At 31.8% G+C, this 144,179-nt stretch overlaps 2 protein-coding genes and 6 pseudogenes across 2 annotated transcripts; all 8 read left to right on the top strand.

Moving 5' to 3' along the window:
- Positions 1-32,926: 32,926 nt before the first annotated feature.
- On the top strand, positions 32,927-37,250 carry LOC149545848 (disease resistance protein Roq1-like; annotated as a pseudogene).
- Positions 37,251-51,528: 14,278 nt separating this feature from the next.
- On the top strand, positions 51,529-56,284 carry LOC149545849 (TMV resistance protein N-like; annotated as a pseudogene).
- Positions 56,285-60,333: 4,049 nt separating this feature from the next.
- On the top strand, positions 60,334-61,413 carry LOC149545850 (disease resistance protein RPV1-like). Its single transcript, XM_089793848.1, has 2 exons — positions 60,334-60,539; positions 60,939-61,413. Exons 1-2 carry the CDS (start codon positions 60,334-60,336, stop codon positions 61,411-61,413), a joined length of 681 nt encoding a protein of 226 aa, XP_089649974.1.
- Positions 61,414-61,416: 3 nt separating this feature from the next.
- Positions 61,417-61,878, top strand: LOC149545851 (disease resistance protein L6-like). The gene has a single exon (XM_089793849.1). The coding sequence runs from the start codon at positions 61,417-61,419 to the stop codon at positions 61,876-61,878; it is 462 nt and encodes a 153-aa protein (XP_089649975.1).
- A 17,547-nt stretch (positions 61,879-79,425) lies between these two features.
- LOC149545852 (disease resistance protein Roq1-like) lies at positions 79,426-83,943 on the top strand (annotated as a pseudogene).
- Positions 83,944-97,898: 13,955 nt separating this feature from the next.
- LOC149545853 (disease resistance protein RML1B-like) lies at positions 97,899-102,826 on the top strand (annotated as a pseudogene).
- A 14,149-nt stretch (positions 102,827-116,975) lies between these two features.
- On the top strand, positions 116,976-121,861 carry LOC149545854 (disease resistance protein Roq1-like; annotated as a pseudogene).
- Positions 121,862-134,922: 13,061 nt separating this feature from the next.
- Positions 134,923-138,213, top strand: LOC149545855 (disease resistance protein Roq1-like; annotated as a pseudogene).
- Positions 138,214-144,179: the final 5,966 nt, after the last annotated feature.

The raw sequence follows: 144,179 nt of genomic DNA on the forward strand, positions 1-144,179 counted from the left end.
AGTGCTGATTACTTTAGTCAATGTAGTACTTATCTGAATAGGTGCAAATATTGGTTGGGTTCTTGGTATTGTACTGGTTTCCACAACCACCTTGGCAAAAATTTTCTTAGAGCTTGATGGCATTGAAGGTTTTCTCAGAGAGTGAGGAAATAAGGCCATTACTACTGTTGCAATCTTTTCAGGGTCAATTTCCTCAATACTTTGAATCTCAGGGATATTCTCCTCTGTAGCTTCTTGTTCATTCTCCTTATCATCCATATTTACATCTTTTTTTTCCATATTTTCTTCATCGTCATTGTCATCATCTTCCTTTTCATCTTCATCATCTTTGTCACTAACATGAATAACAACATTACTAGGTTGATGCAAGTTGTAAATGCTTTCCATGTAGTTTTGGCTGCCTTTACTACATAGTCAATATCTTTATATCAATTTCATGCATGTGTTTCATTTAACAGTGAGCTTTTCTTGGTTTGTCTTCAAAGATTCATCCACCTCTTTTTCACTGGGACTCGACATGAGTTTCCTTAGAGTCTATTCAAATATACCTTTTGTAGTTTTCTTTGAATGCTCCCATCTAGGTTTGATTGCTTGCATAAACTCATTGGAAATTTTTTGTACAAGTTGATTAGGTGATCACTTCCATTTTCCCTAATTTTGTCATTATCCTGTCCTCAATCTAGTTTTTCTCATATGCATTCCTAGTTTCATATCTGAGAGATTTGAAAGTTTCCATTCTAGCTCCTCCTTTTATTTCCTTTAGTTTTTCTTGCAATATAGGTGGAGGCTTCTTGAAAATAATTTTCTCGGCATCCTCTTCAGCTAACTTGAAAATCTTCTTGTATTTTGATGCTCTTCTTGTGAATACAATAGTGGATGACTCGGTAGGTGTGGTTATGATAACCTTACCTTTCTTCCTTATAAGCTCTTCTTCCTCAAAATTAGTTTCTTATGCTTCATCCTCTGCTTCATCTTCTTCCACATCATCAGTTTTTCCCTCTATCAATAGGAGAGTAGAACTTGCTTGCTTCAGTTTTTCTTTCATGTTTCTTCTTTTCTTAACTGCTTGAAAAAGCTTAATTTCAAGTTCTATCCTCACGTTGGCTTCTTCATAAGTTCCAAAGTATGGTGCCTTATGATCCACATGCTCATTCAAAAAAGCTTCAATGATATGTTTTGTATCATCAATGTTAACCTCATATTCAAGAGGCTTAACACTTACCACCCTTGGTTTGACTACCTGGATGTAGACTCTATTGCAGTCTACCATTAAACATATACCATATTTTTTTTCTTCTACAAGTTTTTTTGGTATCCTATATCTATTATTCATCTTTTCTTTGAATGTATCAAAGTGGTTATCTATTATACTGTCAAAAATTTCACCCATCTTTGTTATGTATTCATTAATCTAATATAAAACATGTACATCTTTTCTCCATACAACTATGCCATTAGAAGGGAAGAATTTTTGTACAAAGAAAAATAAAGAAGTTATGAGTGAACCAAACTTACATAGATTGTTCTTGGAACATCTGATGCTTTCTATGTTTTTATTGAACTGATTCAATAACAACTCAGCAAGGTCAAATGACATTTTGTTCTTCACTACCTTGAGAACTAAATCTACTACCTCATATGACACACTATTGAGATAACTGGAGCTGTAGATTTTGTGGGAAATCACATGAATTCCAAATATCAATTCCATTTTAGTGATTCCACTTATCTTCATTCATCTTCCATCCCACTTAGCAAGAGTCTTCTTCGCCAGTTCAACCTAACCTAGGGTTTTAGTCAACTTTTCTTTGTTTAACATTAGAAGACTAGTGATTCTTTGAATCATCTTCCTTGTAATCAAAATGGGATGGTCCAACCATAACTTCACATTGTGAACTCAACTTAGAATGAATCTTGTCCATTTTGCCTAAAAATCCCTTGGATTATGCAAAATATATGTAAAGACCTTTTCTTCCAAATGTTGATGCTCAGGCTTTAAAATGCCATTCATACTTAACTTATTTAATGCCTCATGAATTTAATGTGTACAAAGCTCTTGAATAGAACAACAAAAATACAAGTGTGTATCATGCATGAGTAATACCTAGAAAGGAATTTGAGATTGTGCACCTGTTGGGTCTAGTGATTTGGCAATTATTAGACTGATTTTGAATGTTGGAAGCTCACATACTATTCCTCAAATCAACATTTTTGATCTTTCTTCACTTTGATATTGGAGGAAGCCATGCTTAGTAAGGTATTGAAGGGTTTCAAAATACTTTGAGAATTCTTCCAACAACAAACACACAGATCGCTTGGAAGCACAAAAATAACTCTTCACAAATAGCTCTTGAAAATTCACAGTGAAAAATGAATTCAATTTTCTTCTTTTAACAAATTTTCACTTTTTCATCGACATAAATGGTTTGGTATGACCAATCGCATAGTAAAAGAATTTTTTGCACTCAGTTTTGTCTTTTAATACTTGATAGACATTTTTAGCTCGATAGTCTCAACATTACTCGGTAGAGTCTTCAATAAATTGGTGTCCACACACACCACTTAAGTGTCTCCCAACCTTGCTCAGTAGGGTCTTGCGACTCGACCTATCTTGGTAAAGGTCTAGAATTTTTACAACCACTTGGTGATCCTTGTACATCTTGAATGCTAATATGGATCTTTCCTTGTAGTTGGCTAGAACTGATGAGAGATGTCTACTTTAGACTCTCAATTCTAGTTATTCCTATGGGAATCCAAGTTGAGATTATTGAGTCATCCAATTCTTGAGAGAGATCTGCTTCATGACTTGGAATTGCATTATCAAAAGATTTTGGTATCCATTTTTGCTTCATCTACTATCTGATGTTTTTTGCATTGACTTTCTTTTCATCTTCAATTCTTCTAGTGTTCATATAGTTCTTGGCAAGGTGTCCAAGTTCTATGCAAATGAAACATCTTCTAGTGGTGTCTCTTTTCCTCATGTGATGGTTTACATAGTTTTCTCCAATGTGTCCAAGTTATCCATAGTAGTGGCATCTACACAATGTATTGTAGTCCCATCCAAATATTATTTTCATAATATCTTAGACTGGTAGATTCAATATCTTAGTTTTGCATTCAAAAGATTTCTGTCCTTGTTTCTTGAAATTTTAAAATTTTTCTTCAAACTTAGGATTCACTTTACATTCATTTTCTCTATGACCATGCTTATTACAGTTGTAGCACTTTCCTTTAAATTTTTTTTTGCCATTGCTCCAACATTTTTTTGATGTATGACCTAACTTACCACAATTATTGCAAGTAGTACTTTGATTCTTTTGAGCTCCTTGCTAGGATGATTCACCTTCTTTTGTGTATCCAATTCTAGCTTTGCCTTTGCATCTATACTAACTTTTCTCATTCAACTTAATTATCTTTTCTTGAGGTTTTAACAATTGATGAGCTTAAGAGGATTTCTAATGAATGGTTCATAAGGCACAACACTTGGTGAAGATTTTGCAAATGGGGTTACAAGATTTGGGTTTAACCATGGAGGAAACTCCATAGTTAAGTGTGCTAAGGGTGGAGTAGTACTAGGATGGGTGACCTCCCAGGAAGTCTCAGTGTTTCACCCCTGTGGGTATCACCTAGATCCAATGAGTGTTCTAGTTATTCTCATGACAGATGGATTTATGTTGAATAACTACTCATGAAACATGGGTCAATGAGTTTGACTCAAAAATCACACAATTATATCCTGATAGCAATATCACAATTTGACTTGCTGTAGAAATTATCTCCTACTTATAAATTCTTTCATAGGTTTTATTTTAATTGCTTAGATCATTATGTAGTCTTTCATTCTCAGATCTTAGATTCATGAGTACTTCATTTGCATTAGTGAGTTGATTAATGAAGTCTTCTTGCTGAAGGGATAGATGTTGAATTTTATTGTTCTTTTCTTCTATCTCTTCTTTGGCTTTGTATTTTTCTTCCATGACTTTACATAATCTTACTGATAGTATTTCTTGTTCTCTTTTCATCTTTCTAACTTCTTCTTGAAGATTGGAGTTCTTTTTTAATAGGTCTTTGATTGCTTCATCAACTTTATTTGAGTTTCTTTCTGGATAGATATCTTTAATTCTTTCTTTAGTGTAGAGATTTTCATTCATTTATACTACAAGATCTTTTATTCTTTTTAAAATTTTGAAAAGTTGCTCCCTTTCTTTCTTTAGATGCCCATAGCCAATTCAAGATCCAACTTTTCATTATCAATAGCCTTATCTAGCCTGTATACTACTTTTGATCTTTGCTCAAGTTGCTAAACTTCTTCTGTGAGAAACACAATGCTTTGATACCAATTGTTGGAAATATAAGGTGGACAAGGTTACAAAGAGGGGAGGGGTGTATCAGGAACCAATAAAACTTTAATCTTATTCCACAAATTTACCCTTCATAAATATTATGATCTAATTGTATGCATGAAATAATGAAAGAAAATAAACATTCATAGAAATTTGACACAAAATATGGTGACCCAAAAACCTTCCAAATAGAAAGTAAAACTTGGGTGGGGATGATACCCACAAGCTTTAGTATTGTAGTATAAAGTTGGCCTGTTAAGGCATACAATTGATCACTTTTGATTATCTACCCTATTATGAGCAATAAGGACTACTAGGTCCACCTTGTGAAAGGATTTAGAAAACATACAATGAAGTATGCACTCAGTAAAAAGATTTGACAAAGATTGTTTAGTCTACCATTTTAAAAGATTTAACTGATACACATGTTAGGATGAGCTAGTGGCTGATCTCTAAACTGCAAATCTAATTTCCTGATTGAGATTCCTTTGAAATGTAAAGATCACCTTGCTATAAGAGATGAATCTTTGTTGCCCCTTATATTACTTGTAGCCTTCTTAATTTTCCCTTTTTCTCTTTATATTTGCTTCATAATTACTTGTTTGGATATGATAAAATTCATTACATATATACCAATCCAAATCACAATTCATCAAAGTCGGCTACAAGATAGGTTTCCATCAAGATCATAAAGTTGGCCCAACTGTTGATACTCGGGTTCAAAAGATAAACTCGGTGATGTTCTGATACTCGACAACACCATAGTCAACACTTGGGATAATCATGCAGTCGATAGACGTAGAAGCTTGATTCATACTAATCACTTCCAAGTAGCTTGAACTAGGTTAGCACTTGTGAATTAGTGGACAATGTGAATCTCAACATATAAATTTAATCACTTGGTTGACACTACATGGCTTGATCAGCACTAACATTGCAAGCTTGGTATAAACTGAATCAATTAGTTTACACTCCTTGGCTCGGTTAACACTAGATTAACATCACTAATACTAGAAGCTCAGTAGATACTGGAGGCCATGGTTGACACTCTACAAATTGGTTAACACTATGAAGCTTGGTTAGCACTATCACTGACCAACTCGGTAGATATTGCTCGTCATGAACTGTATAGAGATTCTGGAACTCTATAGAAATAGTAGAAGTCGGTAAAAACTATATTTCTCAATAGTAACTGGAATATATTTTTTACACTACAAACTAAACAATAAGCTTGGTAGCAACTTTAACTAGTTAACTAAGTGTGAGTCACTAATAAACAAACTTTGACCACAATGTCGATACCAATTTCTCTCTTCAACCTACAAAATGCAAACACCAACTCGAAATAATTTCATTTTTCTAGACCTTTTGGTCTCTGATACCAATTTAATGCAAGGGTACAAGGACTCACAAATATAAAATTAATTTAAAAATAATATTATTTATTTTGAATTTTTCTAAACTAATATACAAATTTTCTTTATGTTATTATTACTTATTACAATTGCTCTCATATATTTCTATTTTATCTTTTCAATGAATTATAAGTATATCAAATATGATTTAAAATCTTCAATTGCTAATTGCTAATAAGTAAGCCAAAATACACAACAATAAACAAGCATTCACTTAATTGAGAATTAAAGTCAATTGAAAATGTCTCAAGTAAATAGAAAAGCATGGTTTGGAGACACGTGGTGGATGGAAATGAAGCAACAATACTAAGTACAAAATATCTGTCTATTCTTCAAATGTGCCTTCTTTGTTGATCTCTTCAAGGATAATAATGAGAGTGACAATAAAACTCTTACAAATTGGGTTTAACACCAATTCTTTTGGTTAAATTTTTGTGCCAGACCAAACCATGACATCCATTAGACCATCATGTGAAAGTGTGATTACAAATATATCTTGAAGAATTCTCACTATATCTTCAGTTACAACTATATCTTCTAGAATTCTCACTATCATTTTCTAGCACAGGTGGATTAGTTCATGTTAAAGTTGTCAATAATCTTTAAGATGAGTTAAGTGCAGGGCAAAATTAAAGAAGAAATAAATTAATGAACAAAAAAGAGAGGAAAAATAGGAACATATAAGAAGATACAACAAAAACATGAAGCACACCATGATGGTTACATATTCAATTTCATTATAACTTTCAACAAATAGCACAAAAGCAGTGTGTGTTCTAGAAGCTTTCTTTACTATAACCTTAATGTAAACTTTTCAAACATGTAATATGTTCATACACCAAGTTATAAACATATAAAATCTTCTATTTTCTACCAAACTCAAATTCATATTCTATTTTCCCCAAAAGAGAGGGACTATAGAGCTAGGGGAGACAACCAAGTAGCCGCCCAAGCTAACTTCGAGCAACTAAGACTTCTAATCCATATGTTAAAATTTTTCAATTTTTTTCAATGAAGCGCCATAGGTGAATGAAGAGCTTAAATCTAACCCTTTAGATTTTCCACATTTATGAAGCTCACTGTAGAACTTGCGGAGTGTGAGTTGGTCTAAAAGTGTCATTTTCAAATGTTCAACCATAACCCATTATGTTCATAAGCATATGAGCACTCACCAAAAATACAGTACCTATTGCACACATGAACCAATCAAGCTAAAAAATGGTTGAAACTATTAGTACTTGTGTGATTACTATTAGTACATATGCTATCATTTTTCAAACTTTTGTGAACATTAATTGAGAGAATCTATAACAAGAGCTCCAGGAGAGTTTAAGTCCCCGTCTTATGTTATAGGTGAAATATATTACAATTTTTTAATAGTATAAAGTATTAAATATAAGTGCAAGGAGGAGATTCTTTTAAGATAAATTATTCTGTATCATGTGATTTTGAGAAAATTAACGTAACAATGATGAATTAATTTAATATAGCAATGTTAAAAATATAATGTGAATTGATTAATAAGTGTATTGATAATTTGATTTTGATAATGTAATGATGAAAAATTCAAAAAATTAATAATAAATATAAATATGATTTGTGAAGAAAATAAATTTATATTTGCATTCAGATGTTACTTTGAATTTTGAACTAAAAATAAAATTATAAAAGCAATTAAGTTGTGAGTTTTGAAAAACTTCCTCTAATTTTGACTCAATTATTCCAATTAATTTAATTACTATTTAATTGAATTTATTTTAATTATATTTATTTTAAATTTTCCTTAATCTGAACTTTTTTATTGGCTGAGTTGAATTTTGCAAAAGATTTTATTATTTTTTCAATTGAAAAAAATAACAATTATAGAATTTCTAAAAAAATTTGAAAAGTTTTTTTTGAAGAGTATCGAATATATCGTTTGCTGTTTAAATGTTCCCATGTATGAACAAACAAATCTTCAAATACCATGGTTTGCCCAAAGCTATAATGGAGCTAAAGATTGTTTCCCTTTGTACCCAAGATATGAGGAAATCAACATTTTAATCACAAAGTTAAATAGTTGTACATTTAGATCATGTTGATGAGTAAGTTAAAATAAAATAACTAGCCACAAAGACCTTTAAAGGCTTGGCATTTATGCAATAAATCATACCTTATTCTGACATCGTGTCCCATTGCATTGAAAACCAGGCACCCTTGGTAGACAAAGAAGACAAATTAAATAATTTATTTTATCATTTTTAATTAGCCAAATTGCGTGTGAAATCTTCAAATGGCTTGTCGAGTACGAGGGCAATTCGACACAAAATCCAATATTAAGATCTTCAACAAGATGTGTCTTTAAATTTATTCTTCAATGTTGTGGATTGATTACGATTTGAAAGCTAAGGAGATGACATAAATAGCTGGTAAGGTACTTGGAATTAATCTCCAATAAATCAACTACATTAATGATCGAACCAGCTGCCACCGAATTACAATCTTGTCAGCTCTGTCTACGGATGTTGATTTTTGCTCAATAATAATATTCATAAAATGAATAAAACCTCAGCAAAATACTGTTAGCCAATCATAAATTTATAATTAGCATATAATAATTTTTTTTCTTTAATATAATTCCTCAAACTTTGCAATATGATAGGCTGTTACCAAGAAAAAAGAAATTAGGGGCTGAAAACAAAACATTAGTTCCCTGCCCTTTTGACTAATAATAGACATAGTAGTCATTAGAATGTGGGCCCCTATTGGATCATCTCCCCTAGTCCAACACTGATTGGTGAACCATTTCTAATAAAATAATAATAATTAAAGATAATTATCTTACCTACCGACATGGAAAAAAGATCACAGTTCAACTCTACACAAGAATGCTCACTGGAAAGTTTTAGAGTAAGGATTTTGAAAGTTGGGGAAAGGTGGAACCATGAATGTAAGGGGAATCAAAACACTTATCAATAGTTGTCATCTAGTAAAAGTCATGGAGGGAAGATTCAATGTATGAAGAGAAAAATAAAAATCCAACAAACCGTACTCATCCACCTATTTCACATCATAATCGTCAGTACCAATGTAGTCAACAAGTTGGGGAAAATTGGAAATCAGAAGTCTTATCAAGACTATTCACCCAGTTGTCTTGCATCACACTTGTTGAGAAATTTGCAATATTATCGACCGTAGTCATCCATCTGTCTCCCAATAAAATAGTGGACACAGACAAATTCTTTACCACTGTCACATTACAGGATAATTCTTGACTACAAAGGTTTAATTAACTGAAGGTCAAACCAAGATGGACAGTCATGGGCCTACTGTTCGAAGGCGAGATATTTAATTTAAAATATTAGTGGGAAAGGGACACGATACAACTTGACATGCACCAGAATGAGTAAAATGAAAAACAAAACATTCCTCTCTTCGAGGGTTTGGAGAAGAAGCCTATGTTGTCTATATTGTAAAAGTAATTTGGTAAGTATTGAAGTGTAAATTGGAAATGTTTATTAACTTCATGTTTATACTAGTTTGTATCCAATTACTAAAGAAATATAATTATTTCTAAAAACTGACATTTCAATAACTCTTACTATTTTTTATGATATATTTTTAATAACTTATAAACACCATTTTATAGAGACCAAAGTTGAGAATGTTCTCATATACAGTTTATCATGTTTTAATTAGATATCATATGTTATAATTAAAAAATTCTACAAGCATGTATTTTAACACTCGAAAAGATGTCAATTTTGAGAAAGAGAAAAATAGTAAACCATATCATAAAAATTTAAAACTCATATAACATTCTAGAGGAGAGATTCCATTCTCCTCAACTACTAATGGTTTTTCCTCGCTACCTATTGGCTTTGGTAATTTAAATAGATTGAAGCGCATAAGTCTAATTTGGTGTAGCCAGTTGAGCATGTTGCCGGATTCTTTTGGGCAGCTGATACACCTAGGATATTTGGATTTATCAAGTTGTGAAATGTATCCTCACTGCCTGAGGGTTTTGACAATTTAAACAGATTGAAGCGCATAAATCTGGGACTGTGCAAGTAGTTGAGAACTTTGCCAGATTCATTCAAGAGGCTGATACACCTGGAGCATCTAAATTTACAAGGTTGTGCCAAGCTTAAACTAAACTTAGATGTATTTGAAGGCATCAGAAAGGTCAAGTACTCGGGATTCAGTGGTTGTGAAGAATTAGAAGATTTGCCTAATCAAATTGAGAATCAGGTATCATTGACAAAATTAGATCTAATGGGTTGCATTAAGTTGAGAAGCTCACCAAGTAACATTGGTCAACTGGTCAACTTATCGTCGCTCAAAATTGAGATCCGGGTGATGAAAGGCTTGCAAACTTCTCTTGTTCACTTTCCCTCGTTGAAAAAGATTGAAATTGTAAGTTTTGAAGGTACAATGGAATTTGGTGCTGAGGATGAAGACTGCAAACCAGTCTCCGTGCTATCAATTTCCAGTGACTGTTGGCCCAACCTCCAAAATTTGGAGGTCGGGGACTATAGCATCGTTCAAAAAGACAAGTTTCCTAAAAATCACCATTTAATCGAGATAGAGAGACTACCAGTGACCCTACAAACGCTGTCAATATACCATTGCGAAGTGCTAAAGAACATCAGCTATCTTAGTGGTATCGTACGCCTTGAGAAGCTGTTAATACAATATTGTCCGCAGTTTGAAGAGCTGTCAAGCTTTGCTGATTTGGCTTCGCTGAAATACTTTAGACTGATAGAATGCCCCAAAGTTAAGAAAATAGAAGGCCTGCGACATTGCAAGTTATTTGAAGCATCTATGTCTTCGACAGACCCGTTGGAAGGAGTCCATTATACAAAGTTTGGAGAAAGTGGAAGGATTGGAAGCAGTGGAGTTCGTATGTGACACCATATCAGCTCTCAAGTCTTGTATTCAATCTATAAATATCAAGGTAATGAAAACTTTCACAAATTCAGAGTTTTCTGAATTTATATAAATGTTTGTGTTAATTACTTGCAAAAATTACTATTTGCAGGGAAGGCCGGGAGAAATATTTATACAAGGTAGCGTTAGTTGTGTCGTGGAGCCCATTCTGAACTCTTCGAAGTTTCCTTATCTTACGGTCAGAAAGGCCAAGCCGCTGGGCTATGTACGCGAGACTAATTATTTCTGCTACAGGAAGGGAAAGGAGCTAGACGGGGAGGAGAGGAAAGTGCTACAAATATACTTGCACCTCAAAAATGGAGGAGATATAGTGGTCGTTACACCCGAAGGAATTAGGATAGAGAAGGAGGTGCTAGTTGAGGGAAGTAGAAAAAGAGTCATGGAGGCTTTTAAGAAATTATTAGCACTTCTGGAATAGTTTACTCTGTCTAATGTGCTGATCGGTCTGGCTTCAGGCTAATAATGTACAGGGTAAGCCGCAATTGGAATTAGTGAGAAGGGTAGTTAGGGTAGATTAATTGGAGTTTCTTTTAAAATAATTTTGTGATAGATTGAACTATATATATATATATATATATATATATATATATATATATATATATATATATATATATATATATATATATATATATATATATAACATTTTATAGTGAGAGATGGATGTTTTTAATCCTTTATTAAGCACACAATTATTTACTTTATTGAAAATTGAATTACTTTATTAACTTATATTATACTTTCATGATTTTGATTGTAGACTTTTTTTTCAGATTTTATTTTTCTTATCTATTTGGATGTTTCTTATATTTTTTTCTAGTAGTTTTTCTTCACAAGAGATACAATGCACTAAAGTTCTTGCCTGAAGTTAGATGAAGAAAAGTAGAGATATATCGTAATCAAGTATAATAGGTCTTGAGTTTGAGAAAATAGAGTAGACCAATAGCAAGGAAAATATAGGGCTTGAGATGGAGAAAATAGAGTAGGTCAATAGTAGGGAAAATATATATCCCAAGAAATGAAGCGAGACAAAAATCCAACTATAGCTTTGTGAAAGTATGGAAGGATTTTTATTAGTAAGATCTTGTCTAGGTATAAATAGCATTGGGTATATAGTCCTAAATAAATTTTGGAACTTTGGTCCTTCATCTAAGAAAAATAGAATATGTAAGAGGCCACTAGTTGAGTGGTTAACTTAGATTTTCATTTCAATCCTCAACTACCTTAGGCTTTTCGACAAATATTATGGACCCTTTATGAGATGGGAGTCATACAACTTTTTATTATAATGGCTCATCTTTGTGAGAAGACAATTTACATAGAATTAATTGTACAAAACCATAACTTGTGATAAATAGGAAATACTTCACAATGGACAACTAGTGATGCAATTATCTAGAAATGGACTATGAATAGTAAACTTCCACACTACTTGGTATTGTGTATCCAAAAGAAGAGAGCTTTTTTCGTCATATTATGTTTCCATTGTAGTCTACATAGGGTCAATTAAAATTAGTTAATATTGATTGAAATTAAGAATAAATCTAAATCATATCCATTCAATTGAGCCCAATTTGAATAAATCATTTTCAAGTTATAGTCTCTACACCAAGGCCTAGTTTTACTATCATAAATGAGAAACAAAACTTGTAACATTGCCTAGGGCATCCAATATCTTTCCCAAGACAATTTCAAATTACACAAAATGAATTTGTCAAGTTGTAACCATATACGAATATAGTTTCATAATATCTAATCCATTAATTATTTCAACGTATAAATCATTATGAGAGAACAAATCATTGTCTGCAACTCCATTGGAGGTATACAAAAACTTCTTTTTGCTAAATTGTCCACAGCTTTCCCAAATTTGCATACAATTGACTCAAACCAAAAGGGAATAAAAGTCGATTCACATATCTTTCCAATGAATCCATTTAGGTTCTCAAAATTTAGCAAACGCTTCCATACCAAAACCTTCAATATGATGGGATTCTCAAATCTACAAACAACCACTTTCAACAAAATACTCATAACTTAATCATTTGTCCACATAATCATTCCAGAAAAAAACTCAAATGAAGCTTATTCATCTTAATTTAAACAATAAACACTTTGTATGATATTTCTAGGCTGTTGTGGTCCATACACAACCTAGACTCGACATAAATATAGTTAACACCAATCAAAACAACACATTTTCAAGATGTTGATTGATTCAAAATGATCTTCCTCTTTCCATTCATTGTTTGGAACACACATACAATGATTTGATACTAGTTTGGGTGCTTTATAACTTCCCCACCACCCTTTGAACCAATATCCCTACTCTTTATAACATAATTGCACTTTTTAATATGTGTTTATGCATTTCGTGCGATTTTGCATTACAATTTTTTTATGTCAATGTGACAAATTTGAAATTTTAATTCCACACTTAATAAATATTTGCATGGACATTCAATTACCCTAAAATAAATTTTAATAGCTATTTTACATCCATTTTACCATTTATTAGTCATTCTTTCATATTCTAACCTTCTTGACCAAATTAGGACCTTAACAAGACAATATTAACAATGTCATACAAATGGCTTCACTTAGCCTTACCTATGATTCAAATAGACTCCTAATACATTGAAAACACTATAAAATTCATAATACAAATTCTATCCTCTTGTAACCTCCTAGTATTCCTTTCTACTTAGGTGCTCCTACACCAAATAATTTACAATTGAAATAAATATATCTAGGAGTTGGCCTATGTCGTAAAAAAAATTTTTTTCCTGTTGAAGATCAAGTAAATAATTTTCCTTACACTCAACAACAAAAAAAATCATATCTATGTCTTGTTGGAAATGTAGAATAGGCTAGGTGACTTAGAGTGGGGGTAAATCCCAACATTAGGTGACAGAGGCAGACATTAGTTACATAGCATTCCCAAGATTTTATTGTTTTGTGGGAATCATGTAATATAAATTTTTTTATTAAAATGAAATTTTTAGTTTTTAAATTGATTGGCTACCACTATTTTTCCATTGTCTTCAGTTTTTCTTTATTCAAATATCTGTTCCAATATTTTGACAAAAATGTTGGGGAATTCATAGGCACTTCGTGGTTGCAGGGAACCAAAGTTACATTTTTTGAAGGTCTAACTACTTGATGTTACCATGACTTGGCATTTGCAGTTCACCATTTCCTTTCATGCCAAGTAGCAAAAGAAACTTTTCTATGCTATGTATGAATGTAGTTGTCGACTTTTTCCCATTGTAATTTTGATATTATTTGTTAGTGGCATATCCATGGGTAAAAGTACAAAGATGTGTCATCTTTTAGGATGACTAATCAGAACAACTGAATTTTAGTATTTCTATCTAAAATATAATTTTTTTCAAAGATATGATATAGAGAAATTTATTCTAGCTAAGTTATACATTGTATCACACTTTTCCAATTGGAAATGTTTATTAACTTCATGTTTTATACTAGTTTGTATCCAATTACTAAAGAAATATAATTATTTCTGAAAACTTACATTTCAATAACTCTTACTATTTTTTATGATATATTTTTAATAACTTATAAACACCATTTAATAGAGACCAAAGTCGAGAATGTTCTCATATATAGTTTATCGTGTTTTAAGTAGATATCATATGTTATAATGTAAAAATTCTATAACCACATATTTTAACACTCGAAAAGATGTCAATTTTGAGAAAGAAAAAAATAGTAAACCATATCATAAAAATTTAAAACTCATATGACATTCTAGAAGAGAGAGTCCTCTTCTAGAATGTATAATTTTTATTCTGGTTAGAATAGACTATTTTTGAAAAATGTGGTGGGAGATAAAAACTATAAATTTTAGGTGAGTTGAACTTTGATTGATTATAACAGTGAAAATTTAAGTCTAAAGACTATTTTTTTTGTTGAATGTTCTAGATATATATGCTATCTATAACATATTCTAAGATCAAAGAGAAATAAATTTAATTCCATATAGTTTTGTGGTGGGAACTAGACCCCTAGTTTTCAACATTTTTTAGCAACTAAAACATTATCTATAAAAATTATGGAAATATATCAATTCTTAATCCAAATAATTGTTAAAAATTATAATGCTAAACTTGATCAATTTCTACACATTTCATTAGTTTACCTCATTTTCAAATTCTAAATAATAATACCAATTTTATATCATTTAAGGTGAACAGTTATACTTTTGTTCGCCTTTTCCTTCACAAAACGGTGACACAAGTTTGTGCTTTAACCCCCATCAATTTATTATCATGTATCATGACCTAAGATTCCTAGAACTTATGAAATCAAAAAGTGATTGTAGCAACATCTACCTAAATCAGCGCAATGAAAATGATTTGTGTGCTACCCCACCATGTGCATCTCAATTAATGCATGGGTCTAACTCCGATAGATCATTTTCACTCCTTGGTGTTTATCCCATGTTCCCATGCAACTTATTATGATAAATTTCTATTTATATTTAAGTAGCCATCATGTTCCCATGTAATTCTTAAATTGAGATGAAAGGATAGTTTGGAATATTTTCTTATTATCGTGGAGCAACAACCACTAATAATTTCAAAATAATCTTTGAAAAAAGTGCAAGTATTTAAATTCAAAAAACCATAGATATCTTCATAAATGTTTTTCCTCTTGCCTAAATTTTTTCTACCAAATCTAATTTGCAATAGATATTCATTTAAAATTTTGATTTAAAAGAGGATGCTTAAAAATAAGCACAAATTTTGCTTACACGAAACCACCAACTTCACAATTTTTTGCTAAAAAAATGGAGTAGCAGCTTCTAGCCAAAATAATTTTAGCAACCACATGGGGTCCTCCCCTTAGTTTAGATTTCTAACACATATTTTTTTTAACTAATATCTCTATATGATTGAGCTTCCCAAAGGTCTATTTAATAGTAAACATTATGAAAGTTTCATCTTAGGTGGTGCTTATTTTTGTGTGGCTAAGACTACTCTTGCCCTAGAGTGGAAATGTCAAGAAAAAATGACTAACTTCAAAATGTTCACATGAGAGGGGTTTTATCAATACGGTTGTGTACATTGTGCTAAAAAAACTCAGATTAAGCCATTAAATTTTTTAGGGATCATTACTATAATTTTAAACCTAAAAACCATTTTTAAATTAACCAAACTTATTGATTATTCACATGCTCACCATTCATGCCAGCACATGAACCAAGTGGTGCTAGGGTTATGTTGATTTTGAAAAATTGGGTGTAGTTCACTTATGTTTTTGAGTTTGTAGATTGTTTTGGTGGATAGTTTATTCTTTTTGAGACAATCTTCTGAGTTAAATTGTGACTATTTAATGGTATTCACTTTCATTGCAAGTGTTTCTAATAAAATAAAGTATATCATTAGTAGCCATTCATTCTACCTCCTTGCAAGATGTTGATTTAATAAATCATAGCATTACTAGTTATTATTTTAGAGGTACTGATTGTGTATTTTGCACTTGCATTTTGTGGCATTGAAAATTGTACAAATTTAGTATACTAAATTTGATAACAACTAATTAAATTTAACTTATTAAGATAGTCTCAATATAAAATATTATAGATAATTTGAGGTTAAAGAAAAATATTTCATATTCAATTTATATTAATAAGATAGGCATCACATATCAATTTCACATATATTAGGTTATTTCCAATATAGATATGCAGTCATCTATACCCTAATATTCTTAGGAAGGAAAACAATTGGGTTCAATAATATCAATATTAAAATGCACACAAGTATTGAACATATCTTGCTAGGCACAAAATGTTTAAATATATACAATTGATCAACATGCCTTGGAAAAGAGTATGCAAAGTTCAACAAATGTAGTCAATATATTGAATGGAAAAAACTGATCTATCATTCTGGAAGCCTTGTGATGGTTTTGAACAATATGCTTCTCAAGAGTTTGTAGTCACCTGTGTTCTAACCTTATATCATCCTGCTGAATGATTTCAAAGAGATATGTTCTACAGTCTAAGTTCCACATCTTTGCATAGGACCATCAATAGGTGGTTTCACATCTTCATGAATCCCTTCACTAGTAGAATTTTGGCAAATAAATGACTACATGACTAAAAAATTTAGTCACATGACTAAAGGTGATCAAATTCTAGTAATATTTTGTAATTTATAAGTGACTAAATAAATGATTAATTTGGTCATTGGCTAAAATCAAAAGGATGGACTAATATAAGTGGCTAAATAAATGATCAAATAAATGAATAAAAAATTGGTATCTAATATTTAGTCACCCAAACAAATGACTAAATGAATGGTCGATAAATTTTAAATCATACTAAAATATCTTTAACTATGAATAACTTTTATTGCTCATTAATGGAGTCTTTGTCCTAACAATACATCATTATTAGTTAACTTCCTTGTATGTCCTCTCAATCGATCTTGAACTAGAAATGAACTCAAAATCACCCCAATCTGCACTCAAAATCTATATATAAACTCTTGAAGATGAAAAAACCTCCACACACTCAAAAGAAAATTGCAAATCTATCTTTGTATACAAATAATATTAATTATAATTAAGTATTTTATAATCTCAACATAGAATCACTATTAGTCAAATTAATGTCATGTAATAACCATCTTTATAAAATATAACATTATTTTATTATAATTACATTTAATATATTAGTATTTAGTAAATAGTGAGAACCTCTATTAGATAAATATTAAATCTTTGAATAAAATTATTTAGCAATAAAAATAATAAATATTTACAATTTAAATTATATTTATCATTAATGTAGTTGATAAGGCTATTAGCTCATGAATGTCAATCTAAAAATTGTCACATCCTTGCCATCGACACTCCATTACTAGAATAGTTCAAGTCAGAAAATTTTGGCCAAACATGTTTTGGGAGCCAGCTATGAAGCCGACAAATTTCTCCAACTTGACCACCATACATAGTCCCTTCTCTATACCATCCATAATCTTCCCATCACTTTTGTACTATTAGTATCATGACAACATTTAGTATGACAACATTTATAGTCAAATCACCTTGCCCAAACCATTAGTTGTAAAATTTACATGTATTAGCATTTGCTACCACATAACTCATAGATTACATTTTTTATAACTAAACATGATTTATAGGACCGAGTCTATTTAAAATTACTCTAATCTTCAAGTTCCTAACTTTTCTTTTATATCAAATAACTCAATCTTGCATTAAAAAAAAAAAATACAATAAATAATTTTAATACCAATAAAATTAAAAATACTAACTTACTCTATCATACTTCAATTATGAAATAGTGAAATTGACACTACTTTAACATGTTTTATCTAGCACAAGCGCATGCACACACATAATATCTATCTATCTATCTATCTATCTACACACACACACACAGAGTATGAGAGCAATATATGAAAAGATAAAATAGAAATATATGAGAGCAATTGCAATAAGTAATAATAACATAAAGAAAATTTGTATATTAGTTTAGAAAAATTCAAAATAAATAATATCATTTTTAAATTAATTTTATATTTGTTATTTTATGGATTGGTGAAGATGTATTATATATAAATTTTAGATCTATCTTTCTTAAATGCGTTGATATTTAAATATAGTTATTAAATTAAAATTATATTTTATGTTTTAAATCTGTCTTAAACTTTGTCTATGTTTACAACATTTTAATTTTTAAATAACATTTATAAGTAAAACTGATGCTGTAAAAGGTAGGAGAATCCCCAAATCCTAGCTATCAACAATTAACCACATATCATAATATAACAATAACACAGATATTCAAATCCACAAAACACCCATTTCTGATAATAGAATCATAAGATTACATCCAACATGTCATGTTGTCCAAGTATCAACCAATTAAAATAGTAATTCTGCAAGACTCTTAGACTACAAAATATTTCTAAGATTTGGTTATGCTTTATTTAGAAGATTATGAGTATGATTTTTGACTTGCAAATTTAAAAAATAAAAATAAAAAAATTCCATGATGAACTCTGAAAGTTCAAGATTACTGAATATATATTATATCAATTTATATTTAAATCTTTTTGATTGATTTTGGGGGTGAATATTAAATATTTCCCTATATGAGGTATTTTTTTCTATATGGTATGGAAAATTGTTTTCTCTAAATCAGGTATTTTTCCCTAAGTTGCCTCACAGTTGCAAGATAGGATAGTGCATGGTTCTCATAGATGTTTTACTTCCACTTCCATCACTTGTTACAGCCATAATGCCTACATATGCCATGATGCCTAAAATGTGCATGATACATTAAAAATAATCAATTAGATAGCCGGTGCCCAGAGCGCTTGCATGGTCATCCATTGTCATCCATGTTACCATCTATTAATTTAGACTATTTATATATGTACGTTTGTTGCAATTATAGTTATGCTATTTTATGTATGGTGCAATCTACGCAAACATGGCCGCATCCGTAGGTAGCCGTCTTCAACCGAGACGCTTCTTTGTAAAAAGTTGTACGAACTCACGCGGTTTTGGGCAGGCCGTTTTCTATGTTTTTGCTCTTCTTCTTCTCCAAATCTTTATTTTCTTCTCGCATAGCGTTCTTTCCCTCTATTTGCGACCTTGTTTCTGTCTCTTCTCTGTATTAAGGATAATTTGGATCCTTTGAAATGGCTTCCAATTCTGAGCAGCCTGAGCTCGAAGACAATATTGAGTAGCCTGAACTGGAAGAGGCTTTTGAGCAGCCTGAACCTTCTTCAAGGCCCAGACAAAATGGGAACTTTTTAATGGAGATCCCTAAATTGTTGCAAGAATGGTATCTGTCCATTCTAAACATCTCGGTACAGATCGGCCTCATTCCATTCCGCAGGTTTATGCGAGCTATTGAACTCAGCCGGCAAACGCTACATGAGGCTGATCGCCAAAACATATTTGACCAGTTCCCACCATTCTCCGAGTCTGCATCCACGGAGCTCTGCCAAATTTTCATTAACCATCGCGGAAGCGATACGAAATACACATTCGCCAAAAAAAATAAGGAATACCTTGATAGTTTGCTTACATGCTCAAAATGTCATTGGCTAAAATCAAAAGGATGGACTAATATAAGTGGCTAAATAAATGATCAAATAAATGAATAAACAATTGGTATCTAATATTTAGTCACCCAAACAAATGACTAAATGAATGGTCGATGAATTTTAAATCATACTAAAATATTCTTTAACTATGTATAACTTGTATTGCTCATTAATGGAGTCTTTGTCCTAACAATACATAATTATTAGTTAACTTCCTTGTATGTCCTCTCAATCGATCTTGAACAAGAAATGAACTCAAAATTACCCCAATTTGCACTCAAAATCTATATATAAACTCTTGAAAATGAAAAAACCTCCACACACTCAAAAGAAAATTCCAAATCTATCTCTATATATAAATAATATTAATTATAATTAAGAATTTTATAATCTCAACATAGAATCACTATTAATCAAATTAATGTCATGTAATAACCATCTTTATAAAATATAACATTATTTTATTATAATTACATTTAATATATTAATATTTAGTAAATAGTGAGAACCTCTATTAGATAGATATTAAATCTTTGAATAAAATTATTTAGTAATAAAATAAATAAATATTTACAATTTAAATTATATTTATCATTAATCTAGTTGATAAGGCTATTACCTCATGAATGTTACTCTAAAATTTTTCACATCCTTGTCATAGACACTCCATTACTAGAATAGTTCAAGTCAAAAAATTTTGGCCAAAAATGTTTTGGGAGCCAGCTATGAAGCCAAATAATTTCTCCAACTTGACCACCATACATAGTCCCTTCTCTATACCATCCAGAATCTTCCCATCACTTTTGTACTATTAGTATCATGACAACATTTAGTATGACAACATTTATAGTCACATCACCTTGCCCAAACCATTAGTTGTAAAATTTACATGTATTAGCATTTGCTACCACATAACTCATAGATTACATATTTTATGACTAAACATGATTTATAGGACTGAGTCTATTTAAAATTACTCTAATCTTCAAGTTCCTAACTTTTCTTTTATATCAAATAACTCAATGTTGCATTAAAAAAAATAGATACAATAAATAATTTTAATACCAATTAAATTAAAAATACTAACTTACTCTATCATACTTCAATTATGAAATAGTGAAATTGATACTACTTTAACATTTTTTATCTAGCATACACGCATGCACACACACAATATCTATTTATCTATCTGTCTATCTATATACACACACACACACACACAAACACACACACACACACACACACACACACACACACACACACACACACACACACACACACACACACACACACACAATGACGATGAAACAATGAGACGATGTCGATGTTAGAATATTTGAATTTGAGTTTCTACAAAACCTATAACGTACTAGAAATTTGTTCAATTTTATGACTCATTATTACTCGGCCTTACAAGCAGAAATGGAACATCTTACTATTGTTCATTCTAAAGGTCATTCTTTAGTTTAAAGAGACATCTTGAGATATCATTCTATTGCTCATGCTTTCTGAGGATGGAGCATCCAGAATAGTTCTAGTAGTCTATAGATACACAAAAATGGAATACTAAATTTTGTATCTATTAAAAACAAAACATGAACACAAAAATAACATTTAAAATGTCATCTATAAATATATAGCGAATGTTTGTATCCTTATTTTTTGGGGGGAAAATTAATGAAGTCAATAATAAGATTGATCTATTTGGGTTTATGGGCATTGTAGTTAATACCTAAGATGTTTATAAAAGTGTTGTAAACTTTAGGGATGTTGTTCAGAATATCCTTGATTATTTCTTATGCCAAGCACAATATGCTAAAAATATATATGATCGAGTACAACCAAGAAACGATCCCTAGCCACCCTCAAGTATCAAAAAGAGGGAAACAAAGAACTAAAACTTTGTGATAGGAAATGTATTTTCTTTAATTTATCTTCATGCGAATGAAAATTTTGACATGCCAATGTATGTTCTCTCTTTAATCAATGTTTGGATGTAATAAGACGATCGGTAAGTACCCATGAAAAAATTATGAACTATCCTTGCGCTATCATTTTTTCCTGATAACATTGAGTAGGACACATATATTGATGCAAGTCTTTTCATTTTCCTTCCTCTCTTTTATGATGATCATACATTGTAATAGTGAAATGAATCAATTTAAATACAGGGCAACATAACCAAGCTTAAGCAAAAAAAGATCAGCTTTTAATATGACTATATAATATGTAGGTTATACTAAGCCCATAATGTTTTAAAAATATGTTATATGTTGTCGAAGTGGTTCATCTTAGCTGGTTGAAGCAATGAGTTCCCATTGTGGAAATCTTGGTTCAAATTCCAAGACAAGCACCTTTGTGAAATTCTAAGTTGTGACTCTTGGTCTTCCAATTGTTATTTTGGTGTGGTTTCTCATAAGGATCTTGAATAATCTTGTAAGTCTCATGTTGTTGCTTGAATGAGCACAAGTTTTGCCAATGACCTTTAATATAAAATATGATATGTGATTATGAAAGTGTCTTTGTACTTGCACCTTTGGAAAATGTATTGCATTTGTTGTGAGTATTTATTGTCCATTAGATATTTTGGTTTGGTGGGATTCAATTAGGATCATTTTTAATTTAATCTAAACTTGAAGTGAATTTTCTAGCATTTCTATTTATTTTAGCACCTACTTGCCATCCAATTGCAAATCGAATTAAACATTTTGCAATTTTAATATTTTTTATACACTCCATCCCTACTTAAATTTGAGTTTGATAGTGGAAAAACCCTGATACTCGAGCACCCTAAGTTTGAACTTATCAAAATCTTGGAAATTTCATATCACTCCCAACTTTTTACAACATCTTACTTAGTGAATTATATTCTTATAATATAAAGGTTTCAAGTCCACATCATCAATTATGATGCCACATAAGCATGTTTTTTTCAACTTGGCCAAAACAACCCAATTAAAAATTAAGATTAATGGTCTTGCAGAAAGGGTACACATACTTGCACATCTAACATGGCATTGCATCATTGGTTTCTTTTTGAAACTAAGGGTGTATTTCATTCAATTTTTGGTAGTCATCATTGTACTAACAAGTTTGAAGTCAAAATATTGGTACGAAATTAGCAAACAATTGAACATTAAGTGAATAATTATGGATATTAAATTAATAAGTGTAGATATCAAGTCAACAACTCCTATCACAATCATTGGAACCCATTGAAGTATTGGGTCATTTCCCCTAGCCATTATGGATAGGCATGTGACTCCTCCATAACTTAAACATTCAAAAATAAGTTTGATATGGGGTTCCGTATGTTTAATACTTGTTTGCTAAAATAATGATGGTTTTTTGGTGCCATTTACCTTGAGTGAACTAAATCGTGTGGAACATAGATAGGGCCAAGATTTCAAATCAGTTGTGTCTAATTAAAAAGTTTCACTTTTTGGTAAAAAAAAAACATTTTTAACCCATGTTTTGCTATAGACAAACAATATTTCTATTTGAAATATTTACAAAATTCTCAAAAATAGATTTCTCCCTTCTTTTCAATATATTATACAAGTATATCTTCCTATTGTCATAACCATTGCACTTTGTTGGAGTGCAATCGCTAGTTTTTCATTATTGGAAAAATCAATACCTATCAAATTAGATCTCACAAAAATAAATATATAATTTTAAAAACTATCTAAATAAACAAACAAGACTAATAACTAAACATGTAATTTGATATTCAATAAATTTAAAGATGGAGAAATTAAAGCCTAAATATATGGGTGTAAGGTATTTTACATTTTTCAAATAAATTAAGCTCCTACATGTGTGAGGTACACATACACTCGACCTAATCAAACAACTAATAAGTCTTTGGGGAGAAGGTAGTGAATAAGTCTACAATTTTAGTGTCAATTAGGGTTTTGTAAATCGGTATGTACAAGTCATGTAATAAAAAAGATTCTATGAATAATGAGTGAAAATGGATGATCTGCATCCTACATTGATTTTATAGGGGAGACAACTCATTAGTCACCCATATTCCAATGGTCGCTTCTGGATTTTGGGTGTCACCCATGTTCCAATGGTCACTTCTGGATTCTAGATGAAGATTTTAAAATGACACTTTTAGACCACCTCACACTCTACAAGGTCTACAAAGAGCTCCATAAATGTAGAAAAATTCAAAAATTAGCTTTAGGCTCTTCACTCACCTATGGAGCTTCACCCAAAAAATGATAAATTTTGACATATGAATTAGGAGCATTAGATTCCCAAAGTTAGCATAGGAGACTACTAGATCATTTTCCCTATTACTATGAAATAAATGAGAACTCTACAATCAATTAGAATATTGATTCTTTATATTAATTAGTCTTAATTAAAAAAATTACTTTTACAATATAGAAAGAGCTATTAAAATTAATTGTATCGACAACATAGGCTTCTTCTCCAAACCCTCGAAGAGAGGAATGTTTTGTTTTTCATTTTAATCATTTTGGTGCATGTCAAGTTGTATCATGTCCCTTTCCCACTAATATTTGATATTAAATATCTCGCCTTCGAATAGTAGGCCCATGGCTGTCCATCTTGGTTTTACCTGCAGTTAATTTAACCTTTGTAGTCAAGAATTATCCTACAATGCGACAGTGGTAAAGAATTTGTCTGTGTCCACTATTTTACTCGGAGACAGATGGATGACTACGGTCGATAAGATTGCAAATTTCTCGACAAGTGTAATGTGAGACAACTGGGTGAATAGTCTTGATAAGACTTCTACTTTCAAATTTTCCCCAACTTGTTGACTACATTGGCACTGACGATTATGATGTGAAACAGGTGGATGAGTACGGTTTGTTGGATTTTTTTTTTTCTCTTCATACATTGAATCTTCCCTCCGTGACTTTTATCGGATGAGGACTATTGATAAGAATTTTGATTCCCCTTACATCCATGGTTCCACCTTTCCCCAACTTTCAAAATCCTTCCTCTAAAACTTTCCAGTGAGCATTCTTGTGCAGAGTTGAACTGTGATCTTTTTTCCATGTCAGTAGGTAAGATAATTATCTTTAATTATTATTATTTTATTAGAAATGGTTCACCAATAAGAGTTGGACTAGGTGAGTTGATCTAATAGTGACCCACATTCTAATGACTACTATGTCTATTATTAGTCAAAAAGGTAGGGAACTAATGTTTTGTTTTCACCCTCTAATTTCTTTTTTCTTGGTAACAGCCTATCATATTGCAAAGTTTGAGGAATTATATTAAAGAAAAAAAATTATTATATGCTAATTATAAATTTATGATTGGCTAACAGTATTTTGCTGAGGTTTTATTCATTTTATGAATATTATTATTGAGCAAAAATCAACATCCGTAGACAGAGCTGACAAGATTGTAATTCGGTGGCAGCTGGTTCGATCATTAATGTAGTTGATTTATTGGAGATTAATTCCAAGTACCTTACCAGCTATTTATGTCATCTCCTTAGCTTTCAAATCGTAATCAATCCACAACATTGAAGAATAAATTTAAAGACACATCTTGTTGAAGATCTTAATATTGGATTTTGTGTCGAATTGCCCTCGTACTCGACAAGCCATTTGAAGATTTCACACGCAATTTGGCTAATTAAAAATGATAAAATAAATTATTTAATTTGTCTTCTTTGTCTACCAAGGGTGCCTGGTTTTCAATGCAATGGGACACGATGTCAGAATAAGGTATGATTTATTGCATAAATGCCAAGCCTTTAAAGGTCTTTGTGGCTAGTTATTTTATTTTAACTTACTCATCAACATGATCTAAATGTACAACTATTTAACTTTGTGATTAAAATGTCGATTTCCTCATATCTTGGGTACAAAGGGAAACAATCTTTAGCTCCATTATAGCTTTGGGCAAACCATGGTATTTGAAGATTTGTTTGTTCATACATGGGAACATTTAAACAGCAAACGATATATTCGATACTCTTCAAAAAAAACTTTTCAAATTTTTTTAGAAATTCTATAATTGTTATTTTTTTCAATTGAAAAAATAATAAAATCTTTTGCAAAATTCAACTCAGCCAATAAAAAAGTTCAGATTAAGGAAAAGTTAAAATAAATATAATTAAAATAAATTCAATTAAATAGTAATTAAATTAATTGGAATAATTGAGTCAAAATTAGAGGAAGTTTTTCAAAACTCACAACTTAATTGCTTTTATAATTTTATTTTTAGTTCAAAATTCAAAGTAACATCTGAATGCAAATATAAATTTATTTTCTTCACAAATCATATTTATATTTATTATTAATTTTTTGAAATTTTCATCATTACATTATCAAAATCAAATTATCAATACACTTATTAATCAATTCACATTATATTTTTAACATTGCTATATTAAATTAATTCATCATTGTTACGTTAATTTTCTCAAAATCACATGATACAGAATAATTTATCTTAAAAGAATCTCCTCCTTGCACTTATATTTAATACTTTATACTATTAAAAAATTGTAATATATTTCACCTATAACATAAGACGGGGACTTAAACTCTCCTGGAGCTCTTGTTATAGATTCTCTCAATTAATGTTCACAAAAGTTTGAAAAATGATAGCATATGTACTAATAGTAATCACACAAGTACTAATAGTTTCAACCATTTTTTAGCTTGATTGGTTCATGTGTGCAATAGGTACTGTATTTCTAGCATTTTTATTTATTTTAGCACCTACTTGCCATCCAATTACAAATTGAATTAAACATTTTGCAATTTTAATATTTTTTATACACTCCATCCCTACTTAAATTTGAGTTTGATAGTGGAAAAACCCTGATACTCAAGCACCCTAACTTTGAACTTATCAAAATCTTGGAAATTTCATATCACTCCCAACTTTTTACAACATCCTACTTGGTGAATTATATTCTTATAATATAAAGGCTTCAAGTCCACATCATCAATTATGATGCCACATAAGCATGCTTTTTTCAACTTGGCCAAAACATCCCAATTAAAAATTAAGATTAATGGTCTTGCAAAAAGGGTTCACATACTTGCACATCTAACATGGCATTGCATCATTGGTTTCTTTTTGCAACTAAGGGTGCATTTCATTCAATTTTTGGTAGTCATCCTTGTACTAACAACTTTGAAGTCAAAATATTGGTATGAAATTAGCAAACAATTGGACATTAAGTGAATAATTATGGATATTAAATTAATAAGTGTAGATATCAAGTCAACAACTCCTATCACAATCATTGGAACCCATTGAAGTATTGGGTCATTTCCCCTGGCCATTATGGATAGGCATGTGACTCCTCCACAACTTAAACATTCAAAAATAAGTTTGATATGGGGTTCCGTATGTTTAATACTTGTTTGCTAAAATAATGATGGTTTTTTGGTGCCATTTCCCTTGAGTGAACTAAATCGTGTGGAACATAGATAGGGCCAAGATTTCAAATCAGTTGTGTCTAATTAAAAAGTTTCACTTTTTGGTAAAAAAAAAACATTTTTAACCCATCTTTTGCTATAGACACAAACACTATTTCTATTTGAAATATTTACAAAATGCTCAAAAATAGATTTCTCCCTTCTCTTCAATACATTATCCAAGTATATCTTCCTATTGTCATAACCATTGCACTTTGTTGGAGTGCAATCGCTAGTTTTTCATTATTGGAAAAATCAATACCTATCAAATTAGATCTCACAAAAACAAATATATAATTTTCAAAACTATCTAAATAAACAAACAAGACTAATAACTGAACATGTAATTTGATATTCAATAAATTTAAAGATGGAGAAATTAAAGCCTAAAAATATGGGTGTAAGGTATTTTACATTTTTCAAATAAATTGAGCTCCTACATGTGTGAGGTACACATACACTCAACCTAATCAAACAACTAATAAGTCTTTGGGGAGAAGGTAGTGAATAAGTCTACAATTTTAGTGTCAATTAGGGTTTTGTAAATCGGTTTGTACAAGTCATGTAATAACAAAGATTCTATGAATAATAAGTGAAAATGGATGATCTGCATCCTACATTGATTTTATAGGGGAGACAACTCATTAGTCACCCATATTCCAATGGTCGCTTCTGGATTTTGGGTGTCACCCATGTTCCAATGGTCACTTCTGGATTCTAGGTGAAGATTTTAAAATGACACTTTTAGACCACCTCACACTCTACAAGGTCTACAAAGAGCTCCATAAATGTAGAAAAATTCAAAAATTAGCTTTGGGCTCTTCACTCACCTATGGAGCTTCACCCAAAAAATGATAAATTTTGACGTATGAATTAGGAGCATTAGATTCCCAAAGTTAGCATAGGAGACTACTAGATCATTTTCCCTATTACCATGAATTAAATGAGAACTCTACAATCAATTAGAATATTGATTCTTTATATTAATTAGTCTTAATTAAAAAAATTACTTTTACAATATAGAAAGAGCTACTAAAATTAATTGTATCGACAACATAGGCTTCTTCTCCAAACCCTCGAAGAGAGGAATGTTTTGTTTTACATTTTAATCATTTTGGTGCATGTCAAGTTTTATCACGTCCCTTTCCCACTAATATTTCAAATTAAATATCTCGCCTTCAAATAGTAGGCCCATGGCTGTCCATCTTGGTTTGACCTGCAGTTAATTAAACCTTTGTAGTCAAGAATTATCCTACAATGCGACAGTGGTAAAGAATTTGTCTATGTCCACTATTTTACTGGAAGACAGATGGATGACTACGGTCGATAAGATTGCAAATTTCTTGACAAGTGTGATGTGAGACAACTGGGTGAATAGTCTTGATAAGACTTCTGCTTTCAAATTTTCCCCAACTTGTTGACTACATTGGCACTAACGATTATGATGTGAAATAGGTGGATGAGTACGATTTGTTGGATTTTTTTTTTCTCTTCATACTTTGAATCTTCCCTCCGTGACTTTTACCAGATGAGGAATATTGATAAGACTTTTGATTCCCCTTATATCCATGGTTCCACCTTTCCCCAACTTTCAAAATCCTTCCTCTAAAACTTTCCAGTGAGCATTCTTGTGCAGAGTTGAACTACGATCTTTTTTCCATGTCGGTAGGTAAGATAATTATCTTTAATTATTATTATTTTATTAGAAATGGTTCACCAATCAGAGTTGGACTAGGTGAGATTATCTAATAGTGACGCACATTCTAATGACTACTATGTCTATTATTAGTCAAAAAGGTAGGGAACTAATGTTTTGTTTTCACCCTCTAATTTCTTTTTTCTTGGTAACAACCTATCATATTGCAAAGTTTGAGGAATTATATTAAAAAAAAATTTATTATATGCTAATTATAAATTTATTATTGGCTAACACTATTTTGCTGAGGTTTTATTCATTTTATGAATATTATTATTGAGCAAAAATCAACATCCGTAGATAGAGCTGACAAGATTGTAATTCGATGGCAGCAGGTTCGATTATTAATGTAGTTGATTTATTGGAGATTAATTCCAAGTACCTTACCAGCTATTTATGTCATCTCCTCAGTTGTCAAATCGTAATCAATCCACAACATTGAAGAATAAATTTAAAGACACATCTTGTTGAAGATCTTAATATTGGATTTTGCGTCGAATTGCCGTCATACTCGACAAGCCAATTGAAGATTTCACACTCAATGTGGCTAATTAAAAATGATAAAATAAATTATTTAATTTGTCTTCTCTATCTACCAAGGGTACCTGGCTTTCAATGCAATGGGACAGGACGTCAGAGTAAGCTATGATTTATTGCATAAATGCCAAGCATTTAAAGGTCTTTGTGGCTAGTTATTTTATTTTAACTTACTCATCAACATGATCTAAATGTACAACTATTTAACTTTGTGATTAAAATGTCGATTTCCTCGTATCTTGGGTACAAAGGGAAACAATCTTTAGCTCCATTATAGCTTTGGGAAAACCATGGTATTTGAAGATTCGTATGTTCATACATGGGAACGTTTGAACAGCAAACGGTATATTCGATACTCTTCAAAAAAAACTTTTCAAATTTTTTTAGAAATTCTATAATTGTTATTTTTTCAATTGAAAAAATAATAAAATCTTTTGCAAAATTCAACTCAGCCAATAAAAAACTTCAGATTAAGTAAAAGTTAAAAATAATTATAATTAAAATAAATTCAAATAAACAGTAATTAAATTATTTGCAATAAATGAGTCAAAATTAGAGGAAGTTTTTCAAAACTCACAACTTAATTGCTTTTATAATTTTATTTTTAGTTCAAAATTAAAAGTAACATCTGAATGCAAATATAAATTTATTTTCTTCACAAATCATATTTATAGCTATTATTAATTTTTTGAATTTTTCATCATTACATTATCAAAATCAAATTATCAATTCACTTATTAATCAATTCACATTATATTTTTAACATTGCTATATTAAATTAATTCATCATTGTTACGTTAATTTTCTCAAAATTACTTGATATAGAACAATTTATCTTAAAAAAATCTCCTCCTTGCACATATATTTAATACTTTATACTATTAAAAAATTGTAATATATTTCACTTATAACATAAGATGGGGACTTAAACTCTCCTGGAGCTCTTGTTATAGATTCTCTCAATTATTGTTCACAAAAGTTTGAAAAATGATAGCATATGTACTAATAGTAATCACACAAGTACTAATAGTTTCAACCATTTTTTAGCTTGATTGGTTCATGTGCACAAAAAGTACTATATTTTTGGTGAGTGCTCATATGGGTATGAACATAATGGGTTATGGTTGAACATTTGAAAATGACACTTTTAGACCACCTCACACTCCACAAGTTCTATAGTGAGCTTCGTAAATGTGGAAAATCTAAAGGGTTAGATTTAAGCTCTTCACTCACCAATGGCAGTTCATTGAAAAAAATAGACAAATTTTAACATATGGATTAGAAGTCTTAGTTGCTCGAAGTTAGCTTGGGCAGCTACTTGGTTGTCTCCCCTAGCTCTATAGTCCCTCTTGTTTGGGGAAAATAGAATATGAATTTGAGTTTGGTAGAAAATAGAAGATGTTATATGTTTATAACTTGGTGTGTGAACATGTTACATGTTTGAAAAGTTTACATTAAGGTTATAGTAAAGCAAGCTTCTAGAACACACACTACTTTTGTGCTATTTGTGGAAAGTTATAATGAAATTGAATTCGTAACCATCATGGTGTGCTTCATGTTTTTGTTGTATCTTCTTATATGTTCCTATTTTTCCTCTCTTTTTTGTTCATTAATTTATTTCTTCTTTTATTTTGCCCTACACTTAACTCATCTTAAAGATTATTGACAACTTTAACATGAACTAATCCACCCGTGCTAGAAAATGATAGTGAGAATTCTAGAAGATATAGAAGTAATTGAAGATATAGTGAGAATTCTTCAAGATGTATTTGTAATCACACTTTCACATGATGGTCTGATGGATGTCATGGTTTTGTCTGGCACAGAAATTTGACCAAAAGAATTGGTGTTAAACCCAGAATTCACAAATGCATTTGCAAAAATATTGGACAAAAATTAGTTGAGATTAGCAAAATATGTATTGTCATTAGAGTAAATTGAATCACTATTGCATTTACATAATCTCAAACGGGATAGATCATAGATGAAAATTTGATTATAAAGAAGAAAAGGAGAAAAGAAAAGTAAGAGTTTTATTGTCACTCTCATTATTAACCTTGACGAGATCAACAAAGAAGGTACATTTGAAGAATAGACAGATATTTTGTACTTAGTAGTGTTGCTTCATTTCCATCCACCACGTGTCTCCAAACCGCGCTTTTCTATTTACTTGAGACATTTTCAATTGACTTTAATTTTCAATTAAGTGAATGCTTGTTTATTATTATGTATTTTGGCTTACTTATTAGCAATCAGCGATTGAAGTTTTTAAATCATATTTGATATACTTATAATTCATTGAAAAGATAAAATAGAAATATATGAGAGCAATTGCAATAAGTAATAATAACATAAAGAAAATTTGTATGTTAGTTTAGAAAAATTTGAAATAAATAATATTATTTTTAATTAATTTTATATTTGTTATTTTATGGATTAGTGAAGATGTATTATATATAAATTTTAGATCTATCTTTGTTAAACTTTGTCTATCTTTACAACATTTTAATTTTTAAATAACATTTAGAAGTAAAACTGATGCTATAAAAGTTAGGAGAATCCCCTAATCCTAATATCATAATATAACAATAACACAAATATTCAGATCCATAGAACACCAATTTCTCATAATAGAATCATAAGATTACGTCCAACATGTCATGTTGTCCAAGTATCAAGCAATTACAATAGTAATTCTGCAAGACTCTTAGACTACAAAATATTTCTAAGATTTGGTTATGCTTCATTTAGAAGATTATGAGTATGATTTTTCACTTGCAAATTTAAAAAATAAAAATAAAAAAATTCCATGATGAACTCTGAAAGTTCAAGATTACTGAATATATGTTATATCAATTTGTATTTAAATCTTTTTGATTGATTTTGGGGGTGAATATTAAATATTTCCCTATATGAGGTATTTTTCTCTATATGGTATGGGAAACTGTTTTCTCTAAATCAGGTATTTTTTCCTAAATTGCCTCACAGTTGCAAGATAGGATAGTGCATGGTTCTCATAGATGTTTTACTTCCACTTCCATCACTTGTTACAGCCATAATGCCTATGTATGCCACGATGCCTAAAATGTGCATGATACATTAAAAATAATCAATTAGATAGCCGGTACCCCAGAGCGCTTGCATGGTCATCCATTGTCATCCATGTTACCATCTATTAATTTAGGCTATTTATATATGTACGTTTGTTGCAATTATAGTTATGCTATTTTATGTATGGTGCAATCTACGCAAACATGGCCGCATCCATAGGTAGGCGTCTGCAACGGAGACGCTTCTTTGTAAAAAGTTGTATGAACTCACGCCGGTTTTGGACAGGCCGTTTTCTATGTTTTCGCTCTTCTTCTTCTCCAAATCTTTATTTTCTTCTCGCATAGCGTTCTTTCCCTCTATTTGCGACAGTGGTTCTGTCTCTTCTCTGTATTAAGGATAATTTGGATCCTTTGAAATGGCTTCCAATTCTGAGCAGCCTGAGCTCGAAGACACTATTGAACAGCCTGAACTGGAAGACGCTTTTGAGCAGCCTGAACCTTCTTCAAGGCCCAGGCAAAACGGGAACTTTTTAATGGAGATCCCTAAATTGTTGTAGGAATGGTGTTTGTCCATTCCAAACATCTTGGTACAGATCTGCCTCATTCCATTCCGCAGGTTTATGCGAGCTATTGAACTCAACCGGCAAACGCTACATGAGGCTGATTGCCAAAACATATTTGACCAGTTCCCACCATTCTCCGAGTCTGCGTCCACGGAGCTCTGGCAGATTTTCATTAACGATCGCAGAAGCGATACGAAATACACATTCGCCAAAAAAATTAATGAAACCCTTGATAGCAAGGGATTCGGCCCTTTCCTCGATGTACGTGCAATTCGGCCCGGCGATGTGATACAGAGAGAAATACAAGGAGCAATGAACAGTGCTTCTCTTCACATTGCCATTTTCTCTCCCAACTATGCCCAATCCTCATGGTGTCTGGATGAGCTTGCTTAGATGCTCAAAATCAGAGCCCCTGCTACAATCGTTCCCATTTTCTATCATGTTGATCCCTTTGATCTCAGATATATTGATCAAGGAAAAGTAATATATGCCGATGCATTCTCACAACATGCAAAGAAAGGTGGATACACCAAGGAAAGGCTCGATCTGTGGAAAGCGGCACTACACAAAATTTCATCCCTTTCCGGCTTACAGGTTAACAATAATAAGTATGTATTGATTCTCTTTCTCCTCGATAGTCAAGTTTTGTATTCCATATATGTTGAGAAAAGTGATGCATGAGGAACTGATAATTTTTTGTATTATATATATTATTTAATATTTATCTACTCATGCAAGAGGAACTGAAAAAATTGTATCAGTTCGCATGTTTTATGATAGAGTGAATGTCTGCGTAGGAGGAGTTTGTAGCTTGGAGAACACGCAATATATTCGTTTTAAATGATTGTAATGTAATTTTAATTAGTGCGTGGAAATAATTATTTTTTTGTGTGCTGTATTATACTCTCTATTCTTTACCTGTTTTTAGATTCTACTTAATTTGTGTTGTGTATTTCGTTTTGATTTTTATTTTTCGCCCATAATATTTAGGGACGAGGCCGAAGTTTTGAAGAACATTGTGAATAGAGCATTGGGATTAATAAAAATAGATCCCATACATGTAGCCGAATATCCACTTGGTTTGGATGAACTAGTACAAGGCTTCGTCGAATTAGTCACAAGTGAAGAAGACAGTGAAAAACTCATGGGGATCGTGGGCATGGGTGGGCATTGGGAAATCCACTTTGGCCAAAGAGCTCTTCAATAGAAACTTTCGCTCATTTCAGAAATGCGGTTTTGTTCTCGACGTGCGGGATGCGGCATCCAGAAATGCTCTGCCTGAGAAGCAGAAAAAGGTTGTTACAGACCTTGGCGTTGAAAATTTGTCATTAGACCGTGTCGACGTAGGCAAAGTGGTACTCACAAATCGTTTGAGCTCTGTTCGGGCCCTCATTGTTTTGGATGACGTGGATCACATCGATCAGTTGTATGCTCTTTTGCAAAATAAACACAACCTCGGATCCGAAAGTATGGTAATTGTGACGTCCCTGAAAAGGGATGTTCTTAAATCGATCGGTATCTCAAGCATTTACGAAGTGCCAAGACTTGAGAGCTCAGTAGCGAAGAATTTATTATGCAGGCATGCTTTCCAGAAGTCTTCTCCACCCACCAGATTTGACTCTCTGGTTGACAAATTCGTCCAGGTTTGCGATGGTCTGCCTTTATCTCTGCAGGTATTAGGGGGACAGCTACATGGTGAGGATTCCATTGCTTACTGGGAATCCCAATTAGATAAAATCTCAAGAATATTGCCTAGCGACATCACAAAAAGGCTACAGGTTAACTATGATGCTCTAGATAAAGAAGATAGAGAGATGTTCTTGGATGCAGCTTGTTTTGTCATCAGCGAATGCAAAAGCACAGCTATAGCACTGTGGGATGGATCGGGTTGGAGTGGCCTGCACGGTTTACAAACACTTGTAAATAAGTGTCTTGTGGAGCCGCTTTCCGAGAAACATAACACCTTCAATGAGAAGAAGATACAGATGCACGATCATCTGAGCGACATGGGAAGAGAGATGGCAAGTGAGCACTCATCATATCGGCTTTGGCGTCCACAGCAGATTGATAATATACTGCATTTCCACGTAAATGTATTACTGGCTCCCCTTTAATTATTTCTTAGTGAAATCATAAAAATAATAGTTTGTTGTTTTGTCTGCCTCTGCTTGCGGCAGAGTTGACTGAAATAGCTTGTATTCTGGTATTTTTCATTCAGAAAGAAATACAAATTAGAGGGATACAACCACCAGCTACTTTTGTGGCCTTCAAAGAGTACGCTCATCAGCTAATGCGAACCTCAAGAAAACTAAATATACTTCATGTGCAAAGCAATGAGTTCACGAAAGAGTTTGCATATTTATCCGAGCATCTTGTTTGGCTTCGCTGGCATACCGGTTCATTAATAAATCTTCCATCTTGGCTTCCATTAAGACATTAAGTGTTTTAGAGCTTGATGATGCTAATGACTTGGAGGAGTTGTGGCAGGTCAATGTGGATGTAAGTAGTTTCAATCCGTGGTTTTTATATAACATCTTTTTGATAGTTTATATTTTTCTCAATTGAATTCAGTAGAATAATGAACTGAATTGAGTATAATGATGTTTGCGTGCAGCCTCCTCTGCAATTGAGAAAGCTTTTCGTATGTTTCTCTTTCAAATTGCAATGGCTTCCAACCTCAATAGGACGTCTTCAAAATCTTAAAATGCTTTCCCTTTGTTTTAGTGGTAGCAGTTTGCCAGAAGAGTTCTGTGGCCTGCATTCGCTGAAGTATTTATATTTATACTGTCCAAAGTTATCTTCACTGCCAGTTGGTTTTGGCAATTTAAAAGATTTGAAGTATTTAATGCTGTCTTGCCCATAGTTGAGCACTTTGCCAGATTCTTTCCAGCAGCTGATAAAGATGAAACATCTGCGATTATCCAGATGTGAGACGCTCTCCTCACTGCCTAATGGCTTTGGGAATTTAGTAAGATTGAAGTATTTAAGTCTAATGTTTTGCGAGCAGTTGAGCAGTTCACCAGATTCTTTCAAGCAGTTGACATATTTGGAAGATCTAGAGATTCTATTCTCCTCAACTACTAATGGTTTGTCCTCGCTACCTATTGGTTTTGGTAATTTAAATAGATTGAAGCGCATAAGTCTAATTTGGTGCAGCCAGTTGAGCATGTCGCCGGACTCTTTCGGGCAGCTGATACACCTGGGATATCTGGATTTATCAGGTTGTGAAATGTTATCCTCATTGCCTGAGGGTTTTGAGAATTTAAACAAATTGAAGCACATAAATCTGGGACTGTGCAAGCAATTGAGAACTTTGCCAGCTTCATTCAAGAGGCTGATACACCTGGAGCATCTAAATTTACAATCGCTCAAAATTGAGAGCCGGGTGATGAAAGGCTTGCAGACTTCTCTTGTTCGACTTCCCTCGTTGAAAAAGATTAAAATTGTAAGTTCTAAAAGTACAATGGAATTTGGTACTGAGGAAGAAGACTGCAAACTAGTCTCCGTGATATCAATTTCCAGTGACTGTTGGCCCAACCTCCAAAATTTGGAGGTCGGGGACAATAGCATCGTTCAAAAAGACAAGTTTCCTAAAAATCACCATTTAATCGAGATAGAGAGACTGCCAGTGACCTAGCAAACGCGGTCAATATACCATTGCGAAGTGCTGAAGAACATCAACTGTCTTAGTGGTCTCGTACGTCTTGAGAAGCTGCTAATACAATATTGTCTGCAGTTTGAAGAGCTATCAAGCTTTGCTAATTTGGCTTTGCTAGAATAGTTTAGACTGATAGAATGCCCCAAAGTTAAGAAAATAGAAGGCCTGCAACACTGCAATTCATTGAAGCATCTATGTCTTCGACAGACTCGCTGGAAGGAGTCTGTTATACAAAGTTTGGAGAAAGTGCAAGGATTGGAAGCAGTCGAGTTTGTATGTGACACCATATCAGCTCTCAAGTCTTGTATTCAATCTATAAATATCAAGGTAATGAAAACTTTCACAAATTCAGAGTTTTTTGAATTTATATAAATGTTCATGTTAATTACTCGCAAAAATTACTATTTGCAGGGAAGGCCGGGAGAAATATTTATACAAGGTAGCGTTAGCTATGTCGTGGAGCCCATTCTTTCATTACCTGAACTAATTAAACGAAGCGAGACAAAAATCCAACTATAGCTTTGTGAAAGTATGGAAGGATTTTTATTAGTAAGATCTTGTCTAGGTATAAATAGCATTGGGTATAAAGTCCTAAATAAATTTTGGAACATTGGTCCTTCGTCTAAGAAAAATAGAATATGTAGGAGGCCACTAGTTGAGTGGTTAACTTAGATTTTCAATTCAATCCTCAACTACCTTAGGCTTTTCGACAAATATTATGGACCCTTTATGAGATGGGAGTCATACAACTTTCTATTATAATGGCTCATCTTTGTGAGAAGACAATTTACCTAGAATTAATTGTATAAAACCATAACTTGTGATAAATAGGAAATACTTCACAATGGACAACTAGTGATGCAATTATCTAGAAATGGAATATGAATAGTAAACTTCCACACTACTTGGTATTGTGTATCCAAAATAAGAGAGCTTGTTTCGTCATATTATGTTCCAATTGTAGTCTACACAGGGTCAATTAAAATTAGTTAATATTGATTGAAATTAAGAATAAATATAAATCATATCCATTTAATTGAGCCCAATCTAAATAAATCATTTTCAAGTTATAGTCTTTGCACCAAGGCCCAGTTTTACTATCATAAATGAGAAACAAAACTTGTGGCATTGCCTAGTGCATCCAATATCTTTCCCAAGACAATTTCAAATTACACAAAATGAATTTATCAAGTTGTAACCATATACGAATATAGTTTCATAATATCTAATCCATTAATTATTTCAATTTATAAATCATTATGAGAGAACAAATCATTGTCTGCAACTCCATTGGAGGTATAGACAAACTTCTTTTTGCTAAACTGTCCACAGCTTTCCCAAATCTGCATACAATTGACTCAAACCAAAAGGGAATAAAAGTGGATTCACATATCTTTCCAATGAATCCATTTAGGTTCTCAAACTTGTCCAAATACTTCCATATTAAACCCTTCAATATGATGGGATTCTCAAATCTACAAACAATCACTTTCACCAAAATACTCATAATTTATTCATTTGTCCACATAATCATTCCAAAAAAAACTAAAATGAAGCTTATTCATCTTAATTTAAACAATAAACACATTGTATGATATTTCTACGCTGTACTGGTCCATACACAACCTAGACTTAACATAAATATAGTTAACACCAATCAAAACAACACATTTTGAAGACGTTGATTGATTCAAAATGATCTTCCTCTTTCCATTCATTGTTTGGAACACACATACAATGATTTTATACTAGTTGGGGTACTTTATAACTTCCCAACCACCCTTTGAACCAATAACCCTACCCTTTACAACATAATTGCACCTTTTACAATGTTTTATGCATTTCGTGCAATTTTGCATTACAATTTTTTTATGTCAATGTGACAAATTTGAAAATTTAACTCCAAACTTAATAAATATTTGCATGGACATTCAATTACCCTAAAATAAATTTTAATAGCTATTTTACATCCATTTTACCATTAATTAGTCATTCTTTCATATTCTGACCTTCTTGACCAAATTAGGACCTTAACAAGACAATATTCGCAATGTCATACAAATGGCTTCACGTAGCCTTACTTATGATTCAAATAGACTCCTAATACATTGAAAACACTATAAAATTCATAATACAAATTCTATCCTCTTGTAACCTCCTAGTATTCCTTTCTACTTAGGTGATTCTACACCAAATAATTTACAATTGAAATAAATATTTCTAGGAGTTGGCCTATGTCGTAATTTTATTTTATTTTTTTCCTTTTGAAGATCAAGTAAATAATTTTCCTTACACTCAACAACAAAAAAAATCATATGTATGTCTTGTTGGAAATGTAGAATAGGCTAGGTGACTGAGAGTGGGGGTGAATCCCAACATTAGGTGACAGAGGCAGACATTAGTTACATAGCATTCCCAACATTTTATTGTTCTTTGGGAATCATGTAATATAAATTTTTTTATTAAATTGAAATTTTTAGTTTTTAAATTGATTGGCTACCACTATTTTTGCATTGTCTTCAGTTTTTCTTTATTCAAATATCTGTTCCAATATTTTGACAAAAATGTTGGGGAATTCATAGGCACTTCGTGGTTGCAAGGAACCAAAGTTACATTTTTCGAAGGTCTAGCTACTTGATGTTACCATGACTTGGCATTTGCAGTTCACCATTTCCTTTCATGCCAAGTAGTAGAAGAAACTTTTCTATGCTATGTATGAATGTAATTTTCGACTTTGGCCCATTGTAATTTTGATATTATTTGTTAGTGGCATATCCATGGGTAAAAGTACAAAGTTGTGTCATCTTTTAGGCTGACTAATCAGAACAACTGAATTTTAGTATTTCTATCTAAAAATTAATTTTTTTCAAAGATATGATATAGAGAAATTTATTCTAGCTAAGTTATACATTGTATCACACTTTTCCAATTGGAAATGTTTATTAACTTCATGTTTATAATAGTTTGTATCCAATTACTAAAGAAATATAATTATTTCTAAAAATTGACATTTCAATAACTCTTACTACTTTTTATGATATATTTTTAATAACTTATAAACACCATTTTATAGAGACCAAAGTCGAGAATGTTCTCATATACAATTTATCATGTTTTAATTAGATATAATATGTTATAATTAAAAAATTCTACAAACACGTATTTTAACACTCGAAAAGATGTCAATTTTGAGAAAGAAAAAAATAGTAAACCATATCATAAAAAATTTAAAACTCATATGACATTCTAGAGGAGAGAGTCCTCTTCTAGAATGTATAATTTTTATTCTGGTTAGAATAGATTTGTTTTGAAAAATGTGGTGGGAGATAAAAACTATCAATTTTAGGTGAGTTGAACTTTGATTGATTATAACAGTGAAAATTTAAGTCTAAAGACAATTTGTATTTTTGAATGTTCTAGATATATATATGCTATCTATAACATAGTCTAAGATCAAAGAGAAATAAATTTATTTCCATATAGTTCTATGGTGGGAACTAGACCCCTAATTTTCAACATTTTTTAGCAACTAAAACATTATCTATAAAAATTATGGAAATATATCAATTCTTAACCCAAATAATTGTTAAAAATTATAATGCTAAACTTGATCAATTTCTACACATTTCATTAGTTTACCTCATTTTCAAATTCTAAATAATAATACCAATTTTATATCATTTAAGGTGAACAGTTATACTTTTGTTAGCCTTTTCCTTCACAAAAGGGTGACACAAGTTTGTGCTTTAACCCCCATCAATTTATTATCATGTATCATGACCTAAGATTCCTAGAACTTATGAAATGAAAAAGTGATTGTAGTGACATATACCTAAATCAGCGCAATGAAAATGATTTGTGTGCTACCCCACCATGTGCATCTCAATTAATGCATGGGTCTAACTCTGATAGATCATTTTCTCTACTTGTTGTTTATCCCATGTTCCCATGAAACTTATTATGATAAATTTCTATTTAAATTTAGGCAGCCATCATGTTCCCATGTAATTCTTAAATTGAGATGAAAGGATAGTTTGGAATATTTTCTTATTATTGTGGAGCAACAACCACTAATAATTTCAAAATAATCTTTGAAAAAAGTGCAACTATTTAAATTCAAAAAACCATAGATATCTTCATAAATGTTTTTCCTCTTGTCTAAATTTTTTCTTCCAAATCTAATTTGCAATAGATATTCATTTAAAATTTTGATTTAAAAGAGGACACTTAAAAAATAAGCACAAATTTTGCTTACACGAAACCACCAACTTCACAATTTTTTGCTAAAAAAATGGAGTAGCAGCTTGTAGCCAAAATAATTTTAGCAACCACATGTGGTCCTCCCCTTAGTTTATATTTCTGATGCATATATTTTTTAACTAATATCTCTATATGATTGAACTTCCCAAAGGTCTATTTAATAGTAAACATTATGAAAGTTGCATGTTAGGTGGTGCTTATCTTTGTGTGGCTAAGACTACTCTTGTCCTAGAGTGGAAAAGTCAAGAAAAAATGGCTAACTTCAAAATGTTCACATGAGAAGGGTTTTATCAATATGGTTGTGTACATTGTGCTAAAAAAACTCAGATTAAGCCATTAAATTTTCTAGGGATCATTACTATAATTTTAAACCTAAAAACCCTTTTTAAATTAACCAAACTTATTGACTGTTCAGATGCTCACCATTCATGCCAGCACATGAATCAGGTGGTGCAAGGGTTATGTTGATTTTGAAAAGTTGGGTGTAGTTCACTTATGTTTTTGAGTTTGTAGATAGTTTTGGTGGATAGTTTATTCTTTTTGAGACAATCTTCTGAGTTAAATTGTGACTATTTAATGGTATTCACTTTCGTTGCAAGTGTTGCTAACAAAATAAAGTATATCATTAGTAGTCATTCATTCTACCTCCTTGCAAAATGTTGATCAAATAAATCATAGCATTACTAGTTATTATTTTAGAGGTGCTGATTGTGTATTTTGCACTTCCATTTTGTGCCATTGAAAATTGTACAAATTTAGTATAGTAAAATTGATAATAACTAATTAAATTTAACTTATTAAGATAGTCTCAATATAAAATATTATAGATAATTTGGGGTTAAAGAAAAATATTTTATATTCAATTTATATTAATAAGATAGGCATCACATATCAATTTCACATATATTAGGTTATTTCCAATATAGATATGCAATCATCTATACCCTAATATTCTTAGGAAGAAAAACAATTGGGTTCAATAGTATCAATATTAAAATGCACACAAGTATTGAACATATCTTGCTAGGCACAAAATATTTAAATATATACAATTGCTGAACATACCTTGGAAAAGAGTATGCAAAGTTCAACAAATGTAGTCAATATATTGAATGGAAAAAACTGATCTATCATTCTGGAAGCCTTGTGATGGTTTTGAACAATATGCTTCTCAAGAGTTTGTAGTCTCTTGTTTTCTAACCTTATATCATCCTGCTGAATGACTTCAAAGAGATATGTTCTACAGTCTAAGTTCCACATCTTTGCATAGGACCATCAATAAGTGGTTTCAAATCTTCATGAATCCCTTCACTAGAAGAATTTTGGCAAATAAATGACTACATGACTAAAAAATTTAGTCACATAACTAAATGTGATCAAATTCTAGTAATATTTTGTAATTTATAAGTGACTAAATAAATGATTAATTTGGTCATTGGCTAAAATCAAAAGGATGGACTAATATAAGTGGCTAAATAAATGATCAAATAAATGAATAAACAATTGGTATCTAATATTTAGTCACCCAAACAAATGACTAAATGAATGGTCAATCAATTTTAAATCATACTAAAATATTCTTTAACTATGTATAACTTTTATTGCTCATTAATGGAGTCTTTGTCCTAACAATACATCAGTATTAGTTAACTTCCTTGTATGTCCTCTCAATCGATCTTGAACTAGAAATGAACTCAAAATCACCCCAATCTGCACTCAAAATCTATATATAAACTCTTGAAGACGAAAAAACTTCCACACACTCAAAAGAAAATTCCAAACCTATCTTTGTATACAAATAATATTAATTATAATTAAGTATTTTATAATCTCAACATAGAATCACTACTAGTCAAATTAATGTCATGTAATAACCATCTTTATAAAATATAACATTCTTTTATTATAAGTACATTTAATATATTAGTATTTAGTAAATAGTGAGAACCTCTATTAGATAAATATTAAATCTTTGAATAAAATTATTTAGAAATTAAAAAAAAAAATATTTACAATTTAAATTATATTTATCATTAATCTAGTTGATAAGGCTATTAGCTCATGAATGTCAATCTAAAATTTGTCACATCCTTGCCATCGACACTCCATTACTAGAATAGTTCAAGTCAGAAAATTTTGGCCAAACATGTTTTGGGAGCCAGCTATGAAGCTGACAAATTTCTCCAACTTGACCACCATACATAGTCCCTTCTCTATACCATCCATAATCTTCCCATCACTTTTGTACTATTAGTATCATGACAACATTTAGTAGGACAACATTTATAGTCACATCACCTTGCCGAAACCATTAGTTGTAAAATTTACATGTATTAGCATTTGTTACCACATAACTCATAGATTACATTTTTTATGACTGAACATGATTTATAGGACTGAGTCTATTTAAAATTACTCTAATCTTCAAGTTCCTAACTTTTCTTTTATATCAAATAACTCAATCGTGCATTAAAAAAATAAGATACAATAAATAATTTTAATACCAATAAAATTAAAAATACTAACTTACTCTATCATACTTCAATTATGAAATAGTGAAATTGACACTACCTTAACATGTTTTATCTAGCACATGCGCATGCACACACATAATATCTATCTATCTATCTATCTATCTACACACACACACACACCTATATATATATATATATATATTCAAATTACACATTGAATTTTTTTTAAATTATTTATCTATTTGTTTATTTATAACTATACTTAATTATAGTAAAGGCATTTATTATTTAAGATGCTCAACCTAACTTTTTTTTATCAGCAATTTATATTTCTCCCCAAGGATGAAGCATCGTTTAACTCATTGTGTCCATTAATTTATTTTTCTCGTATATGAGAGAGAACTAATTCCATCCAACATTCCTTGCTAAAGGCAGGGCTCATGAGTTCTCTTGAATTTTTTTTTACAAAACTCCTTCGCATAAATATGACGATGAAACAATGAAACCATGTCGATGTTAGAATATTTGAATTTGAGTTTCTACAAAACCTATTATGTACTAGAAATTTGTTCAATTTTATGACTCATTATTACTCGGCCTTACAAGCAGAAAAGGAACATCTTACTATTGTTCATTCTAAAGATCATTCTTTAGTTTGAAGAGACATCTTTAGAGATCATTCTATTGCTCATGCTTTCTGAGGATGGAGCATCCAGAATAGTTCTAGTAGTCTATAGATACACAAAAATGGAATACTAAACTTTGTATCTATTAAAAACAAAACATGTACACAAAAATAACATTTAAAATGTCATCTATAAATATATAGCCAATGTTTGTATCCTTATTTTTTGGGGGGCAAATTAATGAAGTAAATAATAAGATTGATCTATTTGGGTTTATGGGCATTGCAGTTAATAACTAAAATGTTTATAAAAGTGTTGTAAACTTTAGGGATGTTGTTCAAAATATCCTTGATTATTTCTTATGCCAAGCACAATGTACTAAAAATATATATGATCGAGTACAACCAAGAAATGATCCCTAGCCACCCTCAAGTATCAAAAAGAGGGAAAAAAAAACTAGAACTTTGTGATAGGAAACGTATTTTCTTTTATTTATCTTCACGCGAATGAAAATCTTGACATGCCAATGTATGTTCTCTCTTTAATCAAAGTTTGGATTTAATAGGACGATCGGTAAGTACCCATGAAAAAATTATGAACTATCCTTGCGCTGTCATTTTTTCCTGATAAATTGAGTACGACACATATATTGATGCAAGCCTTTTCATTTCTCCTTCCTCTCTTTTATGATGATTATACATTGTAATAGTGAAATGAATCAATTTAAATACAGGGCAACATAACCAAGCTTAAGCAAAAAAAGATCAGCTTTTAATATGCTATATAATATGTAGGTTATACTAAGCCCATAATGTTTTAAAAATATGTTATATGTTGTCCAAGGGGTTCATCTTAGCTGGTTGAAGCAACGAGTTCCCATTGTGGAAATCTTGGTTCAAATTCCAAGACAAGAACCTTTGTGAAATTGTAAGTTGTGACACTTGGTCTTCCAATTGTTATTTTGGTGTGGTTTCTCATAAGGATCTTGAATAATCTAGTAAGTCTCATGTTGTTGCTTGAATGAGCACAAGGTTTACCAATTACCTTTAATATAAAATATGATATGTGATTATGAAAGTGTCTTTGTACTTGCACCTTCAAAAAATGTATTGCATTTGTTGCGAGTATTTATTGTCCATTAGATATTTTAGTTTGGTGGGCTTCAATTAGGATCATTTTTAATTTAATCTAAACTTGAAGTGAATTTTCTATCATTTCTATTTATTTTAGCGCCTGCTTTCCATCCAATTGCAAATTGAATTAAACATTTTGCAATTTTAATATTTTTTATACACTCCATCCCCACTTAAATTTGAGTTTGATAGTGGAAAAACCCTGAAACTCGAGCACCCTAACTTTGAACTTATCAAAATCTTGGAAATTTCATATCACTCCCAACTTTTTACAACATCTTACTTGGTGAATTATATTCTTATAATATAAAGGTTTCAAGTCCACATCATCAATTATGATGCCACATAAGCATGCTTTTTTTGACTTGGCCAAAACAACCCAATTAAAAATTAAGATTAATGGTCTTGCAAAAAGGGTACACATACTCGCACATCTAACATGGCATTGCATCATTGGTTTCTTTTTGAAACTAAGGGTGCATTTCATTTAGTTTTTGGTAGTCATCATTGTACTAACAACTTTAAAGTCAACATATTGGTGTGATGTTATCAAACAATTGGACATTAAGTGAATAAATATGGATATTAAATTAATAAGTGTAGATATCATGTCAACAACTCCTATCACAATCATTGGAACCAATTGAAGTATTGGGTCATTTCCCCTGGCCATTATGGATAAGCATGTGACTCCTCCACAACTTAAACATTCAAAAATAAGTTTGATATGGGTTTAGGTATGTTTAATACTTGTTTGCTAAAATAATGATGGTTTTGTGGTGCCATTTTCCTTGACTAAACTAAATCTTGTGGAACATAGACATGGCCAAGATTTCAAATCAGTTGTGTCTAATTAATAAGTTTCACTTTTTGGTCAACAAAAAACATTTTTAACCCATCTTATGCTATATACACAAACAATATTTCTATTTGAAATATTTACAAAATGCTCAAAAATAGTTTTCTCCCTTCTCTTCAATATATTATCCAAGAAATATCTCCCTATTGGCATAACCATTCCACTTTTTTGGAGTGCAATCGCTAGTTTTTCATTATTGGAAAAATCAATACCTATCAAATTAGATCTCACAAAAATAACTATATAATTTACAAAATTATCTAAATAAACAAACAAGACTAATAACTAAACATGTAATTTGATATTCAATAAATTTAAAGATGGAGAAATTAAAGCCTAAAAATATGGGTGTAAGGCATTTTTCAATTTTCAAATAAATTGAGCTCCTACATGTGTGAGGTACGCATACACTCGACCTACTCAAACAAGTAATAATTCTTTGGAGAGAAAGTAGTGAATAAGTCTACAATTTTTGTGTCAATTAGGGTTTTGTAAATCGGTATGTACAAGTCATGTAATAACAAAGATTCTATGAATAATGAGTGAAAATGGATGATCTGCATCCTACATTTATTTTGTAGGGGAGACAACTCATTAGTCACTCATATTCCAATGATCGCTTCTAGATTCTAGGTGTCACCCATGTTCCAATGGTCACTTCTGAATTCTGGGTGAAGATTTTAAAATGATACTTTTAGACCACCTCACACTCTACAAGGTCTACAAAGAGCTCCATAAATGTAGAAAATTTGAAAAATTAGCTTTAGGCTCTTCACTCATCTATGGAGCTTCACCCAAAAAATGATAAATTTTGACGTATGAATTAGGAGCTTTAGATTCCCAAAGTTAGCATAGGAGACTACTAGATCATTTTCCCTATTACTATGAAAAAAATGAGAAATCTACAATCAATTAGAATATTGATTCTTTATATTAATTAGTCTTAATTAGAAAAATTACTTTTACAATATAGAAAGAGTGATTAAAATTAATTGTATCAACAACATAGGCTTCTTCTCCAAACCCTTGAAGAGAAGAATGTTTTGTTTTTCATTTTACTCATTCTGGTGCATGTCAAGTTGTATTGTGTCCCTTTCCCACTAATATTTCACATTAAATATCTCGCCTTCGAACAGTAGGCCCATGGCTGTCCATCTTGGTTTGACATGCAGTTAATTAAACCTTTGTAGTCAAGAATTATCCTACAATGCGACAGTGGTAAAGAATTTGTCTGTGTCCACTATTTTACTGGGAGACAGATGGATGACTACAGTCGATAAGATTGCAAATTTTTCGACAAGTGTGATGCGAGACAACTGGGTGAACAGTCTTGATAAGACTTCTGCTTTCCAATTTTCCCCAACTTGTTGACTACATTGGCACTAAGGAGTATGATGTGAAACAGGTGGATGAGTATGGTTTGTTGGATTTTTGTTTTTCTCTTCATACATTGAATCTTCCCTCCGTGACTTTTACCGGATGAGGACTATTGATAAGAATTTTGATTCCCCTTACATCCATGGTTCCACCTTTCCCCAGCTTTCAAAATCCTTCCTCTAAAACTTTCTGGTGAGCATTCTTGTGCGGAGTTGAATTGTGATCTTTTTTCCATGTCGGTAGGTAAGATAATTATCTTTAATTATTATTATTTTATTAGAAATGGTTCACCAATAAATTTTTGACTAGGGGGGATGATCTAATAGTGGCCCACATTCTAATGACTACTATGTCTATTATTAGTCCAAAAGGCAGGGAACTAATGTTTTGCTTTCACCCCCTAATTTCTTTTTTCTTGGTAACAGCCTATCATATTGCAAAGTTTGAGGAATTATATTAAAAAAACATTATTATATGCTAATTATAAATTTATGATTGGCTAACACTATTTTGCTGAGGTTTTATTCATTTTATGAATATTATTATTGAGCAAAAATCAACATCTGTAGAAGATCTTAATATTGGATTTTGTGTCGAATTGCCCTCGTACTCGACAAACCATTTGAAGATTTCACACGCAATGTGGCTAGTTAAAAATGATCAAATAAATTATTTAATTTGTCTTCTCTATCTAACAAGGGTGCCTGGCTTTCAATGCAATGCGACACGACCTCAGAGTAAGGTATGATTTATTGCATAAATGCCAAGCATTAAAAGGTCTTTGTGGCTAGTTATTTTATTTTAACTTACTCATCAACATGATCTAAATGTACAACTATTTAACTTTGTGATTAAAATGTCAATTTACTCGTATCTTGGGTACAAAGGGAAACAATCTTTAGCTCCATTATAGCTTTGGGCAAACCATGGTATTTGAAGATTCATATGTTCATACATGGGAACGTTTAAATAGAAAATGGTATATTCAATACTCTTCAAAAACAACTTTTCAAAAAATTTTAGAAATTCAAAAACAACAGTGATTAAATTAATTGCAATAATTGAGTCAAAATTAGAGGAAGTTTTTCAAAACTCACAACTTAATTGCTTTTATAATTTTATTTTTCATTCAAAATTCAAAGTAACATCTGAATGCAAATATAAATTTATTTTCTGCACGAACTATATTTATATTTATTATTAATTTTTTCAGGTTTTCATCATTACATTATCAAAATCAAATTTTCAGTACACTTATTAGTCAATTCACATTATATTTTTAACATTACTATATTAAATTAATTCATCATTGTTTTGTTAATTTTCTTAAAATTACTTGATACAGAACAATTTATCTTAAAAAATCCTCCTCCTTGCACTTATATTTAATACTTTATACTATTAAAATATTGTAATATATTCACTTATAACATAAGACGGGGACTTAAACTCTCCTGGAGCTCTTGTTATAGATTCTCTCAATTATTGTTCACAAAAGTTTGAAAAATGATAGCACATGTACCAATAGTAATCACACAGGTACTAATAGTTTCAACCACTTTTTTAGCTTGATTGGTTCATGTGTGCAAAAAGTACTATATTTTTGGTGAGTGCTCATATGGGTATGAACATAATGGGTTATGGTTGAACATTTGAAAATGACACTTTTAGACCACCTCACACTCCACAAGTTCTACAGTGAGCTTCGTAAATGTGGAAAATCTAAAGGGTTAGATTTAAGCTCTTCACTCACCTATGGCACTTCATTGAAAAAAATTGACAGATTTTAACAGATGGATTGGAAGTCTTAGTTTCTCGAAGTTAGCTTGGTCGGCTACTTGGTTGTCTCCCCTAGCTCTATAGTCCCTCTCTTTTGGGGAAAATAGAATATGAATTTGAGTTTGGTAGAAAATAGAAGATGTTATATGTTTATAACTTGGTGTGTGAACATGTTACATGTTTCAAAAGTTACATTAAGGTTATAGTAAAGCAAGCTTCTAGAACACACACTGCTTTTGTGCTATTTGTGGAAAGTTATAATGAAATTGAATTCGTAACCATCATGGTGTGCTTAATGTTTTTGTTGTATCTTCTTATATGTTCCTATTTTTCCTCTCTTTTTTGTTCATTAATTTATTTCTTCTTTTATTTTTCCCTGCACTTAACTCATCTTAAAGATTATTGACAACTTTAACATGAACTAATCAACCCGTGCTAGAAAATGATAGTGAGAATTCTAGAAGATATAGTTGTAATTGAAGATATGGTGAGAATTTTTCAAGATGTATTTGTAATCACACTTTCAGATGATGGTCTAATGGATGTCATGGTTTGGTCTAGCATAGAAATTTGACCCAAATAATTGGTGTTAAACCCAGAATTCACAAATGCATTTGCAAAAATATTGGAGAAAAATTAGTTAAGATTAGCAAAATATGTATTGTCATTAGAGTAAATTGAATCACTATTGCATTTACATAATCTCAAATGGGATAGATCATAGATGAAAATATGATTATAAGGAAGAAAAGGAGAAAAGAAAAGTAAGAGTTTTATTGTCACTCTCATTATTATCCTTGAGGAGATCAACAAAGAAGGTACATTTGAAGAATAGACAGATATTTTTTACTTAGTAGTGTTGCTTCATTTCCATCCACCACGTGTGTCCAAACCGCGCTTTTCTATTTACTTGAGACATTTTCAATTGACTTCAATTGTCAATAAAGTGAATGCTTGTTTATTATTATGTATTTTCGCTTACTTATTAGCAATCAGCAATTGAAGTTTTAAATCATATTTGATATACTTATAATTCATTGAAAAGATAAAATAGAAATATATGAGAGCAATTGCAATAAGTAATAATAACATAAAGAAAATTTGTATATTAGTTTAGAAAAATTTAAAATAAATAATATTATTTTTAAATTAATTTTATATTTGTTATTTTATGGATTGGTGAAGATGTATTATATATAAATTTTAGATCTATCTTTCTTAAATGTGTTGATATTTAAATATAGTTATTAAATTACTATTATATTTTATGTTTTAAATCTCTCTTAAACTTTGTCTATCTTTACACCATTTTAATTTTTAAATAACATTTAGAAGTAAAACTGATGCTATAAAAGGTGGGAGAATCCCCAAATCCTAGCCATCAACAATTAACCACATATCATAATATAACAATAACACAGATATTCAGATCCACAAAACACCAATTTCTCATAATAGACTCATTAGATTACATCCAACATGTCATGTTGTCCAAGTATCAATCAATTACAATAGTAATTCTGCAAGACTCTTAGACTACAAAATAATTCTAAGATTTGGTTATGCTTTATTTAGAAGATTATGAGTATGATTTTTGACTTGCAAATTTCAAAAATAAAAATAAAAAAATTCCATGATGAACTCTGAAAGTTTAAGATTACTGAATATATGTTATATTAATTTATATTTAAATCATTTTTATTGATTTTGGGGGTGAATATTAAATATTTCCCTATATGAGGTATTTTTCTCTATATGATATGGGAAACTGTTTTCTCTAAATCAGGTATTTTTCCCTAAGTTGCCTCACAGTTGCAAGATAGGATAGTGCATGGTTCTCATAGATGTTTTGCTTCCACTTCCATCACTTGTTACAGCCATAATGCCTATGTATCCCATGTTTCCTAAAATGTGCATGATACATTAAAAATAATCAATTAGATAGCCTATGCCGCAGAGCGCTTGCATGGTCATCCATTGTCATCCTTGTTACCATCTATTAATTTAGACTATTTATATATGTATGTTTGTTGCAATTATAGTTATGCTATTTTATGTATTGTGCAATCTAAGCAATTATGGCTGCATCCGTAGGTAGCCGTCTTCAACGGAGATGCTTCTTTGTAAAAAGTTGTACGAACTCACGCGGTTTTGGACAGGCCATTTTCTATGTTTTCTCTGTTCTTCTTCTCCAAATCTTTATTTTCTTCTCGCATAGCGTTCTTTCCCTCTATTTGCGACCGTGGTTCTGTCTCTTCTCTGTATTAAGGATAATTTGGATCCTTTGAAATGGCTTCCAATTCTGAGCAGACTGAGCTCGAAGACACTATTGAGCAGGCTGAACTGGAAGACGCTTTTGAGCAGACTGAACCTTCTTCAAGGCCCAGGCAAAATGGGAACTTTTTAATGGAGATCGCTAAATTGTTGCCGGAATGGTGTCTATCCATTCTTAACATCTTGGTACAGATCTGCCTCATTCCATTCCACAGGTTTATGCTAGCTATTGAACTCAGCCGGCAAACGCTACGTGAGGCTGATCGCCAAAACATATTTGACCGGTTCCCACCATTCTCTGAGTCTGCGTCCACGGAGCTTTGGCAGATTTTCATTAACCATCACAGAAGTGATACGAAATACACATTCGCCAAAAAAATTAAGGAAACCCTTGATAGCAAGGGATTCTGCGCTTTCCTCGATTTAGGTGCAATTTGGCCTGGCGATGTGATATAGAGAGAAATACAAGCAGCAATTAACAATGCCTCTCTTCACATTGCCATTTTCTCTCCCAACTCTTCCCAATCCTCATGGTGTCTGGATGAGCTTGCTTACATGCTCAAAATCAGAGCCCCTACTACAATCGTTCCCATTTTCGATCATGTTGATCCCTCTAATCTAAGATATATTGATCAAGGAAAAGGAATATATGCCGATGCGTTCTCACAACATGCAAAGAAAGCTAGATACATCAAGGAAAGGCTCGATCAGTGGAAAGCGGCAATACACAAAATTTCATCCCTTTCCGGCTTATAGGTTAACAATAATAAGGATATATTGTTTATTTTTCTCCTCGATAGTCAAGTTCTGCATTCCATATATGTTGAGAAAAGTGATGCATGAGGAACTAATAATTTTTTGTATTATATATATTCTTTAGTATTTATCTGCTCATGCAAGAGGAACTGAAAAAATTGTATCAGTTTGCATTGTTTATGATAGAGTGAATATCTGCGTAGAAGGAGTTTGTAGCGTTGGAGAACAAGCAATATATTCATTTTAAATGATTGTAATGTAATTTTAATTAGTGTGTGGAAATAATTGTTGTTTTGTGTGCTGTATTATACCCTCTATTCTTTACCTGTTTTCAGATTCTACAATATATAGGTTCTACTTAATTTGTGTTGTGTGTTTTTTTTTTTTTTTTTCGCCCATAATGTTTAGGGACGAGGCCGATGTTTTGAAGAACATTGTGAATATAGCATTGGGATTAATGAAAATAGATCCCATACATGTAGCCGAATATCCACTTGGTTTGGATGAACTAGTACAAGGCTTCGTCGAATCAGTCACAAGTGAAGAAGACAGTGAAAAACTCACGGGGATCGTGGGCATGGGTGGCATTGGGAAATCCACTTTGGCCAAAGAACTCTTCAAAATAAACTTTCGCTCATTTTAGAAATGCGGTTTTGTTCCCGACGTGTGGGATGCAACATCCAGAAATGCTCTACCTGAGAAGCAGAAAAAACTTCTTACAGACCTTGGCATTGAAAATTTTTCATTAGACGGTGTCGACGAAGGCAAAGTGGTACTCACAAATCATTTGAGCTCTGTTCGGGCCCTCATTGGTTTGGATGACCTGGATCACATCGATCAATTGTATGCTCATTTGCCAAATAAACTCAACCTCGGATCCCAAAGTATGGTAATTGTGACGTCCCACAAAAGGGATGTTTTTAAATCGATGGGTATCTCAAACATTTACGAAGTGCCAACACTTGAGAGCTCAGTAGCGAAGAATTTATTCTGCAAGCATGCTTTCCAGAAGTCTTCTCCACCCACTAGATTTGACACTCTGGTTGACAAATTAATCCAGGTTTGCGATGGTCTGCCTTTATCTCTGAAGGTATAAGGGGGACAGCTACATGGTGAGGATTCCATTGCTTACTGGGAATCCCAATTAGATAAAATCTCAAGAATATTGCCTAGCGACATCACAAAAAGGCTATAGGTTAGCTATGATGCTCTGGATAAAGAAGTTAGAGAGATGTTCTTGGATGCAGCTTGTTTCCTCATCGGCGAATGCAAAAGCACAGCTATAGCACTGTGGGATGGATCGGGTTGGAGTGGCCTACACAGTTTACAAACACTTATAAATAAGTGTCTTGTGGAGCTGGTTTCCGAGAAACATAACACCTTCAATGAGAAGAAGATACCGATGCACGATCATCTGAGGGACATGGGAAGAGAGATGGCAAGTGAGCACTCATCATATTGGCTTTGGCATCCATAGCAGATTGATAATATACTGCATTTCCAGGTAAATGTATTACTGGCTCCTGTTTAATTATTTCTTAGTGAAATCATAAAAATAATAGTTTGTTGTTTTGTCAGCCTCTTCTTGCGGCAGGGTTGACTGAAATAGCTTGTATTATGGTATTTTTCATTCAGAAAGAAATACAAATTAGAGGGATACAACCTCCAACTACTTTTGTGGCCTTCAAAGAGTACGCTCATCAGCTAATGTGAACCTCAAGAAAATTGAATATACTTCATGTGCAAAGCAATGAGTTCACGAAAGAGTTTGCATATTTATCCGAGCATCTTGTTTGGCTTCGCTGGCATACCCGTTCATTAAGAAATCTTCCATCTTGGCTTCCATTAAGACATTTAAGTGTTTTAGAGCTTGATGATGCTAATGACTTGGAGGAGTTGTGGCAGGTCAATGTGGATGTAAGTAGTTTGAATCCGTGGTTTTTATGTAACAGCTTTTTGATAGTTTATATTTTTCTCAATTGAATTTAGTAGAATAATGAACTGAATTGAGTATAATGATGTTTGCGTGCAGCCTCCTCTGCAATTGAGAAAGCTTATCATATGTTTCTCTTTCAAATTGCAACGGCTTCAAACCTCAATAGGATGTCTTCAAAATCTTAAAATGCTTTCCCTTTGTTTTAGTGGTAGCAGTTTGCCAGAAGAGTTCTGTGGCCTGCATTCGCTGAAGTATTTATATTTATACTGTCCAAAGTTATCTTCACTGCCAGCTGGTTTTGGCAATTTAAAAGATTTGAAGTATTCAATGCTGTCTTGCCCACAGTTGAGCACTTTGCAAGATTCTTTGCAGAAGCTGATAAAGGTGAAACATCTACGATTATCTAGATGTGAAACGCTCTCCTCACTTCCTAATGGCTTTGGTAATTTAGTAAGATTGTATTATTTAAGTCTAGCATTTTGCGAGCAATAGAACACCTTACCAGATTCTTTCAAGTAGTTGACACACTTGGAAGATCTAGAGATTCCATTCTCCTCAACTACTAATGGTTTATCCTCCCTACCTATTGGTTTTGGTAATTTAAATAGATTGAAGCGCATAAGTCTAATTTGCTACAACCAGTTGAGCACGTTGCCAGACTCTTTTGGGCAGCTGATACACCTGGGATATCTAGATTTATCTGGTTGTGAGATGTTATCCTCACTGCCTGAGGGTTTTGACAATTTAAACAGATTGAAGCACATAAATCTAGGACTATGCAAGCAGTTGAGAACTTTGCCAGATTCATTCAAGAGGCTGATACACCTGGAGCATCTAAATTTACAAGGTTTTTCCAAGCTTAAACTAAACTTAGATGTATTTGAAGGCATCGAAAAGCTCAAGTACTTGGGATTCAGCGGTTGTGAAGAATTAGAAGATTTGCCTAATCAAATTAAGAATCAAGCATCGTTGACAAAATTAGATCTAAAGGGTTGCATTAAGTTGAGAAGCTCACCAAGTAACATTGGTCAACTGGTCAACTTATGGTCGCTCAAAATTGAGAGCCAGGTGATGAAAGGCTTGCAGACTTCTCTTGTTCGCTTTCCCTCGTTGAAAAAGATTGAAATTGTAAGTACTGAAGGTACAACGGAATTTGGTGCAAAGGAAGAAGACTAAAAACCAGTCTCCCTGCTATCAATTTCCAATGACTGTTGGCCCAGCCTCCAAAATTTGGAGGTCAAGGACAATAGCATCGTTCAAAAAGACAAGTTTCCTAAAAATCACCATTTAATCGAGATAGAGAGACTGCCAGTGACCCTGCAAATGCTATCAATATACCATTGCAAAGTGCTAAAGAACATCAGCTATCTTAGTGGTCTCGTACGCCTTGAGAAGCTGCTAATACAATATTGTCCGTAGTTTGAAGAGCTGTCAAGCTTTGCCTATTTGGCTTTGCTGGAATACTTTAGACTGATAGAATGCCCCAAAGTTAAGAAAATAGAAGGCCTGCAAGACCACAATTTATTGAAGCATCTATGTCTTCAACAGACCCGCTGGAAGGAGTCTGTTATACAAAGTTTGGAGAAAGTGGAAGGATTGGAAGTAGTGTAGTTTGTATGTGACACCATATCAGCTCTCAAGTCTTGTATTCAATCTATAAATATCAAGTTAAGAAAAACTCTCACAAATTCAGAGTTTTCCGAATTTATATTAATGTTCATGTTATTTACTTACAAAAATTACTATTTGCAGGGAAGGCTGAGAGAAATATTTATACAAGGTAGCATTAGCTGTGTCGTGGAGCCCATTCTAAACTCTTTGAAGTTTCCTGATCTTACGTTCAGGAAGACCAAGCCGTTGGGCTATGTATGCAAGACTAATTATTTTTGCTATAGGGAGGGAAAGGAGCTGAACGGGGAGGAGAGGAAAGTGGTACAAATATACTTGCACCTCAAAAACGGTGGAGATATAGTGGTCGTCACACCCGAAGGAATCAGGATAGAGAAGGAGGTGCTAGTTGAGGGAAGCAGAAAAAGAGTCATGAAGGCTTTTAAGAAATTATTAGCACTTGTGGAATAGTTCACTCTGTCTAATGTGTTGATCGGTTTGGCTTCAAGCTAATAATGTACAGGGTAAGCCTCAATTGGAATTAGCGAAAAGGGTAGTTAGGGAAGATTAATGGGAGTCATACAACTTTCTATTATAATGGGTCATCTTTGTGAGAAGACATTTTACATAGAATTAATTGTACAAATCAATAACTTGTGATAAATAGGAAATACTTCACAATGGACAACTAGTGATGCAATTATCTAGAAATCGAATATGAATAGTAAACTTCCACACTACTTGGTATTGTGTATCCAAAATAAGAGAGCTTGTTTCGTCATATTATGTTTCCATTGTAGTCTACACAGGGTTAATTAAAATTAGTTAATATTGATTGAAATTAAGAATAAATCTAAATCATATCCATTTAATTGAGCCCAATCTAAATAAATCATTTTCAAGTTATAGTCTCTGCACCAAGGCCCAATTTAACTATCATAAATGAGAAACAAAACTTGTGACATTGCCTAGGGCATCCAATATCTTTCCCAAGACAAATTCAAATTACACAAAATGAATTTATCAAGTTGTAACCATATACGAATATAGTTTCATAATATCTAATCCATTAATTATTTCAATGTATAAATCATTATGAGAGAACAAATCATTGTCTGCAACTCCATTAGAGGTATACAAAAACTTCTTTTTGCTAAACTGTCCATAGCTTTCCCAAATCTGCATACAATTGACTCAAACAAAAAGGGAATAAAAGTGGATTCACATATCTTTCCAATGAATCCATTTAGGTTCTCAAACTTGTCCAAATGCTTTCATACCAAACCCTTCAATATGATGGGATTCTCAAATCGACAAACAACCACTTTCACCAAAATACTCATAACTTATTCATTTGTCCACATAATCATTGAAAAAGAAACTAAAATCAAGCTTATTCATCTTAATTTAAACAATAAACACTTTGTATGATATTTCTAGGCTATAGTGGTCCATACACAACCTAGACTCAACATAAATATAGTTAACACCAATCAAAACAACACATTTTGAAGACGTTGATTGATTCAAAATGATCTTCCTCTTTCCATTCATTTTTTGGAACACACATACAATGATTTTATACTATTTGGGGTACTTTATAACTTCCCAACCACCCTTTGAACCAATAACCCTACCATTTACAACATAATTCCACATTTTACAATGTTTTATGCATTTCGTGCAATTTTGCATTACAGTTTTTTTATGTCAATGTGACAAATTTGAAAATTTAACTCCAAACTTAATAAATATTTGCATGGACATTCAATTACCCTAAAATAAATTTTAATAGCTATTTTACATCCATTTTACCATTAATTAGTCATTCTTTCATATTCTGACCTTCTTGACCAAATTAGGACCTTAACAAGACAATATTCGCAATGTCATACAAATGGCGTCACATAGCATTACTTATGATTCAAATAGACTCCTAATACATTGAAAACACTATAAAATTCATAATACAAGTTCTATCTTCTTGGAACCTCCTAGTATTCCTTTCTACTTAGGTGCTCCTACACCAAATAATTTAAAATTGAAATAAATATATCTAGGAGTTGGCCTATGTCGTAAATTTCTCTTTTTTCCTTTTGAAGATCAAGTAAATAATTTTCCTTACACTCAACAACAAAAGAATTCATATCTATGTCTTGTTGGAAATGTAGAATAGGTTAGGTGACTGAGAGTGGGGGTGAATCCCAACATTAGGTGACAGAGGCAGACATTAGTTACATAGCATTCCCAACATTTTATCGTTCTTTGGGAATCATGTAATATAATTTTTTTTATTAAATTAAAAATTTCAGTTTTTAAATTGATTGGCTACCACTATTTTTCCATTGTCTTCAGTTTTTCTTTATTCAAATATCTGTTCCAATATTTTGACAAAAATGTTGGGGAATTCATAGGCAGTTCGTGGTTGCAGGAAACCAAAGTTACATTTTTCGAAGGTCTAACTACTTGATGTTACCATGACTTGGCATTTGCAGTTCACCATTTCCTTTCATGCCAAGTAGTAGAAGAAATTTTTCTATGCTATGTATGAATGTAATTGTCGACTTTGGCCCATTGTAATTTTGATATTATTTGTTAGTGGCATATCCATGGGTAAAAGTACAAAGTTGTGTCATCTTTTAGGCTAACTAATCAGAACAACTGAATTTAAGTATTTCTATCTAAAAATTAATTTTTTTCAAAGATATGATATAGAGAAATTTATTCTAGCTAAGTTATACATTGTATCACACTTTTCCAATTGGAAATGTTTATTAACTTCATGTTTTATACTAGTTTGTATCCAATTACTAAAGAAATATAATTATTTTTGAAAACTGACATTTCAATAACTCTTACTATTTTTTATGATATATTTTTAATAACTTATAAACACCATTTTATAGAGACCAAAGTCGAGAATGTTCTCATATACAGTTTATCGTGTTTTAATAAGATATCATATGTTATAATTAAAAAATTCTACAAGCATGTATTTTAACACTCGAAAAGATGTCAGTTTTGAGAAAGAGAAAAATAGTAAACCATATCATAAAAAATTAAAACTCATATGACATTCTTTAGGAGAGATTCCTCTTCTAGAATGTATAATTTTTATTCTGGTTAGAATAGATTTGTTTTGAAAAATGTGGTGGGAGATAAAAACTATCAATTTTAGGTGAGTTGAACTTTGATTGATTATAACAGTGAAAATTTAAGTCTAAAGACAATTTTTAGTTATGAATGTTCTAGATATATATGCTATCTATAACATAGTCTAAGATCAAAGAGAAATAAATTTATTTCCATATAGTTTTGTGGTGGGAACTAGACCCCTAATTTTCAACATTTTTCGGCAACTAAAACATTATCTATAAAAATTATGGAAATATATCAATTCTTAACCCAAATAATTGTTAAAAATTATAATGCTAAACTTGATCAATTTCTACACATCTCATTAGTTTACCTCATTTTCAAATTCTAAATAATAATACCAATTTTATATCATTTAAGGTGAATAGTTATACTTTTGTTAGCCTTTTCCTTCACAAAAGGGTGACACAAGTTTGTGCTTTAACCGCCATCAATTTATTATCATGTATCATAACCTAAGATTCCTAGAACTTATGAAATGAAAAAGTGACTGTAGCAACATCTACCTAAATCAGCGTAATGAAAATGATTTTTGTGCTACCCCACCATGTGCATCTCAATTAATCCATGGGTCTAACTCCGATAGATCATTTTCTCTGGTTGGTGTTTATCCCATGTTCCCATGCAACTTATTATGATAAATTTCTATTTAAATTTAAGCAGTAATCATGTTCCCATGTAATTCTTAAATTGAGATGAAAGGATAGTTTGGAATATTTTCTTATTATCGTGGAGCAACAACCACTAATAATTTCAAAATAATCTTTGATAAAAGTGCAACTATTTAAATTCAAAAAACCATAGATATCTTCATAAATGTTTTTCCTCTTGCCTAAATTTTTTCTTCCAAATCTAATTTGCAATAGATATTCATTTAAAATTTTGATTTAAAAGAGGATGCTTAAAAATAAACACAAATTTTGCTTACACGAAACCACGAACTTCACAATTTTTTGCTAAAAAAATGGAGTAGCAGCGTCTAGCCAAAATAATTTTAGCAACCACACGGGGTCCTCCCCTTAGTTTATATTTCTGACGCATATGTTTTTTAACTAATATCTCTATATGATTGAGCTTCCCAAAGGTCTATTTAATAGTAAACATTATGAAAGTTGCATCTTAGGTGGTGCTTATCTTTGTGTGGCTAAGACTACTCTTGTCCTAGAGTGGAAAAGTCAAGAAAAAATGACTAACTTCAAAATGTTCACATGAGAGGGGTTTTATCAATATGGTTGTGTACATTGTGCTCAAAAAACTGAGATTAAGCCTTTAAATTTTCTAGGGATCATTACTATAATTTTAAACCTAAAAATCCTTTTTAAATTAACCAAACTTTTTGACTACAGAGAGAAATACAAGGAGCAATGAATAGTGCTTCTCTTCACTATGCCATCTTCTATCATGTTGATCCCTTTGATCTCAGATATATTGATCAAGGAAAAGTAATATATGCCGATGCATTCTCACAACATGCAAAGAAAGGTGGATACACCAACGAAAGGCTCGATCCGTGGAAAGCGGCACTACACAAAATTTCATCCCTTTCGAGCTTACAGGTTAACAATAATAAGTATGTATTGTTTCTCTTTCTCCTCGATAGTCAAGTTCTGTATTCCATATATCTTGAGAAAAGTGATGCATGAGGAACTGATAATTTTTTGTATTCTATATATTCTTTAATATTTAGCTGCTCATGCAAGAGGAACTGAAAAAATTGTATCAGTTTGCATTGTTTATGATAGAGTGAATATCTGCGTAGAAGGAGTTTGTAGCGTTGGAGAACACGCAATATATTCATTTTAAATGATTGTAATGTAATATTAATTAGTGCGTGGAAATAATTGTTTTTTAGTGTCCTGTATTATACTCTCTATTCTTTACCTGTTTTCAGATTCTACAATATATAGGTTCTACTTAATTTGTGTTGTGTATTTTGTTTTGACTTTTATTTTTCGCCCATAATGTTTAGAGACGAGGCTGAAGTTTTGAAGAACATTGTGAATAGAGCATTGGGATTAATGAAAATAGATCCCATACATGTAGCCGAATATCCACTTGGTTTGGATGAACTAGTACAAGGCTTCGTCGAATCAGTCACAAGTGAAGAAGACAGTGAAAAACTCACGGGGATCGTGGGCATGGGTGGTATTGGGAAATCCACTTTGGCCAAAGAGCTCTTCAACAGAAACTTTCGCTTATTTCAAAAATGCGGTTTAGTTCCCGACGTGCGGGATGTGACATCCAGAAATGCTCTGCCTGAGAAGCAGAAAAAGCGTCTTACAGACCTTGGCATTGAAAATTTGTCTTTAGACGGTGTCGACGAAGGCAAAGTTGTACTCACAAATTGTTTGAGCTCTGTTCGGGCCCTCATTGTTTTGGATGACGTGGATCACATCGATCAGTTGTATGCTCTTTTGCCAACTAAACACAACCTCGGATCCTAAAGTATGGTAATTGTGACGTCCCAGAAAAGGGATGTTCTTAAATCGATGGGTATCTCAAACATTTACGAAGTGCCAAGACTTGATAGCTCAGTAGCGAAGAATTTATTCTGCAGGCATGCTTTCCAGAAGTCTTCTCCACGCACCAGATTTGACACTCTGGTTGACAAATTTGTCAAGGTTTGCGATGGTCTGCCTTTATCTCTGAAGGTATTAGGGGGACAGCTACATGGTGAGGATTCCATTGCTTACTGGGAATCCCAATTAGATAAAATCTCAAGAATATTGCCTAGCGACATCACAAAAAGGCTACAGGTTAGCTATGATGCTCTGGATAAAGAAGATAGAGAGATGTTCTTGGATGTGGCTTGTTTTCTCATCGGCGAGTGCAAAAGCACAGCTATAGCACTGTGGGATGGATCCGGTTGGAGTGGCCTACACGGTTTACAAACACTTGTAAATAAGTGACTTGTGGATACGCTTTCCGAGAAACATAACACCTTCAATGAGAAGAAGATACGGATGCACGATCATCTGAGGGACATGGGAAGAGAGATGGCAAGTGAGCACTCATCATATCGGCTTTGGCATCCAGAGCAGATTGATAATATACTGCATTTCCAGGTAAATGTATTAGTGGCTCCCCTTTAATTATTTCTTAGTGAAATCATAAAAATAATAGTTTGTTGTTTTGTCTGCCTTTGCTTTGCGGAAGAGTTGACTGAAATAGCTTGTATTCTGGTATTTTTCATTCAGAAAGAAATACAAATTAGAGGGATACAACCTCCAGCTACTTTTGTGGCCTTCAAAGAGTATGCTCATCAGCTAATGTGAACCTCAAGAAAACTAAATATACTTCATGTGCGAAGCAATAAGTTCACGGAAGAGTTTGCATATTTATCAAAGCATCTTGTTTGGCTTCGCTGGCATACCCGTTCATTAAGAAATCTTCCATCTTGGCTTCCATTAAGAAATTTAAGTGTTTTAGAGCTTGATGATGCTAATGACTTGGAGGAGTTGTGGCACGTCAATGTGGATGCAAGTAGTTTGAATCCGTGGTTTTTGTGTAACAACTTTTTGATAGTTTATATTTTTCTCAATTGAATTCAATAGAATAATGAACTGAATTGAGTATAATGATGTTTGCATGCAGCCTCCTCTGCAATTGAGAAAGCTTATCGTACGTTTCTCTTTCAAATTGCAATGGCTTCCAACCTCAATAAGACGTCTTCAAAATCTTAAAATGCTTTCCCTTTGTTTTAGTGGTAGCAGTTTGCCAGAAGAGTTCTGTGGCCTGCATTCGTTGAAGTATTTATATCCAAAGTTATCTTCACTGCCAGCTGGTTTTGGCAATTTAAAATATTTGAAGTATTTAATGCTGTCTTGCCCACAGTTAAGCATTTTGCCAGATTCTTTCCAGCAGCTGATAAAGATGAAACATCTGCGATTATCCAGATGTGAAACGCTCTCCTCACTGCCTAATGGCTTTGGGAATTTAGTAAGATTGAAGTATTTAAGTCTAACGTTTTGCTAGCAGTTGAGCACTTTACCAAATTCTTTCAAGCAGTTGGCACACTTGGAAGATCTAGAGATTCCATTCTCCTCAACTACTAATGGTTATAACTTGCTACCTATTGGTTTTGGTAATTTAAAGAGATTGAAGCGCATAAGTCTAATTTGGTGCAGCCAGTTGATCATGTTGCCGGACTGTTTTGGGCAGCTGATACACCTAGGATATCTGGATTTATCAGATTGTGAAATTTTATCCTCACTGCCTGAGGGTTTTGACAATTTAAATAGATTGAAGCACACAAATTGGGACTGTGCAAGCAGTTGAGAACTTTGCCAGATTCATTCAAGACGCTGATACACCTGGAGCATCTAAATTTACAAGGTTGTGCCAAGCTTAAACTAAACTTAGATGTATTTGAAGGCATCAGAAAGCTCAAGTACTTGGTATTCAGCGGTTGTGAAGAATTAGAAGATTTGCCTAATCAAATTAAGAATCAGGCATCTTTGACAAAATTAGATCTAATGGGTTGCATTAAGTTGAGAAGCTCACCAAGTAACATTGGTCAACTGGTGAACTTATGGTCGCTCAAAATTGAGAGCAAGGTGATGAAAGGCTTGTAGACTACTCTTGTTCACTTTCCCTCGTTGAAAAATATTGAAATTGTAAGTTCTGAAGGTACAATGGAATTTTGTGTTGAGGAAGAAGACCGCAAACCAGTCTCCGTGCTATCAATTTCCAGTGACTGTTGGCCCAACCTCCAAAATTTGGAGGTCGAGGACAATAGCATCGTTCAAAAAGACAAGTTTCCTAAAAATCACCATTTAATCGAGATAGAGAGACTGCCAATGACCCTGCAAACGCTGTCAATATACCATTGCGAAGTGCTGAAGAACATCAACTATCTTAGTGGTCTCGTACGCCTTGAGAAGCTGCTAATACAATATTGTGTGCAGTTTGAAGAGCTGTCAAGCTTTTCTGATTTGGCTTCGCTGGAATACTTTAGATTGATAGAATGACCCAAAGTTAAGAAAATAGAAGGCCTACAACACTGCAAGTCATTGAAGCATCTATGTCTTCGATAGACCCACTGGAAGGAATCCGTTATACAAAGTTTAGAGAAAGTAGAAGGATTGGAAGCAGTGGAGTTCGTATGTGACACCATATCAGCTCTCAAGTCTTGTATTCAATCTATAAATATCAAGGTAATGAAAACTTTCACAAATTTAGAGTTTTCTGAATTTATATAAATGTTCGTGTTAATTACTTGCAAAACTTACTATTTGCAGGGAAGGCCAGGAGAAATATTTATAAAAGGTAGTGTTAGCTGTGTCGTGGAGCCCATTTTGAACTCTTCGGAGTTTCTTGATCTTATGGTCAGGAAGGCCAGGCAGCTGGGCTATGTACGTGAGACTAATTATTTCTGCTTTAGGAAGGGAAAGGAGCTGAACGGGGAGGAGAGGAAAGTGGTACAAATATACTTGCACCTCAAAAATGGTGGAGATATAGTGGTCGTCACACTCGAAGGAATCAGGATAGAGAAGGAGGTGCTAGTTGAGGGAAGGAGAAAAAGAGTCGTGGAGGCTTTTAAGAAATTATTAGCACTTCTGGAATAGTTTACTCTGTCTAATGTGATGATCGATCTGGCTTCAGGCTAATAATGTATAGGGTAAGCCTCAATTGGAATTAGTGAGAAGGGTAGTTAGGGTAGACCTTTTTTTCAGATTTTATTTTTCTTGTCTATTTTTCTAGTAGATTTTCTTCACAAGAGATACAATGTGTTGAAGTTCTTGCCTAAAGTTAGATGAAGAAAAGTAGAGATATATCGTAACCAAGTATAATATGTCTTGAGTTTGAGAAAATAGAGTAGACCAATAGCAAGGAAAATATAGGGCTTGAGATGGAGAATATAGAGTAGGTCAATAGCAGCGAAAATATGTATCCCAAGAAATGAAGCGAGACAAAAATCCAACTATAGCTTTGTGAAAGTATGGAAGGATTTTTATTAGTAAGATCTTGTCTAGGTATAAATAGCATTGGGTACAAAGTCCTAAATAAATTTTGGAATGTTGGTCCTTCGTCTAAGAAAAAAAGAATATGTAAGAGGCCACTAGTTGAGTGGTTAACTTAGATTTTCAATTCAATCCTCAACTACCTTAGGCTTTTCGACGAATATTATGAACCCTTTATGAGATGGGAGTCATACAACTTTCTATTATAATGGCTCATCTTTGTGAGAAGACAATTTACATAGAATTAATTATACAAAACCATAACTTGTGATAAATAGGAAATACTTCACAATGGACAACTAGTGATGCAATTATCTAGAAATGGAATATGAATAGTAAACCTCCACACTACTTGGTATTGTGTATCCAAAATAAGAGATCTTGTTTCGTCATATTATGTTTCCATTGTAGTCTACACAAGGTCAATTAAAATTAGTTAATATTGATTGAAATTAAGAATAAATATAAATCATAACCATTCAATTGATCTGAATTTGAATAAATCATTTTCAAGTTATAGTCTCTGCACCAAGGCCAAGTTTTACTATCATAAATGAGAAACAAAACTTGTAACATTGCCTAAGGCATCCAATATCTCTCCCAAGACAATTTCAAATTACACAAAATGAATTTATCAAGTTGTAACCAAATACGAATTTAGTTTCATAATATCTAATCCATTAATTATTTAAACGTATAAATCATTATGAGAGAACAAATCATTGTCTGCAACTCCATTGGAGGTATACAAAAACTTTTTTTTCCTAAACTGTCCACAACTTTCACAAATCTGCATACAATTGACTCAAACCAAAAGGGATTCCATACCAAACCCTTCAATATGATGGGATTCTCAAATCTACAAACAACCACTTTCATCAAAATACTCATAACTTATTCATTTGTCCACATAATCATTCCAGAAAAAAACTAAAATGAAGCTTATTCATCTTAATTTAAACAATAAACACTTTGTATGATATTTCTAGGCTATACTGGTCCATACACAACCTAGACTCAACATAAATATAGTTAACACCAATCAAAACAACACATTTTGAAGACATTGATTGATTCAAAATGATCTTCCTCTTTCTATTCATTGTTTGGAACAAACATACAATGATTTTATACTAGTTGGGGTGCTTTATAACTTCCCAACCACCCTTTGAACCAATAACCCTACTCTTTACAACATAATTGCACTTTTTACAATGTTTTATGCATTTCGTGCAATTTTGCATTACAATTTTTTTATGTCAATGTGACAAATTTGAAATTTTAACTCCAAACTTAATAAATATTTGCATGGACATTCAATTACCCTAAAATAAATTTTAAAAGCTATTTTAAATCCATTTTACCGTTTATTAGTCATTCTTTCATATTCTAACCTTCTTGACAAAATTAGGACCTAAACAAGACAATATTAACAATGTCATACAAATGGCTTCACATAGCCTTACTTATGATTCAAATAGACTCCTAATACATTGAAAGCACTATAAAATTCATAATAAAAATTCTATCCTCTTGTAACCTCCTATTATTCCTTTCTACTTAGGTGCTCCTACACCAAATAATTTACAATTGAAATAAATATATCTAGGAGTTGGCCTATGTCGTAAATTTTTTTTTTTTTTTTTGAAGATCAAGTAAATAATTTTCCTTACACTCAACAACAAAAAAAATCATATCTATGTCTTATTGGAAATGTAGAATAGGCTAGGTGACTTAGAGTGGGGGTGAATCCCAACATTAGGTGACAGGGGTAGACATTAGTTACATAGCATTCCCAACATTTTATTGTTCTTTGGGAATCATGTAATGTAAATTTTTTTATTAAATTGAAATTTTTAGTTTTTAAATTGATTGGCTACCACTATTTTTCCATTTTCTTCAGTTTTTCTTTATTCAAATATCTGTTCCAATATTTTGACAAAAATGTTGGGGAATTCATAGGCACTTCGTGGTTGCAGGGAACCAAAGTTACATTTTTCGAAGGTCTAACTACTTGATGTTACCATGACTTTGCATTTGCAGTTCACCATTTCCTTTCATGCCAAGTAGCAGAAGAAACTTCTCTATGCTATGTATGAATGTAATTTTTGACTTTGGCCCATTGTAATTTTGATATTATTTGTTAGTGGCATATCCATGGGTAAAAGTACAAAGCTGTGTCACCTTTTAGGCTGACTAATTAGAACAACTAAATTTGAGTATTTCTCTCTAAAAATTAATTTTTTTGAAAGATATGATATAGAGAAATTTATTCTAGCTAAGTTATACATTGTATCGCACTTTTCCATTTGGAAATGTTTATTAACTTCATGTTTGATAACAGTTTGTATCCAATTACTAAAGAAATATAATTATTTCTGAAAACTGACATTTCAATAACTCTTACTATTTTTTATGATATATTTTTAATAACTTATAAACACCATTTTATAGAGACCAAAGTCGAGAATGTTCTCATATACAGTTTATCGTGTTTTAATTAGATATCATATGTTATAATTAAAAAATTCTACAAGCACATATTTTAACACTAGAAAAGATGTCAATTTTGAGAAAGAAAAAAATAGTAAACCATATCATAAAAATTTAAAACTCATATGACATTCTAGAGGAGAGAGTCCTCTTCTAGAATGTATAATTTTTATTCTGGTTAGAATAGATTTGTTTTGAAAAATGTGGTGGGAGATAAAAACTATCAATTTTAGGTGAGTTGAACTTTGATTGATTATAACAGTGAAAATTTAAGTCTAAAGACAATTTTTATTTTTGAATGTTCTAGATATATATGCTATCTATAACATAGTCTAAGTTCAAAGAGAAATAAATTTATTTCCATATAGTTTTGTGGTGGGAACTAGACCCCTAATTTTCAACATTTTTCAGCAACTAAAACATTATCTATAAAAATTATGGAAATATATCAATTCTTAACCCAAATAATTGTTAAAAATTATAATGCTAAACTTGATCAATTTCTACACATCTCATTAGTTTACCTCATTTTCAAATTCTAAATAATAATACCAATTTTATATCATTTAAGGTGAATAGTTATACTTTTGTTAGGCTTTTCCTTCACAAAAGGGTGACACAAGTTTGTGCTTTAACCCCCATCAATTTATTATCATGTATCATGACCTAAGATTCCTAGAACTTATGAAATGAAAAAGTGACTGTAGCAACATCTACCTAAATCAGCGCAATGAAAATGATTTTTGTGCTACCCCACCATGTGCATCTCAATTAATGCATGGGTCTAACTCCGATAGATCATTTTCTCTGCTTGGTGTTTATCCCATGTTCCCATGCAACTTATTATGATAAATTTCTATTTAAATTTAAGCAGTAATCATGTTCCCATGTAATTCTTAAATTGAGATGAAAGGATAGTTTGGAATATTTTCTTATTATCGTGGAGCAACAACCACTAATAGTTTCAAAATAATATTTGATAAAAGTGCAACTATTTAAATTCGAAAAACCATAGATATCTTCATAAATGTTTTTCCTCTTGCCTAAATTTTTTCTTCCAAATCTAATTTGCAATAGATATTCATTTAAAATTTTGATTTAAAAGAGGATGCTTAAAAATAAACACAAATTTTGCTTACACGAAACCACCAACTTCACAATTTTTTGCTAAAAAAATGGAGTAGCAGCGTCTAGCCAAAATAATTTTAGCAACCACACGGGGTCCTCCCCTTAGTTTATATTTCTGATGCATATGTTTTTTAACTAATATCTCTATATGATTGAGCTTCCCAAAGGTCTATTTAATAGTAAACATTATGAAAGTTGCATCTTAGGTGGTGCTTATCTTTGTGTGGCTAAGACTACTCTTGTCCTAGAGTGGAAAAGTCAAGAAAAAATGACTAACTTCAAAATGTTCACATGAGAGGGGTTTTATCAATATGGTTGTGTACATTGTGCTCAAAAAACTCAGATTAAGCCATTAAATTTTCTAGGGATCATTACTATAATTTTAAACCTAAAAACCCTTTTTAAATTAACCAAACTTATTGACTACTCAGATGCTCACCATTCATGCCAGCACATGAACCAAGTGGTGCAAGGGTTATGTTGATTTTGAAAAATTGGGTGTAGTTCACTTATGTTTTTGAGTTTGTAGATTGTTTTGGTGCATAGTTTATTCTTTTCGAGACAATCTTCTGAGTTAAATTGTGAGTATTTAATGGTATTCACTTTCATTGCAAGTGTTGCTAATAAAATAAAGTATATCATTAGTAGTCATTCATTCTACCTCCTTGCAAGATGTTGATTAAATAAATCATAGCATTACTAGTTATTATTTTAGAGGTACTGATTGTGTATTTTGCACTTCCATTTTGTGTCATTGAAAATTGTACAAATTTAGTATACTAAAATTGATAATAACTAATTAAATTTAACTTATTAATATAGTCTCAATATAAAATATTATAGATAATTTGAGGTTAAAGAAAAATATTTTATATTCAATTTATATTAATAAGATAGGCATCACATTTCAATTTCACATATATTAGGTTATTTCCAATATAGATATGCAATCATCTATACCCTAATATTATTAGGAAGGAAAACAATTGGGTTCAATAGTATCAATATTAAAATGCACACAAGTATCGAACATATCTTACTAGGCACAAAATGTTTAAATATATACAATTGCTGAACACACCTTGGAAAAGAGTATGCAAATTTCAACAAATGTACTCAATATATTGAATGGCAAAAATTGATCTATCATTCTGGAAGCCTTGTGATGGTTTTGAACAATATGCTTCTCAAGAGTTTGTAGTCACTTGTTTTCTAACCTTATATCATCCTGCTGAATGACTTCAAAGCGATATGTTCTACAGTCTAAGTTCCACATCTTTGCATAGGACCATCAATAGGTGGTTTCACATCTTCATGAATCCCTTCACTAGTAGAATTTTGGCAAATAAATGACTGCATGACTAAAACTTTTAGTCACATGACTAAAGGTGATCAAATTCTAGTAATATTTTGTAATGTATAAGTGACTAAATAAAAGATTAAATTGGTCATTGGCTAAAATCAAAAGGATGGACTAATATAAGTGGCTAAATAAATGATCAAATAAATGAATAAACAATTGGTATCTAATATTTAGTCACCCAAACAAATGACTAAATGAATGGTCAATCAATTTTAAATCATACTAAAATATTCTTTAACTATGTATAACTTTTATTGCTCATTAATGGAGTCTTTGTCCTAACAATACATCATTATTAGTTAACTTCCTTGTATGTCCTCTCAATCGATCTTGAACTAGAAATGAACTCAAAATCACCCCAATCTACACTCAAAATCTATATATAAACTCTTGAAGACGAAAAAACCTCCACGCACTCAAAAGAAAATTCCAAATCTATCTTTGTATACAAATAATATTAATTATAATTAAGTATTTTATAATCTCAACATAGAATCACTATTAGTCAAGTTAATGTCATGTAATAACCATCTTTATAAAATATAACATTATTTTATTATAAGTACATTTAATATATTAGTATTTAGTAAATAGTGAGAACCTCTATTAGATAAATATTAAATCTTTGAATAAAATTATTTAGCAATAAAAGTAATAAATATTTACAATTTAAATTATATTTATCATTAATCTAGTTGATAAGGCTATTACCTCATGAATGTCACTCTAAAAATTGTCACATCCTTGCCATCGACACTCCATTACTAGAATAGTTCAAGTCAAAATATTTTGGCCAAACATGTTTCGGGAGCCAGCTATGAAGCCGACAAATTTCTCCAACTTGACCACCATACATAGTCCCTTCTCTATACCATCTAGAATCTTCCCATCACTTTGTACTATTAGTATCATGACAACATTTAGTATGACAACATTTATAGTCACATCACCTTGCCCAAACCATTAGTTGTAAAATTTACATGTATTATCATTTCCTACCACATAACTCATAGATTACATTTTTTATGACTGAACATGATTTATAGGAATGAGTCTATTTAAAATTACTCTAATCTTCAAGTTCCTAACTTTTCTTTTATATGAAATAACTCAATCTTGCATTAAAAAAAATAGATACCATAAATAATTTTGATACCAATAAAATTAAAAATACTAACTTACTCTATCATACTTCAATTATGAAATAGTGAAATTGACACTACTTTAACATATTTTATCTAGCACACGCGCACACACACACACACCGCGCGCGCGCGCACACACACACACACACACACACACACACACACACACTATATATATATATATATATATATATATATATATATATATATATATATATATATATATATATATATTCAAATTACACATTGAATTTTTTTAAAATTATTTATCTATTTATTTATTTATAACTATACTTAATTATAGTAAAGGCATTTAATATTTAAGATGCTCAACCTAACTTTCTTTATCAGCAATTTATATTTCTCCCCAAGGATGAAGCATCATTGAACTCATTGTGTCCATTAAATTATTTTTCTCGTATATGAGAGAGAACTAATTCCACCCAACATACCTTGCTAAAGGCAGGGCTCATGAGTTCTCTTGAATTATTTTTGACAAAACTCCTTCGCATAAATATGACGATGAAACAATGAAACCATGTTGATGTTAGAATATTTGAATTTGATTTTCTACAGAACCTATAACGTACTAGAAATTTGTTCAATTTTATGACTCATTATTACTCGGCCTTAGAAGAAGAAAAGGAACATCTTACTATTGTTCATTCTAAAGATCATTCTTTAGTTTGAAGAGACATCTTTAGAGATCATTCTATTGCTCATGCTTTTTGAGAATGGAGCATGCAGAATAGTTCTAGTAGTCTATAGATAAACAAAAATGAAATACTAAATTTTGAATCTATTAAAAACCAAACATGAACACAAAAATAACATTTAAAATGTCATCAGTAAATATATAGCCAATTTTTGTATCCTTATTTTTTGTTGGGTAAATTAATGAAGTCAATAATAAGATTGATCTATTTGGGTTTATGGGCATTGTAGTTAATAACTAAGATGTTTATAAAAGTGTTGTAAACTTTAGGGATGTTGTTCAAAATATCCTTGATTATTTCTTATGCCAAACACAATATGCTAAAAATATATATGATCGAGTACAACCAAGAAATGATCCCTAGCCACCCTCAAGTATCAAAAAGAGGAAAACAAAGAACTAGAACTCTATGATAGGAAATGTATTTTCTTTTATTTATCTTCATGTGAATGAAAATCTTGACATGCCAATGTATGTTCTCTCTTTAGTCAAAGTTTGGATTCAATAAGACGATCACTAAGTACCCATGAAAAAATTATGAACTGTCCTTGCGCTGTCATTTTTTCCTGATAACATTGAGTAGGACACATATATTGATGCAAGTCTTTTCATTTTTCCTTCCTCTCTTTTATGATGATCATACATTGTAATAGTGAAATGAATCAATTTAAATATAGGGCAACATAACCAAGCTTAAGCAAAAAAAGACCAGCTTTTAATATGCTATATAATATGTAGGTTATACTAAGCCCATAATGTTTTAAAAATATGTTATATGTTGTCCAAGGGGTTCATCTTAGCTGGTATAAGCAATGAGTTCCCATTGTGGAAATCTTGGTTCAAATTCCAAGACAAGCACCTTTGTGAAATTGTAAGTTGTGACACTTGGTCTTCCAATTGTTATTTTGGTGTGGTTTCTCATAAGGATCTTGAATAATCTAGTAAGTCTCATGTTGTTGCTTGAATGAGCACAAGGTTTACCAATTACCTTTAATATAAAATATGATATGTGATTATGAAAGTGTCTTTGTACTTGCACCTTCAAAAAATGTATTGCATTTGTTGCGAGTATTTATTGTCCATTAGATATTTTAGTTTGGTGGGCTTCAATTAGGATCATTTTTAATTTAATCTAAACTTGAAGTGAATTTTCTATCATTTCTATTTATTTTAGCGCCTGCTTTCCATCCAATTGCAAATTGAATTAAACATTTTGCAATTTTAATATTTTTTATACACTCCATCCCCACTTAAATTTGAGTTTGATAGTGGAAAAACCCTGAAACTCGAGCACCCTAACTTTGAACTTATCAAAATCTTGGAAATTTCATATCACTCCCAACTTTTTACAACATCTTACTTGGTGAATTATATTCTTATAATATAAAGGTTTCAAGTCCACATCATCAATTATGATGCCACATAACCATGTTTTTTTCGACTTGGCCAAAACAACCCAATTAAAAATTAAGATTAATGGTCTTGCAAAAAGGGTACACATACTTGCACATCTAACATGGCATTGCATCATTGGTTTCTTTTTGAAACTAAGGGTGCATTTCATTTAGTTTTTGGTAGTCATCATTGTACTAACAACTTTAAAGTCAACATATTGGTGTGATGTTATCAAAAAATTGGACATTAAGTGAATAAATATGGATATTAAATTAATAAGTGTAGATATCATGTCAACAACTCCTATCACAATCATTGGAACCAATTGAAGTATTGGGTCATTTCCCCTGGCCATTATGGATAAGCATGTGACTCCTCCACAACTTAAACATTCAAAAATAAGTTTGATATGGGTTTAGGTATGTTTAATACTTGTTTGCTAAAATAATGATGGTTTTGTGGTGCCATTTTCCTTGACTAAACTAAATCTTGTGGAACATAGACATGGCCAAGATTTCAAATCAGTTGTGTCTAATTAATAAGTTTCACTTTTTGGTCAACAAAAAACATTTTTAACCCATCTTATGCTATATACACAAACAATATTTCTATTTGAAATATTTATAAAATGCTCAAAAATAGTTTTCTCCCTTCTCTTTAATATATTATCCAAGTATATCTCCCTATTGGCATAACCATTCCACTTTGTTGGAGTGCAATCGCTAGTTTTTCATTATTGGAAAAATCAATACCTATCAAATTAGATCTCACAAAAACAACTATATAATTTACAAAACTATCTAAATAAAGAAACAAGACTAATAACTAAACATATAATTTGATATTCAATAAATTTAAAGATGGAGAAATTAAAGCCTAAAAATATGGGTGTAAGGCATTTTACATTTTTCAAATAAATTGAGCTCCTACATGTGTGAGGTACACATACACTCGACCTACTCAAACAACTAATAATTCTTTGGAGAGAAAGTAGTGAATAAGTCTACAATTTTAGTGTCAATTAGGGTTTTGTAAATCGGTATGTACAAGTCATGTAATAAAAAAGTTTCTATGAATAATGAGTGAAAATGGATGATCTGCGTCCTACATTGATTTTGTAGGCCAGAAAACTCATTAGTCACCCATATTCCAATGGTCGCTTCTGGATTTTGGGTGTCACCCATGTTCCAATGGTCACTTCTAAATTTTGGGTGAAGATTTTAAAATGACACTTTTAGACCACCTCACACTCTACAAGGTCTACAAAGAGCTCCATAAATATACAAAAATTGAAAAATTAGCTTTAGGCTCTTCACTCACCTATGGAGCTTCACCCAAAAAATGATAAATTTTGACGTATGAATTAGGAGCATTAGATTCCCAAAGTTAGCATAGGAGACTACTAGATCATTTTCCCTTTTACTATGAAAAAAATGAGAAATCTACAATCAATTAGAATATTGATTCTTTATATTAATTAGTTTTAATTAAAAAAATTACTTTTACAATATAGAAAGAGCTATTAAAATTAATTGTATCAACAACATAGGCTTCTTCTCCTAACCCTCGAAGAGAGGAATGTTTTGGTTTTCATTTTACTCATTCTAGTGCATGTCAAGTTGTATCGTGTCCCTTTCCCACTAATATTTTAAATTAAATATCTCACCTTCGAACAGGAGGCCCAAGGCTATCCATCTTGGTTTGACCTGAAGTTAATTAAACCTTTGTAGTCAAGAATTATCCTGCAATGCGATAGTGGTAAAGAATTTGTCTGTGTCCACTATTTTACTGGGAGACAGATGGATGACTACGATCGATAAGATTGAAAATTTCTTGACAAGTGTGATGCGAGACAACTGGGTGAATAGTCTTGATAAGACTTCTGCTTTCCAATTTTCCCCAACTAGTTGACTACATTGGCACTGACAATTATGATGTGAAATAGGTGGATGAGTACAGTTTGTTGGATTTTTTTTTTTCTTCATACATTGAATCTCCACTCCATGAATTTTACCAGATGAGGACTATTGATAAGAGTTTTGATTCCCCTTACATCCATGGTTCCACCTTTCCCCAATTTTCAAAATCCTTCCTCTAAAACTTTCCAGTGAGCATTCTTGTGCAGAGTTGAACTGCGATCTTTTTTCCATGTTGGTAGGTAAGATAATTATCTTTAATTATTATAAATTTATTAGAAATGGTTCACCAATCAGAGTTGGACTAGGTGAGATGATCTAATAGTGACCCATATTCTAAAGACTACTATGTCTATTATTAGTCAAAAAGGTAGGGAACTAATGTTTTGTTTTCACCCCCTAATTTCTTTTTTCTTGGTAATAGCCTATCATATTGCAAAGTTTGAGGAATTATATTTAAAAAAAAATTATTATATGCTAATTATAAATTTATGATTGGATACCACTATTTTTTTGAGGTTTTTTTCATTTTATGAATATTATTATTGAGAAAAAATCAACATCCATAGACAAAGCTGACAAGATTGTAATTTGATGGCAGCAGCTTCGATTATTAATGCAGTTGAAGATCTTAATATTGGATTTTGCATCAAATTGCCCTCGTACTCGACAAGCCATTTGAAGATTTCTCACGCAATGTGGCTAATTAAAAATGATAAAATAAATTATTTAATTTGTCTTCTCTGTCTACCAAGGGTGTCTGCCTTTCAATGCAATGGGACACAACGTCAGAGGAAGGTATGATTTATTGCATAAATTCCAAGCATTTAAAGGTCTTTGTGGCTAGCTATTTTATCTTAACTTACTCATCAACATGATCTAAATGTACAACTATTTAACTCTGTGATTAAAATGTCGATTTCCTCGTATCTTGGGTACAAAGGGAAACAATCTTTAGCTCCATTATAGCTTTGGGCAAACCATGGTATTTGAAGAGTCTTATGTTCATACATGGGAACATTTAAACAGCAAATGGTATATTTGATACTCTTCAAAAAAAACTTTTCAAATTTTTTTAGAAATTCTATAATTGATATTTTTTTTGATTGAAAAAATAATAAAATCTTTTGCAAAATTCAACTCAGTCAATAAAAAACTTCAGATTAAGGAAAAGTTAAAAATAAATATAATTAAAATAAATTCAATTAAACAGTAAATAAATTAATTGCAATAATTGAGTCAAAATTAGAGGAAGTTTTTCAAAACTCACAACTTAATTGCTTTTATAATTTTATTTTTAGTTCAAAATTCAAAGTAACATCTGAATGCAAATATAAATTTATTTTCTTCACAAATCATATTTATATTTATTATTAATTTTTTGAATTTTTCATCATTACATTATCAAAATCAAATTATCAATACACTTATTAATCAATTCACATTATATTTTTAACATTGCTATATTAAATTAATTCATCATTGTTACGTTAATTTTCTCAAAATTACTTGATATAGAATAATTTCTCTTAAAAAAATCTCCTCCTTGCACTTATATTTAATACTTTATACTATTAAAAAATTGTAATATATTTCACCTATAACATAAGATGGGGACTTAAACTCTCCTGGAGCTCTTGTTATAGATTCTCTCAATTATTGTTCACAAAAGTTTGAAAAATGATAGCATATGTACTAATAGTAATCACACAAGTACTGATAGTTTCAACCATTTTTTAGCTTGATTGGTTCATGTGTGCAAAAAGTACTATATTTTTGGTGAGTGCTCATATGGGTATGAACATAATGGGTTATGGTTGAACATTTGAAAATGACACTTTTAGACCATCTCACACTCCACAAGTTCTACAGTGAGCTTTGTAAATGTAGAAAATCTAAAGGGTTAGATTTAAGCTCTTCACTCACCTATGGCACTTCATTGAAAAAAATTGACAGATTTTAACATATGGATTAGACGTCTTAGTTGCTCGAAGTTAGCTTGGGCAGCTACTTGGTTGTCTCCCCTAGCTCTATAGTCCCTCTCTTTTGGGGAAAATAGAATATGAATTTGAGTTTGGTAGAAAATAGAAGATGTTATATGTTTATAACTTGGTGTGTGAACATGTTACATGTTTCAAAAGTTTACATTAAGGTTATAGTAAAGCAAGCTTCTAGAACACACACTGCTTTTGTGCTATTTGTGGAAAGTTATAATGAAATTGAATCCGTAACCATCATGGTGAGCTTCATGTTTTTTTGTATCTTCTTATATGTTCCTATTTTTCCTCTCTTTTTTGTTCATTAATTTATTTCTTCTTTTATTTTGCCCTGCACTTAACTCATCTTAAAGATTATTGACAACTTTAACATGAACTAATCCACCCATGCTAGAAAATGATAGCGAGAATTCTAGAAGATATAGTTTTAATTGAAGATATAGTGAAAATTCTTCAAGATGTATTTGTAATCAGACTTTCACATGATGGTCTGATGGATGTCATGGTTTGGTATGGCACAGAAATTTGACCAAAAGAATTGGTGTTAAACCCAGAATTCACAAATGCATTTGCAAAAATATTGGACAAAAATTAGTTAAGATTAGCAAAATATGTATTGTCATTAGAGTAAATTGAATCACTATTGCATTTATATAATCTCAAATGGGATAGATCATAGATGAAAATTTGATTATAAAGAAGAAAAGGAGAAAAGAAAAGTAAGAGTTTTATTGTCACTGTCATTATTATCCTTGACGAGATCAACAAAGAAGGTACATTTGAAGAATAGACAGATATTTTGTACTTAGTAGTGTTGCTTCATTTCCATCCACCACGTGTCTCCAAACCGGGCTTTTCTATTTACTTGAGACATTTTCAATTAAGTGAATGCTTGTTTATTATTATGTATTTTGGCTCACTTATTAGCAATCAGCAATTGAAGTTTTTAAATCATATTTGATATACTTATAATTCATTGAAAAGATAAAATAGAAATATATGAGAGCAATTGCAATAAGTAATAATAACATAAAGAAAAATTGTATATTAGTTTAGGAAAATTCAAAATAAATAATATTATTTTTAAATTAATTTTATATTTGCTATTTTATATTTTGGTGAAGATGTATTATATATAAATTTTAGATCTATCTTTTTTAAATGTGTTGATATTTAAATATAGTTATTAAATTACTATTATATTTTATTTTTTAAATCTCTCTTAAACTTTGTCTATCTTTACAACATTTGAATTTTTAAATAACATTTAGAAGTAAAACTGATGTTGTAAAAGGTAGGAGAATCCCCAAATCCTAGCCATCAACAATTAACCACATATCATAATATAAAAATAACATAGATATTCAGATCCACAAAACACCAATTTCTTATAATAGAATCATAAGATTACTTCCAACATGTCATGTTGTCCAAGTATCAAGCAATTACAATAGTAATTCTACAAGACTCTTAGACTACAAAATATTTCTAAGATTTGGTTATGCTTTATTTAGAAGATTATGAGTATGATTTTTGACTTGCAAATTTAAAAAATAAAAATAAAAAAATTCCATGATGAACTCTGAAAGTTCAAGATTACTGAATATATGTTATATCAATTTGTATTTAAATCTTTTTTATTAATTTTGGAGGTGAATATTAAATATTTCCATATATGATGTATTTTTCTCTATATGGTATGGGAAACTGTTTTCTCTAAATCAGGTATTTTTCCCTAAGTTGCCTCACAGTTGCAAGATAGAATAGTGCATGATTCTCATAGATGTTTTACTTCCACTTCCATCACTTGTTACAGCCATAATGCCTACGTATGCCATGATGCCTAAAATGTGCATGATACATTAAAAATAATCAATTAGATAGCCGGTGCCCCAGAGTGCTTGCATGGTCATCCATTGTCATCCATGTTACCATCTATTAATTTAGACTATTTATATATGTATGTTTGTTGCAATTATAGTTATGCTATTTTATGTATGGTGCAATCTACGCAAACATGGCCGCATTCATAGGTAGCCGTCTTCAACGGAGACGCTTCTTACGAACTCACGCAGTTTTGGACAGGCCGTTTTCTATGTTTTCGCTCTTCTTCTTCTCCAAATCTTTATTTTCTTCTCGCATAGCGTTCTTTTCCTCTATTTGCGACCGTGGTTCTGTCTCTTCTTTGTATTAAGGATAATTTGGATCCTTTGAAATGGCTTCCAATTCTGAGCAGCCTGAGCTCGAAGACACTATTGAGCAGCCTGAAATGGAAGACGCTTTTGAGCAGCCTGAACCTTCTTCAAGGCCCAGGCAATATGAGACCTTTTTAATGGAGATCCCTAAATTGTTGCAGGAATGGTGTCTGTCCATTCTAAACATCTTGGTACAGATCTGCCTCATTCCATTCCGCAGGTTTATGTGAGCTATTGAACTCAGCCGGCAAACGCTACATGAGGTTGATTGCCAAAACATATTTGACCAGTTCCCACCATTCTCTGAGTCTGCGTCCACGGAGCTCTGGCAGATTTTCATTAACCATCGCGGAAGCGATACGAAATACACATTCGCCAAAAAAATTAAGGAAACCCTTGATAGCAAGGGATTTCGCGCTTTCCTCGATGTAGGTGCAATTTGGCCCGGCGATGTGATATAGAGAGAAATACAAGCAGCAATGAACAATGCCTCTCTTCACATTGCCATTTTCTCTCCCAACTATGCCCAATCCTCATGGTGTCTGGATGAGCTTACTTACATGCTCAAAATCAGAGCCCCTGCTACAATTGTTCCCATTTTCTATCATGTTGATCCCTTTGATCTTAGATATATTGATCAAGGAAAAGGAATATATGCCGATGCGTTCTCACAACATGCAAAGAAAGGTAGATACACCAAGGAAAGGCTCGATCAGTGGAAAGCGGCAATACACAAAATTTCATCCCTTTCCGGCTTACAGGTTAACAATAATAAGTATGTATTGTTTCTTTTTCTCCTCGATAGTCAAGTTCTGTATTCCATATATGTTGAGAAAAGTGATGCATGAGGAACTGATAATTTTTTGTATTCTATATATTCTTTAATATTTATCTGCTCATGCAAGAGGAATTGAAAAAATTGTATCAGTTTGCATTGTTTATGATAGAGTGAATATCTGTGTAGAAGGAGTTTGTAGCATTGGAGAACACACAATATATTCATTTTAAATGATTGTAATGTAATTTTAATTAGTGCGTGGAAACAATTGTTGTTTTGTGTGCTGTATTATACTCTCTATTCTTTACCTGTTTTCAAATTCTACAATATATAGGTTCTACTTAATTCGTGTTGTGTATTTTGTTTTGATTTTTATTTTTCGCCCATAATGTTTAGGGATGAGGCCAAAGTTTGGAAGAACATTGTGAATAGAGCATTGGGATTAATGAAAATAGATCCCATACATGTAGCCGAATATCCACTTGGTTTGGATGAACTAGTACAAGGCTTCAACGAATCAGTCACAAGTGAAGAAGACAGTGAAAAACTCACGAGGATTGTGGGCATGGGTGGCATTGGGAAATCCACTTTGGCCAAAGAGCTCTTCAATAGAAACTTTCGCTCATTTCAGAAATGCGGTTTTGTTCCCGACGTGTGGGATGCGGCATCAAGAAATGCTCTGCCTGAGAAGCAGAAAAACCTTCTTACAGACCTTGGCGTTGAAAATTTGTCATTAGACCGTGTCGACGAAGGCAAAGTGGTACTCACAAATCGTTCGAGCTCTGTTCGGGCCCTCATTGTTTTGGATGACCTGGATCACATCGATCAGTTGTATGCTCTTTTGCCAAATAAACTCAACCTCGGATCCCAAAGTATGGTAATTGTGACGTCCCGCAAAAGGGATGTTCTTAAATCGATGGGTATCTCAAACATTTACGAAGTGCCAACACTTGAGAGCTTAGTAGCAAAGAATTTACTCTGCAGGCATGCTTTCCAGAACTCTTCTCCACCCACCAGATTTGACACTCTGGTTTACAAATTCGTCCAGGTTTGCGATGGTCTGCCTTTATCTCTGAAGGTATTAGGGGGACAGATACATGGTGAGCATTCCATTGATTACTGGGAATCCCAATTAGATAAAATCTCAAGTATATTGCCTAGCGACATCACAAAAAGGCTACAGGTTAGCTATGATGCTCTGGATAAAGAAGATAGAGAGATGTTCTTGGATGCGGCTTGTTTTGTCATCGGCGAATGCAAAAGTACAGCTATAGCACTGTGGGATGGATTGGGTTGGAGTGGCCTGCACGGTTTACAAACACTTGTAAATAAGTGTCTTGTGGAGCTGGTTTCCGAGAAACATAACACCTTCAATGAGAAGAAGATACGGATGCACGATCATCTGAGGAACATGGGAAGACAGATGGCAAGTGAGCACTCATCATATCGGCTTTGGCATCCAGAGCAGTTTGATAATATACTGCATTTCCAGGTAAATGTATTACTGGCTCCCCTTTAATTATTTCTTAGTGAAGTCATAAAAATAATAGTTTGTTGTTTTGTCTGCCTCTGCTTGCAGCAGGGTTGACTGAAATAGGTTCTATTCTGGTATTTTTCATTCAGAAAGAAATACAAATTAGAGGGATACAACCTCCACTTACTTTTGTGGCCTTCAAAGATTATGCTCATCAGCTAATGTGAACCTCAAGAAAACTAAATATACCTCATGTGCAAAGCAAGTAGTTCGCGGAAGAGTTTGCATATTTATCAGAGCATCTTGTTTCGCGTCGCTGGCATACCCATTCATTAAGAAACCTTCCATCTTGGCTTCCATTAAGACATTTAAGTGTTTTAGAGCTTGATGATGCTAGTGACTTGGAGGAGTTGTGGCAGGTCAATGTGGACGTAAGTAGTTTGAATCCGTCATTTTTATGTAATAGCTTTTTGATAGTTTATATTTTTCTCAATTGAATTCAGTAGAATAATGAACTGAATTGAGTATAATGATGTTTGCGTGCAGCCTCCTCTGTAATTGAGAAAGCTTATCATATGTTTCTCTTTCAAATTGCAATGGCTTCCAACCTCAATAGGACGTCTTCAAAATCTTAAAGTGGTAGCAGTTTTCCAGAAGAGTTCTGTGGCCTGCATTCGCTGAAGTATTTATATTTATACTATCCAAAGTTATCTTCACTGCCCGCTGGTTTTGGCAATTTAAAAGATTTGAAGTATTTAATGTTGTCTTGCCCATAGTTGAGCACTTTGCCAGATTCTTTCCAGCAGCTGATAAAGATGAAACATCTGCGATTATCCAGATTCTTTCAAGCAGTTGACACACTTGGAAGATCTAGAGATTCCATTCTCCTCAACTACTAATGGTTTTTCCTCGCTACCTATTGGTTTTGGTAATTTAAATAGATTGAAGCGCATAAGTCTAATTTGGTGCAGCCAGTTGAGCATGTTGCCGGACTCTTTCGGGCAGCTGATACACCTGGGATATTTGGATTTATCAAGTTGTGAAATGTTATCCTCACTGCCTGAGGGTTTTGACAATTTAAACAGATTGAAGCGCATAAATATGGGACTGTGCAAGCAGTTGAGAACTTTGCCAGATTCATTCAAGAGGCTGATACACCTGGAGCATCTAAATTTACAAGGTTGTGCCAATCTTAAACTAAACTTAGATATATTTGAAGGCATCAGAAAGGTCAAGTACTTCAGATTCAGCGGTTGTGAAGAATTAGAAGATTTGCCTAATCAAATTGAGAATCAGGCATCGTTGACAAAATTAGATCTAATGGGTTGCATTAAGTTGAGAAGCTCACCAAGGAACATTGGTCAACTGGTCAACTTATCGTCTCTCAAAATTGAGAGCCGGGTGATGAAAGGCTTGCAGACTTCTCTTGTTCGCTTTCCCTCATTGAAAAAGATTGAAATTGTAAGTTCTGAAGGTACAATGGAATTTGGTGCTGAGGATGAAGACTGCAAACCAGTCTCCGTGCTATCAATTTCCAGTGACTGTTGGCCCAACCTCCAAAATTTGGAGGTCAGGGACAATAGCATCGTTCAAAAAGACAAGTTTCCTAAAAATCACCATATAATCGAGATAGAGAGACTACCAGTGACCCTACAAACGCTGTCAATATACCATTGCGAAGTGCTGAAGAACATCAGCTATCTTAGTGGTATCGTACGCCTTGAGAAGCTGCTAATACAATATTGTCTGCAGTTTGAAGAGCTGTCAAGCTTTGCTGATTTGGCTTCACTGAAATACTTTAGACTGATAGAATGCCCCAAAGTTAAGAAAATAGAGGGCCTGCAACATTGCAAGTCATTGAAGCATCTATGTCTTCGACAGACCCGCTGGAAGGAGTCCATTATACAAGGTTTGGAGAAAGTGGAAGGATTGGAAGCAGTAGAGTTCGTATGTGACACCATATCAGCTCTCAAGTCTTGTATTCAATCTATAAATATCAAGGTAATGAAAACTTTCACAAATTCAGAGTTTTCTGAATTTATATAATTGTTCGTGTTAATTACTTGCAAAAATTCCTTTTTGCAGGGAAGGCCAGGAGAAATATTTATACAAGGTAGCGTTAGTTGTGTCGTGGAGCCCATTCTGAACTCTTCGAAGTTTCCTTATCTTACGGTCAGAAAGGCCAAGCCGCTGGGCTATGTACGCGAGACTAATTATTTCTGCTATAGGAAGGGAAAGGAGGTGGACGGGGAGGAGAGGAAAGTGCTATAAATATACTTGCACCTCGAAAATGGTGGAGACATAGTGGTCGTGACACCCGAAGGAATCAGGATAGAGAAGGAGGTGCTAGTTGAGGGAAGCAGAAAAAGAGTCATGGAGGCTTTTAAGAAATTATTAGCACTTCTGGAATAGTTTACTCTGTCTAATGTGCTGATCGGTCTGGCTTCAGGCTAATAATGTACAGGGTAAGCCTCAATTGGAATTAGTGAGAAGGGTAGTTAGGGTAGATTAATTGGAGTTTCTTTTAAAATAATTTTGTGATAGATTGAACAATATATATATATATATATATATATAACGTTTTATAGTGAGAGATGGATGTTTTTAATGCTTTATTAAGCACACAATTATTTACTTTATTGAAAATTGAATTACTTTATTAACTTATATTATACTTTCATGATTTTGATTGTAGACTTTTTTTCAGATTTTATTTTTCTTATCTATTTGGATGTTTTTTTTTTTTTTTTTCTAGTAGTTTTTCTTCACAAGAGATACAATGCACTAAAGTTCTTTCCTGAAGTTAGATGAAGAAAAGTAGAGATATATCGTAACCAAGTATAATAGGTCTTGAGTTTGAGAAAATAGAGTAGACCAATAGCAAGGAAAATTGAGGGCTTGAGATGGAGAAAATAGAGCAGGTCAATAGTAGGGAAAATATAGATCCCAAGAAATGAAGCGAGACAAAAATCCAACTATAGCTTTGTGAAAGTATGGAAGGATTTTTATTAGTAAGATCTTGTCTAGGTATAAATAGCATTGGGTATAAAGTCCTAAATAAATTTTGGAATGTTGGTCCTTCATCTAAGAAAAATAGAATATGTACGAGGCCACTAGTTGAGTGGTTAACTTAGATTTTCATTTCAATCCTCAACTACCTTAGGCTTTTCGACAAATATTATGGACCCTTTATGAGATGAGAGTCATACAACTTTCTATTATAGTGGCTCATCTTTGTGAGAAGACAATTTACATAGAATTAATTGTACAAAACCATAACTTGTGATAAGTAGGAAATACTTCACAATGGACAACTAGTGATGCAATTATCTAGAAATGGAATATGAATAGTAAACTTCCACACTACTTGGTATTGTGTATCCAAAAGAAGAGAGCTTTTTTCGTCATATTATGTTTCCATTGTAGTCTACACAGGGTCAATTAAAATTAGTTAATATTGATTGAAATTAAGAATAAATCTAAATCATATCCATTCAATTGAGCTCAATTTGAATAAATCATTTTCAAGTTATAGTCTCTGCACCAAGGCCTAGTTTTACTATCATAAATGAGAAACAAAACTTGTAACATCGCATTGGGCATCCAATATCTTTCCCAAGACAATTTCAAATTACACAAAATGAATTTGTCAAGTTGTGACCATATACGAATATAGTTTCATAATATCTAATCCATTAATTATTTCAAAGTATAAATCATTATGAGAGAACAAATCATTGTCTGCAACTCCATTGGAGGTATACAAAAACTTCTTTTTGCTAAACTATTCACAGCTTTCCAAAATTTGCATACAATTGACTCAAACCAAAAGGGAATAAAAGTGGATTCACATATCTTTCCAATGAATCCATTTAGGTTCTCAAACTTTACCAAATGCTTCCATACCAAAACCTTCAATATGATGGGATTCTCAAATCTACAAACAACCACTTTCACCAAAATACTCATAACTTATTCATTTTTCCACATAATCATTCCAGAAAAAAACTCAAATGAAGCTTATTCATCTTAATTTAAATAATAAACACTTTGTATGATATTTCTAGGCTGTAGTGGTCCATACACAACCTAGACTCGACATAAATATAGTTAACACCAATCAAAACAACACATTTTGAAGATGTTGATTGATTCAAAATGATCTTCCTCTTTCCATTCATTGTTTGGAACACACATACAATGATTTTATACTAGTTGGGGTGCTTTATAACTTCCCAACCACCCTTTGAACCAATAACCCTACTCTTTACAACATAATTGCACTTTTTAATATGTTTTATGCATTTCGTGTAATTTTGCATTACAATTTTTTTATGTCAATGTGACAAATTTGAAATTTTAATTCCACACTTAATAAATATTTGCATGGACATTCAATTACCCTAAAATAAATTTTAATAGCTATTTTACATCCATTTTACCATTTATTAGTCATTCTTTCATATTCTAACCTTCTTGACCAAATTAGGACCTTAACAAGACAATATTAACAATATCATACAAATGGCTTCACATAGCCTTACCTATGATTCAAATAGACTCCTAATACATTGAAAACACTATAAAATTCATAATACAAATTCTATCCTCTTGTAACCTCCTAGTATTCCTTTCTACTTAGGTGCTCCTACACCAAATAATTTACAATTGAAATAAATATATCGAGGAGTTGGCCTATGTCGTAAAAAAATTTCTTTTCCTTTTGAAGATCAAGTAAATAATATTCCTTACACTCAACAACAAAAAAAATCATATCTATGTCTTGTTGGAAATGTAGAATAGGCTAGGCGACTGAGAGTGGGGGTGAATCCCAACATTAGGTGACAAAGGAAGACATTAGTTACATAGCATTCCCAAAATTTTATTGTTCTGTGGGAATCATGTAATATAAATATTTTTATTAAATTGAAATTTTTAGTTTTTAAATTGATTGGCCACCACTATTTTTCCATTGTCTTCAGTTTTTCTTTATTCAAATATTTGTTCCAATATTTTGACAAAAATGTTGGGGAATTCATAGGCACTTCGTGGTTGTAGGGAACCAAAGTTACATTTTTTGAAGGTCTAACTACTTGATGTTACCATGACTTGGCATTTGCAGTTCACCATTTCCTTTCATGCCAAGTAGCAGAAGAAACTTTTCTATGCTATGTATGAATTTAATTTTTGACTTTTGCCCATTGTAATTTTGATATTATTTGTTGGTGGCATATCCATGGGTAAAAGTACAAAGCTGTGTCATCTTTTAGGCTGACTAATCAGAACAACTGAATTTCAGTATTTCTATCTAAAAATTAATTTTTTTCAAATATATGATATAGAGAAATTTATTCTAGCTAAGTTATACATTGTATCACACTTTTCCAATTGGAAATGTTTATTAACTTCATGTTTTATACTAGTTTGTATCGAATTACTAAAGAAATATAATTATTTCTGAAAACTAACATATCAATAACTCTTACTATTTTTTATGATATATTTTTAATAACTTATAAACACCATTTAATAGAGACCGAAGTCGAGAATGTTCTCATATATAGTTTATCATATTTTAATTAGATATCATATGTTATAATGTGAAAATTCTACAAGCATGTATTTTAACACTCGAAAATATGTCAATTTTGAGAAAGAAAAAAATAGTAAACCATATCATAAAAATTTAAAACTCATATGACATTCTAGAAGAGAGAGTCCTTTTCTAGAATGTATAATTTTTATTCTGGTTAGAATGGAATATTTTTGAAAAATGTGGTGGGAGATAAAAACTACTAATTTTAGGTGAGTTGAGCTTTGATTGATTATAACAGTGAAAATTTAAGTCTAAAGACAATTTTTTTTGTTGAATGTTCTAGATATATATGCTATCTATAACATAGTCTAAGATCAAAGAGAAATAAATTTATTTCCATATAGTTTTGTGGTGGGAACGAGACCCCTAATTTTCAACATTTTTTAGCAACTAAAACATTATCTATAAAAATTATGGAAATATATCAATTCTTAATCCAAATAATTGTTAAAAATTATAATGCTAAACTTGATCGATTTCTACACATTTCATTAGTTTACCTCATTTTCAAATTCTAAATAATAATACCAATTTTATATCATAGAAGGTGAACAGTTATACTTTTGTTAGCCTGTTCCTTCACAAAAGGGTGACACAAGTTTGTGCTTTAACCCCCATCAATTTATTATCATGTATCATGACCTAAGATTCCTAGAACTTATGAAATCAACAAGCGATTGTAGCAACATCTACCTAAATCAGTGCAATGAAAATGATTTTTGTGCTACCCCACCATGTGCATCTCAATTAATGCATGGGTCTAACTCTGATAGATCATTTTCACTCCTTGGTGTTTATCCCATGTTCCCATGCAACTTATTATGATAAATTTCTATTTATATTTAAGTAGCCATCATATTCCCATGTAATTCTTAAATTGAGATGAAAGGATAGTTTGGAATATTTTCTTATTATCGTGGAGCAACAACCACTAATAATTTCAAAATAATCTTTGAGAAAAGTGCAACTATTTAAATTCAAAAAACCATAGATATCTTCATAAATGTTTTTCCTCTTGCCTAAATTTTTTCTTCCAAATCTATTTTGAAAGAGATATTCATTTAAAATTTTGATTTAAAAGAGGATGCTTAAAAATAAGCACAAATTTTGCTTACACGAAACCACGAACTTCACAATTTTTTGGTAAAAAAATGGAGTAGCAGCTTCTAGCCAAAATAATTTTAGCAACCACATGGGGTCCTCCCCTTAGTTTATATTTTTGACGCATATGTTTTTTAACTAATATCTCTATATGATTGAGCTTCCCAAAGGTCTATTTAATAGTAAACATTATGAAAGTTTCATCTAAGGTGGTCTTATCTTTGTGTGGCTAAGACTACTCTTGCCCTAGAGTGGAAATGTCAAGAAAAAATGACTAACTTCAAAATGTTCACATGAGAGGGGTTTTATCAATATGGTTGTGTACATTGTGCTAAAAAAACTTAGATTAAGCCATTAAAATTTCTAGGGATCATTACTATAATTTTAAACCTAAAAACCCTTTTAAAATTAACCAAACTTATTGATTATTTAGATGCTCACCATTCATGGCAGCACATGAACCAAGTGGTGCAAGGGTTATGTTGATTTTGAAAAATTGGGTGTAGTTCACTTATGTTTTTGATTTTGTAGATTGTTTTGGTGGATAGTTTATTCTTTTTGAGACAATCTTCTAAGTTAAATTGTGACTATTTAATGGTATTCAATTTCATTGACAGTGTTTCTAATAAAATAAAGTATATCATTAGTAGCCATTCATTGTACCTCCTTGCAAGATGTTGATTAAATAAATCATAGCATTACTATCTATTCTTTTAGAGGTACTGATTGTGTATTTTGCACTTCCATTTTGTGCCATTGAAAATTGTACAAATTTAGTATACTAAATTTGATAACAACTAATTAAATTTAACTTATTAAGATAGTCTCAATATAAAATATTATAGATAATTTGAGGTTAAAGAAAAATATTTTATATTCATTTTATATTAATAAGATAGGCATCACATATCAATTTCACACATATTAGGTTATTTCCAATATAGATATGCAATCATCTATACCCTAATATTCTTAGGAAGGAAAACAATTGGGTTCAATAGTATCAATATTAAAATGCACACAAGTATTGAACATATCTTGCTAGGCACAAAATGTTTAAATATATACAATTGCTAAACATGCCTTGGAAAAGAGTATGCAAAGTTCAACAAATTTACTCAATATATTGAATGGCAAAAACTGATCTATCATTCTGGAAGCCTTGTGATGGTTTTGAACAATATGCTTCTCAAGATTTTGTAGTCACTTGTGTTCTAACCTTATATCATCCTGCTGAATGACTTCAAAGAGATATGTTCTACAGTCTAAGTTCCACATCTTTGCATAGGACCATCAATAGGTGGTTTCACATCTTCATGAATCCCTTCACTAGAAGAATTTTGGCAAATAAATGACTACATGACTAAAAATTTTAGTCACATGAGTAAAGGTGATCAAATTCTAGTAATATTTTGTAATTTATAAGTGACTAAATAAATGATTAATTTGGTCATTGGCTAAAATCAAAAGGATGGACTAATATAAGTGGCTAAATAAATGATCAAATAAATGAATAAACAATTGGTATCTAATATTTAGTCACCCAAACAAATGACTAAATGAATGGTCGATGAATTTTAAATCATACTAAAATATTCTTTAACTATGTATAACTTTTATTGCTCATTAATGGAGTCTTTGTCCTAACAATACATCATTATGAGTTAACTTCCTTGTATGTCCTCTCAATCGATCTTGAACTAGAAATGAACTCAAAATCACCCCAATCTTCACTCAAAATCTATATATAAACTCTTGAAGACGAAAAAACCACCACACAATCAAAAGAAAATTCCAAATCTATCTTTGTATACAAATAATATTAATTATAATTAAGTATTTTATAATCTCAACATAGAATCACTATTAGTCAAATTAATGTCATGTAATAACCATCTTTATAAAATATAACATTATTTTATTATAAGTACATTTAATAGATTAGCTTTTAGTAAATAGTGAGAACCTCTATTAGATAAATATTAAATCTTTGAATAAAATTATTTAGCAATAAAAATAATAAATATTTACAATTTCAATTATATTTATCATTAATCTAGTTGATAAGGCTGTTAGCTCATGAATGTCAATCTAAAAATTGTCACATCCTTGCCATCGACACTCCATTACTAGAATAGTTCAAGTCAGAAAATTTTGGCCAAACATGTTTTGGGAGCCAGCTATGAAGCCGACAAATTTCTCCAACTTGACCACCATACATAGTCCCTTCTCTATACCATCCATAATCTTCCCATCACTTTTGTACTATTAGTATCATGCCAACATTTAGTATGACAAAATTTATAGTCACATCACCTTGCCCAAACCATTAGTTGTAAAATTTACATTTATTAGCATTTGCTACCATATAACTCATAGATTACATTTTTTATGACTGAACATGATTTATAGGACTGAGTCTATTTAAAATTACTCTAATCTTCAAGTTCCTAACTTTTATTTTATATCAAATAACTCAATCTTGCATTAAAAAAAATAGATACAATAAATAATTTTAATACCAATAAAATTAAAAATACTAACTTACTCTATCATACTTCAATTATGAAATAGTGAAATTGACACTACTTTAACATGTTTTATCTAGCACACGCGCATGCACACACATAATATCTATCTATCTATCTATCTACACACACACACACACACACACCTATATATATATATATATATATATATATATATATATATATATATATATATATATATATATATATATATATATATATATATATATTCAAATTACACATTGAATTTGTTTAAAATTATTTATCTATTTATTTATTTATAACTATACTTAATTATAGTAAAGGCATTTAATATTTAAGATGCTCAACCTAACTTTTTTTATCAGCAATTTATATTTCTCCCCAAGGATGAAGCATCGTTGAACTCATTGTGTCCATTAATTTATTTTTCTTGTATATGAGAGAGAACTAATTCCACCCAACATTCCTTGCTAAAGGTAGGGTTCATGAGTTCTCTTGAATTTTTTTTGACAAAACTGCTTCGCATAAATATGACGATGAAACAATGAAACCATGTCGATGTAGGTTATACTATATAATATGCTTTTAATATGCTATATAATATGTAGGTTATACTAAGCCCATAATGTTTTAAAAGTATGTTATATGTTGTCCAAGGGGTTCATCTTAGCGGGTTGAAGCAACGAGTTCCTATTGTGCAAATCTTGGTTCAAATTCCAAGACAAGAACATTTGTGAAATTCTAAGTTGTGACTCTTGGTCTTCCAATTGTTATTTTGGTGTGGTTTCTCATAAGGATCTTGAATAATCTTGTAAGTCTCATGTTGTTGCTTGAATGAGCACAACGTTTACCAATCACCTTTAATATAAAATATGATATGTGATTATGAAAGTGTCTTTGTACTTGCACCTTTGGAAAATCTATTGCATTTGTTGTGAGTATTTATTATCCATTAGATATTTTAGTTTGGTGGCCTTCAATTAGGATCATTTTTAATTTAATCTAAACTTGAAGTGAATTTTCTAACATTTCTATTTATTTTAGCACCTGCTTGCCATCCAATTGCAAATTGAATTAAACATTTTGCAATTTTAATATTTTTTATACACTCCATCCCTACTTAAATTTGAGTTTGATCATGGAAAAACCCTGATACTCGAGCACCCTAACTTTGAACTTATCAAAATCTTGGAAATTTCATATCACTCCCAACTTTTTACAACATCTTACTTGGTGAATTATATTCTTATAATATAAAGGTTTCAAGTCCACATCATCAATTATGATGCCACATAAGCATGCTTTTTTCAACTTGGCCAAAACAACCCAATTAAAAATTAAGATTAATGGTCTTGCAAAAAGGGTACACATACTTGCACATCTAATATGGCATTGCATCATTGGTTTCTTTTTCAACTAAGGGTGCATTTCATTCAATTTTTGGTAGTCATCATTGTACTAACAACTTTAAAGTCAAAATATTGGTGCGATGTTATCAAACAATTGGGCATTAAGTGAATAAATATGGATATTAAATTAATAAGTGTAGATATCAAGTAAACAACTCCTATCACAATCATTGGAACCCATTGAAGTATTGGGTCATTTCCCCTAGCCGTTATGGATAAGCATGTGACTCCTCCACAACTTAAACATTCAAAAATAAGTTTGATATGGGGTTGGGTATTTTTAATACTTGTTTTCTAAAATAATGATGGTTTTGTGGTGCCATTTCCCTTGAGTGAACTAAATCCTGTGGAACATAGACAGGGCAAATATTTCAAATCAGATGTGTCTAATTAAAAAGTTTCACTTTTTGGTCATCAAAAAACATGTTTAACCCATCTTATGCTATATACACAAACAATATTTCTATTTGAAATATTTACAAAATTCTCAAAAATAGTTTTCTCCCTTCTCTTCAATATATTATCCAAGTATATCTCCCTATTGGCATAACCATTGCACTTTGTTGGAGTGCAATCGCTAGTTTTCATTATTGGAAAAATCAATACCTATCAAATTAGATCTCACAAAAATAACTATATAATTTACAAAATTTTCTAAATAAACAAACAAGACTAATAACTAAACATGTAATTTGATATTCAATAAATTTAAAGATGGAGAAATTAAAGCCTAAAAATATGGGTGTAAGGCATTTTACATTTTTCAAATAAATTGAGCTCCTACATGTGTGAGGTACACATACACTTGACCTACTCAAACAACTAATAATTCTTTGGAGAGAAAGTAGTGAATAAGTCTACAATTTTTGTGTCAATTAGGGTTTTGTAAATCGGTATGTACAAGTCATGTAATAACAAAGATTCTATGAATAATAAGTGAAAATGGATGATCTGCATCCTACATTGATTTTGTAGGGGAGACAACTCATTAGTCACCCATATTCCAATGGTCGCTTCTAGATTCTGGGTGTCACCCATGTTCCAATGGTCACTTCTGAATTCTGGGTGAAGATTTTAAAATGACACTTTTAGACCACCTCACACTCTACAAGGTCTACAAAGAGCTCCATAAATGTAGGAAAATTGAAAAATTAGCTTTAGGCTCTTCACTCACCTATGGAGGTTCACCCAAAAAATGATAAATTTTGACGTATGAATTAGGAGCATTAGATTCCCAAAGTTAGCATAGGAGACTACTAGATCATTTTCCCTATTACTATGAAAAAAATGAGAAATCTAAAATCAATTAGAATATTGATTCTTTATATCAATTAGTCTTAATTAAAAAAATTACTTTTACAATATAGAAAGAGCTATTAAAATTAATTGTATCGACAACATAGGCTTCTTCTCCAAATCCTCGAAGAGAGGAATGTTTTGTTTCTCATTTTACTCATTCTGGTGCATATTAAGTTGTATCGTGTCCCTTTCCCACTAATATTTTAAATTAAATATCTCGCCTTTTAACAGTAGGCCCATGGCTGTCCATCTTCGTTTGACCTGCAGTTAATTAAACCTTTGTAGTCAAGATTTATCCTGCAATGCGATAGTGGTAAATAATTTGTCTATGTCCACTATTTTACTGGGAGACAGATGGATGACTATGGTCGATAATATTGCAAATTTCTCAACAACTGTGATTCAAGACAACTGAGTGAATAGTCTTGATAAGACTTCTGATTTCCAATTTTCCCCAACTTGTTGACTACATTGGCACTGACGATTATGATGTGAAATAGGTGGATGAGTACGGTTTGTTGGATTTTTATTTTTCTCTTCATACATTGAATCTTCCCTCCATGACTTTTACTAGATGACGACTATTGATAAGAGTTTTGATTCCCCTTACATCCATGGTTCCACCTTTCCCCAACTTTCAAAATCCTTCCTCTAAAACTTTCCAGTGAGCATTGTTGTGTAGATTTGAACTGTGATCTTTTTTCCATGTCGGTAGGTAAGATAATTATCTTTAATTATTATTATTTTATTAGAAATGGTTCACCAATCAGAGTTGGACTAGGGGAGATGATCTAATAGTGGCCCAAATTCTAATGACTACTATGTCTATTATTAGTCAAAAAGGCAGGGAACTAATGTTTTGTTTTCACCCCCTAATTTCTTTTTTCTTGGTAACAGCCTATCATATTGCAAAGTTTGAGGAATTATATTAAAGAAAAAAATTATTATATGCTAATTATAAATTTATGATTGCCTACCAGTATTTTGCTGAGGTTTTATTCATTTTATGAATATTATTATTGAGAAAAAATCAACATCCATAGACAGAGCTGACAAGATTGTAATTCGGTGGCAACAAGTTCGATTATTAATGTAGTTGATTTATTGGAGATTAATTCCAAGTACCTTACTAGCTATTTATGTCATCTCCTCAGCTTTCAAACCGTAATCAATCCACAACAATGAAGAATAAATTTAAAGACACATCTTGTTGAAGATCTTAATATTGGATTTTGTGTCGTATTGCCCTCATACTCGACAAGACATTTGAAGATTTCACACACAATGTGGCTAATTAAAAATGATAAAATAAATGATTTAATTTGTCTTCTCTGTCTACCAAGGGTGCCTGGCTTTCAATGCAATGGGACATGATGTCAGAGTAAGGTATGATTTATTGCATAAATGCCAAGCCTTTAAAGGTCTTTGTGGCTAGTTATTTTATTTTAACTTACTCATCAACATGATCTAAATGTACAACTATTTAACTTTGTGATTAAAATGTCGATTTCCTCGTATCTTGGGTACAAAGGGAAACAATCTTTAGCTCCATTATAGGTTTGGGCAAACCATCGTATTTGAAGATTCACATGTTCATACATGGGAGCATTTAAATAGCAAACGATATATTCGATACTCTTCAAAAAAAACTTTTCAAAATTTTTCAGAAATTCTATAATTGTTGTTTTTTCAATTGAAAAAATAATAAAATCTTTTGCAAAATTCAACTCAGCCAATAAAAAACTTCAGATTAAGGAAAAGTTAAAATAAATATAATTAAAATAAATTCAATTAAATAGTAATTAAATTAATTGGAATAATTGAGTCAAAATTAGAGGAAGTTTTTCAAAACTCACAACTTAATTGCTTTTATAATTTTATTTTTAGTTCAAAATTCAAAGTAACATCTGAATGCAAATATAAATTTATTTTCTTCACAAATCATATTTATATTTATTATTAATTTTTTGAATTTTTCATCATTACATTATCAAAATCAAATTATCAATACACTTATTAATCAATTCACATTATATTTTTAACATTGCTATATTAAATTAATGCATCATTGTTATGTTAATTTTCTCAAAATTACATGATATAGAATAATTTATGTTAAAAGAATCTCCTCCTTGCACTTATATTTAATACTTTATACTATTAAAAAATTGTAATATATTTCACCTATAACATAAGACGGGGACTTAAACTCTCCTGGAGCTCTTGTTATAGATTCTCTCAATTAATGTTCACAAAAGTTTGAAAAATGATAGCATATGTACTAATAGTAATCACACAAGTACTAATAGTTTTAACCATTTTTTAGCTTGATTGGTTCATGTGTGCAAAAAGTACTGTATTTTTGGTGAGTGCTCAAATGGGTATGATCATAATGGGTTATGGTTGAACATTTGAAAATGACACTTTTAGACCACCTCACACTCCACAAGTTCTACAGTGAGCTTCGTAAATGTGGAAAATCTAAAGGGTTAGATTTAAGCTCTTCATTCACCTTTGGCGCTTCATTGAAAAAAATTGATAGATTTTAACATATGGATTAGAAGTCTTAGTTGCTCGAAGTTAGCTTGGGCAACTACTTGGTTGTCTCCGCTAGCTCTATAGTCCCTCTCTTTTGGGGAAAATAGAATATGAATTTGAGTTTGGTAGAAACTAGAAGATTTTATATGTTTATAACTTGGTGTGTGAACATATTACATGTTTGAAAAGTTTACATTAAGGTTATAGTAAAGAAAGCTTTTAGAACACACACTGCTTTTGTGCTATTTGTTGAAAGTTATAATGAAATTGAATTCGTAACCATCATGGTGTGCTTCATGTTTTTGTTGTATCTTCTTATATGTTCCTATTTTTCCTCTCTTTTTTGTTCATTAATTTATTTCTTCTTTTATTTTTTCCTGCACTTAACTCATCTTAAAGATTATTGACAACTTAAACATGAACTAATCCACCTGTGCTAGAAAATGATAGTGAGAATTCTAGAAGATATAGTTGTAATTGAAGATATAGTGAGAATTCTTCAAGATGTATTTGTAATCACACTTTCACATGATGGTCTGAGGGATTTCATGGTTTGGTTTGGCATAGAAATTTGACCAAAAGAATAGGTGTTAAACCCAATTTGTAAGAGTTTTATTGTCACTCTCATTATTATCCTTGAAGAGATCAACAAAGAAGGTACATTTGAAGAATAGATAGATATTTTGTACTTATTATTGTTGCTTCATTTCCATCCACCACGTGTGTCCAAACCGCGCTTTTCTATTTACTTGAGACATTTTCAATTGACTTCAATTCTCAATAAAGTGAATGCTTGTTTATTATTATGTATTTTGGCTTACTTATTAGCAATCAGCAATTGAAGTTTTAGATCATATTTGATATACTCATAATTCATTGAAAAGATAAAATAGAAATATATGAGAGCAATTGCAATAAGTAATTATAACATAAAGAAAATTTGTATATTAGTTTAGAAAATTCAAAATAAATAATATTATTTTTAAATTAATTTTATATTTGTTATTTTATGGATTGGTGAAGATGTATTATATATAAATTTTAGATCTATCTTTCTTAAATGCATTGATATTTAAATATAGTTATTAAATTACTATTATATTTTATGTTTTAAATCTCTCTTAAACTTTGTCTATCTTTACAACATTTTAATTTTTAAATAACATTTAGAAGTAAAACTGATGCTGTAAAAGGTAGGAGAATCCCCAAATCCTAGCCATCAACAATTAACCAAATATCATAATATAACAATAACATAGATATTCAGATCCACAAAACACCAATTTCTCATAATAGAATCATAAGATTACATCCAACATGTCATGTTGTCCAAGTATCAAGCAATTACATTAGTAATTCTGCAAGACTCTTAGACAACATAATATTTCTAAGATTTGGTTATGCTTTATTTAGAAGATTATGAGTATGATTTTTGACTTGCAAATTTAAAAAATAAAAATAAAAAAATTCCATGATGAATTCTGAAAGTTCAAGATTACTGAATATATTTTATATCAATTTATATTTAAATCTTTTTGATTGATTTTGGGGGTGAATATTAAATATTTCCCTATATGAGGTATTTTGATCTATATGGTATGGGAAACTGTTTCCTCTAAATCAAGTATTTTTCCCTAAGTTGCCTCACAGTTGCAAGATAGGATAGTGCATGGTTCTCATAGATGTTTTACTTCGACTTCCATCACTTTTTACAGCCATAATGCCTACGTGCCATGACCCCTAAAATGTGCATGATACATTAAAAATAATCAATTAGATAGCCGGTGCCCCAGAGCGCTTGCATGGTCATCCATTGTCATCCATGTTACCATCTATTAATTTAGACTATTTATATACGTAAGTTTGTTGCAATTATAGTTATGCTATTTTATGTATGGTGCAATCTACACAAACATGGCCGCATCTGTAGGTAGCCGTCTTCAACGGAGACGCTTCTTTGTAAAATGTTGTACGAACTCAGGTGGTTTTGGACAGGCCGTTTTCTATGTTTTCGCTCTTCTTCTTCTCCAAATCTTTATTTTCTTCTCGCATAGCGTTCTTTCCCTCTATTTGCGACCGTGGTTCTGTCTCTTCTCTGTATTAAGGATAATTTGGATCCTTTGAAATGGCTTCCAATTCTGAGCAGCCTGAGCTCGAAGACAGTATTGAGCAGCCTAAACTGGAAGATGCTTTTGAGCAGCCTAAACCTTCTTCAAGGACCAGGAAAAATGGGAACTTTTTAATGGAGATCCCTAAATTGTTGCAGGAATGGTGTCTGTCCAATCTAAACATCTTGGTATAGATCTGCCTCATTCCATTCCGCAAGTTTATGCGAGCTATTGAACTCAGCCGACAAACGCTACATGAGGTTGATCGCCAAAACATATTTGACCAGTTCCCAACATTCTCTGAGTCTGCGTCCACGGAGCTCTGGCAGATTTTCATTAACCATCACGGAAGCGATACGAAATACACATTCGCCAAAAAAATTGAGGAAACCCTTGATAGAAAGGGATTCTGCGCTTTCTTCGATGTAGGTACAATTTGGCCCGGCAATGTTATACAGAGAGAAATACAAGCAGCAATGCACAGTGCCTCTCTTCACATTGCCATTTTCTCTCCCAACTATGCCCAATCCTCATGGTGTCTGGATGAGCTTGCTTACATGCTCAAAATCAGAGCCCCTGCTACAATCATTCCCATTTTATATCATGTTGATCCCTCTGATCTCAGATATATTGATCAAGGAAAAGGAATATATGCCGATGCGATCTCACAACATGCAAAGGAAGTTAGATACACCAAGGAAAGGCTCGATCAGTGGAAAGCGGCAGTACACAAAATTTCATCCCTTTCCGGCTTACAGGGTAACAATAATAAGTATGTATTGTTTCTCTTTCTCCTCGATAGTCAAGTTCTGTATTCCATATATGTTGAGAAAAGTGATGCATGAGGAACTAATAATTTTTTGTATTCTATATATTCTTTAATATTTAGCTGCTCATGCAAGAGGAACTGAAAAAATTGTATCAGTTTGCATTGTTTATGATAGAGCGAATATCTGCGTAGAAGGAGTTTGTAGCGTTGGAGAACACGCAATATATTCGTTTTAAATGATTGTAATGTAATTTTAATTAGTCCGTGGAAATAATTATTTTTTAGTGTCCTGTATTATACTCTCTATTCTTTACCTGTTTTCAGATTCTACAATATATAGGTTCTACTTAATTTGTGTTGTGTATTTTGTTTTGACTTTAATTTTTTGCCCATAATGTTTAGAGACGAGGCTGAAGTTTTGAAGAACATTGTGAATAGAGCATTGGGATTAATGAAAATAGATCCCATACATGTAGCCGAATATCCACTTGGTTTGGATGAACTAGTACAAGGCTTCGTCGAATCAGTCACAAGTGAAGAAGACAGTGAAAAACTCACGGGGATCATGGGCATGGGTGGTATTGGGAAATCCACTTTGGCCAGAGAGCTCTTCAACAGAAACTTTCGCTCATTTCAAAAATGCGGTTTAGTTCCCGACGTGCGGGATGCGACATCCAGAAATGCTCTTCCTGAGAAGCAGAAAAAGCTTCTTACAGACCTTGGCATTGAAAATTTGTCTTTAGACGGTGTCGACGAAGGCAAAGTTGTACTCACAAATCGTTTGAGCTTTGTTCGGGCCCTCATTGTTTTGGATGACGTGGATCACATCGATCAGTTGTATGCTCTTTTGCCAACTAAACACAACCTCAGATCCTAAAGTATGGTAATTGTGACGTCCCAAAAAAGGGATGTTCTTAAATCGATGGGTATCTCAAACATTTACGAAGTGCCAAGACTTGAGAGCTCAGTAGCGAAGAATTTATTCTGCAGGCATGCTTTCTAGAAGTCTTCTCCACCCACCAGATTTGACACTCTGGTTGACAAATTCGTCAAGGTTTGCGATGGTCTGCCTTTATCTCTGAAGGTATTAGGGGGACAGCTACATGGTGAGGATTCCATTGCTTACTGGGAATCCCAATTAGATAAAATCTCAAGAATATTGCCTAGCGACATCACAAAAAGGCTACAGGTTAGCTATGATGCTCTGGATCAAGAATATAGAGAGATGTTCTTGGATGTGGCTTGTTTTCTCATCGGCGAGTGCAAAAGCACAGCTATAGCACTGTGGGATGGATTAGGTTGGAGTGGCCTACACGGTTTACAAACACTTGTAAATAAGTGTCTTGTGGAGCCGCTTTTCGAGAAACATAACACCTTCAATGAGAAGAAGATACGGATGCACGATCATCCTAGGGACATGGGAAGAGAGATGGCAAGTGAGCACTCATCATATCGGCTTTGGCATCCAGAGCAGATTGATAATATACTGCATTTCCAGGTAAATGTATTAGTGGCTCCCCTTTAATTATTTCTTAGTGAAATCATAAAAATAATAGTTTGTTGTTTTGTCTGCCTTTGCTTTGCGGTAGAGTTGACTGAAATAGCTTGTATTCTGGTATTTTTCATTCAGAAAGAAATACAAATTAGAGGGATACGACCTCTAGCTACTTTTGTGGCCTTCAAAGAGTACGCTCATCAGCTAATGTGAACCTCAAGAAAACTAAATATACTTCATGTGCAAAGCAATAAGTTCACGGAAGAGTTTGCATATTTATCAGAGCATCTTGTTTGGCTTCGCTGGCATACCCTTTCATTAAGAAATCTTCCATCTTGGCTTCCATTAAGAAATTTAAGTGTTTTAGAGCTTGATGATGCTAATGACTTGGAGGAGTTGTGGCAGGTCAATGTGGATGTAAGTAGTTTGAATCCGTGGTTTTTGTGTAACAACTTTTTGATAGTTTATATTTTTCTCAATTGAATTCAGTAGAATAATGAACTGAATTGAGTATAATGATGTTTGCGTGCAGCCTCCTCTGCAATTGAGAAAGCTTATCGTACGTTTCTCTTTCAAATTGCAACGGCTTCCAACCTCAATAAGATGTCTTCAAAATCTTAAAATGCTTTCCCCTTGTTTTAGTGGTAGCAGTTTGCCAGAAGAGTTCTGTGGCCTGCATTCGCTGAAGTATTTATATTTATACTATCCAAAGTTATCTTCACTGCCAGCTAGTTTTGGCAATTTAAAAGATTTGAAGTATTTAATGCTGTCTTGCCCACAGTTAAGCATTTTGCCAGATTCTTTTCAGCAGCTGATAAAGATGAAACATCTGCAATTATCCAGATGTGAAACGCTCTCCTCACTGCCTAATGGCTTTGGGAATTTAGTAAGATTGAAGTATTTAAGTCTAACATTTTGCTAGCAGTTGAGCACTTTACCAAATTCTTTCAAGCAGTTGGCACACTTGGAAGATCTAGAGATTCCATTCTCCTCAACTACTAATGGTTTGAACTTGCTACCTATTGGTTTTGGTAATTTAAATAGATTGAAGTGCATAAGTCTAATTTGGTGCAGCGAGTTGATCATGTTGCCGAACTGTTTTGGGTAGCTGATACACCTGGGATATCTGGATTTATCAGGTTGTGAAATGTTATTCTCACTGCCTGAGGGTTTTGACAATTTAAATAGATTGAAGCACACAAATTTGGGACTGTGCAAGTAGTTGAGAACTTTGCCAGATTCATTCAAGACGCTGATACACCTAGAGCATCTAAATTTACAATGTTGTGCCAAGCTTAAACTAAACTTAGATGTATTTGAAGGCATCAGAAAGCTCAAGTACTTGGTATTCAGCGGTTGTGAAGAATTAGAAGATTTGCCTAATCAAATTAAGAATTAGGCATCTTTGACAAAATTAGATCTAATGGGTTAGATTAAGTTGAGAAGCTCACCAAGTAACATTGGTCAACTGGTGAACTTATGGTCGTTCAAAATTGAGAGCAAGGTGATGAAAGGCTTGCAGACTACTCTTGTTCGCTTTCCCTCGTTGAAAAAGATTGAAATTGTAAGTTCTAAAGGTACAATGGAATTTTGTGTTGAGGAAGAAGACTGCAAACCAGTCTCCGTGCTATCAATTTCCAGTGACTGTTGGCCCAACCTCCAAAATTTGGAGGTCGGGGACAATAGCATCGTTCAAAAAGACAAGTTTCCTAAAAATCACCATTTAATCGAGATAGAGAGACTGCCAATGACCCTGCAAACGCTGTCAATATACCATTGCGAAGTGCTGAAGAACATCAACTATCTTAGTGGTCTCGTACGCCTTGAGAAGCTGCTAATACAATATTGTGTGCAGTTTGAAGAGCTGTCAAGCTTTTCTGATTTGGCTTCGCTGGAATACTTTAGATTGATAGAATGCCCCAAAGTTAAGAAAATAGAAGGCCTACAACACTGCAAGTCATTGAAGCATCTATGTCTTCGATAGACCCATTGGAAGGAATCTGTTATACAAAGTTTGGAGAAAGTGGAAGGATTGGAAGCAGTGGAGTTCGTATGTGACACCATATCAGCTCTCAAGTCTTGTATTCAATCTATAAATATCAAGGTAATGAAAACTTTCACAAATTTAGAGTTTTCTGAATTTATATAAATGTTCGTGTTAATTACTTGCAAAACTTACTATTTGCAGGGAAGGCCGGGAGAAATATTTATACAAGGTAGTGTTAGCTGTGTCGTGGAGCCCATTTTGAACTATTTGGAGTTTCCTGATCTTATGGTCAGGAAGGCCAGGCCGCTGGGCTATGTACATGAGACTAATTATTTCTGCTTTAGGAAGGGAAAGGAGCTGAATGGGGAGGAGAGGAAAGTTGTACAAATATACTTGCACCTCGAAAATGGTGGAGATATAGTGGTCGTCACACCCGAAGGAATTAGGATAGAGAAGGAGAAAAAGAGTCGTGGAGGCTTTTAAGAAATTATTAGCACTTCTGGAATAGTTTACTCTGTCTAATGTGCTGATCGATCTGGCTTCAGGCTAATAATGTATAGGGTAAGCCTCAATTGGAATTAGTGAGAAGGGTAGTTAGGGTAGATTAATTGGAGTTTCTTTTAAAATAATTTTGTGATAGATTGACCTATATATATATATATATATATATATATATATATATATATATATATATATAACATTTTATAGTGAGAGATGGATGTTTTTAATGCTTTATTAAGCACACAATTATTTACTTTATTAACTTATATGATACTTTCATGATTTTGATTGTAGACCTTTTTTTCAGATTTTATTTTTCTTATCTATTTTTCTAGTAGATTTTCTACACAAGAGATACAATGTGCTGAAGTTCTTGTCTAAAGTTAGATTAAGAAAAGTAGAGATATATCGTAACCAAGTATAATAGGTCTTGAGTTTGAGAAAATAGAGTAGACCAATAGCAAGGAAAATATAGGGCTTGAGATGGAGAATATAGAGCAGGTCAATAGCAGGGAAAATATATATCCCAAGAAATGAAGCGAGACAAAAATCCAACTATAGCTTTGTGAAAGTATGGAAGGATTTTTATTAGTAAGATCTTGTCTAGGTATAAATAACATTGGGTACAAAGTCCTAAATAAATTTTGGAATGTTGGTCCTTCAACTAAGAAAAAAAGAATATGTAAGAGGCCACTAGTTGAGTGGTTAACTTAGATTTTCAATTCAATCCTCAACTACCTTAGGCTTTTCGACAAATATTATGGACCCTTTATGAGATGGGAGTCATACAACTTTCTATTATAATGGCTCATCTTTGTGAGAAGACAATTTACATAGAATTAATTGTACAAAACCATAACTTGTGATAAATAGGAAATACTTCACAATGGACAACTAGTGATGCAATTATCTAGAAATGGAATATGAATAGTAAACCTCCACACTACTTGGTATTGTGTATCCAAAATAAGAGATCTTGTTTCGTCATATTATGTTTCCATTGTAGTCTACACAAGGTCAATTAAAATTAGTTAATATTGATTGAAATTAAGAATAAATCTAAATCATAACCATTCAATTGATCCTAATTTGAATAAATCATTTTCAAGTTATAGTCTCTGCACCAAGGCCCAGTTTTACTATCATAAATGAGAAACAAAACTTGTAACATTGCCTAGGGCATTCAATATCTTTCCCAAGACAATTTCAAATTACACAAAATGAATTGATCAAGTTGTAACCATATACGAATATAGTTTCATAATATCTAATCCATTAATTATTTAAACGTATAAATCATTATGAGAGAACAAATCATTGTCTGCAACTCCATTGGAGGTATACAAAAACTTTTTTTTGCTAAATTGTCCACAGCTTTCACAAATCTGCATACAATTGACTCAAACCAAAAGGGATTCCATACCAAACCCTTCAATATGATGGGATTCTCAAATCGACAAACAACCACTTTCACCAAAATACTCATAACTTATTCATTTGTCCACATAATCATTCCAGAAAAAAACTAAAATGAAGCTTATTCATCTTAATTTAAACAATAAACACTTTGTATGATATTTCTAGGCTATACTGGTCCATACACAACCTAGACTCAACATAAATATAGTTAACACCAATCAAAACAACACATTTTGAAGACATTGATTGATTCAAAATGATCTTCCTCTTTCTATTCATTGTTTGGAACAAACATACAATGATTTTATACTAGTTGGGGTGCTTTATAACTTCCCAACCACCCTTTGAACCAATAACCCTACTCTTTACAACATAATTGCACTTTTTACAATGTTTTATGCATTTCGTGCAATTTTGCATTACAATTTTTTTATGTCAATGTGACAAATTTGAAATATTAACTCCAAACTTAATAAATATTTGCATGGACATTCAATTACCCTAAAATAAATTTTAAAAGCTATTTTAAATCCATTTTACCATTTATTAGTAATTCTGTCATATTCTAACCTTCTTGACCGAATTAGGACCTAAACAAGACAATATTAACAATGTCATACAAATGGCTTCACATAGCCTTACTTATGATTCAAATAGACTCCTAATACATTGAAAGCACTATAAAATTCATAATAAAAATTCTATCCTCTTGTAACCTCCTAGTATTCCTTTCTACTTAGGTGCTCCTACACCAAATAATTTACAATTGAAATAAATATATCTAGGAGTTGGCCTATGTCGTAAATTTTATTTTTTTTCTTTTGAAGATCAAGTAAATAATTTTCCTTACACTCAAAAACAAAAAAAATCATATCTATGTCTTATTGGAAATGTAGAATAGGCTAGGTGACTTAGAGTGGGGGTGAATCCCAACATTAGGTGACAGGGGTAGACATTAGTTACATAGCATTCCAAACATTTTATTGTTCTTTGGGAATCATGTAATATAATTTTTTTTATTAAATTGAAATTTTTAGTTTTTAAATTGATTGGCTACCACTATTTTTCCATTGTCTTCAGTTTTTCTTTATTCAAATATCTGTTCCAATATTTTGACAAAAATGTTGGGGAATTCATAGGCACTTCGTGGTTGCAGAGAACCAAAGTTACATTTTTCGAAGGTCTAACTACTTGATGTTACCATGACATTGCATTTGTAGTTCACCATTTCCTTTCATGCCAATTAGCAGAAGAAACTTTTCTATGCTATGTATGAATGTAATTTTTTAATTTGGCCCATTGTAATTTTGATATTATTTGTTAGTGGCATATCCATGGGTAAAAGTACAAAGCTGTGTCACCTTTTAGGCTGACTAATTAGAACAACTAAATTTGAGTATTTCTATCTAAAAATTAATTTTTTTCAAAGATATGATATAGAGAAATTTATTCTAGCTAAGTTATACATTGTATCGCACTTTTCCATTTGGAAATGTTTATTAACTTCATGTTTTATAACAGTTTGTATCCAATTACTAAAGAAATATAATTATTTCTGAAAACTGACATTTCAATAACTCTTACTATTTTTTATGATATATTTTTAATAACTTATAAACACCATTTTATAGAGACCAAAGTCGAGAATTTTCTCATATACAGTTTATCGTGTTTTAATTAGATATCATATGTTATAATTAAAAAATTCTACAAGCACGTATTTTAACACTAGAAAAGATGTCAATTTTGAGAAAGAAAAAAATAGTAAACCATATCATAAAAATTTAAAACTCATATGACATTCTAGAGGAGAGAGTCCTCTTCTAGAATGTATAATTTTTATTCTGGTTAGAATAGATTTTTTTTGAAAAATGTGGTGGGAGATAAAAACTATCAATTTTAGGTGAGTTGAACTTTGATTGATTATAACAGTGAAAATTTAAGTCTAAAGACAATTTTTTTTTTTGAATGTTCTAGATATATATGCTATCTATAACATAGTCTAAGATCAAAGAGAAATAAATTTATTTCCATATTGTTTTGTGGTGGGAACTAGACCCCTAATTTTCAACATTTTTCAGCAACTAAAACATTATCTATAAAAATTATGGAAATATATCAATTCTTAACCCAAATAATTGTTAAAAATTATAATGCTAAACTTGATCAATTTCTACACATCTCATTAGTTTACCTCATTTTCAAATTCTAAATAATAATACTAATTTTATCATTTAAGGTGAATAGTTATAATTTTGTTAGCCTTTTCCTTCACAAAAGGGTGACACAAGTTTGTGCTTTAACCCCCATCAATTTATTATCATGTATCATGACCTAAGATTCCTAGAACTTATGAAATGAAAAAGTGACTGTAGCAACATCTACCTAAATCAGCGCAATTAAAATGATTTTTGTGCTACCCCACCATGTGCATCTCAATTAATGCATGGGTCTAACTCCGATAGATCATTTTCTCTGCTTGGTGTTTATCCCATGTTCCCATGCAACTTATTATGATAAATTTCTATTTAAATTTAAGCAGTAATCATGTTCCCATGTAATTCATAAATTGAGATGAAAGGATAGTTTGGAATATTTTCTTATTATCGTGGAGCAACAACCACTAATAGTTTAAAAATAATCTTTGATAAAAGTGCAACTATTTAAATTCGAAAAACCATAGATATCTTCATAAATGTTTTTCCTCTTGCCTAAATTTTTTCTTCCAAATCTAATTTACAATAGATATTCATTTAAAATTTTGATTTAAAAGAGGATTCTTAAAAATAAGCACAAATTTTTCTTACACAAAACCACCAACTTCACAATATTTTGCTAAAAAAATGGAGTAGCAACGTCTAGCCAAAATAATTTTAGCAACCACACGGGGTCCTCCCCTTAGTTTATATATCTGACGCATATGTTTTTTAACTAATATCTCTATATGATTGAGCTTCCCAAAGGTCTATTTAATAGTAAACATTATGAAAGTTGCATCTTAGGTGGTGCTTATATTTGTGTGGCTATGACTACTCTTGTCCTAGAGTGGAAAAGTCAAGAAAAAATGACTAACTTCAAAATGTTCACATGAGAGGGGTTTTATCAATATGGTTGTGTACATTGTGCTCAAAAAACTCAGATTAAGCCATTAAATTTTCTAGGGATCATTACTATAATTTTAAACCTAAAAACCCTTTTTAAATTAACCAAACTTATTGACTACTCAGATGCTCACCATTCATGCCAGCACATGAACCAAGTTGTGCAAGGGTTATGTTGATTTTGAAAAATTGGGTGTAGTTCACTTATGTTTTTGAGTTTGTAGATTGTTTTGGTGCATAGTTTATTCTTTTGGAGACAATCTTCTAAGTTAAATTGTGAGTATTTAATGGTATTCACTTTTATTGCAAGTGTTGCTAATAAAATAAAGTATATCATTAGTAGTCATTCATTCTACCTCCTTGCAAGATGTTGATTAAATAAATCATAGCATTACTAGTTATTATTTTAGAGGTACTGATTGTGTATTTTGCACCTCCATTTTGTGCCATTGAAAATTGTACAAATTTAGTATACTAAAATTGATAATAACTAATTAAATTTAACTTATTAATATAGTCTCAATATAAAATATTATAGATAATTTGAGGTAAAAGAAAAATATTTTATATTCAATTTATATTAATAAGATAGGCATCACATATCAATTTCACATATATTAGGTTATTTCCAATATAGATATGCAATCATCTATACCCTAATATTCTTAGGAAGGAAAACAATTGGGTTCAATAGTATCAATATTAAAATGCACACAAGTATCGAACATATCTTGCTAGGCACAAAATGTTTAAATATATACAATTGCTGAACACACCTTGGAAAAGAGTATGCAAAGTTCAACAAATGTACTCAATATATTGAATGGCAAAAATTGATCTATCATTCTGGAAGCCTTGTGATGGTTTTGAACAATATGCTTCTCAAGAGTATGTAGTCACTTGTTTTCCAACCTTATATCATCCTGCTGAATGACTTCAAAGTGATATGTTCTACAGTCTAAGTTCCACATCTTTGCATAGGACCATCAGTAGGTGGTTTCACATCTTCATGAATCCCTTCACTAGTAGAATTTTGGCAAATAAATGACTGCATGACTAAAACTTTTAGTCACATGACTAAAGGTGATCAAATTCTAGTAATATTTTGTAATGTATAAGTGACTAAATAAAAGATTAAATTGGTCATTGGCTAAAATCAAAAGGATGGACTAATATAAGTGGCTAAATAAATGATCAAATAAATGAATAAACAATTGGTATCTAATATTTAGTCACCCAAACAAATGACTAAATGAATGGTCAATCAATTTTAAATCATACTAAAATATTCTTTAACTATGTATAACTTTTATTGCTCATTAATGGAGTCTTTGTCCTAACAATACATCATTATTAGTTAACTTCCTTGTATGTCCTCTCAATCGATCTTGAACTAGAAATGAACTCAAAATCACCCCAATCTACACTCAAAATCTATATATAAACTCTTGAAGACGAAAAAACCTCCACACACTCAAAAGAAAATTCCAAATCTATCTTTGTATACAAATAATATTAATTATAATTAAGTATTTAATAATCTCAACATAGAATCACTATTAGTCAAGTTAATGTCATGTAATAACCATATTTATAAAATATAACATTATTTTATTATAAGTACATTTAATATATTAGTATTTAGTAAATAGTGAGAACCTCTATTAGATAAATATTAAATCTTTGAATAAAATTATTTAGCAATAAAAGTAATAAATATTTACAATTTAAATTATATTTATCATTAATCTAGTTGATAAGGCTATTACCTTGTGAATGTCACTCTAAAAATTGTATCTAGCACACGCGCACGCACACGCATAATATCTATCTATCTATCTATCTATCTACACACACACACACACGCACGCACACACACACACACACACACACTATATATATATATATATATATATATATATATATATATTATTTATCTATTTATTTATTTATAACTATAGTTAATTATAGTAAAGGCATTTAATATTTAAGATGCTCAACCTAACTTTCTTTATCAGCAATTTATATTTCTCCCCAAGGATGAAGCATCATTGAACTCATTGTATCCATTAATTTATTTTTCTCGTATATGAGAGAGAACTAATTCCACCCAACATACCTTGCTAAAGGCAGGGCTCATGAGTTCTCTTGAATTATTTTTGACAAAACTCCTTCGCATAAATATGACGATGAAACAATGAAACCATGTCGATGTTAGAATATTTGAATTTGATTTTCTGCAGAACCTATAACGTACTAGAAATTTGTTCAATTTTATGACTCATTATTACTCGGCCTTAGAAGAAGAAAAGGAACATCTTACTATTGTTCATTCTAAAGATCATTCTTTAGTTTGAAGAGACATCTTTAGAGATCATTCTATTGCTCATGCTTTTTGAGAATGGAGCATGCAGAATAGTTCTAGTAGTCTATAGATACACAAAAATGAAATACTAAATTTTTTATCTATTAAAAACAAAACATGAACACAAAAATAACATTTAAAATTTCATCTGTATATATAGCCAATTTTTGTATCCTTATTTTTTGTGGGGTAAATTAGTGAAGTCAATAATAAGATTGATCTATTTGGGTTTATGGGCATTGTAGTTAATAACTAAGATGTTTATAAAAGTGTTGTAAACTTTAGGGATGTTGTTCAAAATATCCTTGATTATTTCTTATGCCAAACACAATATGCTAAAAATATATATGATCGAGTACAACAAAGAAATGATCCCTAGCCACCCTCAAGTATCAAAAAGAGGAAAACAAAGAACTAGAACTCTATGATAGGAAATGTATTTTCTTTTATTTATCTTCATGTGAATGAAAATCTTGACATGCCAATGTATGTTCTCTCTTTAGTCAAAGTTTGGATTCAATAAGACGATCACTAAGTACCCATGAAAAAATTATGAACTGTCCTTGCGCTGTCATTTTTTCCTGATAACATTGAGTAGGACACATATATTGATGCAAGTCTTTTCATTTTTCCTTCCTCTCTTTTATGATGATCATACATTGTAATAGTGAAATGAATCAATTTAAATATAGGGCAACATAACCAAGCTTAAGCAAACAGAGACCAGCTTTTAATATGCTATATAATATGTAGGTTATACTAAGCCCATAATGTTTTAAAAATATGTTATATGTTGTCCAAGGGGTTCATCTTAGCTGGTTGAAGCAATGAGTTCCCATTGTGGAAATCTTGGTTCAAATTCCAAGACAAGCACCTTTGTGAAATTCTAAGTTGTGACTCTTGGTCTTCCAATTGTTATTTTGGTGTGGTTTCTCATAAGGATCTTGAATAATCTTGTAAGTCTCATGTTGTTGCTTGAATGAGCACAAGGTTTGCCAATGACCTTTAATATAAAATATGATATGTGATTATGAAAGTGTCTTTGTACTTGCACCTTTGGAAAATGTATTGCATTTGTTGTGAGTATTTATTGTCCATTAGATATTTTAGTTTGGTGGGCTTCAATTAGGATCATTTTGAATTTAATCTAAACTTGAAGTGAATTTTCTAGCATTTCTATTTATTTTAGCACCTGCTTGCCATCCAATTGCAAATCGAATTAAACATTTTGCAATTTTAATATTTTTTATACACTCCATCACTACTTAAATTTGAGTTTGATAGTGGAAAAACCCTGATACTCGAGCACCCTAACTTTGAACTTATCAAAATCTTGGAAATTTCATATCACTCCCAACTTTTTACAACATCTTACTTGGTGAATTATATTCTTATAATATACAGGTTTCAAGTCCACATAATCAATTATGATGCCACATAAGCAAGATTTTTTCAACTTGGCCAAAACAACCCAATTAAAAATTAAGATTAATGGTCTTGCAAAAAGGGTACACATGCACATCTAACATGGCATTGCATCATTGGTTTCTTTTTTCAACTAAGGGTGCATTTCATTCAATTTTTGGTAGTCATCCTTGTACTAACAACTTTGAAGTCAAAATATTGGTACGAAATTAGCAAACAATTGGACATTAAGTGAATAATTATGGATATTAAATTAATAAGTGTAGATATCAAGTCAACAACTCCTATCACAATCATTGGAACCCATTGAAGTATTGGGTCATTTCCCCTAGCCATTATGGATAGGCATGTGACTCCTCCACAACTTAAACATTCAAAAATAAGTTTGATATGGGGTTCCGTATGTTTAATACTTGTTTGTTAAAATAATGATGGTTTTTTGGTGCCATTTCCCTTGAGTGAACTAAATCGTGTGGAACATAGATAGGGCCAAGATTTCAAATCAGTTGTGTCTAATTAAAAAGTTTCACGTTTTGGTAAAAAAAAAACATTTTTAACCCATCTTTTGCTATAGACACAAACACTATTTCTATTTGAAATATTTACAAAATGCTCAAAAATAGATTTCTCCCTTCTCTTCAATATATTATCCAAGTATATCTTCCTATTGTCATAACCATTGCACTTTGTTGGAGTGCAATCGCTAGTTTTTCATTATTGGAAAAATCAATACCTATCAAATTAGATCTCACAAAAATAAATATATAATTTAAAAAACTATCTAAATAAACAAACAAGACTAATAACTAAACATGTAATTTGATATTCAATAAATTTAAAGATGGAGAAATTAAAGCCTAAAAATATGGGTGTAAGGTATTTTACATTTTTCAAATAAATTGAGCTCCTACATGTGTGAGGTACACATACACTCAACCTAATCAAACAACTAATAAGTCTTTGGGGAGAAGGTAGTGAATAAGTCTACAATTTTAGTGTCAATTAGGGTTTTGTAAATAGGTATGTACAAGTCATGTAATAAAAAAGATTCTATGAATAATAAGTGAAAATGGATGATCTGCATCCTACATTGATTTTATAGGGGAGACAACTCATTAGTCACCCATATTCCAATGGTCGCTTTTGGATTTTGGGTGTCACCCATGTTCCAATGGTCACTTCTGGATTCTAGGTGAAGATTTTAAAATGACACTTTTAGACCACCTCACACTCTACAAGGTCTACAAAGAGCTCCATAAATGTAGAAAAATTCAAAAATTAGCTTTGGGCTCTTCACTCACCTATGGAGCTTCACCCAAAAAATGATAAATTTTGACGTATGAATTAGGAGCATTAGATTCCCAAAGTTAGCATAGGAGACTACTAGATCATTTTCCCTATTACCATGAATTAAATGAGAACTCTACAATCAATTAGAATATTGATTCTTTATATTAATTAGTCTTAATTAAAAAAATTACTTTTACAATATAGAAAGAGCTACTAAAATTAATTGTATCGACAACATAGGCTTCTTCTCTAAACCCTCGAAGAGAGGAATGTTTTGTTTTACATTTTAATTATTTTGGTGCATGTCAAGTTTTATCATGTCCCTTTCCCACTAATATTTCAAATTAAATATCTCGCCTTCGAATAGTAGGCCCATGGCTGTCCATCTTGGTTTGGCCTGCAGTTAATTAAACCTTTGTAGTCAAGAATTATCCTACAACGCGACAGTGGTAAAGAATTTGTCTATGTCCACTATTTTACTGGAAGACAGATGGATGACTACGGTCAATAAGATTGCAAATTTCTCGACAAGTGTGATGTGAGACAACTGGGTGAATAGTCTTGATAAGACTTCTACTTTCAAATTTTCCCCAACTTGTTGACTACATTGGCACTGACGATTATGATGTGAAACAGGTGGATGAGTACGATTTGTTGGATTTTTTTTTTCTCTTTATACTTTGAATCTTCCCTCTGTGACTTTTACCAGATGAGGACTATTGATAAGAGTTTTGATTCCCCTTACATCCATGGTTCCACCTTTCCCCAACTTTCAAAATCCTTCCTCTAAAACTTTCCAGTGAGCATTCTTGTGCAGAGTTGAACTACGATCCTTTTTCCATGTCGGTAGGTAAGATAATTATCTTTAATTATTATTATTTTATTAGAAATGGTTCAGCAATCAGAGTTGGACTAGGTGAGATTATCTAATAGTGACGCACATTCTAATGACTACTATGTCTATTATTAGTCAAAATGGTAGGGAACTAATGTTTTGTTTTCACCCTCTAATTTCTTTTTTCGTGGTAACAGCCTATCATATTGCAAAGTTTGAGGAATTATATTAAAAAAAAAATTATTATATGCTAATTATAAATTTATTATTGGCTAACACTATTTTGCTGAGGTTTTATTCATTTTATGAATATTATTATTGAGCAAAAATCAACATCCGTAGATAGAGCTGACAAGATTGTAATTCGATGGCAGCAGGTTCGATTATTAATGCAGTTGATTTATTGGAGATTAATTCCAAGTACCTTACCAGCTATTTATGTCATCTCCTCAGTTGTCAAATCGTAATCAATCCACAACATTGAAGAATAAATTTAAAGACAGATCTTGTTGAAGATCTTAATATTGGATTTTGCGTCGAATTGCCCTCATACTCGACAAGCCAATTGAAGATTTCACACGCAATGTGGCTAATTAAAAATGATAAAATAAATTATTTAATTTGTCTTCTCTTTCTACAACTATTTAACTTTGTGATTAAAATGTCGATTTCCTTGTATCTTGGGTACAAAGGGAAACAATCTTTAGCTCCATTATAGCTTTGGGCAAACCATGGTATTTGAAGATTCGTATGTTCATATATGGGAACATTTAAACAGCAAACGGTATATTTGATACTCTTCAAAAAAAACTTTTCAAATTTTTTTAGAAATTCTATAATTGTTATTTTTTCAATTGAAAAAATAATAAAATCTTTTGCAAAATTGAACTCAGCCAATAAAAAACTTCAGATTAAGGAAAAGTTAAAAATAATTATAATTAAAATAAATTCAATTAAACAGTAATTAAATGATTTGCAATAAATGAGTCAAAATTAGAGGAAGGTTTTCAAAACTCACAACTTAATTGTTTTTATAATTTTATTTTTAGTTCAAAATTAAAAGTAACATCTGAATGCAAATATAAATTTATTTTCTTCACAAATCATATTTATAGTTATTATTAATTTTTTGAATTTTTCATGATTACATTATCAAAATCAAATTATCAATTCACTTATTAATCAATTCACATTATATTTTTAACATTGCTATATTAAATTAATTCATCATTGTTACGTTAATTTTCTAAAAATTACTTGATATAGAACAATTTATCTTAAAAAATTCTCCTCCTTGCACATATATTTAATACTTTATACTATTAAAAAATTGTAATATATTTCACTTATAACATAAGACGGGGACTTAAACTCTCCTGGAGCTCTTGTTATAGATTCTCTCAATTATTGTTCACCAAAGTTTGAAAAATGATAGCATATATACTAATACTAATCACACAAGTACTAATAGTTTCAACCATTTTTTAGCTTGATTGGTTCATGTGCGCAAAAAGTACTATATTTTTGGTGAGTGCTCATATGGGTATGAACATAATGGGTTATGGTTGAACATTTGAAAATGACACTTTTAGACCACCTCACACTCCACAAGTTCTATAGTGAGCTTCGTAAATGTGGAAAATCTAAAGGGTTAGATTTAAGCTCTTCACTCACCTATGGTAGTTCATTGAAAAAAATTGATAGATTTTAACATATGGATTAGAAGTCTTAGTTGCTCGAAGTTAGCTTGGGCGGCTACTTGGTTGTCTCCCCTAGCTCTATAGTCCCTCTTGTTTGGGGAAAATAGAATATGAATTTGAGTTTGGTAGAAAATAGAAGATGTTATATGTTTATAACTTGGTGTGTGAACATGTTACATGTTTGAAAAGTTTACATTAAGGTTATAGTAAAGCAAGCTTCTAGAACACACACTGCTTTTGTGCTATTTGTGGAAAGTTATAATGAAATTGAATTCGTAACCATCATGGTGTGCTTCATGTTTTTGTTGTATCTTCTTATATGTTCCTATTTTTCCTCTCTTTTTTGTTCATTAATTTATTTCTTATTTTATTTTTCCCTACACTTAACTCATCTTAAAGATTATTGATAACTTTAACATGAACTAATCCACCCGTGCTAGAAAATGATAGTGAGAATTCTAGAAGATATAGTTGTAATTGAAGATATAGTGAGAATTCTTCAAGATGTATTTGTAATCACACTTTCACATGATGGTTTGATGGATGTCATGGTTTGGTCTGGCACAGAAATTTGACCAAAAGAATTGGTGTTAAACCCAGAATTCACAAATGCATTTGCAAAAATATTGGACAAAAATTAGTTAAGATTAGCAAAATATGTATTTTCATTAGAGTAAATTGAATCACTATTGCATTTACATAATCTCAAATGGTATAGATCATAGATGAAAATTTGATTATAAAGAAGAAAAGGAGAAAAGAAAAGTAAAAGTTTTATTGTCACTCTCATTATTAACCTTGACGAGATCAACAAAGAAGGTACATTTGAAGAATAGACAGATATTTTGTACTTAGTAGTGTTGCTTCATTTCTATCCACCACTTGTCTCCAAACCGCGCTTTTCTATTTACTTGAGAAATTTTCAATTGACTTTAATTCTCAATTAAGTGAATGCTTGTTTATTATTATGTATTTTGGCTTACTTATTAGCAATCAGCGATTGAAGTTTTTAAATCATATTTGATATACTTATAATTCATTGAAAAGATAAAATAGAAATATATGAGAGCAATTGCAATAAGTAATAATAACATAAAGAAAATTTGTATGTTAGTTTAGAAAAATTCAAAATAAATAATATTATTTTTAAATTAATTTTATATTTGTTATTTTATGGATTGGTGAAGATGTATTATATATAAATTTTAGATCTATCTTTGTTAAACTTTGTCTATCTTTACAACATTTTAATTTTTAAATAACATTTAGAAGTAAAACTGATGCTGTAAAAGTTAGGAGAATCCCCTAATCCTAATATCATAATATAACAATAACACAAATATTCAGATCCATAGAACACCAATTTCTCATAATAGAATCATAAGATTACATCCAACATGTCATGTTGTCCAAGTATCAAACAATTACAATAGTAATTCTGCAAGACTCTTAGACTACAAAATATTTCTAAGATTTGGTTATGCTTCATTTAGAAGATTATGAGTATGATTTTTGACTTGCAAATTTAAAATATAAAAATAAAAATATTCCATGATGAACTCTGAAAGTTCAAGATTACTGAATATATGTTATATCAATTTGTATTTAAATCTTTTTGATTGATTTTGGGGGTGAATATTAAATATTTCCCTATATGAGGTATTTTTCTCTATATGGTATGGGAAACTGTTTTCTCTAAATCAGGTATTTTTCCCTAAGTTGCCTCACAGTTGCAAAATAGGATAGTGCATGGTTCTCATAGATGTTTTACTTCCACTTCCATCACTTGTTACAGCCATAATGCCTATGTATGCCACGATGCCTAAAATGTGCATGATACATTAAAAATAATCAATTAGATAGCCGGTGCCCCAGAGCGCTTGCATGGTCATCCATTGTCATCCATGTTACCATCTATTAATTTAGACTATTTATATACGTACGTTTTTTGCAATTATAGTTATGCTATTTTATGTATGGTGCAATCTACACAAACATGGCCGCATCTGTAGGTAGCCGTCTTCAACGGAGACGCTTCTTTGTAAAATGTTGTACGAACTCAGGTGGTTTTGGACAGGCCGTTTTCTATGTTTTCACTCTTCTTCTTCTCCAAATCTTTATTTTCTTCTCGCATAGCGTTCTTTCCCTCTATTTGCGACAGTGGTTCTGTCTCTTCTCTGTATTAAGGATAATTTGGATCCTTTGAAATGGCTTCCAATTCTGAGCAGCCTGAGCTCGAAGACATTATTGAACAGCCTGAACTGGAAGACGCTTTTGAGCAGCCTGAACCTTCTTCAAGGCCCAGGCAAAACGAGAAATTTTTAATGGACATCCCTAAATTGTTGTAGGAATGGTGTTTGTCCATTCCAAACATCTTGGTACAGATCTGCCTCATTCCATTCCGTAGGTTTATGCGAGCTATTGAGCTCAACCGGCAAACGCTACATGAGGCTGATTGCCAAAACATATTTGACCAGTTCCCACGATTCTCCGAGTCTGCGTCCATGGAGCTCTGGCAGATTTTCATTAATGATCGCAGAAGCGATACGAAATACACATTCGCCAAAAAAATTAATGAAACCCTTGATAGCAAGGGATTCTGCCCTTTCCTCGATGTACGTGCAATTCGGCCCGGCGATGTGATACAGAGAGAAATACAAGGAGCAATGAACAGTGCTTCTCTTCACATTGCCATTTTCTCTCCCAACTATGCCCAATCCTCATGGTGTCTGGATGAGCTTGCTTAGATGCTCAAAATCAGAGCCCCTGCTACAATCGTTCCCATTTTCAATCATGTTGATCCCTTTGATCTCAGATATATTGATCAAGGAAAAGTAATATATGCCGATGCATTCTCACAACATGCAAAGAAAGGTGGATACACCAAGGAAAGGCTCGATCCGTGGAAAGCGGCACTACACAAAATTTCATCCCTTTCGAGCTTACAGGTTAACAATAATAAGTATGTATTGTTTCTGTTTCTCCTCGATAGTCAAGTTCTGTATTCCATATATGTTGAGAAAAGTGATGCATGAGGAACTGATAATTTTTTGTATTCTATATATTCTTTAATATTTATCTACTCATGCAAGAGGAACTGAAAAAATTGTATCAGTTCGCATGTTTTATGATAGAGTGAATATCTGCGTAGAAGGAGTTTGTAGCTTGGAGAACACCCAATATATTCGTTTTAAATGATTGTAATGTAATTTTAATTAGTGCGTGGAAATAATTGTTTTTTTGTGTGCTGTATTATACTCTCTATTCTTTACCTGTTTTCAGATTCTACTTAATTTGTGTTGTGTATTTCGTTTTGATTTTTATTTTTTGCCCATAATATTTAGGGACGAGGCCGAAGTTTTGAAGACCATTGTGAATAGAGCATTGGGATTAATAAAAATAGATCCCATACATGTAGCCGAATATCCACTTGGTTTGGATGAACTAGTACAAGGCTTCATCGAATCAGTCACAAGTGAAGAAGACAGTGAAAACCTCACGGGGATCGTGGGCATGGGTGGGCATTGGGAAATCCACTTTGGCCAAAGAGCTCTTCAATAGAAACTTTCGCTCATTTCAAAAATGCGGTTTTGTTCTCGACGTGCGGGATGCGGCATCCAGAAATGCTCTGCCTGAGAAGCAGAAAAAGGTTGTTACAGACCTTGGCGTTGAAAATTTGTCATTAGACCGTGTCGACGAAGGCAAAGTGGTACTCACAAATCGTTTGAGCTCTGTTCGGGCCCTCATTGTTTTGGATGACGTGGATCACATCGATCAGTTGTATGCTCTTTTGCAAAATAAACACAACATCAGATCCGAAAGTATGGTAATTGTGATGTCCCTGAAAAGGGAAGTTCTTAAATCGATCGGTATCTCAAACATTTACGAAGTGCCAAGACTTGAGAGCTCAGTAGCGAAGAATTTATTATGCAGGCATGCTTTCCAGAAGTCTTCTCCACCCACCAGATTTGACTCTCTGGTTGACAAATTCGTCCAGGTTTGCGATGGTCTGCCTTTATCTCTGCAGGTATTAGGGGGACAGCTACATGGTGAGGATTCCATTGCTTACTGGGAATCCCAATTAGATAAAATCTCAAGAATATTGCCTAGCGACATCACAAAAAGGCTACAGGTTAACTATGATGCTCTAGATAAAGAAGATAGAGAGATGTTCTTGGATGCAGCTTGTTTTGTCATCAGCGAATGCAAAAGCACAGCTATAGCACTGTGGGATGGATCAGGTTGGAGTGGCCTGCACGGTTTACAAACACTTGTAAATAAGTGTCTTGTGGAGCCGCTTTCTGAGAAACATAACACCTTCAATGAGAAGAAGATACAGATGCACGATCATCTCAGCGACATGGGAACAGAGATGGCAAGTGAGCACTCATCATATCGGCTTTGGCGTCCACAGCATATTGATAATATACTACATTTCCACGTAAATGTATTACTGGCTTCCCTTTAATTATTTCTTATTAAAATCATAAAAATAATAGTTTGTTGTTTTGTCTGCCTTTGCTTGCGGCAGAGTTGACTGAAATAGCTTGCATTTTGGTATTTTTCATTCAGAAAGAAATACAAATTAGAGGGATACAACCACCAGGTACTTTTGTGGCCTTCAAAGAGTACGCTCATCAGCTAATGCGAACCTCAAGAAAACTAAATATACTTCATGTGCAAAGCAATGAGTTCACGAAAGAGTTTGCATATTTATCCGAGCATCTTGTTTGGCTTCGCTGGCATACCGGTTCATTAATAAATCTTCCATCTTGGCTTCCATTAAGACATTAAGTGTTTTAGAGCTCGATGATGCTAATGACTTGGAGGAGTTGTGGCAGGTCAATGTGGATGTAAGTAGTTTCAATCCGTGGTTTTTATATAACAGCTTTTTGATAGTTTATATTTTTCTCAATTGAATTCAGTAGAATAATGAACTGAATTGAGTATAATGATGTTTGCGTGCAGCCTCCTCTGCAATTGAGAAAGCTTTTCATATGTTTCTCTTTCAAATTACAATGGCTTCCAACCTCAATAGGACGTCTTAAAAATCTTAAAATGCTTTCCCTTTGTTTTAGTGGTAGCAGTTTGCCAGAAGAGTTCTGTGGCCTGCATTCGCTGAAGTATTTATATTTATACTGTCCAAAGTTATCTTCACTGCCAGTTGGTTTTGGCAATTTAAAAGATTTGAAGTATTTAATGCTGTCTTGCCCATAGTTGAGCACTTTGCCAGATTCTTTCCAGCAGCTGATAAAGATGAAACATCTGCGATTATCCAGATGTGAGACGCTCTCCTCACTGCCTAATGGCTTTGGGAATTTAGTAAGATTGAAGTATTTAAGTCTAATGTTTTGCGAGCAGTTGAGCAGTTCACCAGATTCTTTCAAGCAGTTGAGATATTTGGAAGATCTAGAGATTCTATTCTCCTCAAATATTAATGGTTTGTCCTCGCTACCTATTGGTTGAGCATGTCGCCGGACTCTTTCGGGCAGCTGATACACCTGGGATATCTGGATTTATAAGGTTGTGAAATGTTATCCTCATTGCCTGAGGGTTTTGAGAATTTAAACAAATTGAAGCACATAAATCTGGGACTGTGCAAGCAATTGAGAACTTTGCCAGATTCATTCAAGAGGCTGATACACCTGGAGCATCTAAATTTACAAGGTTGTGCCAAGCTTAAACTAGACTTAGATGTATTTGGAGGCATCGAAAAGCTCAAGTACTTGGGATTCAGCGATTGTGAAGAATTAGAAGATTTGCCTAATCAAATTAAGAATCAGGCATCGTTGACAAAATTAGATCTAATGGGTTGCATTAAGTTGAGAAGCTCACCAAGTAACATTGGTCAACTGGTCAACTTATGGTCGCTCAAAATTGAGAGCCGGGTGATGAAAGGCTTGCAGACTTCTCTTGTTCGATTTCCCTCGTTGAAAAAGATTGAAATTGTAAGTTCTGAAAGTACAATGGAATTTGGTGCTGAGGAAGAAGACTGCAAACCAGTCTCCGTGATATCAATTTCCAGTGACTGTTGGCCCAGTCGGGAACAATAGCATCGTTCAAAAAGACAAGTTTCCTAAAAATCACCATTTAATCGAGATAGAGAGACTGTCAGTGACCTAGCAAACGCTGTCAATATACCATTGCGAAGTGCTGAAGAACATCCGCTGTCTTAGTGGTCTCGTACGCCTTGAGAAGCTGCTAATACAATATTGTCTGCAGTTTGAAGAGCTATCAAGCTTTGCTCATTTGGCTTTGCTGGAATAGTTTAGACTGATAGAATGCCCCAAAGTTAAGAAAATAGAAGGCTTGCAACACTGCAATTCATTGAAGCATCTATGTCTTCGATAGACTCGCTGGAAGGAGTCCGTTATACAAAGTTTGGAGAAAGTGCAAGGATTGGAAGCAGTCGAGTTTGTATGTGACACCATATCAGCTCTCAAGTCTTGTATTCAATCTATAAATATCAAGGTAATGAAAACTTTCACAAATTCAGAGTTTTCCGAATTTATATAAATGTTCATGTTAATTACTCACAAAAATTACTATTTGCAGGGAAGGACGGGAGAAATATTTATACAAGGTAGCATTAGCTGTGTCGTGGAGCCCATTCTGAACTCTTCGGATTTTCCTGATCTTACGGGCAGGAAGGCCAAGCCGCTAGGCTATGTATGCGAGACTAATTATTTCTGCTATAGGGAGGGAAAGGAGCTGAACTGGGAGGAGAGGAAAGTGGTACAAATATACTTGGACCTCGAAAACGGTGGAGATATAGTGGTCATCACACCCAAAGGAATCAAGATAGAGAAGGCGGTGCTAGTTGAGGGAAGCAGAAAAAGAGTTGTGAAGGCTTTTAAGAAATTATTAGCTCTTCTAGAATAGTTTACTCTGTCTAATGTGCTGATCAGTCTGGCTTCAGGCTAATAATGTACAAGGTAAGCCTCAATTGGAATTAGCGAGAAGGGTAGTTAGGGTAGATTAATTGGAGTTTGTTTTAAAATAATTTTTTGATAGATTGTGTATCCAAAATAAGAGAGCTTGTTTCGTCATATTATGTTTCCCTTGTAGTCTACAGAGGGTCAATTAAAATTAGTTAATATTGATTGAAATTAAGAATAAATCTAAATCATATCAATTTAATTGAGCCCAATCTAAATAAATCATTTTCAAGTTATAGTCTCTGCACCAAGGCCCAATTTTACTATCATAAATGAGAAACAAAACTTGTGACATTGTCTAGTGCATCCAATATCTTTCCCAAGACAATTTCAAATTACACAAAATGAATTTCTCAAGTTGTAACCATATACGAATATAGTTTCATAATATCTAATCCATTAATTATTTCAATTTATACATCATTATGAGAGAACAAATCATTGTCTGCAACTCCATTGGAGGTATACAAAAACTTCTTTTTGCTAAACTGTCCACAACTTTCCCAAATCTGCATACAATTGACTCAAACCAAAAGGGAATAAAATTGGATTCACATATCTTTCCAATGAATCCATTTAGGTTCTCAAACTTGTCAAAATGCTTCCATACCAAACCCTTCAATATGATGGGACTCTCAAATCTACAAACAATCACTTTCACCAAAATACTCATAACTTATTCATTTGTCCACATAATCATTCCAAAAAAAACTAAAATGAAGCTTATTCATCTTAATTTAAAAAATAAACACTTTGTATGATATTTCTAGGCTGTACTGGTCCATACACAACCTAGACTTAACATAAATATAGTTAACACCAGTCAAAACAACACATTTTGAAGACTTTGATTGATTCAAAATGATCTTCCTCTTTCCATTCATTGTTTGGAACACACATACAATGATTTTATACTAGTAGGGGTACTTTATAACTCCCCAACCACCCTTTGAACCAATAACCCTACCCTTTACAACATAATTGCACCTTTTACAATGTTTTATGCATTTCGTGCAATTTTGCATTACAATTTTTTTATGTCAATGTGACAAATTTGAAAATTTAACTCCAAACTTAATAAATATTTGTATTGACATTCAATTACCCTAAAATAAGTTTTAATAGCTACTTTACATCCATTTTACCATTTATTAGTCATTCTTTCATATTCTGACCTTCTTGACCAAATTAGGACCTTAATAAGACAATATTAGCAATGTCATACAAATGGCTTCACATAACCTTACTTATGATTCAAATAGACTCCTAATACATTGAAAACACTATAAAATTCATAATAAAAATTCTATCCTCTTGTAACTTCCTAGTATTCCTTTCTACTTAGGTGCTCCTACACCAAATAATTTACAATTGAAATAAATATATCTAGGAGTTGGCCTATGTCGTAATTTTTTTTTATTTTTTTCCTTTTGAAGATCAAGTAAATAATTTTCCTTGCACTCAACAACAAAAAAAATCATATGTATGTCTTGTTGGAAATGTGGAATAGGCTAGGTGACTGAGAGTGGGGGTGAATCCCAACATTAGGTGACAAAGGCAAACATTAGTTTCATAGCATTCCCAACATTTTATTGTTCTTTGGGAATCATGTAATATAAATTTTTTTATTAAATTGAAATTTTTAGTTCTTAAATTGATTGGCTACCACTATTTTTCCATTGTCTTCAGTTTTTCTTTATTCAAATATCTGTTCCAATATTTTGACAAAAATGTTGGGGAATTCATAGGCACTTCGTGGTTGCAAGGAACCAAAGTTACATTTTTCAAAGGTCTAACTACTTGATGTTACCATGACTTGGCATTTGCAGTTCACCATTTCCTTTCATGCCAAGTAGTAGAAGAAACTTTTCTATGCTATGTATGAATGTAATTTTTGACTTTGGCCCATTGTAATTTAGATATTATTTGTTAGTGGCATATCCATGGCTAAAAGTACAAAGTTGTGTCATCTTTTAGGCTGACTAATCTGAACAACTGAATTTCAGTATTTCTATCTAAAAATTAATTTTTTTCAAAGATATGATATAGAGAAATTTATTCTAGCTAAGTTATACATTGTATCACACTTTTCCAATTGGAAATGTTTATTAACTTTTTGTTTATACTAGTTTGTATCCAATTACTAAAGAAATATAATTATTTCTAAAAATTGACATTTCAGTAACTCTTACTATTTTTTATGATATATTTTTAATAACTTATAAACACCATTTTATAGAGACCAAAGTCGAGAATGTTCTCATATACAGTTTATCATGTTTTAATTAGATATCATATGTTATAATTAAAAAATTCTACAAACACATATTTTAACACTCGAAAGGATGTCAATTTTGAGAAAGAAAAAAATAGTAAACCATATCATAAAAATTTTAAAACTCATATGACATTCTAGAGGAGAGAGTCCTCTTCTAGAATGTATAATTTTTATTCTGGTTAGAATAGATTTGTTTTGAAAAATGTGGTGGGAGATAAAAACTATCAATTTTAGGTGTGTTGAACTTTGATTACTTATAATAGTGAAAATTTAAGTCTAAAGACAATTTGTATTTTTGAATGTTCTAGATATATATATGCTATCTATAACATAGTCTAAGATCAAAGAGAAATAAATTTATTTCCATATAGTTTTGTGGTGGGAACTAGACCCCTAATTTTCAACATTTTTCAGCAACTAAAACATTATCTATAAAAATTATGGAAATATATCAATTCTTAACCCAAATAATTGTTAAAAATTATAATGCTAAACTTGATCAATTTCTACACATTTCATTAGTTTACCTCATTTTCAAATTCTAAATAATAATACCAATTTTATATCATTTAAGGTGAACAGTTATACTTTTGTTAGCGTTTTCCTTCACAAAAGGGTGACACAAGTTTGTGCTTTAACCCCCATCAATTTATTATCATGTATCATGACCTAAGATTCCTAGAACTTATGAAATGAAAAAGTGATTGTAGCGACATTTACCTAAATCAGTGCAATGAAAATGATTTGTGTGCTACCCCACCATGTGCATCTCAATTAATGCATGGGTCTAACTCTGATAGATCATTTTCTGTGCTTGCTGTTTATCCCATGTTCCCATGCAACTTATTATGATAAAGTTCTATTTAAATTTAAGCAGCCATCATGTTCCCATGTAATTCTTAAATTGAGATGAAAGGATAGTTTGGAATATTTTCTTATTATTGTGGAGCAACAACCACTAATAATTTCAAAATAATCTTTGAAACAAGTGCAACTATTTAAATTCAAAAAACCATAGATATCTTCATAAATGTTTTTCCTGTTGCCTAAATTTTTTCTTCCAAATCTAATTCGCAATAGATATTCATTTAAAATTTTGATTTAAAAGAGGACGCTTAAAAATAAGCACAAATTTTTCTTACACGAAACCACCAACTTCACAATTTTTTGCTAAAAAAATGGAGTAGCAGCGTCTAGCCAAAATAATTTTAGCAACCACATGGGGTCCTCCCCTTAGTTTATATTTCTGACGCATATGTTTTTTAACTAATATCTCTATATGATTGAGCTTCCCAAAGGTCTATTTAATCGTAAACATTATGAAAGTTGCATCTTAGGTGGTGCTTATCTTTGTGTGGCTAAGACTACTCTTGTCCTAGAGTGGAAAAGTCAAGAAAAAATGACTAACTTCAAAATGTTCACATGAGAGGGGTTTTATCAATATGGTTGTGTACATTGTGCTAAAAAAACTCATATTAAGCCATTAAATTTTCTAGGGATCATTACTATAATTTTAAAGCTAAAAACCCTTTTTAAATTAACCAAACTTATTGACTATTCAGATGCTCACCATTCATGCCAACACATGAATCAAGTGGTGCAAGGGTTATGTTGATTTTGAAAAATTGGGTGTAGTTCACTTATTTTTTTGAGTTTGTAGATTGTTTTGGTGGATAGTTTATTCTTTTTGAGACAATCTTCTGAGTTAAATTGTGACTATTTAATGGTATTCACTTTCGTTGCAAGTGTTGCTAATAAAATAAAGTATATCATTAGCAGTCATTCATTCTACCTCCTTGCAAGATGTTGATCAAATAAATCATAGCATTACTAGTTATTATTTTAGAGGTGTTATTGTGTATTTTGCACTTCCATTTTGTGCCATTGAAAATTGTACAAATTTAGTATAGTAAAATTGATAACAACTAATTAAATTTAACTTATTAAGATAGTCTCAATATAAAATATTATAGATAATTTGGGGTTAAAGAAAAATATTTTATATTCAATTTATATTAATAAGATAGGCATCACATATCAATTTCACATATATTAGGTTATTTCCAATATAGATATGCAATCATCTATACCCTAATATTCTTAGGAAGCAAAAAAATTGGGTTCAATAGTATCAATATTAAAATGCACACAAGTATTGAACATATGTTGCTAGGCAGAAAATATATAAATATATACAATTGCTGAACACACCTTGGAAAAGAGTATGCAAAGTTCAACAAATGTAGTCAATATATTGAATGGCAAAAACTGATCTATCATTCTGGAAGCCTTGTGATGGTTTTGAACATTATGCTTCTCAAGAGTTTGTAGTCTCTTGTTTTCTAACTTTATATCATCCTGCTGAATGACTTCAAACAGATATGTTCTACAGTCTAAGTTCCACATCTTTGCATAGGACCATCAATAGGTGGTTTCACATCTTCATGAATCCCTTCACTAGAAGAATTTTGGCAAATAAATGACTACATGACTAAAAATTTTAGTCACATGACTAAAGGTGATCAAATTCTAGTAATATTTTGTAATTTATAAGTGACTAAATAAATGATTAATTTGGTCATTGGCTAAAATCAAAAGGATGGACTAATATAAGTGGCTAAATAAATGATCAAATAAATGAATAAACAATTGGTATCTAATATTTAGTCACCCAAACAAATGACTAAATGAATGGTCGATGAATTTTAAATCATACTAAAATATTCTTTAACTATGTATAACTTTTATTGCTCATTAATGGAGTCTTTGTCCTAACAATACATCATTATTAGTTAACTTCCTTGTATGTCCTCCCAATCGATCTTGAACTAGAAATGAACTCAAAATCACCCCAATCTGCACTCAAAATCTATATATAAACTCTTGAAGACGAAAAAACCTCCACACACTCAAAAGAAAATTCCAAATCTATCTTTGTATACAAATAATATTAATTATAATTAAGTATTTTATAATCTCAACATAGAATCACTATTAGTCAAATTAATGTCATGTAATAACCATCTTTATAAAATGTAACATTATTTTATTATAAGTACATTTAAAATATTAGTATTTAGTAAATAGTGAGAACCTCTATTAGATAAATATTAAATCTTTGAATAAAATTATTTAGCAATAAAAATAATAAATATTTACAATTTAAATTATATTTATCATTAATCTAGTTGATAAGGCTGTTAGATCATGAATGTCAATCTAAAAATTGTCACATCCTTGCCATCGACACTCCATTACTAGAATAGTTCAAGTCAGAAAATTCTAGCCAAACATGTTTTGGGAGCCAGCTATGAAGCCGACAAATTTCTCCAACTTGACCACCATACATAGTCCCTTCTCTATACCATCCATAATCTTCCCATCACTTTTGTACTATTAGTATCATGCCAACATTTAGTATGACAACATTTATAGTCACATCACCTTGCCCAAACCATTAGTTGTAAAATTTATATGTATTAGCATTTGCTACCACATAACTCATAGATTACATTTTTTATGACTGAACATGATTTATAGGACTGAGTCTATTTAAAATTACTCTAATCTTCAAGTTCCTAACTTTTATTTTATATCAAATAACTCAATCTTGCATTAAAAAAAATAGATACAATAAATAATTTTAATACCAATAAAATTAAAAATACTAACTTACTCTATCATACTTCAATTATGAAATAGTGAAATTGATACTACTTTAACATATTTTATCTAGCACATGCGCATGCACACACATAATATCTATCTATCTATCTATCTATCTACACACACACACACACACCTATATATATATATATATATATATATATTCAAATTACACATTGAATTTTTTTAAAATTATTTATCCATTTATTTATTTATAACTATACTTAATTATAGCAAAGTCATTTAATATTTAAGATGCTCAACCTAACTATTTTTAGCAGCAATTTATCTCTATAGTCCTTGATTATTTCTTATGCTAAGCACAATGTGCTAAAAATATATATGATCGAGTACAACCAAGAAATGATCCCTAGCCACCCTCAAGTATCAAAAAGAGGGAAACAAAGAACTAGAACTTTGTGATAGGAAATGTATTTTCTTTTATTTATCTTCATGCGAATGAAAATCTTGACATGCCAATGTATGTTCTCTCTTTAATCAAAGTTTGGATTTAATAGGACGATCGGTAAGTACCCATGAAAAAATTATGAACTATCCTTGCGCTGTCATTTTTTCCTAATAACATTGAGTAGGACACGTATATTGATGCAAGCCTTTTCATTTTTCCTTCCTCTCTTTTATGATGATCATACATTGTAATAGTGAAATGAATCAATTTAAATATAGGGCAACATAACCAAGCTTAAGCAAAAAAAGATCAGCTTTAATATGCTATATAATATGTAGGTTATACTAAGCCCATAATGTTTTAAAAGGATGTTATATGTTGTCCAAGGGGTTCATCTTAGCTGGTTGAAGCAACGAGTTCCTATTGTGGAAATCTTGGTTCAAATTCCAGGACAAGAACATTTGTGAAATTCTAAGTTGTGACTCTTGGTCTTCCAATTGTTATTTTGGTGTGGTTTCTCGTAAGGATCTTGAATAATGTTGTAAGTCTCATGTTGTTGCTTGAATGAGCACAACGTTTACCAATCACCTTTAATATAAAATATGATATGTGATTATGAAAGTGTCTTTGTACTTGCACCTTTGGAAAATCTATTGCATTTGAACTTATCAAAATCTTGGAAATTTCATATCACTCCCAACTTTTTACAACATCTTACTTGGTGAATTATATTCTTATAATATAAAGGTTTCAAGTCCACATCATCAATTATGATGCCACATAAGCATGCTTTTTTCAACTTGGCCAAAACAACCCAATTAAAAATTAAGATTAATGGTCTTGCAAAAAGGGTACACATACTTGCACATCTAACATGGCATTGCATCATTGGTTTCTTTTTCAACTAAGGATGCATTTCATTCAATTTTTGGTAGTCATCATTGTATTAACAACTTTAAAGTCAAAATATTGGTGCGATGTTATCAAAAAATTGGACATTAAGTGAATAAATATGGATATTAAATTAATAAGTGTAGATATCAAGTAAACAACTCCTATCACAATCATTGGAACCCATTGAAGTATTGGGTCATTTCCCCTAGCCATTATGGATAAGCATGTGACTCCTCCACAACTTAAACATTCAAAAATAAGTTTGATATGGGGTTGGGTATGTTTAATACTTGTTTTCTAAAATAATGATGGTTTTGTGGTGCCATTTCCCTTGAGTGAACTAAATCCTGTGGAACATAGACAGGGCAAATATTTCAAATCAGTTGTGTCTAATTAAAAAGTTTCACTTTTTGGTCATCAAAAAACATTTTTAACCCATCTTATGCCATATACATAAACAATATTTCTATTTGAAATATTTACAAAATGCTCAAAAATAGTTTTCTCCCTTCTCTTCAATATATTATCCAAGTATATCTCCCTATTGGCATAACCATTGCACTTTGTTGGAGTGCAATTGCTAGTTTTTCATGATTGGAAAAATCAATAGCTATCAAATTAGATCTCACAAAAATAACTATATAATTTACAAAACTATCTAAATAAACAAACAAGACTAATAACTAAACATGTAATTTGATATTCAATAAATTGAAAGATGGAGAAATTAAAGCCTAAAAATATGGGTGTAAGGCATTTTACATTTTTCAAATAAATTGAGCTGCTACATGTGTGAGGTACACATACACTTGACCTACTCAAACAACTAATAATTCTTTGGAGAGAAAGTAGTGAATAAGTCTACAATTTTTGTGTCAATTAGGGTTTTGTAAATCGGTATGTACAAGTCATGTAATAACAAAGATTCTATGAATAATGAGTGAAAATGGATGATCTGCATCCTACATTGATTTTTTAGGGTAGACAAATCATTAGTCACCCATATTCCAATGGTCGCTTCTAGATTCTGGGTGTCACCCATGTTCCAATGGTCACTTCTGAATTCTGGGTGAAGATTTTAAAATGACACTTTTAGACCACCTCACACTCTACAAGGTCTACAAAGAGCTCCATAAATGTAGAAAAATTGAAAAATTAGCTTTAGGCTCTTCACTCACCTATGGAGGTTCACCCAAAAAATGATAAATTTTGACGTATGAATTAGGAGCATTAGATTCCCAAAGTTAGCATAGGAGACTACTAGATCATTTTCCCTATTACTATGAAAAAAATGAGAAATCTACAATCAATTAGAATATTGATTCTTTATATTAATTAGTCTTAATTAAAAAAATTACTTTTACAATATAGAAAGAGCTATTAAAATTAATTGTATTGACAATATAGGCTTCTTCTCCAAACCCTCGAAGTGAGGAATGTTTTGTTTCTCATTTTACTCATTCTGGTGGATGTCAAGTTGTATCGTGTCCCTTTCCCACTAATATTTTAAATTAAATATCTCGCCTTTGAACAGTAGGCCCATGGCTGTCCATCTTCGTTCGACCTGCAGTTAATTAAACCTTTGTAGTCAAGAATTATCCTGCAATACGACAGTGTTAAATAATTTTTCTATGTCCACTATTTTACTGGGAGACAGATGGATGACTACGGTCGATAATATTGCAAATTTCTCAACAAGTGTGATTCAAGACAACTGGGTGAATAGTCTTGATAAGACTTCTGATTTCCAATTTTCCCCAACTTGTTGACTACATTGGCACTGACGATTATGATGTGAAATAGGTGGATGAGTAGGGTTTGTTGGATTTTTATTTTTCTCTTCATACATTGAATCTTCCCTCCATGACTTTTACTGGATGACGACTATTGATAAGAGTTTTGATTCCCCTTACATCCATGGTTCCACCTTTCCCCAACTTTCAAAATCCTTCCTCTAAAACATTCCAGTGAGCATTGTTGTGTAGAGTTGAACTGTGATCTTTTTTCCATGTCGGTAGGTAAGATAATTATCTTTAATTATTATTATTTTATTAGAAATGGTTCACCAATCAGAGTTGGACTAGGGGAGATGATCTAATAGTGGCCCAAATTCTAATGACTACTATGTCTATTATTAGTCAAAAAGGCAGGGAACTAATGTTTTGTTTTCACCCCCTAATTTCTTTTTTCTTGGTAACAGCCTATCATATTGCAAAGTTTGAGGAATTATATTAAAGAAAAAAAATTATTATATGCTAATTATAAATTTATGATTGCCTAACAGTATTTTGCTGAGGTTTTATTCAATTTATTAATATTATTATTGAGCAAAAATCAACATCCATAGACAGAGCTGACAAGATTGTAATTCGGTGGCAACAGGTTCGATTATTAATGTAGTTGATTTATTGGAGATTAATTCCAAGTACCTTACTAGCTATTTATGTCATCTCCTCAGCTTTCAAACCATAATCAATCCACAACAATGAAGAATAAATTTAAAGACACATCTTGTTGAAGATCTTAATATTGGATTTTGTGTCGTATTGCCCTCATACTCAACAAGACATTTGAAGATTTCACACGCAATGTGGCTAATTAAAAATGATAAAATAAATTATTTAATTTGTCTTCTCTGTCTACCAAGGGTGCCTGGCTTTCAATGCAATGGGACATGATGTCAGAGTAAGGTATGATTTATTGCATAAATGCCAAGCCTTTAAAGGTCTTTGTGGCTAGTTATTTTATTTTAACTTACTCATCAACATGATCTAAATGTACAACTATTTAACTTTGTGATTAAAATGTCGATTTCCTCGTATCTTGGGTACAAAGGGAAACAATCTTTAGCTCCATTATAGCTTTGGGCAAACCATGGTATTTGAAGATTCGTATGTTCATACATGGGAACGTTTAAATAGAAACCGATATATTCGATACTCTTCAAAAAAAAAATTTCAAAATTTTTCAGAAATTCTATAATTGTTGTTTTTTCAATTGAAAAAATAATAAAATCTTTTGCAAAATTCAACTCAGCCAATAAAAAAATTCAGATTAAGGAAAAGTTAAAATAAATATAATTAAAATAAATTCAATTAAACAGTAATTAAATTAATTGGAATAATTGAGTCAAAATTAGAGGAAGTTTTTCAAAACTCACAACTTAATTGCTTTTATAATTTTATTTTTAGTTCAAAATTCAAAGTAACATCTGAATGCAAATATAAATTTATTTTCTTCACAAATCATATTTATATTTATTATTAATTTTTTGAATTTTTCATCATTACATTATCAAAATCAAATTATCAATACACTTATTAATCAATTCACATTATATTTTTAACATTGCTATATTAAATTAATTCATCATTGTTACGTTAATTTTCTCAAAATTACATGATATAGAATAATTTATCTTAAAAAAATCTCCTCCTTGCACTTATATTTAATACTTTATACTATTAAAAAATTGTAATATATTTCACCTATAACATAAGACGGGGACTTAAACTCTCCTGGAGCTCTTGTTATAGATTCTCTCAATTAATGTTCACAAAAGTTTGAAAAATGATAGCATATGTACTAATAGTAATCACACAAGTACTAATAGTTTCAACCATTTTTTAGCTTGATTGGTTCATGTGTGCAAAAAGTACTGTATTTTTGGTGAGTGCTCAAATGGGTATGATCATAATGGGTTATGGTTGAACATTTGAAAATGACACTTTTAGACCACCTCACACTCCACAAGTTCTATAGTGAGCTTCGTAAATGTGGAAAATCTAAAGGGTTAGATTTAAGCTCTTCATTCACCTATGGCGCTTCATTGAAAAAAATTGACAGATTTTAACATATGGATTAGAAGTCTTAGTTGCTCGAAGTTAGCTTGGGCAACTACTTGGTTGTCTCCCCTAGCTCTATAGTCCCTCTCTTTTGGGGAAAATAGAATATGAATTTGAGTTTGGTAGAAACTAGAAGATTTTATATGTTTATAACTTGGTGTGTGAACATATTACATGTTTGAAAAGTTTACATTAAGGTTATAGTAAAGAAAGCTTTTAGAACACACACTGCTTTTGTGCTATTTGTTGAAAGTTATAATGAAATTGAATTCGTAACCATCATGGTGTGCTTCATGTTTTTGTTGTATCTTCTTATATGTTCTTATTTTTCCTCTCTTTTTTGTTCATTAATTTATTTCTTCTTTTATTTTTCCTTGCACTTATCTCATCTTAAAGATTATTGACAACTTTAACATGAACTAATCCACTTGTGCTAGAAAATGATAGTGAGAATTCTAGAAGATATAGTTGTAATTGAAGATATAGTGAGAATTCTTCAAGATGTATTTGTAATCACACTTTCACATGATGGTCTGAGGGATGTCATGGTTTGGTCTGGCACAGAAATTTGACCAAAAGAATTGGTGTTAAACCCAATTTGTAAGAGTTTTATTGTCACTCTCATTATTATCCTTGAAGAGATCAACAAAGAAGGTACATTTGAAGAATAGATAGATATTTTGTACTTATTATTGTTGCTTCATTTCCATCCACCACGTGTGTCCAAACCGTGCTTTTCTATTTACTTGAGACATTCTCAATTGACTTCAATTCTCAATAAAGTGAATGCTTGTTTATTATTATGTATTTTGGCTTACTTATTAGCAATCAACAATTGATGTTTTAAATCATATTTGATATACTTTTAATTCATTGAAAAGATAAAATAGAAATATATGAGAGCAATTGCAATAAGTAATTATAACATAAAGAAAATTTGTATATTAGTTTAGAAAAATTCAAAATAAATAATATTATTTTTAAATTAATTTTATATTTGTTATTTTATGGATTGGTGAAGATGTATTATATATAAATTTTAGATCTATCTTTCTTAAATGCGTTGATATTTAAATATAGTTATTAAATTACTATTATATTTTATGTTTTAAATCTCTCTTAAACTTTGTCTATCTTTACAACATTTTAAATTTTAAATAACATTTAGAAGTAAAACTGATGCTGTAAAAGGTAGGAGAATCCCCAAATCCTAGCCATCAACAATTAACCAAATATCATAATATAACAATAACATAGATATTCAGATCCACAAAACACCAATTTCTCATAATAGAATCATAAGATTACATCCAACATGTCATGTTGTCCAAGTATCAAGCAATTACAATAGTAATTCTGCAAGACTCTTAGACTAATAATATTTCTAAGATTTGGTTATGCTTTATTTAGAAGATTATGAGTATGATTTTTGACTTACAAATTTAAAAAATAAAAATAAAAAAATTCCATGATGAACACTGAAAGTTCAAGATTACTGAATATATGTTATATCAATTTATATTTAAATCCTTTTGATTGATTTTGGGGGTGAATATTAAATATTTCCCTATATGAAGTATTTTGATCTATATGGTATGGGAAACTGTTTCCTCTAAATCAAGTATTTTTCCCTAAGCTGCCTCATAGTTGCAAGATAGGATAGTGCATGGTTCTCATAGATGTTTTACTTCGACTTCCATCACTTGTTACAGCCATAATGCCTACGTATGCCATGACCCCTAAAATGTGCATGATACATTAAAAATAATCAATTAGATAGCCGGTGCCCCAGAGCGCTTGCATGATCATCCATTGTCATCCATGTTACCATCTATTAATTTAGACTATTTATATACGTACGTTTGTTGCAATTATAGTTATGCTATTTTATGTATGGTGCAATCTACACAAACATGGCCGCATCTGTAGGTAGCCGTCTTCAACGGAGACGCTTCTTTGTAAAATGTTGTACGAACTCAGGCGGTTTTGGACAGGCCGTTTTCTATGTTTTCGCTCTTCTTCTTCTCCAAATCTTTATTTTCTTCTCGCATAGCGTTCTTTCCCTCTATTTGCGACCGTGGTTCTGTCTCTTCTCTGTATTAAGGATAATTTGGATCCTTTGAAATGGCTTCCAATTCTGAGCAGCCTGAGCTCGAAGACAGTATTGAGCAGCCTGAACAGGAAGACGCTTTTGAGCAGCCTGAACCTTCTTCAAGGCCCAGGCAAAATGGGAACTTTTTAATGGAGATCCCTAAATTGTTGCAGGAATGGTGTCTGTCCAATCTAAACATCTTGGTACAGATCTGCCTCATTCCATTCCGCAAGTTTATACGAGCTATTGAACTCAGCCGACAAACGCTACATGAGGTTGATCGCCAAAACATATTTGACCAGTTCCCAACATTCTTCGAGTCTGCGTCCATGGAGCTCTGGCAGATTTTCATTAACCATCACGGAAGCGATACGAAATACACATTCGCCAAAAAAATTGAGGAAACCCTTGATAGCAAGGGATTCCGCGCTTTCCTCGATGTAGGTACAATTTGGCCCGGCGATGTTATACAGAGAGAAATACAAGCAGCAATGAACAGTGCCTCTCTTCACATTGCCATTTTCTCTCCCAACTATGCCCAATCCTCATGGTGTCTGGATGAGCTTGCTTACATGCTCAAAATCAGAGCCCCTGCTACAATCATTCCCATTTTCTATCATGTTGATCCCTCTGATCTCAGATATATTGATCAAGGAAAAGGAATATATGCCGATGCGATCTCACAACATGCAAAGGAAGTTAGATACACCAAGGAAAGGCTCGATCAGTGGAAAGCGGCAGTACACAAAATTTCATCCCTTTCCGGCTTACAGGTTAACAATAAAAATTATGTATTGTTTCTCTTTCTCCTCGATAGTCAAGTTCTGTATTCCATATATGTTGAGAAAAGTGATGCATGAGGAACTGATAATTTTTTGTATTCTATATATTCTTTAATATTTAGCTGCTCATGCAAGAGGAACTGAAAAAATTGTATCAGTTTGCATTGTTTATGATAGAGTGAATATCTGCGTAGAAGGAGTTTGTAGCGTTGGAGAACACGCAATATATTCGTTTTAAATGATTGTAATGTAATTTTAATTAGTGCGTGGAAATAATTGTTTTTTAGTGCCCTGTATTATACTCTCTATTCTTTACCTGTTTTCAGATTCTACAATATATAGGTTCTACTTAATTTGTGTTGTGTATTTTGTTTTGACTTTTATTTTTCGCCCATAATGTTTAGAGACGAGGCTGAAGTTTTGAAGAACATTGTGAATCGAGCATTGGGATTAATGAAAATAGATCCCATACATGTAGCCGAATATCCACTTGGTTTGGATGAACTAGTACAAGGCTTCGTCGAATCAGTCACAAGTGAAGAAGACAGTGAAAAACTCACGGGGATCGTGGGCATGGGTGGTATTGGGAAATCCACTTTGGCCAAAGAGCTCTTCAACAGAAACTTTCGCTCATTTCAGAAATGCGGTTTAGTTCCCGACGTGCGGGATGCGACATCCAGAAATGCTCTGCCTGAGAAGCAGAAAAAGCTTCTTACAGACCTTGGCATTGAAAATTTGTCTTTAGACGGTGTCGACGAAGGCAAAGTTGTACTCACAAATCGTTTGAGCTCTGTTCGGGCCCTCATTGTTTTGGATGACGTGGATCACATCGATCAGTTGTATGCTCTTTTGCCAACTAAACACAACCTCGGATCCTAAAGTATGGTAATTGTGACGTCCCAGAAAAGGGATGTTCTTAAATCGATGGGTATCTCAAACATTTACGAAGTGCCAAGACTTGAGAGCTCAGTAGCGAAGAATTTATTCTGCAGGCATGCTTTCCAGAAGTCTTCTCCACCCACCAGATTTGACACTCTGGTTGACAAATTCGTCAAGGTTTGCGATGGTCTGCCTTTATCTCTGAAGGTATTAGGGGGACAGCTACATGGTGAGGATTCCATTGCTTACTGGAATCCCAATTAGATAAAATCTCAAGAATATTGCCTAGCGACATCACAAAAAGGCTACAGGTTAGCTATGATGCTCTGGATAAAGAAGATAGAGAGATGTTCTTGGATGTGGCTTGTTTTCTCATCGGAGAGTGCAAAAGCACAGCTATAGCACTGTGGGATGGATCGGGTTGGAGTGGCCTACACGGTTTACAAACACTTGTAAATAAGTGTCTTGTGGAGCCGCTTTCCGAGAAACATAACACCTTCAATGAGAAGAAGATACGGATGCACGATCATCTGAGGGACATGGGAAGAGAGATGGCAAGTGAGCACTCATCATATCGGCTTTGACGTCCAGAGCAGATTGATAATATACTGCATTTCCAGGTAAATGTATTAGTGGCTCCCCTTTAATTATTTCTTAGTGAAATCATAAAAATAATAGTTTGTTGTTTTGTCTGCCTTTGCTTGCGGCAGAGTTGACTGAAATAGCTTGTATTCTGGTATTTTTCATTCAGAAAGAAATACAAATTAGAGGGATACAACCTCCAGCTACTTTTGTGGCCTTCAAAGAGTACGCTCATCAGCTAATGTGAACCTCAAGAAAACTAAATATACTTCATGTGCAAAGCAATAAGTTCACGGAAGAGTTTGCATATTTATCAGAGCATCTTGTTTGGCTTCGCTGACATACCCGTTCATTAAGAAATCTTCCATCTTGGCTTCCATTAAGACATTTAAGTGTTTTAGAGCTTGATTATGCTAATGACTTGGAGGAGTTGTGGCAGGTCAATGTGGATGTAAGTTGTTTGAATCCGTGGTTTTTGTGTAACAACTTTTTGATAGTTTATATTTTTCTCAATTGAATTCAGTAGAATAATGAACTGAATTGAGTATAATGATGTTTGCGTGCAGCCTCCTCTGCAATTGAGAAAACTTATCGTACGTTTCTCTTTCAAATTGCAATGGCTTCCAACCTCAATAAGACGTCTTCAAAATCTTAAAATGCTTTCCCTTTGTTTTAGTGGTAGCAGTTTGCCAGAAGAGTTCTGTGGCCTGCATTCGCTGAAGTATTTATATTTATACTATCCAAAGTTATCTTCACTGCCAGCTGGTTTTGGCAATTTAAAAGATTTGAAGTATTTAATGCTGTCTTGCCCACAGTTAAGCATTTTGCCAGATTCTTTCCAGCAGCTGATAAAGATGAAACATCTGTGATTATCCAGATGTCTTCGATAGACCCACTGGAAGGAATCCGTTATACAAAGTTTGGAGAAAGTGGAAGGATTGGAAGCAGTGGAGTTCGTATGTGACACCATATCAGCTCTCAAGTCTTGTATTCAATCTATAAATATCAAGGTAATGAAAACTTTCACAAATTTAGAGTTTTCTGAATTTATATAAATGTTCGTGTTAATTACTTGCAAAACTTACTATTTGCAGGGAAGGCCGGGAGAAATATTTATACAAGGTAGTGTTAGCTGTGTCGTGGAGCCCATTTTGAACTCTTCGGAGTTTCCTGATCTTATGGTCAAGAAGGCCAGGCCGCTGGGCTATGTACGTGAGACTAATTATTTCTGCTTTAGGAAGGGAAAGGAGCTGAACGGGGAGGAGAGGAAAGTGGTACAAATATACTTGCACCTCAAAAATGTTGGAGATATAGTGGTCGTCACACCCGAAGGAATCAGGATAGAGAAGGAGGTGCTAGTTGAGGGAAGGAGAAAAAGAGTCGTGGAGGCTTTTAAGAAATTATTAGCACTTCTGGAATAGTTTACTCTGTCTAATGTGCTGATCGATCTTGCTTCAGGCTAATAATGTATAGGGTAAGCCTCAATTGGAATTAGTGAGAAGGGTAGTTAGGTTAGATTAATTTGAGTTTCTTTTAAAATAATTTTGTGATAGATTGAACTATATATATATATATATATATATATATATATATATATATATATATATATATAACATTTTATAGTGAGAGATGGATGTTTTTAATGCTTTATTAAGCACACAATTATTTACTTTATTAAAAATTGAATTACTTTATTAACTTATATGATACTTTCATGATTTTGATTGTAGACTTTTTTTTCTGATTTTATTTTTCTTATCTATTTTTCTAGTAGATTTTCTTCACAAGAGATACAATGTGCTGAAGTTCTTGCCTAAAGTTAGATGAAGAAAAGTAGAGATATATCGTAACCAAGTATAATAGGTCTTGAGTTTGAGAAAATAGAGTAGACCAATAGCAAGGAAAATATAGGGCTTGAGATGGAGAATATAGAGCAGGTCAATAGCAGGGAAAATATATATCCCAAGAAATGAAGTGAGACAAAAATCCAACTATAGCTTTGTGAAAGTATGGAAGGATTTTTATTAGTAAGATCTTGTCTAGGTATAAATAGCATTGGGTACAAAGTCCTAAATAAATTTTGGAACGTTGGTCCTTCGTCTAAGAAAAAAAGAATATGTAAGAGGCCACTAGTTGAGTGGTTAACTTAGATTTTCAATTCAATCCTCAACTACCTTAGGCTTTTCGACAAATTTTATGGACCCTTTATGAGATGGGAGTCATACAACTTTCTATTATAATGGCTTATCTTTGTGAGAAGACAATTTACATAGAATTAATTGTACAAAACCATAACTTGTGATAAATAGGAAATACTTCACAATGGACAACTAGTGATGCAATTATCTAGAAATGGAATATGAATAGTAAACCTCCACACTACTTGGTATTGTGTATCCAAAATAAGAGATCTTGTTTCGTCATATTATGTTTCCATTGTAGTCTACACAAGGTCAATTAAAATTAGTTAATATTGATTGAAATTAAGAATAAATCTAAATCATAACCATTCAATTGATCCTAATTTGAATAAATCATTTTCAAGTTATAGTCTCTGCACCAAGGCCCAGTTTTACTATCATAAATGAGAAACAAAACTTGTAACATTGCCTAGGGCATCCAATATCTTTCCCAAGACAATTTCAAATTACACAAAATGAATTTATCAAGTTGTAACCATATACGAATATAGTTTCATAATATCTAATCCATTAATTATTTAAACGTATAAATCATTATGAGAGAACAAATCATTGTCTGCAACTCCATTGGAGGTATACAAAAACTTTTTTTTGCTAAAACATCCATAGCTTTCAGAAATCTGCATACAATTGACTCAAACCAAAAGGGATTCCATACCAAACCCTTCAATATGATGGGATTCTCAAATCTACAAACAACCACTTTCACCAAAATACTCATAACTTATTCATTTGTCCACACAATCATTCCAGAAAAAAACTAAAATGAAGCTTATTCATCTTAATTTAAACAATAAACACTTTGTATGATATTTCTAGGCTATACTGGTCCATACACAACCTAGACTCAACATAAATATAGTTAACACCAATCAAAACAACACAGTTTGAAGACATTGATTGATTCAAAATGATCTTCCTCTTTCTATTCATTGTTTGGAACAAACATACAATGATTTTATACTAGTTGGGGTCTTTATAACTTCCCAACCACCCTTTGAACCAATAACCCTACTCTTTACAACATAATTGCACTTTTTACAATGTTTTATGCATTTCGTGCAATTTTGCATTACAATTTTTTTATGTCAATGTGACAAATTTGAAATTTTAACTCCAAACTTAATAAATATTTGCATGGACATTCAATTACCCTAAAATAAATTTTAAAAGCTATTTTAAATCCATTTTACCATTTATTAGTCATTCTTTCATATTCTAACCTTCTTGACCAAATTAGGACCTTAACAAGACAATATTAACAATGTCATACAAATGGCTTCACATAGCCTTACTTATGATTCAAATAGACTCCTAATACATTGAAAGCACTATAAAATTCATAATAAAAATTCTATCCTCTTGTAACCTCCTAGTATTCCTTTCTACTTAGGTGCTCCTACACCAAATAATTTACAATTGAAATAAATATATCTAGGAGTTGGCCTATGTCGTAAATTTTATTTTTTTTCTTTTGAAGATCAAGTAAATAATTTTCCTTACACTCAACAACAAAAAAAATCATATCTATGTCTTATTGGAAATGTAGAATAGGCTAGGTGACTGAGAGTGGGGGTGAATCCCAACATTAGGTGACAGGGGTAGACATTAGTTACATAGCATTCCCAACATTTTATTGTTCTTTGGGAATCATGTAATATAAATTTTTTTATTAAATTGAAATTTTTAGTTTTTAAATTGATTGGCTACCACTATTTTTCCATTGTCTTCAGTTTTTCTTTATTCAAATATCTGTTCCAATATTTTGACAAAAATGTTGGGGAATTCATAGGCACTTCGTGGTTCCAGGGAACCAAAGTTACATTTTTCGAAGGTCTAACTACTTGATGTTACCATGACTTTGCATTTGCAGTTCACCATTTCCTTTCATGCCAAGTAGCAGAAGAAACTTTTCTATGCTATGTATGAATATAATTTTCGACTTTGGCCCATTGTAATTTTGATATTATTTGTTAGTGGCATATCCATGGGTAAAAGTACAAAGCTGTGTCACCTTTTAGGCTGACTAATTAGAACAACTAAATTTGAGTATTTCTATCTAAAAATTAATTTTTTTCAAAGATATGATATAGAGAAATTTATTCTAGCTAAGTTATACATTGTATCGCACTTTTCCATTTGGAAATGTTTGTTAACTTCATGTTTTATAATAGTTTGTATCCAATTACTAAAGAAATATAATTATTTCTGAGAACTGACATTTCAATAACTCTTACTATTTTTTATGATATATTTTTAATAACTTATAAACACCATTTTATAGAGACCAAATTCGAGAATGTTCTCATATACAGTTCATCGTGTTTTAATTAGATATCATATGTTATAATTAAAAAATTCTTCAAGCACGTATTTTAACACTAGAAAAGATGTCAATTTTGAGAAAGAAAAAAATAGTAAACCATATCATAAAAATTTAAAACTCATATGACATTCTAGAGGAGAGAGTCCTCTTCTAGAATGTATAATTTTTATTCTGGTTAGAATAGATTTTTTTCGAAAAATGTGGTGGGAGATAAAAACTATCAATTTTAGGTGAGTTGAACTTTGATTGATTATAATAGTGAAAATTTAAGTCTAAAGAATTTTTTTTTTTTTTTGAATGTTCTAGATATATATGCTATCTATAACATAGTCTAAGATCAAAGAGAAATAAATTTATTTCCATATAGTTTTGTGGTGGAAACTAGACCCCTAATTTTAAACATTTTTTAGCACCTAAAACATTATCTATAAAAATTATGGAAATATATCAATTCTTAATCGAAATAATTGTTAAAAATTATAATGCTAAACTTGATCAATTTCTACACATTTCATTAGTTTACCTTATTTTCAAATTCTAAATAATAATACCAATTTTATATCATTTAAGGTGAACAGTTATACTTTTGTTAGCCCCCATCAATTTATCATCATGTATCATGACCTAAGATTCCTAGAACTTATGAAATGAAAAAGTGATTGTAGCAACATCTACCTAAATCAGCGCAATGAAAATGATTTGTGTGCTACCCCACCATGTGCATCTCAATTAATGCATGGGTCTAACTCCGATAGATCATTTTCTCTGCTTGGTGTTTATCCCATGTTCCCATGCAACTTATTATGATAAATTTCTATTTAAATTTAAGCAGCCATCATGTTCCCATGTAATTCTTAAATTGAGAGGAAAGGATAGTTTGGAATTTTTTTGTTATCGTGGAGCAACAACCAATAATAATTTCAAAATAATCTTTGAAAAAAGTGCAACTATTTAAATTCGAAAATCCATAGATATCTTCATAAATGTTTTTCCTCTTGACTAAATTTTTTCTTCCAAATCTAATATGAAATAGATATTCATTTAAAAATTTTATTTAAAAGAGGATGCTTAAAAATAAGCACAAATTTTGCTTACATGAAACCACCAACTTGACAATTTTTTGCAAAAAAAATGGAGTAGCAGCTTCTAGCCAAAATAATTTTAGCAACCACATGGGATCCTCCCCTTATTTTATATTTTTGACGCATATGTTTTTTAACTAATATCTCTATATGATTGAGCTTCCGAAAGGTCTATTTAATAGTAAACATTATGAAAGTTTCATCTTAGGTGGTGCTTATCTTTGTGTGGCTAAGAGTACTCTTGTCCTAGAGTGGAAAAGTCAAGAAAAAATGACTAACTTCAAAATGTTCACATGAGAGGGGTTTTATCAATAAGGTTGTGTACATTGTGCTAAAAAATCTCAGATTAATCCATTAAATTTTGTAGCGATCATTACTATAATTTTAAACCTAAAAACCCTTTTTAAATTAACCAAACTTATTGATTATTCAGATGCTCACCATTCGTGCCAGCAAATGAACCAAGTGGTGCAATGGTTATGTTGATTTTGAAAAATTGGGTGTAGTTCACTTATGTTTTTGAGTTTGTATATTGTTTTGGTGGATAGTTTATTCTTTTTGAGACAATCTTCTGAGTTAAATTGTGACTATTTAATGGTATTCACTTTCATTGCAAGTGTTGCTAATAAAATAAAGTTTATCATTAGTAGTCATTCACTCTACCTCCTTGCAAGATGTTGATTAAATAAATCATAGAATTACTAGTTATTATTTTAGAGGTACTGATTGTGTATTTTGCACTTCCATTTTGTGCCATTGAAAATTGTACAAATTTAGTATAGTAAAATTGATAACAACTAATTAAATTTAACTTATTAAGATAGTCTCAATATAAAATATTATAGATAATTTGAGGTTAAATAAAAATATTTTATATTCAATTTATATTAATAAGATAGGCATCACATATCAATTTCACATATATTAGGTTATTTCCAATATAGATATGCAATCATCTATACCCTAATATTCTTAGGAAGGAAAACAATTGGGTTCAATAGTATCAATATTAAAATGCACACAAGTATTGAACATATCTTGCTAGGCACAAAATGTTTAAATATATACAATTGCTGAACACACCTTGGAAAAGAGTATGCAAAGTTCAACAAATGTAGTCAATATATTGAATGGCAAAAACTGATCTATAATTCTAGAAGCCTTGTGATGGTTTTGAACAATATGCTTCTCAAGAGTTTGTAGTCACTTGTGTTCTAACCTTATAT

This window comes from Cupressus sempervirens, chromosome 7, assembly GCF_028749045.1.
Source record: "Cupressus sempervirens isolate cs-2001-9-10 chromosome 7, ASM2874904v1, whole genome shotgun sequence".
Taxonomy (NCBI): domain Eukaryota; kingdom Viridiplantae; phylum Streptophyta; class Pinopsida; order Cupressales; family Cupressaceae; genus Cupressus; species Cupressus sempervirens.

Excerpts from the sequence above, each read along its gene's own strand:
- LOC149545850 (XM_089793848.1), top strand. The coding sequence starts at position 60,334 with ATGAATAGTGCTTCTCTTCACTATGCCATCTTCTATCATGTTGATCCC. Across the intron at positions 60,540-60,938 it reads TTACAGGTTAACAATAATAA|AGACGAGGCTGAAGTTTTGA; the intron begins GTATGTATTGTT and ends CATAATGTTTAG.
- LOC149545851 (XM_089793849.1), top strand. The coding sequence starts at position 61,417 with ATGGTAATTGTGACGTCCCAGAAAAGGGATGTTCTTAAATCGATGGGT.